Here is a 144179-nt window from a genome sequence, read left to right on the forward strand (position 1 = left end):
TATGTTCATTTGTTCTTCAATGTATCAATTTCAGCTTATTACATGACAAGAACCTGCAGCAATACATCGATGGGTACACACCAGTCTGGTGCGGCGTCCACTGGGTCACAGAGACACAGACAAGTTATATATACAACATAATTACTATCTGTCGGCAAAGATTCCGTTTGAAGTCACTACTAGTGTTTTACTCATGTGCATTACATAATTCAATTTTGTACAATTATACACTTAACATGGGGCATGTATACAAGAAAAGAAGATTACTGGAACCAAACCGTGTGTTTTCATCACTCTGTTTACAAGTCAAGCTACTTAAGAAAGAAATAACACGAAAATGTATCCCGAGATTCAATCAGGACCACCACGGTAGGTGTTAATTGTCCCCTTAGCGAACAAAGTAGCACCTAGACCTCTCAATCTCCCGCTCTTGGTCGGATATTAATACTTGATGGATGCGTGACAACCGATAGCATCAGTTCGTCAGCCTCAGCCCGTCCACACAGGTCTTATCAATGGTCAACTCACGGATTAAAAATTGACTGGACCTTCTCTACCAATCACCTCGACATTATATCGCCAGTCACCAGGGGCCAGGGACATCAGTCAGGTTTTGTGAACAGAAACGTCAGCATAGAGGCGACACGCGTGCTTGTGATTACTGCAGCTGTGTGGCGCTGTGCTGCTTATAACAAGCACATGCTACGTTCACTCTTGGCAGCCTGAAGTACACCTTATTGTTAAATGCAGATATCCATATTATCTATCGTAACCGTTTCAGTGTGAAACCTTGCATCAAACATACTCTATTTATGAAGCTGCTCAGTGAGGCATTCATTCATCTGCAGATGGTCACAGGATAATCTCTGTTTTCGTTCATTCTGATCTTCTTACCGTGAGGCGGAGTAAGGTTGATACTACCTTGCAACCTAGTGGAAATGATGATGCCAATCCATTCAGTGGAAAGGCGTGACTATTCCTTCTCGTTGAGCGCGCGGTACAGTCAGCTGATTCGCTGACGATACCGACAAGACTCGGGCTCCGTGAGTGGAGAAGCGATGTCGGGAGCTTTCTTCAATGACTTAGCGGAAACCAGGTGGCAACTAGTCCATCGCAGTATTGATTCCTGTTAGCGGTCTGTGAGAAAACTTGTTTGGGATGCATTCTCACGCATGTTTCGGGATGGAAGAGTTTTGTTGTCGGACTGTGGGGGTTCTTAAGGAGCTTTCATAGAGACGGATACCTTCATCATTTGAGGATTTTTCCGTTACGGACTCATTTTCGAGAGAAACATTTGCGGATAGTTTCCTACATTTGCCTTTAGCAGTTTAGCTCCAAGGAATATCTAACTTCTCTGAAGGAGAAAGTAAGGACAAGTGCTTTCATAGGCTTAGGAGATGGAACACTTAGCCTTCTCTTGAGGATAGTGAGAAGCGTAGTTGTGATGTTCTGCCTCAACAATTGTCAAACGGACCATTTCATTTTTCATCAAGTGTGTGTTTATTAGTCTATGTGTGTCATATGAAGGCTTCCACAGCGAATGTGTGGCAACGATGAAATCATCCCTTCACACGTGCCTTTACCAGACCAACGGTAATTTGGCATTTGACATTAAGCTGACAAGTTAATCTCCTGCAAGTTTCATACAAAATACCGATAAACATACATATAGGACTCGTCAATGTAGGAGGTGATAGGATGTCGGACTAAGAGCTATAAATACTAAGCAATTAAACCCATTACATTCCGGTGTGGATACCATGTCAAATCTGATAGTTTCGTCTATGGCGGCTGCATACGACATCTTCGAATGTAAACAGGAGTTGTGTTACAATTAATTGATTACTTTTTTAAGACAGACTGATTGTGAAGTGCCTGTACTAGACACTTTCAAAGGCCATAAGACCTATGATCGTCAGGTGACATATTCATCATGCTCTACGGTCAGTTGTCAGGCGACCGCTTGGCACACGCTGTAATACTGCAGAAAATGATGAACAGAATCATGGCGGTTGTTGTGTTGGAGTTTCTTACGTGTTTCCTCATTTGTGGTGAGTAGATTATTGTTGCTTTCTTTCAGTGCATTCTTGTGATAACCATAACAATATATATAATTCGTTGTCTTTTACATATGTATTCCACACAGCTGTAGTTCCATGGAATGTGTAAGTGGGGCTTAATGAAGCTATAGGGTTTGGTCTCTTTGGGAATGATTGAGGTTAAATGTTCAGTCAATCATATGCATATGGTGCTCTTCATCTTCAGTGTTGACATCACTTCACACCACCATGTGATGCTATGGTTACACAGTGTCACATTGCGTGGTACATGTAACTCAGAATTGATTACCCATCGGAGTACACTGTCATAGTCAAATACCTGAGAGTATAAAATGCGTATACAAAGTATTACACTAATGGTTATCTTTCAAAGAAACATTTATCGCTAGGTATGTTTATCTTTGTTTAACTTGAGATATATCAATTATTCCCACTCCCACATACTTAATTACTCTTTAAACTTAAATGTTAGGAGTGGTAAATCGTGTTGCCGTCATGTTTCCCATTTATATGTTCTGTACGACTGTTGTAATTACGCCGGTTGGTTTGAAATCACAGTTATTTCAGGGAGGATTCAATTACTGCAGTGTTTGTGAGATAAATATTAGGTACATGTTTTCGAAGCGGAATAACAAGCAGAGCTATTACAGATTGTTACTGCAAAGTGATTGATGTACTGGAAAATTTTCTTGTTGCAAAATGTCGAATGATGATTCACGTGTGACATTAAAATAAGTTTAACTTTCACTTCCTGTTCGTGGTGTTAATAGGTGTCAAGTCAGAGGTTAGGGGAGGAATGCCATCTGCAGTGATATGTGTTATTATTATGTTTCTATTTGTAGTATGTACGTTTGTGTCAAACTAATTATATCTTTATTTTAAGAACATGAGCCCTTTTCGAAGCAATTGAATAGCCTTCATAAAACATTTATTTCAATCTATCTTCCATCTCAACTGCCTAATGACTAATGCTAAGTATTCATTAGTATCACTTTACATTTGATGACGATTGGCTGTCCTGACCGGTCACATGTTAATGCATTTTTGATGATAATGTTAATTTAGTTTTGTTATATCTCAACCACATATTTGAAACACTAATTTCATGAAATATGCATGTGTGCTTTGGAATTCAATCCAACTATTTCTCAAATGAATACTACACTCAAAGTTATAGCCCTATCGTTAATTCTCAAGAGAGCATTGGAACAGTCGCACTGACACGTCAGTGAATTTGGAAGATAATCGAGCCTGTTTTCCTCTGGCGTTAACGTTCTATATTTTCATATTAAACAAAATGGACCTACAGAGAAGCTTTTTTATATTGATATGTCACTATATGTTCTGTGAAATCAATTATTAAAACCAAATATCGATATTTTTTTAGATGTAACTAACGTAACGGTTCATGTTAAATGTGTGTTTTCAGGTTATGCCAATACCAACATTGAGAACAATAAGGTACAATACAGATACTCGTTGATTTGAATACAAGCATGTGCTCAACAACGGGTATTGTATCCGAACTGTAATAGGCATCGCCCGTTATCATCTAACTATGTGACAGATATGCTGTGTGCACTTTTAGGCTAATTGTATTCTTGCCAAATACATTTTTATTATATACAAATCTATTGTTAGAGAAACATCAAATCGAGAAATAAGTTAATTAAAAAAGTAATCATAAACCGTCATATTTCGACCACATCACTGCCACATGTTGTCATAAAGGGATTTACTTTATCTACCCTATTATGTATTTCTTTTCGTAATTTATCGCGTATAGGTCTGTAACAGTTGGAATAGCAACACAACATTTAACCACAATAGGTTGGTAACATATGGTAACTGGATGAGGTCAGAACTAAGTCAGTATCAGAATCTGATAGAATATTTAAATGTTGATAGTGTGTATATGTGTGCATGCGTGTGTGTGTGTATGTGTGTCTGTGCGTGCGTGTATTTGTGCACGTATGCTTATACTGTAACAGAAAAAAAAATATAGTAGAGGATGAAACAGCTACATCTAGATATCGTACGCCTTTTGAGCGTCGGTTGAAAATCACATAAAAGAAATTTCGTTGTGAATTACAGTCTTGACGTATTGTGATCTGCCTATGCCTACACGTTAAAAAAGTTTACGTGCAAAAACCACCTAAGCCGACTTCTAATTGGAAATTGTCCAGACAGTAATCCGCTAGAAGGTATCTAAGCACGGTTGTAAAACTCGGGTTCTGCAGATGTCTCTCTGTACTCCAGCTCCTTCAACCGTTGAGCAGAGAATTGAATCATGTCGGTCAGGAAGGGAAAGGCTTCTGGTTCGGTCGTAACGTGACCATTATGAAATGTAGATGCTACAAAAGGAAATCACTTTTGTGTGTATTACATATGTGTTAAGGCTAAACAATAAACATGAATAATATGTATAATATGCTTGAAGAATTATACTGCAGCTAATTACTCGCATGCTGACATAACTCAAAGATTGAGGTTAATCCTGGCTGGAATACCAATCATAATAAAGCAGTTCGAATTAGTGTTTTGAAAATATGGATGTCGAGAAAGTCGTTGAAACGTTAACACTAATAACAGCACATTCAGATTTCTTTGGCCGTTTTTATAATATGATGTATTGACTTATGGGCAAATTACGTTTCTCATAACTTCACATTCTTTGTGAGATTGCCAAACTTACCATGAAAATCTACGCCTTAGGATGGCTGTGCCTTGACAATAGCTGATTTACTACTCAGGAACATTGTCCCCCATGCGGACAGTTTACTGTTATTTAATTAGAGAGTGTCTAAATCCTGCTGTGGAATTATATCAACCGGAAGACATATGCATTGACTCTGACTTTACGTTGATGTTTAGTTAGGCGCCTGGTTGTGGAGCAATTCAGATAGGTAAATTAATAACTTCCTGCTTTTTGATCATATTCCATCGATTTTGGATTGTCATAACCATTTTTATTGACGGATTAAAGAAATCGCCTTTATGGCAAACAACTTTTCATACTTTGCTGGAATTGAAGTTTGATAAGCATCGTGGTTATGTTTACATTAAGCGTTGTGGGTCCATCTGCAAACTTTCGGTTTCAAAGGAAGAACACCATACTTTGATTATCATTTGTTCACGGCCTTGCCTCAGACATCCTTTAAGCAATATGCAATTGTTGAAGATAAAATTACATCATCGATGTTTGTTCAGTTCAAGATTTATAAATAGGCTTGTCTGAAAGCCTAAACTGCATCATCGCCGTTCAGATAGTCCCAGTCCTGTTAACATTAAAGATGCTAACTTCTCACGTTGAACGTTTTGTAGTTTGTATCTCTTGGGTGAAAACCTAGCGAAGCATATGTAAAAATGATAAAATCTCGTGGTGATGCTAGACATTTAAAACTGCAATATACCGCTTAATGATATAAATTTTGTCGTGTTACATTTATTAATCTCATTTCTCACCCGTTTCAAAGATGCATTCATGCATATTGTGAAGCATCGTGGGTTTTATGGTATCTTTCCCAGGGAAACGTCATGATCAACGAATCATAGGTTGGTACAAATGTTATCTCAATGTTCCCAAATATATTCATCCCGATCAATGGAATTCGAACTAACGACAGTTTAGAGTGTACATGTGGCCTGTACTTGTCTTACAAACAGTTACATATTAGTATATATGAAGGTATAAAAAGATTATAGTATATAATATATATATACATATAAAGATATAAAAGGATAAAGATATTATAGTAGTTAGTCGTAACCAATTTAGATGGTTTCAGGTACAAAAATATAGATAGACTTGTTTTTTTCTAGAATCAGTCTTTTCGAGAGTGTTTCATATGCCACAAATGATACCCCTTGATCCAATATGTACAAGTATCACCGGTTCCAATGTATAGTAACATTTTGGATGCCTGATTTAACCACACATAACCTAAGGTTACCGACAAGGCAGCAAGGATTTAAGTTTCTCATATGAGATCGGCAGGTTTAGAGTAAACATGAATTGAAGGACAGGGTGGTATGAATACTAGTATTACTTAACATACGAACAAGCGTAACTGTAAACCGTAATCATGGCAAGCAGAGGGGCGTGTCAAAGTATCATTGTGTAGTTCAATATCACAGTATGCATCTTAATGCATATGCATATGTCTAGTTTATTTATCGGATAGCTGCAGAAAGTATATGGTAATCAAAGTAGCAACGCAATGTTTTGTTCAATATAGCAGTTTATGAGCAGATCAGAAGAATTTAATTGAGCATTTGCGCTGTTTAATAAATGGGTTTCTTTCTTTAACAGGGCTACATTAACATGATTCGAGAAGAATATCCTATGATGCTAACCACACACTTCAACAACATTGGGTCATTTGTTTTAGGGTGAACATGTACAATTCCGGGTTATAATTGGTCCCCAGTAATCCATGCTTGTCCTAAGAGGCTACTTAATGAATCTGATAGGTAGGTTCGGTGAATTCGCTGATTGCATGTTGACGAACCCCAACAGTGTGGATCTTTGCTCATAATATCAATCACTGGATTTTGTGTCCATTCTTGATTATTTGCAGACCGCCGTCACACAGATGGAATATTGCTGAGTGCGACGTCCAACAAAAACACATGTGCTTGTTGCTGTTGCTCAAGCCTGACAATGCTCAGAATAACAGTAAAGCTATTCCAATGCCTGGTCGGAAAGATGTAGTGGTGCTAACGCAGTGCCACCTCTCGCTTTATTTCAACAATATAACATGATCGACTTTTACCTTAATTTGTTTTCTTTGGAGCTGATCTCTATAGTCAGACAACGGAAACGGACATCAATCTTATAGACGATTCCAACCACTGAGACTCTAGCATTGACCCACCATTTCCTGAAATAACCCGTCCGTTTTCTGGTGATAAATGCTTTAAGTATGGCCAACAAAGCAAATGAATCTTTGTGATAAAGTGGAATGTAGTTACATCTATCTTGCACTTTGCATAATGTTTGAATAGTTTATCAGCCACCTCCACCATCGACGATCATGATCCAAGGAGTGAGTGAGTGAGTTTGGTTTAACGCCGCTTTGAACTTTATATCACGACGTGTCAGCTTAATGTGGGAGGAAAGCCCGAAGTGATGCAGGCCACAGACGTTTAACACTTCGGTGAAATCCACGAGAACGGGGATGGTGCTGACAAACCTCGAAACATAATCGGCGCGAACCCACAATCATAGGTTTCTGGCGTGCCCAAGGAACGCAACTCTGCACAGCAAATTGTGGCATCACCACTGGGCCACCCTTGCACCCGTGATGCAAGGAGATTGTAATCATTAACAGATGTGAAATTATTTTAGTAGTTACTTAAAATATTTCCCGATTGTTTGTACCTTTTCTTCAACCAAATACGTAAGTCTTGATGAATATTTCCGCACATGTTACACTGATAGGCAATCAATTGTATCTGAACAAAAGAGAAGAGCCGTCTATTCAGTATTCTATATTATTCATTGATATAAGATGAAATACTCCGACAACTACTTACAGCGGTTCTATAAATCAATCATACGGTTCTTGAGATTGGTTTCCATGCATCTGTGTCGAAATATGTAAATATAAAACAGTTTAGGTCACTAAAATTATTTAGTGTGCATACATGATTTGGATATGATTATATACCAAATCAACTCCAATAAAATAATATTCTTGAAAGCTACTAGACCGCTGTCGGAAGCGAAGGAATACACGCTGGTCAAGTAACAAAAATGGCGTTTTGCTAAACGAACAGTCTCGATTGACTAGTTAAATGAGAAATGTATAGTTTATGACAAAACATTTTCAAGTGAATAACAAACGGCAAGAAACGATATCAACTCGATAAACGGCCATCTGTCATTATTTTGCCTTGTCAATATGGCACTAACATAAAGAGGAAAGCAACAGTTTGTGCCCGGGCTGGACACTTACGACAAAGGGAGACAATTGGCCGTGAGGTAACTCTTGTATGACAATACTTCCGTCAAAGTGTTATGTTCACTGCAGTGAAATATCAAGTGTTATGTTCACTGCAATGAAAATATTACTTTTCTCAACTTCTTTCACACTGAAGTGTATAATAAAATTGTATATATAATGACTTGAATGGTGTCAGTATGTGGACCAGTGTTAAAAACAAAGTTGGTATTAATACTCTATTGACAAAGACATATATGCTGTATTCGTTACGGTTGTTTTACTGTAGATTTACAGCTCGCAGTCACGCAGTCTGGCGAGGTTTCTTTCCACCAATGATCGACATCTTCCATGTGATGTACATCACATGACCAATTACCTTAATGAAATAGCATCTATCAACTCTTTTGCCAATCCTCTTGTATGACAGTTCATAGTCACTCTATTCCACCAGTTTGCTAAAATACCACGAAACAACGATTAATCCGATAACAAGATGTCAGCCAGTGTGAGGAGCGAATTACGATAGAAGTAGAACATACAATACCCCAAGGCTATTGTAACAACAAACTAGCTCACTTCGTCTCAATATCAATACTTTACTTCCTTTAAAGTAGCTATTATGATACACAGAAGTGAAAAGTGTTGCCATCGTTCTGCAGCGTGTTATATTGAACAAATCATATTTGATAAAGAAACAATGGTTTTGCGAATCCCTCTAGGCAAAAACTAAAATTATACCTACATCAGCCCTTCCATATGTTGCCTCAAGCGATAATGTATTTGAAGCTGTGTGTCTGGTTTTGTTAGTCTAGCGTGTAGTTACATTACAAGATGGTACATATGTCGATTTTCCAACTTTCCGAATATTGCACATGAGGCTAGCTGTAGCTCAGGCTGTGAAATGAAAAACCGGTAGATGAGCCCAGCGTATATGCGTTCATTGATTCGTGTACGTTTTATGTTATTTCACACCGAGGAATAGCTCAAGATGTATGAACCGCTTCATTAGAATGATTGAAGTTCTTTATCTAACACCAACACGAGATGTAGGAGTGTGGTTATCGGATGTTGTGTTAAACTGGCAAATGTCGTTAAAGCAGGGAATTTTAAGTTTTGTTTGTACATTCGTTCAATGCAGGTTCAACAAATATGCCTCTTTGTGTGTATATATTTCTTCATCGCTATATTTATCTTGGTAAACAATAACAGTCCTTAAAGTAAGGTGCATTCAATGCCCTGGAAATGTCATACAAACACATGGCGATATCGTGTAAATTTAACGCATGATCTGATAAATCTAAGTCCTTAAAGTAAGGTGCATACACTTATGCAATGTTAATGTCTAAAAGTAAAAAATTAAAACGTTCTGACATACGTGCATGGGTTTCAGCACATGTAAGTGAATATTATGATGGTTTTAGCTATTCGATTATGATCCAGGATCCACCATCTCTCCCTCCTCTCTATTACCTACCTTCTTTCGTCATAACCTACCCACCCCTACCCCTACCCCTATCCCCCGCGTTCTATTACTGTCTAGTCGTCTCTCTGTCTCTGTCTCTGTCTCTCTCTCTCTGTCTGTCTGTCTCTCTCTCTCTCTCTCTCTCTCTCTCTCTCTCTCTCTCTCTCTCCCTCTCGCTATATCTCTATTAAAGGACATGAGTGAATTAGTCGAACAGTTTGAAATGTTTCCTCCGAAATGCCCTGGAAATGTCATACGAACACATGGCGATATCGAGTAAATTTAACGCATGATCTGCTAAATCTACACACGAGCTGTAAAACTATAAACCAAAGCCCCACCATCACGTCTACAGGCGGTCATCACAGCGTTAGTAATTCGTAGGTCTCTACAAGGTTATGTGCACATGAACGTCTATACAATGAGAATCTTTAAAGACACCGGGATCAGACGGTTGAATATATGTTTACGAGTTTTCGTCCACTGGCTCAGCCACGATTGTTCCTGTTCAGATAGACGAAAATCCTCTGTTGATCCCCAGTCTTTTAACTGGCAAATTATATTACTCCTGTATCACGTTTGCCGCAACATCGGCAAGGATAAATTGGTCAGGCTCGAGTTGCTATTTGTTCCATAGGCTTAATTGAAGTATTGGGTGAAATTTTGTTCATTCACAACGTACAAGCTTCTAGACAGTGTGCAATCAAAATTAATCAACCCAAGAGTGTGAACGACCGAAAGCTATCCGGTAATTGTGTCGACTAGATGAATGCACCAGCGTTCGTTTCTTGTTCCTCTGAAAGTTGTACGCAAAAGGATGTTCCTTTGCGCTTCGAAACTTCCTTTTATTCCTTGATCAGATATTGGTATTGGGACAGGCTGGGGGTCATTATCGAAAGACATCCGGTGTACAAAAATATGGGATCATTTGAAATCTTTTGTCGCGTCTTTGATCGATTTGGCAAACAGAAGCGTGAGACGTTTATCGTTGCGGACTTACCCGAGTGTTAGTCTCCAGTGCAAAGTCGTTGGTTGTGGATTGGCAGTGGTTTACTTTTTTGTACTGTGAGGTGGTATTATGGAAGTACACTGTATGTGTTTGCTGCACTAACATAAACCGCTTCATTTTCGACGGCATACATTTTCGCATAATGTGCAGCACACATTTCCAGTAGTCCGTTACACCAGTCCCATTGGCTTTTCTGGTCCCCCATACCCCGCACATGTCACGTTTGCTGAACCAGACTCGAATAATTACAGGCCGCTGTATTAATTCCTGCGGAGGCAAGGGTGTTCCAGTCGCCCGAGGCACCACAATTCGTTGTACAGATGTGCACCCCAAAGGGGTGCCAGAAACCTGTTTCAAGGTCAAAATAGGTGTGGCAGCACCACATTCGTGCTCGCTGAATCCTTTTTCCAATATCAAGGTGACACGCCGTGATATAATTGAAATTATGGTCAAAACCAATTACAAGTCAACCAATTCACTTACTCACTTACGCATTATTGTCACGCGGCGTAAAATAGCATTCCGTCGCTTATTCATTTCAATTTCAAACAAGCGTGGATCTACATGGGGATATTGGCGGCGACTTACATGAGATGTCCTCAACATATTTCATGTTTGAAAAATTCTAACAAGGCTCTATGTCTCATTGAATAGTCTAGAAAATGGAAACGTGAGGCTTCCAACTTGTATCCTGTTAATACACAGTAGTCGATTCCTTGGAGTAAGTGAACCCTCATCAATTGTCTTACAGTGGTTGTTGGGTCAGTGGCTGGAATAAGTCCCAAAGAACACACTCTTTTCTTTTCCTTTTCCTTGGGCTACCAAATTAGATCGGATGGTCATGTTCGATGACTTGGTTGATTGCATGTCATCGTACTCCGACGTCAGGGGTTGTTGTTAACAATATCAACGATCAGTTTTCCTCGCCAACGCTCGATTATTGGCTTGATACAGCTGCACTATTCCTAATTTTAGCCTTAACCTGAAAACATGCAATGTTACTTTATGAGACAAGAGGCAATGAAGGTGAAAGTCCCCCTTGAATATCAAATTATTGTCATATATAGACGAAACATGTTCATTTGATGCCGAATACTTCCAAGAGGGTATATGTTATTTAATAGCAGATAAGATGAGGAGTATTAATTGTGTTGATCAAATTGACACAACATGTCGGAAGTGTGAACGTAATAATGATGATATATGGTGTGTGACTTTACAGTTGCAGGTCATGTACTAAGTTTACATGCATGACCATTATCTGATCTGATAACGTTTCCATATCCAGTCTATTCTGTCAACTGAAATGCAATCTGACAGACATAGCTATATGCATGGAATTGCCTTTTCCAGTAAATGATTATTGGATAGATGTTATTTTCAGGTAACATGATGAGTGTCAGGTAGCATTGTATCTACCAGACAGCCTTGCATGCCCTCGTAGAAGGTCACTATTCAGTTATGGCTTAATGAAGAGGATCATACTTGTTCCATAATCCCTGACGCTGGGATACACAGCCTGATCTCATCCCACATAGCAATAACGGTAAAGTGACCACAGAAAGTCAGCAGACAGCCGTTATCATTTGATGTATCCTGATTGAGTGACTACTGTCTGTTTGTTCCTGGCTAGATCAGACAATGAAGGAAATCCCACCGGCAGTGGCTTAACAGACAAAATAATCCTAGCATTATTTATGCATTAAAACACAGAAAATGCACTACATAAATAAATAACATGACGTCTTCAGTATACATTGTGTCTCTTGTCTAGGATCAATAACTGCCAAAGCACTTCCGAATATCCTCGTGTTTTGCTTACCGGGTCCAAAGGTTCTTTTGAGCTTAAGTCTATTGTCTTTATCTATGAATGTTAGGTATATAGACATTGAATTCTTATGCTCTTTATGAATGAGATTGTTTATATACAAAATGTACTTCTTTGTACATTACCCGTAATTGGTGTATAAGATCGTATGAGAGCTATGATCTTATGTTTAGTATTATGCAAGGATATTAACCAAATTACATGTAGAACAAAATAAGCACGATAGACTAAAATCGTCATGGGTCAAGGGAGCCAGGTGAGCTACCAGACGTTTTTGTAATGATCTTCTAGATCAAAGATCAATTCATGTGTTTCACGAAACACTGAACCGGCAAAATGTTCCAATCGACCTAACCGACACATGATTTACGACCAACTATGACGTCTTTCATCCTCTTCTGAATCCACTATCTGGTATGTGACTTTGTAAAAGATATCTTTTCAAATGATTGGTATATACATAGGCAACTTCAAGGCTCACACAAAAGAAGCTGTATCATGACACTCTCTTCAATACTCCAACATTCAAAACATGTACAGTAACTTCTGAAGCCTTGGGGAAGTAAATGGGTTAATGTAGAACATGGTGACCGAAGAAGCATATTTACATGCTAACAACTCCTGGTAAAGCTGCTACCTCAAACATTCCGTTATCTCTTCAACATTCCTTGTCCGAACATTGTACATTGCGTGAGTTCTGAAGAATGCATTAGGGGAATGGTTTGTTATTGAGAGCTTATCAAGTACATTCCTGCTGCCAGCGAATATGTCTTGTGTGTGAATGAATAGGACTTTAAGCATCATCTCAAGTAAAATTGCTTACAGTTTGTCATGAGAGAGTGACATCTAAGCTCATTCTTAGTTTTGAGATTTAATCTTAAATATAAAGTACTTAAAACAGCATTCATTTCGTCAATATAAAAATAATAATTACAGCAGGAATAGTATACCAAACAGCAGAGAGGCTTATAACAAAAATGATTATGAAAATGAATTTCGTTCAAATGATTTAGTTGCCTAGTTTTCTTCGGAAGCCCCTATTTGCCTTTGTAAAACTGTATTTATAGCGTCCCCGTGCTGTACTAAATTCTTCGCTCGCTATATAATTTCGCGATTTATATAAATGAAGCATGAGAGCTGCATATAATACTGTATTGTTACCTGTATCTGAACAAGACGGACAGTGTTATATTGGTGATGTCATGTTGAGGACAACGTTTTCGATATCAATTAAAGTGATCGATATATTAATGTTAAAGTTCAAGACATTTATGTTGCCCTGGGCTGATGGGTCATTCTCGGTTGCACAATGTTAACTTCACAGACACGATTCAGAAAAGCGACAATCCTTTCGTAACTTTCCAACTTTACATATGACTCCATGCGATGACACATTGACTGAGCACGAAGCACACTGGTGTATGGTATTGGCTGTACAGAAAATACATCAATCATACACTAGCAATAATTTGTTGATGTTTTGATCTGTTTTGTTTTGCACACACCAGCGAAGATCATACAATATGTGTAACGTTTAAGAGGTACACAGTGATCTATCGCAAAAGATATATGTATCTTCCATTATTAATGTTATCTGAGAATTGTATGAGTGAGTGAGTGAGTTGGATTTAACGCAGATTTTCACAATATTCCAGTTATATCACGGCGTGTCAGCTTAATGTGGGAGGAAAGCCCGAAGTGATGCAGGTATCAGACGATTGATGAGGGTTTTGAATAGAGGTTATGATGTGACATTGAGGTTGATTGTGTCATATTATTTCGTATTCAGTGCTGTCGAAATGGATCTGAAATGGATCACTTGATCTGTTCACGCCATGAAGGTCAATTATATAATACAAAGTTACATATTAACCTGTGTGTATTCTATGTCAGCTTATAGGCTCCCATCATCTTATGCTTACCGACTGCAAGCAAGGACTGGGTGTTTTATAGGAGTGGTGTGGCCAATTGTTTGTCATCTTAAAGGAACGTCCATGCTTAAACTATCAGCACTTGTTTGTTTGGACCAGAATCGATTATTTACTCGACCACAATTGCCTATGTATACTTGTTGGTGGGCCACATGATGGGGGTTTAAAAATAGTTTCAACGACATCAGTGCACCGTGAGGTTACCACTGGATACGAAATAAACGTGATATTCAACTTTGGAAATACAAGGCCCAATAACACATGGCTCTACATTTGGGTCATGGGTCAAACGGTTTTTTACTGGGACAGAATGAGCAAGAAGCTACCCAGGAGCAAAACATGAGACATCAACTTTTTATATCAGTTGAGAACTTCGAGAAACGAATTAAAACTTGAATGTCCAATGAGTATGAATATGAAAAAAATTACTTTACTGCAGTTCTCTAAGTCGTACATGTGACATTAGGTTGTGCCAAACGTAGCCATGACATGACAACATTATACTAAAGCAAATCGATAACATTTATTGTTCGTCCTGTTTTCAAACATGCAAACTGATATCAATACAAAGTTCAATAATAACTCACCCACACCTCGAATGGACCATTTACAAAAGAAACTTTATTTGTTTAAAATGCTGTATATAAAGCACATTTTTATTGTAAATCCTGAATAATCTGTGACGGAATAAGGATACTGCTACACAATTAACTATTTTATTTAACGTTGTGGCATGTTGGGTGGGGCTTACGTGACTGAGATGACTTCATCAGCATCACAATCTCACGCGACAGTATTCTCTACTTCATCGTTAAATATTCTTAAATGTATTGTGGAACGTATTGATATATAATATTGTAACCATAGTTGGTCACACATGCAGAGATGCAACGCTATTTGAAGATCAGCTTCAGAGAACTTTGTTGGTTTGAAACTCGAATTAAATGAATACATATACTTGCAATTAGAGCAATGTCACTCATGTTTTCCTTTCAAATTTATATCAAATATCAATAGCATAAGCCCATGATACGTGTATGTAAATGTATGGTGAGCTTATGTGAAATAGGATTTTGTGTCGCGTCCAAGATTAGTGCTTAAATATAGCGATGTGAATGCACGTGTGTATGTGGTTGCTTGCTCTAGTCCGGACTAATGCCGATTTTTATGGTGCAAGCCCACTGAGATACCGCGGTTTAAAATTAATATCCCACTCAGACAGAGTACACTGACTACGAGCCGACCAGTCCTCAGCTCCTCAATGCCGAGTACCAGGTAGGGTTACAAGCATCATCAAGTCCAAAATGTCAATATCAGGTATGAGGATTGGCGTGCATAACGGCCGTGCATCGCTGTCTCGAACTGCCCATTGGCCCGTTGACCTCTCCTACTGTGATGTTAGTCCATGCCTGTATGTGAGCAGGTTCAAGGTCGTTCTGCATGTTTGGGTGCTGTTGTCGAGTCTTGCTTCCGAGGATAACCCATGCATGCTCTGTGGTTGGGAGGTCTGGTGATCTGGCCGGCCACTCCTGCACTTGGACATTGCTCCTCCGAAGCAAATGAAGTGTTGCTCATGCTGTATGTCGATGGACAATGTCCCATTACAAAAATCAACCAGGATGCGCTTGCTTGAACAGGAGCACAATTAACAATTAACAATTACTTGATTTGATCGCAGTATCGCTGAATATTAAGTGCTTCCTTAGCCATCACCAGTCCAGTTTTCCCATTCCAAGAAATGCCTGCCCAACCCATGACTCCCAACGCAACATCTGTCACGCTGTATGACGTTAGCGATATCATTACGTTCACCTTGTCTAAGCCTAACCCTGTGTTTTTCTGTCAGCAACCTGAACGCGAAATCGCGATTCATCACTAAATATAATCTTGTTCCATTGAGCAGGACGCAATTGCAGGTGAATTGTAGCCCATTGCAGCCATAACAGCACTTCCTTGGAATTGGAACTACAGGACGATTGTCGTGTAACCAGCTGCATGCACATAGTTGCGTAGGTTTTTGCACTGGTGCTTGGTTCCAGTATCTTGCTGCAAATCTCTGGCCATACATGGGCCACTTTCAGGCCTATGACGCCATGATAACATCACCATATAACGATCTTAACGTTGGGTTGTTACAGGGAGGGTGGTCTGTCAGTATCTTGTCCAGTTTGCTGCAAAGGTTGATTCACACGCAACAACGTACTGTAATGCAGTTTAAAGCATCTTCACGGACACTTTGTGTAGTTTGCAACCTTCCCATTTCCTCATGACGTTGGTTTACAGGAATTCTCTGACACTCGTTTATTTTACGGTTGTGTCAGTGTTTGAAAGACAAATGATTTCCATGCACGACCTTTTTGTAACACCCACAAACACATGTACAGGTTACACGTGAAACAATCCTTTATCCAAAAGGAATATCAATGGTGTTTAACGTCAATACAACTGAAGACCGAAAGCTCCCGATAACAAGATAACACTGTTTCCTATGACTATGATCAATATCGATTTTGCGTATATCACAACAAAAAGTTTTCCTGAACATTTTTACATGGCAGTTTGACCAGGTTCGTCTAGATTATTAAAGACCACATCTTGATATGAAATTTCGCAAAAATAAGAATCGTTATGTATAATACAGCAGTATTGCCAAATGTAAGATGGCAGGTAGCAAGGACATTACCAGGATCAGTTAAGTGTGTTACTTCAACTATAACAAGACACTGTAACACAAAGGATGTAGTAAGCTGATGTACCGTATAAGTGAGTGAATGAGCATGGGTTTACGGTGCTCCTAGCAATATTCTAGCAATATCTCGGCGGGGACACCAGAAACGTTGTACCCATGTCGGGCATCAAGCACGGGTCTTCGGCGTGACGTTCGAACAAGGCTACCCGAACGCCCCTGTACCGTATGAAGTGATTTGATCTTGATGTATATTGTATTCTACACAACTTTGAGTATATTATAAGTGACAATGTGAAGACTGCATTTGACTTGTTGCTTGGCGACATATTCAGATAATCAAGAGTACACGTCTGGGAGTCGATTTCCTCTGCCTTTCGCTGTATGTCTATCAAGGATTGAGAAACATCCTGAATAAAACTAGAAAAGAAAAGAAATCCTTCTGGAGAGTGAGTGAGTTTTGTGAAAATAAAACACGAATATAAAAATAACACTCAACGTATCGTCGTGTATATTGCCAATATATTGTCCTGCAAATAACACTCTGAAACTTCAGGAAACGCTTATGTCGGATCCACATGAAGTGCCAAGAGATAACGGCGAGGGAACGCAAATTATTGCAAATTATTGCAAGGCAACGTAGTACTATTCCGACGTAACGCGAAGAATGTTACGAATGAAATCGATAGTATACGAGGGAAGGCTAGAATTTTATGTTTTACCATGGCAGATAGGTCCTTCCGTACTTTTCCTCATTTTGACTGGATTTCACATCGGTAGCTGACAGAGCTAACGCCAAAGAAACATTAGTAACATATACACTGTAAGAACACATCGCTATGTAAGGAAGATGTCACTTTACTGCAAACAATGACACCAGATACATGTCTGTAGGGCAGATACATAATATAAGTTTAATGCTTCCACCGACCGTCTACTGTTTGTTTTGTCACTAATGTACCTGACGTTCACAACCGAAATACGATATTTCCCTCGAGATACAAATGTACGTAGATAACACATATAACACATATAAAACATATATATATATATAGAGGAATAATATCAATGTATTTCACGATGATACGGTTGAAAAATAAACAGATGAAACGCGGCCTACTCTTTTGTTCGTTTATGTAACTCACTTAATGTTAATACATAACGTGACCACATTCAGTCACTAAGAATCAGATCTTCTCACTGTTTAGATTATTTCACCTCCTGCTTACCTCTAAATAACCACCCATTTGATTCTAGTAGACAAGGCCGCCAACTACATACTAACGCCACAAACACTCCTTAATAAAACCACCAAGTTCACTCTATTACAGCGGACTACCAACTACACACTAACACCACACATACTACTTAATTACACCACCAACTTCATTCTATTAAGCATGACCACCAACTACACACTAACACCACAAACACTACTTAATAACACCACCAAATGCACTCTATTAACATGACTACCAACTATTATATTAACCTAATTGTTACTACGCTTGAAAAGACTCAACAAAATGACATAGCTTCCAATATTGCAAAAATGGTTACAAAACGTACTGAGGAGTTGTGCCAATATATTGTCCTGGGAAACAAGACCAAATGTATGTGTTGCCGCAGACATATGGGTAAAGGCCATCATATTTATTCATGCTGCAAGGTCATTCTATCACAATTCTATAGCCTCAAGGCACGAGGTACCTTTAAATGCTAATTCATACTGTTTGAAGTAACTAGTTTTTTAGTCCACACAGGTTATGTATGCATGTCGTGTTTTTGCTTTGTCTAGTTTCTTCGTGTATTTATATTTACATGATGTTTTGGTTTTTCATTGATAATCGTCATTGTTAGCAAGTCAACTTTATATTAAACATGGAATTATGTAAATTGAGCGAGTGAGAAGATTTTATGCCGTTCTCAATATTCCACCAGCACCACGGTGGATATGACATCGGAAATGAGTTTCGCACATTGTACCCGTGTGGGAACCGAACCCGGGCCTTCGACGCAGTGAGCGAACGCCATCACCAAGAGGCTGCCCCATCCTAAAAAATCCACATTGCATGACTCTACTTCTATTAGAGATTGCGTTCTTTGACCAAGAGGATGCAACTCTATTTCTAATATACGACTGGGATATTTATTTATAGCCTAATATATCATGCAGGGAATATCAAATCTGAAATTCCAATCGGCATGTAATTATATTGTAATAAATCAATACACGTTGGATGAAGCAGAGCTAGTTTGTCCTGAAGACGTAGGATATTCTGCTGGAAATTGCATTCTCTACACTCATTTGGTGATCCTAAAAAAACAAATGCTGAATGTTTGTAAGACTGTGTGTGCAGACACCAGGAATATGCTCATGCAAAAAATACATCTGATCAAAGGTTTGTGCTATTTTAACAATGCATCCAATCAGTTAATGTCGATAATCCCGATACGATGTCATCATATTCGGTATTCCATATGGTCAAACCCCTCCATGTGCCACATGGGACGATATTATTAACCGAATATCCTCCAAATAAAAGCAAACGTCATTACAGACACTCGACGGTCGTAACGTGCTGCGCTGTGGAATCTATATACGACCTTCTCACGTTTATGTGTGAGCTTTGTGCCACAACTGGACATCACATGTGGCCAATGTAATGCCACAGAGTAGCCATTAGTGCCACGTGCATGCTTTAGGGCTAACGCCTTGATTCTTCAACTTACAGCACATTCCCTATCTGACACATCCCAGGAAGGTACTAAAATTCCATTTCCGAACTTCCGTGCTAACAGCATGTATATTTTTACCGTATTTAACCATAAAAGTAACAACTGAGTTTTGTCAATATGTTGGCCATGGGTAGCCCCGATTGCCCAGAAGACAAAATGTTCGTTTAAGTAAAACCGACTCGAAGGTATTTTCAAAGAATACAAATTAAGGTTTTCTTGTCACAACACAGATCTCCACACATCCTAAATGTGATAAGAACTAAATGTACGAAAGTGGATATTAACCCTGATACACAGGATGGGAATGACTAGGTCAGAAACGGAAACCACTGACATTTTTAGGAATAACAAAGGTTAATTGTCTATATGGACAACGTATGAAACAGCGCTTCGTGTCAAGTTAAACACTTCGTATCTTAAATACTATACACTGTAGATACAAATTCCCAACCAAGCGATTCTTACTCTTTGTCTCCATTTGCCACAGTGGTGCTCAAGGATCTTAATGAGGGTCATGAACTTAAAGGGTATATTAAGTCAAACCCTTCTTGGAAGCCAGTCATGATTATTCAACTGCATGATATCATTTTATGATATGCATGATAGCCACTTTTACTTCGCACTTCGACATCCAACTGTTACAAAGGGCATTTAAAATCTTATACTCATACGATCTCTCTATTTTATGGAGCTCATCCTTGGTGGAAAGCATCAGTTGCGGAACACAGGCAGGGAATATAACCTGAGAGTGTAACGAAATGGCATAATGTAAACGTCATATTTCAGACTTTAGACACTAACGCAAGGGTTTAGCGACATCCTCATTTACTGCCTAATTCTGAAAGGCGTTATAACGTATCTCCATCTGAGCTTGTCAGCAGATCCCTGCCATATGATATTGCCAAATTGATTACACTATGACACCTATTGATTAATCTATTTATGAGGCTTCTCTTGTGATTACTGAACCCAGTTTCGCACCGTACGCACTTTTAACGACTGCTTAATCCCCGTTCATTGTATTACAAAAACCATATCAAGCAACGTTTCCGCATTAGATTTACAACATGCTGTGATGCTCAGCTTCTGGAAAAATACATTCTGCGAATTTATTGATAACATGAAATGAAAGAAATATTCAGAAACATTTTCTATGCGACTTTGATGGTACAATTGGTATTGAACTTAATAAATATAAATAGCTTTCAATTTTATCAACATCAGGATCTTTTTTGTTACGTACCCATCGCATTGAAGAGAAGTGTCTTGTTTGCATGCAAATAAATCGTTTTTCTCCATTTCTAAGAAACTGTTTCCCCAAGTGTGTTAAATGTGTATTTGAACTATTGTTCACCAGCAGGCATCGAAGTGAAAGTTACTCTTTTTATTAATAAAGATGGAAACAAATCTATTGAAACTTTCGGCCCATGCCTTACTTGCAGATTCGTATGAAGGGAATCCTTCTATTGTCTTCAGCAAAACCATTATGGATGCTACACATTGAGGATTGAGGAATCCAATTTAGTTCTCAATTTATGCAAAACTTTTAAAATTTGAACCTTCTTTTAATGCCTGCTTTGGTTGGCGTTTTAAATACTTGATCCCTGTTGGGATTTCTGGCCCCAGAGGTCCTAGTGGTCGAATGTTTGTGGTAAGGGATCGAGTGGTCAGGCTCGGTGACAAATTTCATCGTGTGTCATAGTTTTTGATAGGACTTTGATAAAACACTGGTTTGTGAGGTGATTATTAACATCCCGCTATGGTATTGGTTTAATGTTACTGACTGAAGCGTTATATCTCAAACAAAATAAAATAAATCTGGTTGTTGATTTTATATCCAGGTGAGCTATGTTGCATGACACTATTTTCAAATAGAGGAATTTAGTGCTTCGTAATCTAATACCATATTTTACTATTTAGCTCATCTTCACTTTTTAAAGATGGTATACTACATGTATATATATCATACACATGTAAACAATGCACCACGCATGCATTTATTCGATTGTTACAGATGTATTTCCCAAAATCATATATGCCTTATGCCATATGCTATGCTTTCGATGGTATCAGATACGTTACACACAATATGTGCCTATCCTGGTTGACATATCTGTACTCATTCTCTGAATCATATAATGTACCCGTTAATAATAGCTGGTGATGGTTATCGTCACATGTACTCTCTTTGAATATCAACAGAGATTCTTATTTCTCTTAAATAAATCAATACACAACCAACAGTAGTTTAGTCATGTCGATTTTGTTAAAAACAGAATTCTATGTGTCTAGTTCTAGAGAGGAATCAGATTCAAAAGGGGCTGTTCTCACTTTCACTGTACTCTACAATTTCCTTGACCTAATTGTTCTTCATAGTGGGAAATTTGTCTTGGTATGATGTTAATTTTAACAGCATCACTGACATCTCAATGAACAGTGAGTGGGAATACACTACCCTGCGTTGTAGACAGTTCTTCCGTTTCCCACCCTATCACCACAGCGTGTACCAACTTCTCCCCTGTTACGACAATGTGTTCCAACTTCTCCCCTACTACAACAATGTGTTACAATATCTCCCATGTTACCAAACTGTGTAACAACATCTCCCTTACTACCACAATGTGTACCAATTTCTCCCATGTTACCACAAGGCTTGACAACATCTCCCCTGCTACCACAATGTGTTCCAACATCTCCCCTTTAACAACAATGTGTAAGAACCTCTACCCTGCTACCACAATGTGTTACAACATCTCCCCTGTTACCACAATGTGTAAGAACTTCTCCCCTGTTACTACAATGTGTTCCAACATCTCCCCTGTTACCACAATGTGTAACAACTTCTCCCCTGTTACCACAATGTGTTACAACATCTCCCCTGTTACCACAATGTGTAAGAACTTCTCCCCTGTTACTACAATGTGTTCCAACATCTCCCCTGTTACCACAATGTGTAACAACTTCTCCCATGTTACCACAAGGCTTGACAACATCTCCCCTGTTACCACAATGTGTAAGAACTTCTTCCCTGTTACCCAATGTGTTACAATATCTCCCCTACTACCACAATGTGTTCCACATTCTCCCCTGTTACATCAAGGCGTGGCATCATCCCCCAATTGCTACCAAAAGGCCTGACAGCATCTCCCCTGTTACCTCAAGGTGTAACAACATCTCACCTGTTACCACAATGTGTAACAACTTCTCCCGTTACCACAATGTGTACAAATTTCTCCCTTGTTACAACAATGTGTGCCAACTTTTCCCCTGTTACCACAATCTGTAACAACATCTCCCATGTTACCACAATGTGTAACAACTTCTCTTTGTTACCACAATGTGTACCAGCTTCTTCTCTGTTACCACAATTTGTAACAACTTCTCCCCTATTACCACAATGTATACCAACTTATCCCCTGTTACCACAATGTGTAACAACATCTACCCTGTTACCACAATGTGAACCAACCTCTCCCCTGTTACCATAATGTGTACCAACTATTTCCCTGTTACCACAAGGTGTAACAACATCTCCCCTGCTACCACAATATGTAACAACTTCTCCCCTGGTACGACAATGTGTACCATCTTCTCCCCTGTTACCACAATGTGTAACAACATCTACCCTGTTACCACAATGTGTACCAACTTTTCCCCTGTTACCACAATGTGTAACAACATCTCCCCTGCTACCACAATATGTAACAACTTCTCCCCTGTTACCACAATGTGTTACAACATCTCCCCTGTTACCACAATGTGTAAGAACTTCTCCCCTGTTACTACAATGTGTTCCAACATCTCCCCTGTTACCACAATGTGTAACAACTTCTCCCATGTTACCACAAGGCTTGACAACATCTCCCCTGTTACCACAATGTGTAAGAACTTCTTCCCTGTTACCCAATGTGTTACAATATCTCCCCTACTACCACAATGTGTTCCACATTCTCCCCTGTTACATCAAGGCGTGGCATCATCCCCCAATTGCTACCAAAAGGCCTGACAGCATCTCCCCTGTTACCTCAAGGTGTAACAACATCTCACCTGTTACCACAATGTGTAACAACTTCTCCCGTTACCACAATGTGTACAAATTTCTCCCTTGTTACAACAATGTGTGCCAACTTTTCCCCTGTTACCACAATCTGTAACAACATCTCCCATGTTACCACAATGTGTAACAACTTCTCTTTGTTACCACAATGTGTACCAGCTTCTTCTCTGTTAGCACAATTTGTAACAACTTCTCCCCTATTACCACAATGTATACCAACTTCTCCCCTGTTACCACAATGTGTAACAACATCTACCCTGTTACCACAATGTGAACCAACCTCTCCCCTGTTACCATAATGTGTACCAACTATTTCCCTGTTACCACAAGGTGTAACAACATCTCCCCTGCTACCACAATATGTAACAACTTCTCCCCTGGTACGACAATGTGTACCATCTTCTCCCCTGTTACCACAATGTGTAACAACATCTACCCTGTTACCACAATGTGTACCAACTTTTCCCCTGTTACCACAATGTGTAACAACATCTCCCCTGCTACCACAATATGTAACAACTTCTCCCCTGTTACGACAATGTGTACCAACTTCTCCTCTGATACCACAATGTGTACCAACATCTCCCCAGTTGCTTCAAGGCGTGGCAACATCCCCAAATTGCTACCACAAGGTCTGACAACTTCTCTCCTGTCACCACAATATGTAGCAGCACCTGCCCTGTTACCACAATATGTAGCAACGTCTCCCCTGTTACCACAATGTGTAGCAACTTCTCCCATGTTACAACAAGATGTGACAACATCCCCCCCCCCCCCCCCCCCCCCCCATTGCTACCACAAGGTCAGACTACTCCTTCTGTTACCACAATGTTTAACAACATCTTTCTTGTTACCACGAATTGTAACAATACCCCCCCCCCCCCCCACCCCACCCCCCACCCCCCCCCCCTCAACCACAAGGTGTTACGACATCTCTTCTGCTACCACAAGGTGTAACATCTTCCCTGTTACCACAAGGTGTACCGACGTCTCTCCTGTTAGCCCAAGGCGTGACAGCATTGCCCCTACTGCCACAAGTCGTGACAACAATCCCACTACTATCCATATCACCAAAATGTCTAACAACATCTCCCCTGTTACCACAAGGTCTGACAACATGCCTTGCTACCACATTGTGTAACAGCATCGGCCCTGCTACCACAAGGCCTTACAACATCTCACGTGTTACAACAACGTGTAACAATATCTCCCCTGCCCTGCTTCTTCAAGATGTAAAAACATTTTCTCTGTTGTCGAAAGGTGTTACACTATCTTCCGTTCTCAATAAGGCGAAAAAACATTTCCCTTGTTACTATATGGTGGAACAACATATCCCGTGTTCCCACACATACCCCTGTAACCTAAGGTTGTAACATCTTCTCTGCTCCCACAAGGTATAACATTATCTCACCCTCTTATCACAAGGTGTAACACACCCCCCCCCCCCCCCCCCCTGCTACCACAAGGTGTAACAACATTCCCCTGCTAACACAAGGTGTAACAACATCCCCCTGCTAACACAAGGTGTAACATCTCCCCTGTTACCACAAGGTGTAACAACTTCTCCCCTACTACCACAATGTGTTACAATATCGCCCCTATTACCACAATGTGTACCAACATCTCCCCAGTTGCTTCAAGGCGTGGCAACATCCCCCAATTGCTACCACAAGGTCTGACAACTTCTCTCCTGTCACCACAATATGTAGCAGCACCTGCCCTGTTACCACAATATGTAGCAACGTCTCCCCTGTTAGTACAATGTGTACCAACTTCTCCCATGTTACAACAAGATGTGACAACATCCCCTCATTGCTACCACAAGGTCTGACTACTCTTTCTGTTACCACAATGTTTAACAACATCTTCCCTCTTACCACGAGGTGTAACAATCCCCCCCCCCCCCCCCCCCCCCCTCAACCACAAGGTGTAACGACATCTCTTCTGCTACCACAAGGTGTAACAACATCTCCCTGCTACCACAAGGTGTAACAACATCCCCCTGCTACCACAAGGTGTAACAACATCTCCCCTGTTACCACAAGGTGTAACAACTTCTCCCCTACTACCACAATGTGTTACAATATCGCCCCTATTACCACAAGGTGTAACAACATCTCCCTGCTACCACAAGGTGTAAAAACATCTCCCCTGTTTGCACAAAGTATAACACCATCTCCCTGCTACCACAAGGTGTAACAACATATCCCCTGTTTGCACAAAGTATAACAACATCTCCCTGCTACCACAAGGTGTAACAACATCTCCCCTGTTTGCACAAAGTGTAACAACATTCCCCTGCTAACACAAGGTGTAACAACATCCCCCTGCTAACACAAGGTGTAACATCTCCCCTGTTACCACAAGGTGTAACAACTTCTCCCCTACTACCACAATGTGTTACAATATCGCCCCTATTACCACAATGTGTACCAACATCTCCCCAGTTGCTTCAAGGCGTGGCAACATCCCCCAATTGCTACCACAAGGTCTGACAACTTCTCTCCTGTCACCACAATATGTAGCAGCACCTGCCCTGTTACCACAATATGTAGCAACGTCTCCCCTGTTAGTACAATGTGTACCAACTTCTCCCATGTTACAACAAGATGTGACAACATCCCCTCATTGCTACCACAAGGTTTGACTACTCCTTCTGTTACCACAATGTTTAACAACATCTTCCCTCTTACCACGAGGTGTAACAATCCCCCCCCCCCCCCCCCCCCTCAACCACAAGGTGTAACGACATCTCTTCTGCTACCACAAGGTGTAACAACATCCCCCTGCTACCACAAGGTGTAACAACATCCCCCTGCTACCACAAGGTGTAACAACATCTCCCCTGTTACCACAAGGTGTAACAACTTCTCCCCTACTACCACAATGTGTTACAATATCGCCCCTATTACCACAATGTGTACCAACATCTCCCCAGTTGCTTCAAGGCGTGGCAACATCCCCCAATTGCTACCACAAGGTCTGACAACTTCTCTCCTGTCACCACAATATGTAGCAGCACCTGCCCTGTTACCACAATATGTAGCAACGTCTCCCCTGTTAGTACAATGTGTACCAACTTCTCCCATGTTACAACAAGATGTGACAACATCCCCTCATTGCTACCACAAGGTCTGACTACTCTTTCTGTTACCACAATGTTTAACAACATCTTCCCTCTTACCACGAGGTGTAACAATACCCCCCCCCCCCCCCCCCCCCCTCAACCACAAGGTGTAACGACATCACTTCTGCTACCACAAGGTGTAACAACATCTCCCTCCAACCACAAGGTGTAACAACATCTCCCTGCTACCACAAGGTGTAACAACATCTCCCTGCTACCACAAGGTGTAACAACATCCCCCTGCTGCCACAAGGTGTAACAACTTCTCCCCTGTTACCACAAAGTGTAACAACATCTTCCTGCTACCACAAAGTGTAACAGCATCTCCCTGCTGCCACAAGGTGTAACAACATCTCCCTCTACCACAAGGTGTAACAACATCTCCCTGCTACCACAAGGTGTAACAACATCCCCCTGCTACCACAAGGTGTAACAACATCTCCTTGCTACCACAAGGTGTAACATCATCCCCCCTGTTATCACAAGGTGTAACAACATCCCCCTGCTGCCACAAGGTTTAACAACTTCTCCCCTGTTACCACAAGGTGTAACAACAACTCCCTGCTACCACAAGGTGTAACAACATCCCCCTGCTACCACAAGGTGTAACATCATCCCCCCTGTTATCACAAGGTGTAACAACATCCCCCTGCTGCCACAAGGTGTAACAACTTCTCCCCTGTTACCACAAGGTGTAACAACAACTCCCTGCTACCACAAGGTGTAACAACACCCCCCTAGTAGCACAAGGTGTAACTACATCTCCCTGCAACCACAAGGTGTAACAACATCTTCCTGCTACCACAAAGTGTAACAACATCCCCCTGCTGCCACAAGGTGTAACAGGATCTCCCTGCTGCCACAAGGTGTAACAACATCTCCCTCTACCACAAGGTGTAACAACATCTCCCTGCTACCACAAGGTGTAACAACATCCCCCTGCTACCACAAGGTGTAACAACATCTCCTTGCTACCACAAGGTGTAACATCATCCCCCCTGTTATCACAAGGTGTAACAACATCTCCCTGCTGCCACAAGGTGTAACAACATCCCCCTGCTACCACAAGGTGTAACAACATCTCCCATGTTACCACAAGGTGTAACAACATCCCCCTGCTACCACAAGGTGTAACAACATCTCCTTGCTACCACAAGGTGTAACATCATCCCCCCTGTTATCACAAGGTGTAACAACATCCCCCTGCTGCCACAAGGTGTAACAACTTCTCCCCTGTTACCACAAGGTGTAACAACAACTCCCTGCTACCACAAGGTGTAGCAACTTCTCCCCTGCTACCACAAGGTGTAACAATATCGCCCCTATTACCACAACGTGTACCAACATCTCCCCAGTTGCTTCAAGGCGTGGCAACATCCCCCAATTGCTACCACAAGGTCTGACAACTTCTCTCCTGTCACCACAATATGTATCAGGACCTGCCCTGTTACCAAAATATGTAGCAACGTCTCCCCTGTTAGTACAATGTGTACCAACTTCTCCCATGTTACAACAAGATGTGACAACATCCCCTCATTGCTACCACAAGGTCTGACTACTCCTTCTGTTACCACAATGTTTAACAACATCTTCCCTCTTACCACGAGGTGTAACAATCCCCCCCCCCCCCCCCCCCCTCAACCACAAGGTGTAACGACATCTCTTCTGCTACCACAAGGTGTAACAACATCTCCCTCCAACCACAAGGTGTAACAACATCTCCCTGCTACCACAAGGTGTAACAACATCTCCCTGCTACCACAAGGTGTAACAACTTCTCCCCTGTTACCACAAGGTGTAACAACAACTCCCTGCTACCACAAGGTGTAACAACAACTCCCTGCTACCACAAGGTGTAACAACATCTCCCCTGTTAGCACAAAGGGTAACAACATCTCCCTGCAACCACAAGGTGTAACAACATCTCCCCTGTTTGCACAAAGTGTAACAACATCTTCCTGCTACCACAAAGTGTAACAACATCCCCCTGCTGCCACAAGGTGTAACAGCATCTCCCTGCTGCCACAAGGTGTAACAACATCTCCCTCTACCACAAGGTGTAACAACATCTCCCCGCTACCACAAGGTGTAACAACATCCCCCAGCTACCACAAGGTGTAACAACATCTCCTTGCTACCACAAGGTGTAACATCATCCCCCCTGTTATCACAAGGTGTAACAACATCTCCCTGCTAACACAAGGTGTAACAACATCCCCCTGCTACCACAAGGTGTAACAACATCTCCCCTGTTACCACAATGTGTAGCAACTTCTCCCATGCTACCACAATGTGTTACAATATCGCCCCTATTACCACAACGTGTACCAACATCTCCCCAGTTGCTTCAAGGCGTGGCAACATCCCCCAATTGCTACCACAAGGTCTGACAACTTCTCTCCTGTCACCACAATATGTAGCAGGACCTGCCCTGTTACCAAAATATGTAGCAACGTCTCCCCTGTTAGTACAATGTGTACCAACTTCTCCCATGTTACAACAAGATGTGACAACATCCCGCCATTGTTACCACAAGGTCTGACTTCTCCTTCTGTTACCACAATGTTTAACAACATCTTCCCTGTTACCACGAGGTGTAACAATACCCCCCCCCCCCCCCCCCCTCAACCACAAGGTGTAACAACATCCCCCTGCTACCACAAGGTTTAACAACATCTCCCCTGTTTGCACAAAGTGTAACTACATCTCCCTGCTACCACAAGGTGTAACAACATCTCCCCTGTTTGCACAAAGTGTAACAACATCCCCCTGCTACCACAAGGTGTAACGACATCCCCCTGCTGCCACAAGGTGTAACAACATCTCCCTGCTGCCACAAGGTGTAACAACATCTACCTCTACCACAAGGTGTAACAACATCTCCCTGCTACCACAAGGTGTAACAACATCTCCCTGCTGCCACAAGGTGTAACATCATCCCCCCTGTTACCACAAGGTGTAACAACAACTTCCTGCTACCACAAGGTCTAACATGATCTCCCCCTGTTATCACAAGGTGTAACAACATCTCCCTGCTACCACAAGGTGTAACAACATCCCCCTGCTACAACAAGGTGTAACAACATCCCCCTGCTACCACAAGGTGTAACAACATCTCCACTGTTACCACAATGTGCACCAACATCTCCCCAGTTGCTTCAAGGCCTTATTGAAATATAACAAGATAAAGTGTTTTTTTCTGATATACGTTCAATATGGCAAATAACCATCAATTATTATCTTTCTCGCGATTGCATCGTTTATATTCTATTATCAAGATCTCTGCCGTGATTCCAGGATAATAAAGCATTAGATACGTTTTAATCACGAAAGAAGTGCTATGTTATAAGTAATTATTCATGTAATCTTTATTTACTCGTGTGTATATGTCGAAGCTAAAACTTCTGCCATCCTTTTCATGTAATTTTGATAGATTCACTGCATTTGAGGTGCAATTACGATGGAACCATGAATTGTTTTATCGTAGATCTATATGTGTGTTTGAACAACATTTATCAGAATCTAGTTATCTTGCATGGAAGACATTATTTAATTAGACGCCACGCATGGCGAAGGATGTATTATCAGTTCATCTATATTGTTCCCTTTGGTGTCATCATTATTAATTAAGTAGAACACTAGCATTCAATGAAACTGATCACGTGTGACAAGGTCTACAAAACAATTCACATTCGCGGTGAGACTTTATTGCATCCTTCAAAGATGAACTGAACAGTATGCTACCTTGTGCGTTAAGTATGCAGTGTTATTCTTTATGATTACCTGCTGGTCTAACTCTGCCTTCTCATGGCGTATAATCTTCATAGTCAACGTGACAAGGTATTTCCAACATGACTATGCGTTGTAGAGAGACAAAATCTCCTTTTACGACAACCTAGGAAATAAAACAGGCGACTTAGTTCTTTTTGCCCATGGAATCGAACATCAGTTATGGTGCGATTTCTTTCTAATGGCTTCTGTGCAAACAACGTTGACTGATTAGAAGCAATCATACAAAAATAGCACATCAACGGTTTGTTTCAAGTTATAATCAATACTTAGACACTGATTTTGTGAAAATAATGGTTTTTGTGTTCGATAAACTACTTTTTATAGCCTCTGCAATGACCATTTCCTTTCATTGAAATAATACCTGTATCATACATACAGCTAAATTTGCATTCAGAAAATTGAAGACAAAATGAATTTGCAATGTGACCTTCATCACAAGCATGAGATGTGTCAAGTAAACTCTCTCTCCCCCTACCCCCTCTCCCCCTCCACACACACAACTATTTCTCTCTCTCTCTCTCTCTCTCTCTCTCTCTCTCTCTCTCTCTCTCTCTCTCTCTCTCAAATTGTACATTCAAGTCAATGATTTAGGATGTTGTGTTTCTATCAGAGGTTCTGATTGAATACATGTGGAAATAGTTCACATTAGTTAAATCGCCATCCTACCATCAGCACCAATAACACGAGTTGGTACAAATGGTCCAACTAAGCCAAGTGAGTGCGCCTGGCGCCAAATGCTAAAGCCTTTGAAAACATCGGCATCCTCCTAACAGATCTGACGTTTTGGGCCACTCGTGCAAGCAGAGTAAAACCCTTGACAGCTAAAGCTGCCTCAATGAGAAATAATGATCTCTGCCATACGTAATTTGTGGACTGAGAAACTCTGTGTTGAAGAGTCTTCTTCATCCGACTCATGTTTGTTGAACAATTGTCCACCTCTAAGGCGCTCTTAGTTTTCTCTGCAGTGAATTTAGCCTTTATCATGCTTCATTTAGTCGTGGAAATTTCATGGCCTCTTTAGCCACCCATCGCAAGCTCGGGTCGATTAGGGACCATTCACATTCCAATTTCTCCGACAAAGACTTATCATTCTCTTGGCATGTATGGACTCTCAATCACAAGTGTGACATTGGTAGGCCTCACCTTGATTAAATTCAGAAAGCCGACATGTCTTCTGAAGGATTCATGATGGAAAGAAGATGTGGCTATGCTTTCAGTCCCTTTCACTGTTAAGTGATGAAAGTAGAACTACATATTAACCATCAAAGCTTTGTTTTGTTGACACTACGCTTTAAGGATATATCTTAATATATCTTAATTATTCAATTATAATTAAGTGTTTGTGAGTGAGTGAGTGAGTGAGTGAGTTATTCAGTCGGGAAGTCAGTTGGTGAGTGAGTCAGTCTGTATTCCATGTACATCACGGCGTGTCAGCGTGATTTATTGAAAGACCCAAAGCAGGCCTCAGATTTGTATCATATTTCTTTAACCGGAGGATGGGTATGTGCTGACAAAACAATGATCATAATCACGGCGAATTTGAGGTTAGAACCAACAATCATAGGATTCTGGCAAAACAAAGCAAACTGCAGTGCCGTAGACCGTAAATGGATTACCCGTGCTCCCCAGTGTGTACTGTTTTATGTTTCTCGATCCCTTTATACCAACACCAATTATTTGAAATCATCATGTCACCTTCATGGATTGTTATAATCCTGATGATCAGTACTCTTTGAGGACGAATTCTGCAGATGCATGTGTACCTTGAAATGATGCGGACTGGTTTTAATGTTTACTGCGACTGATTCAAATCGTCTTATGTACGTGAATAATATCTGAACAAAACATCTTTTCAACGAACCAGTGGCACTGTTTAGTTGATAAATAAGTCTTACTATATTGTTGTGTTCCCAAAAGTTCTTAAATAACCGTTATCTGAAAGAGAAAACGTGACATTTTAATGCCCAGACCTGCTTTCATCTGTACGGAATGCAGAATAATTAGAAATATAACAATACAAATTTCTTAGCGGCATTTCCATTTCACCTTACAACGTACTAACAACACATTTTCCGACACCGCCACAGCAATGAAAAAAACCGCTTGATCAGATTAGCGTGTTCGTCCATAGCAAACAGGCAGGTATACATGTAATGTGTCATAATGACATGGCTTCCCTCGAAAATGCGAACTGGTCGGAAACCGACGAGGGTCATTTTCTTCGGATTTCAGTCATATTGTCATACATCATCTTTGCAGAATAGACGTCAATCTACATTAAAGAGGGTTTATCATATGAAACCAGAGGGAAGAACTCGAGGGTTAAATTTTATGGCCTTTTAGAATACGTCAGTTGGAGCTGTGTCGCAGTGAATCATTGCTATTTGATATATTCCCAATAGACCTTTTTTCGATCTGATATAACTTAAATCTTAACATTATCCTCTTTATGAAAGGATTCCTTGCAATTTCTTTCGGCATTATATGCAATTTAAACGTGATCTATCTCAGCTAGCAGTTGTGCTGCATACGCTTTTTTACAGCTTGAAATATGTTTTCCTTAATTAAAAGAGCATAGTCTTCTCAAATAGTTGCCCATCGCCTCCGTACAATTTCAGTTAAAAGGTCAAACTGAATTCTTGTTGAGAAATCGTGACCTGCGTTTGACAAACACTACATCTATGCAATTTCACCTTAGTATAAAATAATTTGCGAAACATTTTACATTTATTTATACATATGTCGTATGGCAATGTTGTAGTATTATACGGTGAACTATGTACTTTATACCAGATATTTATTACCAATAAATATAACCTTGTATATAAGGAAACATAATACGTTCGTTTTTTCAGATGAAAGAAACTCAGTGAAATGAGCTGAACTATTATGAACAGTAATAATTTTGAAGCACCACTGTAGATGCCAATGTTTCATTGTTTCAGTTTAAAGTATGCCATGAATAGTATGCTTGGTTCTTATTGTCAATATTATCAAGAACCCCGTGATGATGTTCCCGATGCCGCTCTAACTCGATGTTATTTTATTATATTAAACAAATACAGTAAACTACGGTTAGAACGCCAAGGGACCACTAATTATAGTTCGTTAAAACCGCAATTCGTTATAAGCATATATACAGCATAACTTCAGCAAATAGACGGGACAAAAAAAGTAAGTTCGTTATTCCGTCTGTTCGTTATAAGCGTGTTCGTTATAAACGTAGTTTACTGTACCCTCTTTATATTCTGTAAAATTTAACGCCAATTATCGCATACATCGTGCGGCCAATAATACTTAAAAACATGCATGAAAAGTATATTTTCCTACGGTTTGAGCTGTGGAGACAAAGCATATAAACAGTAAATTACATCGTTTATTGATGGTGACGTTTTTGTAATGGTGGAAAAGCATATCCATATATTGTTGCACTGGATCCCAGTATTATCCCTCTATTGCATATAACCAATACATTATCAATGCAATGATGCAATGCAACTAAAACTTCTCTTGTCGATCCGTGACTTAAAGTGCGTTGCTTCCATCCTGAATATTACTCATGTCACAATCTTCTTGGCTGTCATTAGCACATTTATATTAAGAAACAATACAATGTGTATATGCTTACACAAATCTTGAGAACGCTCCAGGGTGATCCATAGTGATCCTGGGTGATCCAGGGTGATCAAGCAAATGTAATGCAACAAAACATAATTATTAGGGGCGGTGGCGTAGTCTAGAGGTTAAAGCGTTCGCTCGTCACGCTGAAGACTAGGATTCGATTCACCACATGGGCACAATGTGTGAAGCCCATTTCTGGTGTCCTCCGCCGCGATATTGCTAGAATATTGCTAAAAAAGGCGCAAAAAAGCAAACTCACTCACTCACTATCTCCGTAGTTTGTTACCAGCAAAACGTTATCCGCCAATCTGGAGTTCCTCACTATTCATATACACGCACATATCATTCATGATGATGCTGGAGGTCGGGGGCGTATTTGGCTTTAAAATGCATATTACTCAACTTCTTGGCACATGCACAATGTATGTATTTTATCATTATCTACACATTTCATCACCTTATTCCCAAACTGTTTAGGTAATGTCATTGTATGGTATTTATCAATTATACACGTTAACAATTGTTGTAGTTACCATATAGATATGTATAGAAATATAAGTATAGAAATATGACAAATGGAAATACAAAAACTATTCGGTCAAAGAGACGTCACGACATGCAGTTTATAACAGACAGCTTTGTTCGGATATACATGTACCAACAATCCATTGCTACCGTCATTAATTTTCAATGATAAATCTTCACAAATACTCCGACGATTATATTCTGTAACTTACATTCATTCACAAATGTTGTCTCAGGAAGGTACAAATGTAGTTGAAAAAATAGGGGATCATGAAAAATAGATGTCATCAAAGGAGATTACAACAATTACTACAAGAGATAGAACGGTTTCGGAACCAAACCCCAATGCCCCAACACGCCAGAAAAATGCGCGTGGAGTATGGAATTCCTCCGTTGAGGGTCATTCTCTGTTTTGTCACTTCAATGAAAAATCGAAAACTCTCTCTGAGCTATTATTCTTCTCAATTTCCATTATCTACAGTAACTCGTAAGCTCTCTAATGCAGCATTTGTGATCAGTTTGGAAATCCGTGAAACTGGAAGAAAAGTAGCCAATATGTTCAACGTGTCTCAATCTGTGATTTGCAGACTTAGGAACATATTTCTGCAGACACAAAATGTTAATGATCGGCCCTGCAAAGGGTGCCCTGGATCAACAATACCGATCAATCAGTAACCACGCTTTAAGAAATCAAGCTCATGCAGCCTATCAAATCGCTGTTCACTGGCGCCAGACCACCGTAGTTAAGGTTAATGCCTACGTTTAGATCGTCCCTGCACACTTCTAAATCTGCATGCTCGGAGACCACCGTTAACAAATTGACACATTTTAGACACACGGTAATGGTGTTTAGAAACTTGGTGAATCGCCGATGGTATCTATAAATGTTTTCAGACGAGTCTGGTCTTTCTGAATAGACGTGAACGTGTCTCGAGGCGTCCCAACGTCAGAGTAAGGGAGCATGACACATTTGGTGGTGGGTCCGAAGTGTTATGGGATGGGATCACTTCCACTCCCAGAACGCCATTGCATATTGTCTATGGAAGGGTCACTGGACAGTACTACCAAGGCAGCATACTATCACCAATAGTTTGTTATTTGCCCGCCATGCTGGCCCAGGTTTTGTCTTTCCAAGGCGATACGTGCGCGACGTGCATCTTTTCGTAACTGACTACCTCAAACAGCGAAACATCACCAGAATGCAATGGACAGCCATGAGTCCTTTCCAATAATGGAGCATGTCTGAGACATGATTGGTTGGTTAGTTTGTTGTTTAACGCCGCACTCAGCAATATTCCAGCTATATGACGGCGGTCTGTAAATAATCGAGTCTAGACCAGACAATCCAGTGATTAATATCATTAGCATCGATCAACGCAATTGGGATTGATGACATGCATCAACCAAGTCAGCGAGCCTGACCACCCGATCCCGTTAGTCGCCTTTTACGACAAGCATAGTCGCCTTTTACGGCAAGCATGGGTTGCTGAAGATCTATTCTACCCCGGATCTTTACGGGTCTCTGAGACATGATCGGGAGACTGCACGGCAATACCAATGGCCGCCCGCTACGTTAGCAGAATTTGGCCAGTCGCTGCAAGAGGAGTGGACAAGATTCCCTCAAATTGTCATCGTCATCAGGACCACGCCGTATTAACAAATGTTTGACAAATCGTAGAGGCATAACCCGTTATTGATCAAGTTATCTCAAATGTTCATTTTTTATCACATCCCCATGTCGTGTTTCTGGGTTGTTTGCATCCTAACAATACAACGCCAAGGTGTTCTGTTGATTGTCATGTTACACCTGGTCCTTCCTTTTTCTTATCCGTCCATTACCATCACTCAATACCTCTCTGTATTCATGTAATCATCTGTTATTTTTGAATATCCCCTACTTTTGGTTGGGAGAGTGTATTAAGAGCTGGGTTTTACATCGCAGTAAGCAATATTCCAGCAATATATGGTTTTCTTACCTTGAGCCGATTGTGTGGAATTGAATCTGGACCTTCGACGTGTCGAACTAACGCTTGAACCACACCTCCAACGAATACTCAGGAGGTCGAACTCAATTCAAAATTTGTCAGCCACGAGAGCATGTCACCATATCTGACGTCTCAGCTTGGTTCACTTTTCCCTCCAAAAAACAAAAATTAATTTCCTGTGGAATATATACATTTCGTTCCATGAATCTGTTTTTGTCCAAAAAATGTTCGATTTATATACTAGTACACTGCATGTTATATAGATATAAATCCCTCTGTTTACTCTATGTACACATATCCCAGCTATTACAGTCATATCTCCAATCACATGTACTGTTTATGATAAAATTAATGCATATTCATAATGAATTAAATAAAACAGTGACTGTATTCTTGGTAATGGTAAAAGATATTAAAATGACATCTCTTGAAACAATGTTGGACATCAAACGTTTGTAACCCCATGGTTGCCTGTTGAATAGTTTGTATCATTTTATCATTGATCACCTGAAAGTCAGTCTTCGCATGAAACATTTGCACTCAGTGTCTTCCTACATAATCATGAAGGCAAACCTAGGCGTTATGTTTCATGAATATGTATAACAGGGTATCTCCTTTAAACATGGCTAGTGTCACAACACAATTACTTACGGGGAGGACAGAAAGCTTTTATCCTGAATCCAGTCCCATGAAACAGTATTGCGTTCTCTGGAATCAACATTGATATTGCTTCATAATTCCTGAAAATTATACCAAATGATGCAAGCCAGCGTACTCAATCAAACATTTATATTTAATTATGCAGATCCTATTCCTGGCAAATAGCGTTCCATCACAGCCAATTTGTTGCGCAGAAAAGTTTGATTGGAGGTTGCCCTATCTGCTTTCATAGCTAAATGTTCTGACTCAGGCACTATGAAAATCTATTTCATCCCGGTGATATTCATCAAAGGGTATCTTTGTAGCGAGTAGAGCGCTGTGAAGTTCGGAGTATTCAGAACAATATATAACGAGATATGATAGTTTCTTTATAACTCTAGAGTCTATACAATATCTCGTAATTAAAAGCTCACACCACTTACCTAAAATTTGTAACTTCGTGTATGCAATGACAAAGAAATCGTCAGAAACTAAGCCCATTTGTTTCTTTATATATGTTAACATAATTTCTATGACATTTGTTGATGAAAAAAAATGCATTTAAATCTGCACAATCTGTGTGCGCTGCACAGTTTTATTGTTTCACGATGTTTCAAATTTATCCACATGTTTGCGAAATCATGATGTTTATGAAGCCATTTTTTTCCGATGATCGTGCTCTTTTTTCCTCTCTGGGCTTGATGGCCGTATGAGTGACGCACATTACAAGTGAAGCTTATCATTTCATTATGAAAAGAAATGGGTTAATGTATCAACTCACACCGTTTTTTTACTTTAGTTATCGTATCATCTCAGCCATAACCTTTCAATGTCTTATCACATTAAATGTATTATGCTCGAGGGAATCGAACTGAACAGGGGCATGGTTTTTCGTGATTTGAATGGACTCAGTTGGCTTGCCCGACATCATTTTAGATAATGCTTACACAGTGGAACTGATGCCATAGTGGGGGATTTTCATCCCCCTCAACTGTTCGAGATTCGAGTCAGTTTGGCTGGTAAACCAATGTGCAGTGTATGCCTCCATTTATAAGAACGTGTTGACGAGTGTTTGAATGGCTAGATGAATATAGAAACATACCAGACGGCCAACATTGTACATATGCTACTCAAATTGCAAATAACTAGACATACAGTAAGGATACGTGTAATACCATATTTCTTGTGTGGCAAGTACAGTCTAGACTGTTAGAGCCGGTTTTATTTCGAAACATGTCGTTTCTAGAAACAATCATGTGTGGTTGAATGTTGGTTGTTGCATACATACGTCTATAGTGTAAGGCAGGTGTACACCGACAAGACGGAGGACGACGGCAGTTTAGATAGATGTCGTAGTATATCTTATCTAATGGACGAGACACAGGCTCAGGAGGCACGGACATGTCAAATCCATGGATTATGAAGCAATGAATGGACGTTGCATCTCGGTTATCATCAGACTTGGGTAATGCGCAGACGGTTGTCAGATCAGAAACTGTGTAGTGTAATAGTGTTCTATCTTTACACCAAATTTCATGCGTATTACCTTTACGTGGTGACCATAACGTATCAACTCTTTAATTGAAATATTTGTATAATACTGTATGACAGTAAACGATAGCAAAACTAAAATTCAATATCATGCTGCATGAGATGGTCTGCCAATTATGTTCCAGTTTGTCTAGACTCTGCAGGGGATGTCAATTGAACTGTAATTGGACTAATATGTTTGTTTGTGAGATCGATTTTTCACTTTGTTTCCCTTGTTTATGGACACGTAAAACATTCGCATAAGTTTTTAATTCCGTATTGATTTATTGCGTGTAACATGTCCTGTTCGTAGACGTAAATAGAATCGTCACTTTGACACAGCGAGTATTTTCCGACATAAAGCGTCTCCAGTACTGACTCTGTTTATCATCTCCGTCTTAAGCAGTGGGAAGTATGTTATCGGAAGCGAATAATTCAATAGTATCATCGAGAGTTAGGCGAGAGCGTTAGGCTAGAACAGTATTTAGAACGCGTCGCACCAGCGTTCATACATAATGCAAGATGGATGATGACGGGGGCATAATTGATAAGTATGCGGCTCCAATAATACACGTATTTCTGATGTTGAAAGATGGAGAGTTGTAGTCTAATTATGGGGACATGTTTTGTGCCAAACCTGCAAGCACATTGCCGTGTGATGAGAGACACGTGGATGAGATTTGCTATGCATTCTATGCCATCACAGACCACACGGGGTGACACGTGGGATCAAACTTGTAAACCGCCACCATTAAATCGCCTTAAATTGTGTCACGCCATGTTTGTAGCTAACACATTCATGTAGCAAGTCAAATTTAAATCGTAAAAGATGTCTTCTGGGTTTTTTCACAGAGGAGCTTCTGCTTATAGTGCCCTTTCTGTGTATCCTATTGGTTCATTTTGTCCAACACTTCCACGCGGAATGATATGAACATGCTTCTATAAACATACTTCAATATATAGGAATAAACAACATACACACAATATTGAGTTGATACAAGAGTAAATCGATGTATGTTCAGCTTGGATGTATATAAAAAGATCTTAGAACGCCATGAGTCTTAAAGTTATTGTTTCATATAAGACACTGCACTAAGCATTTCCATTCAACGATGTCCATGAAAGGTTCAGTTAGATTAACCTCTCAGCAAACTTTACAAAGACGTCACACAGTCACTCCGTTTTCTTCAAAGAAATGCTACTGACATAGAAACAAATAAACTGTGTCAATGTTTGTTTGAATTTATTTGTAGATGCAGAGATAATAGCTCAAACTTAACTTAATTTCTGAGTAGCATCATAATGTTTGTATATACCTTTAGAAAATCCCTGGTAATAGATAATAATGCTCAACTTTTGTACTTGAGAATGGTGAGATTGTTTTTGTATGGAACAAAAAACAAAAGTAGGACATAGTAATTTGGGGTTATATTGTAATGCTTACTTTGACACTTTAATTTTTGGGAGCTCAATTGTAATGTGCATTTTCCTTAACGCTGCGTTACATATTAAAGATATGTCTCAAATTGAAAATTTAGACAATGAGAGACCAGAGTATAATATTTCATTATTCTCACAATCGATCACAACTCTCGAGCTAAGATTTATGTACATTTGAGGACGTATAGTTTGACATTCTTGATTGCATGTGCATGCATCACTTACTCACACTGACAACACTCTTGTCAAAATTCATATATGTCTGAAATGAATGTGATTATGTATTCACCAAGGTGTTTTGGGCAAATATTTCTGACACAGACTCCGAAATATTGACATTGTTTCCTTACGGTAATCAGCAGTTCATGTCGTCGGGTTGTCTCTACGAACTTTGCCTTAAACTACCATACATCATTTGAATATACTGTCGATTTTAAGTGTGTGGCATTTTAATTCAACCTATGTATAAAACCCAATTTAAAGTTTGTTTGTTTTAGAGGTAGAAAATATATAATGTTCGTCATTACAGAATATTTACATGTATACAAAGCGTCTCCAATCCCTGTAGCTATTGATTAAGGGGGGGGGGGGGAGGGGGGGGGGAGGGTAAGAGAATAAAAAGTAGCTTGGTATTCAAAGAATGTTGCATATGTTAGTTGGTACAGGAGATATATCAGCTTCATTTATTTATTGTTTTTGCAGTGAAGCTTTTAACTGTTAACAGAGAAGCTTGATGTTCATGCCTTTGTTTTCAGCTAATATCTGCGTATAACGATGTATTACTAATCAGAACACATTTCCAAGCTTAACCAATGGAAGTGGAACACACAAAAATATGTAGCCTGACAAATAAGTTTTGTACTCCCATGAAACATTCTTCCCGATAACGTCTACCAGAATGCTACAAGTCCTTGTTCACAGTGTAGATTCAGAAAGGCCCCCGTCAATTGGTGTTATAATGGATTGTCTGCAAACTTTATTTTCACGTAAATTTAACTAGCAATGTGTGATCCATTAAAATTAAATCTTTATCAGATCACTGTTTTCTGAGCTAGATTACTTTTGTTGTCAATAAGAATCGATGACCATAAATCATTGCATTATAGTATGGGACAATGGACTGACATTCTATTACCCCTGGGAAAATGTATGAGAAAACCCAGCCTAGTGTCCCTCAATAATCTATAAATATTCCGGATAACTTGTTTCACCAACTCTCCCCTATAGGAATAAATTGTTTTGTCTTTGCAAAACAGCTACCACATTTCAGGTGTATGAGTGTGTGCATGTGCATGTGCATGTGCATGTGCATGTAATTATTTACACATATTAACGTATCATGTTTTACGGGCTTAATTTTCAATTATACATGAGCTAGTGTGTATGTACATGTAAGTCAAATGCTGCTTCATTGATCTGTTTATAACTGTTTCAAATACATTTTCTCTAAAGCCTTTCATCTGAAGTGTGATAGTCCTGCAAGACAGAGATACTCAAGTTTACAGTCATATTGAATCAATATACATTGCAGTTCGTTTCTGCCTTAAAGTGTTCATAACTCAGTGAGATATCTCTCTGACAAATCAGACATTACAGACATTATATACTCCGACATTTGTATGTTTAGAACCTCACCTCCAGCCGTTTTGATAAATTGTCTGCCCATGTGAGCACTTTAATCGATCACCCGGCTTACTCGGAAACGCAAAAATCATTTGTTATGAATTTCGAGAGACTTTGACCAATAGCCAAGAGATTAGAGCAAACACTGTCTATTGACCCGAGTTGAAAATCTATAACCTCCACGTGAATATCCTTTATTTGTCCTACATGCCAAGTGGTGGAGATATTACTGCCCTAAAATAAGCAATGGAACTTTACAGTATGTGTCGAAAAGGTTTTAAACTATGAGCTTAACATGTTGCCTAACTGAGAATCCTTCCAAGATTCCAAATATCAAGTGTCCATATTGCATGTTTCAATTTAGAAATCAAAGGCCATGAAGCGGATTTAGGAGGCACTCGAAATGAGGTTTTATTGCATGTACACCCATTTAAAAAGACGACTTAAGGCATATTACCTTTCACTGTCATAGGATCCCTTCTCCTATAATTGCAAACACATATCGACGGCTACCAGGATCCAGATAAAAAAATTCAAAGGGGATCTTTTTCGGGAACTGTGCACTCATGTAAATTGCTCTTCTCTGTTACAAAAAGTGTTCTCTTCTTTTCACACAGTTGAAAGCATTAACGATTTGTATTTCAAACGCAAACCATTACAGATATTAGTGTGATAAATTCTCCCCACACAACAAATAGTTTGACTTTGATGACAGGTTTACAGTATTAATAACGAATCGCATTAAACCCACACAATGTTTTTTTGAAAGAAGTAACTACACCAGAGGAGACACTTGAATTGAGCAGCTATGACCTGTGAAAGTGTTGTGAAAACTCAATAACGTTTCGCGTCCAGGAACCAGATCTTTGAAAATATTTGCGTAAATTTGGATAAAGATGCTTACCCAACTATTACTTTGACCTGTTTGTCCAGCTCACCTCTGACTATGCCTATCTCCGGGCCGGTTGCCCGCATTTCATCCTTGTAAACGTTTTACCTTTAAACTTACTTGGTCGTTTATTTGTACGTGTATGTTATCCACGCAATGGTGGTGTTGATCGGAATTTAAACATGGCCTTTGGAAATGCCATCATGGACAGTTAGCGAGGCGTATATCCATCTATCAAATTGTAATATCCCTACCTTATCACTATGCCCTACATATACAAATGCAATGAACAGGACAATTAAACTTGTCTTGCTGCTTGACCTTACCGACTGAGTTAATGCTTTAATTGTTACGAGTGTAGAAACTTTTGTTTGTTTGTTTGTTTGTTGTTTAACGCAGCACTCAGCAATATTCCAGCTATATGACGGCGGTCTGTAAATAATCGAGTCTGGACCAGACAATCCAGTGATTAATATCATGAGCATTGATCCACGCAAATGGAATCGATGACATGCATCAACCAAGTCAGCGAGCCTGACCACCCGATCCCGTTAGTCGCCTTTTACGACAAGCATAGTCGCCTTTTACGGCAAGCATGGGTTGCAGAAGACCTATTCTACCCGTGTAGAAACTAGTCATGTTGTTCCGTTACAGACACATATAGTGGAACTTACCTTGTTGAGCATGTATTGACGATTTCAATCATATGGCTTACAAAATTCATAATTGCAGCCATAGCTTTGTAGAACTAAGTACCAGGTAGAACTCTCGTGATGACTTATACGGTAGAACGTTGTTTATTACAGTGTATTATTTCAAAGACATAATATATATACTGAACAGCATTGAAAACGCACCACCATGAAAATGGATGTATTTTTATCCGGGCTTAAGTCATCTGAAAATATATAAGTGAATGAGTAATATACGACGTTCTGAGCGAAGCATGAAGAAGAACAGCTCGTCAAAGCACATTCCTAACTTTTTTGTGAGCGAAATCGCCAAAACGCAACAAATTGCGTGCACATCATGGACAACGTGTTTTGTTTCACGGGAAGCATGCAGAATAGGGCTAGGGGCGCCATCAGTCATAACCATCGAACAGAGCTCCATGTTTGTCGTGGAAGAGTTAATGCCCTTTACTACAGGAATAACATATTGGCAAATCACGTCATCCCATTCTTTCATCAGCACCAGGGTATGCACACCTTCCAGCAAGATAATGCAAGAGCGCACACAGCACGTGTTTCAACTCAGTACCTAGCGAACAATAATGTGCCTCTGCTTCCATGGCCAGCCCTGTCACCCGATCTATCGCCAATTGAACATCTATGGGATTACCTGGGTCAACGCCTCTCACGTCGTCCGCAAGTACAGAACCTGAGAGAACTTGAAGATACACTACGTCAAGAGTTGAATGCCCCAGAACACTATTCGCAGACTTATTCGATCAATGAGAAGACGTTGCATGGCCTGTGTTGCTGTCAATGGCGGACATACCAGATATTGACTTTTCATTTTAACCATATGTGTCTTCCTTACACTGATGACGTAATTGTAATTACTGTGTGGTATTCCTGTTTCCTTTGTCGTCTTTCTTAATAATCCGTCTATGTCTGTTCTAATCAAAATCGGTCATTGCTCAAGTTGTTTTTGTAATATTTCAAGATTGATGGCTGGTGCGTTTTTAATGCTGTTCAGTATATATATATATATATATATTTGCAATTGTGTGATATTCAGTCGAATCTTCGATTATGCTCCTGAACGCCTAATACTCCTGTGAATAAACGGAAAGCATTCACTATCGTCACGCAATATGCCGTGATATTTTGTATAAATGCATATTGGCGCTTACGCAATTTGAAATTTTCCTGGAAATAAAACCAAGGTTATCGTAAATTTATGTCGATGTACAATTGTACACAACCAGGTTGCCATTACTCTATTTACATGGCATCATACCTTATGAAACTATCAACAACCTATGAACAATCTTCTAGCAATATTGTCTGAACGAGTCATATGTATAGTTATATACTACTTTAAAGAACTTCAGAACCACCCGATTCTTTCATCTAAGGGATCAAGACCCAAATTGGTACTGACAATGATCACTGATTAATAAACCAGAACAAATCTTCAAGCTGATTACCTAAGCAACTAAGCTCTTACAATGGATACCTAAATCAACACTGATAAGTCAATCGACAAGACGTATAGGCAGTCAATTTAGTCGGCTGTGCCTTACATCCGAGAGTTAATTAATTCAACACTCCAAAGAGTGAATACCCTCAACTTGGTGAGATAGGGAGGGCATATCTCTAAAGTCTCTGAGACAATTAAAAGAGACGAAAACGACCGGATAACAATATAGCCTCATAGACTAAAGTCGCTTGGACTGGGAAAGGTAATTCTAGACTACCCTAGATATCGCAAGGGTTTAAATCCAAACGCGCGGTCGTCGGAGAAAGCAACCTCCCCTTGCTAGCCTGGAGAACGATAAATCCGATGGCAGCTAACAGAAATGTGCTTCTTAAAATAGGGGAAACCCGAATATCAAACTAACTACTAAATCGAAATGGGAGATGTAGATACCAAAATAAAGGGCTGGATTAAGCTATCCAAATGTACCATTACATATTTACAACCAGATGTGTACAATTAGTAAAGTGGCAAACATGACCATTAATACACGAGAAATACCTATATAGTACTATATTATCCCAACGCTGCATGCAGAGCAAAGTTACTAACACTCTTTCAATACATGCATAAGTTTGCATACATACATGAGAGAACATATATCAAATCAATACATGATAATAGAAGATAGGCATTTGCTGCTAGAGAATAAAAAAATACGGGCAGCAAATCCTCCAAGAATACACTAATGAACGTAAGGACACCGGGTGGTGGCGAGCTATGCCGTCCGCCGGACAGTAACGAGAGGGGAAGGCGCTACGGTCACTATGGACCGTGACTTGCTTGGTTTCACGACCCGGTGACAGTCAGTCTCCTAAAACGGTTTGTGGGTCAACTGAACAGTACGGTTTGTAGAAAATAAATCTTTTGAATCAGACATCAGTATAGGTCCAGTCAAGTACCGACATGTTATCATATAATAAGAGTAAAAGATTTGAAGGTCAATCTTCATTGTACATTGAAGTATCTGCCGCAATCTGATTGTTCAGTTGGACTAGAACCGCTGTAATCTTCTCGCCTTTCCACTTCACATAGGCATAGATTTCTTGACATTGAAAATCACAACGAAATTTGGTATTGCGACAGGAATATCAGATCCATTAATTATTCTGTTTGACTGATACAACAACTACGAGTAGCTGGCATCTAGACGGGTTCAGTTGAACGGGAAGCATTATACATCATCCATTGCATCTGGACATCATAGCGTTCCAGAGAGACAGAATGCATTTCTCTGTCTGAGTACACGTAGAACTTGGAACTTACAATGAAAAAATACACTCAGTATACAATGTACACATTTTGAAATATCAGGAATTATGTTGCATGCATGTTGAAGTGATTAATCTATTGGAATACACGTGAGAGATATTGAGAGACATATTGGCATTAGTTTACCTCCAAGTAAGCCCTACGGTACTGTTGATGCTATTGATGAGTACGATTTTAAATTGACATCCAGTATAGGTCTAACGCATATGACGATGTCACTGTAGTCCGAAAATATATTTAACAAGGCAGACATTTTGACATACCATTAAAATTGTTCGATCTCCGATTCTTTGGCGTAAAGAGGGAATGGCGTCGGTATGACAGTCACACGTGGCTGTTACCTTCGCGGAAATGATTCAAAAACAGATATACAACACGAATGTTCACCTGCATTTGATATAGTTTTGCACCATCCATCTACTTGTGAGCTGCTACACTGTTTACATAAGTGAATATTCCCGTCATGTTACAATGAATAAAACATACGGTATATTGACATACTAATAATTGTACGCTTATTATCGATTTGGGACCCACTGGAACTTCGAATTAGAGTTCTCGTTTCTTGAAATACCGATAATAACGTCAACGTGGGTTATTCGCTTGGTGTTGACATCAATAAAGACGACGAATCGATAAGGATGACGACAGGAATATAATGAACTTATGTTGATATTTTTTCATGGATATATTTATATACACACAAGTATACAATTTATACAAATCATTCATTATACATAATTGCAGGAATTACCAGGGTCGGGAGTCCGGACTACTGTCTGTGGAAAACTCTTCTAGATGGCTCTGAATTGACACATGTTCTTATACGCAACATGACATATTTTTTAAAAGTAATTTAGTTGCAGTAAGTTTAATAAACAATATGTAGTAACATGTGTGTAATAATCAATCTATGAAGAAATGTGGCACTTAAGTGCGAGTGTCATAGAATTAATAACGTATAAACAATAGAATGGGATTAATCACTTCCGGGTTGAAAGGGAAAAACCGGGATAGTGTGAGGGTAGAAACTGGAAGATGGCTGAACCTCACAAGGGAACAGAGTGTGTACTTTATATGATTCATAATTTAATAATCACCTTATTCGTGTATATGTCCACACTTATATACGTACGTTAATCATTCTTAAAAGACTACTACTGTACATGGCCTAACCTTGCAAAATACCGTCAATTGTTTTAAAAAACAAAATCCTATCAAGTTCTTTAAACACATAAATATGAAATTAAAATAACAGATTGCCGTACAAATTGTATATTGCAATATGTTTTGGTACTTATGTACCACAGGTGGTGGTTAATTCTTTGAGAAAACAAATAAACTTATTGGATAGGTAGCCTCCCATGTCAGACGCGCAGTTGTCTTCCAGCTTGTAACCACAACATTACTTTATTCACTTCAAGTAGAGTTGTTGAAGACGGTATTGTCTGATCCATCTTATTTAAATTACTGTGCCCTAATATTCTCGAAACTTTAATATGGCTCAAAACATACGAATTGTTTGCAAAATGATATTGCAAGCTGCGAAATAGTGTGTCAACTCAATCTCCAGCAAAGAAATAAGAAGTTTGAATTCATGTGTGACACACATGAACCTGAAGAAAATACGTGTTTACAATGTGATCCAGTTACAATGATATTGTTATGAAATTCCTTCTTTGACCTATGCAGTCTTCTTTTGAAGGAGTTCCAGATATGATCACTGTTATTTCAGAGGGAATATATACCAAGTGTACATCCGCATCTGAATTTTTAATAATGTTAGCTTCATACTTAATGTAAATGATATTGGACTTGTAACATAAATTAACTTGTAACATTCTATTATTGATGTTGGCGTATTATATCTGTTTCTTCACCATCAGAGGACACAAGACATTCTTTATACCTAGTCCGCCAAAATAAGCGCCCCGGGTGCTTAGGCCATTGACAAAAGGGACGCTTATTAATACTACACACAACAAGTTGAACATGTTGTCAGCGATCGAGCGGTAATGAACAAACTTATTTCAAACGTTGGTGAATCTAAACATTTTTTCGATATCAATTACTGAACAATTATATACCCCATCTACGCTATACACACAAAAAATACGGACTGTCATGTAATATTTCGGGTTTTTTAGGTGGCGTTCATTAAATTACTTATAAATTGGTCAAGAAGGGAATGCCTATTGGAGCGGGATGCTTAGCACGGTATCTGATCTTATGAAAGTATTCCTTCCTGAGTTGAGCAACTAATTAGGACTGTCCTATTCTGGATATGGGTATTGTCTTAAGTAATCCCCATTTAAATGCCTAACAACTGCCTGTCTCACAACTGGGAGATAACCACCGGGGCACAATACTAACGTTACCATAGAGTCCCAACCCATTCGAATCAGGTTTGAAATTACGTTTAACAATAATATTCAAGCGTGTTTGAAAAAATAAATGTGTACATGACAATACTATTGATTCTCAGTCATTTTCAAGTCAACAATACACAATGATGTTTAAGGTACCGAGGAAAGTAATTGGAATCGTGAGTAAATGTTGGAAGTCATATTAATGAACATAAAGATCACAATAAAAGTATATTGTTTCCTCTTTTGAAGGGACACAAGGTTCGAGCCAATTGGCAACCCTTCAATGTATCAACCTTGACAAGTTTCCTTAGCTACCTCACTGTTTCTGTCTTCTACCACCAATATTAGTATGCATATCACTCTTGCAGTGTATGATTACCTAAATTACACAGACACAATGTCTCAGTTTCAAACAGTGTACAAATTACAATGTCTAGACCTCGACTTGAAATTGGCACTACGCTCTGAGTTTCTCTTTAAATGTAAATATGTACCTCGCATCTGGTGCCTTTGATGAACATCGGACTTACTATTCAAGAAATAACCAGTGCCTGTCTTTCCAAAATACATCTCAAACGACTAGTGGCATCTGACATTTTGTATTTGTAATCCATTTCGCTATATTATACTTTTGCAGTCAATCGTTTTATTCTTTTCGCCATATCAATGTATTAAATATAGGTGATCATGTCAGAGGTTATTGGCTCGCAAATCTCATATTTGCCCAGATGTTTACATATTCATTGCTATTTTCTCTGAAGTCATGTAAATATAATGATCGGTTTTATTCATAGGTGATATATCATGCAATTGTAGGAGGCAGGTTTCAGGCTTGCCTATCATACATATCAAACGTAGATAACCTTAAGTGCAGAAACCGCATCACCGCGCTGAAAATGTTTTTATCAAACACGAAACACGTTGTCTTGCAACTGTCTCACTATACCAACAGAAAGAATGTTCAGTTTGATAACAATACCTTCTATGAATAATTATTCTTATTTGGAAACTTTTATAAAGAATAATAATCAAATAAATAACTACAAACACGGTGTTCAAACTATAATCAAAACGATTCTTTCATCATTGCTGTGTGCATAATTAGTGATATTATACACAACTAAACCCATAGAGGACAATCACTGACAAAGCCGATGATAACACGAAAATGATGTCTGGTTACTGCGTCATTATTTCGACAAGCACACTGTGGACACTTCAAAATATAGATTATTAAAGAGAGACATGCATGATGTTGAAGACACGGAAAGCGAATGGTGCGTGTCTGTTTCACCAGAATTTGCCCATTATGTGTACCCATTAGCTTTACGTTTTTGATTTTTTATAATTCAGATTACGTGTGGACATGGAACACGGTAACATATATTCTAACGTTGTGTGACATTGTCGACAGTTCCTATGTTCTGAACTGGTTAATAAGGATTTTAAAAAAAGAAGGTTTTATTGCCAATTTTGGGTTTTTTTCTTGTCCGTTGAATAATATTAATCACATTTTGCTAAAAATGCACATATGAGTTGACATCCAGAGCAACAGCCCCACCCAACCCCACCCCATCCCAATCACTCAAAGACGTTTTCCGAGTAACATTGCAGAATAACGGCGAAATGCGTGGCACTTTTTCAAAGCAATTAAAGACGTGATCGGCATGCATTATATAAGACATCCATCAAACCTATAAAATGCTACTGAGCCTTAACGTTGTGCCGAAGAACCGTTAATACAGTAAATTTCTTTTCAACCACTTACACTACGTGACATCTGTGATTACTTGTTTTTGCGTGAATTATTTACTTCCTTGTTGTCAGAGGAACTTTATGAATAGTTCTTTGAGGCGCCTGTTCTGTGCATCTGGCTGTTTGTCGAAAAGGAATAAGCTATGAAGCTCTTCATCATGTACACAAGTTAAAAGACAAACCGTCATCATTTTAATGGTCGACATGGCTGATGTTGAAATATCTCACTCATTGATCACAGAACAATTATATATATACTTCTTATTATCACACAAAGAACTCATGACAGCTGTGTCCACTTCGGTGTTTACTATAATGACAATATCTACATAAAAACCCGCTTTTAGTCCGCCAACAAGTAATCGTACTGTAGGGGTAAATATGCTCTCGTGCATGTCATATACATCTGGTACTTAACTGTGTTAGTAGCCATCGAAGTTTGCAAAACATTCTTTGAGGCTTATGCTGCTATTTTCAAGAACAAAGTTAATCATTCTAACTTTCAAATATCCAGACAATATTTAAAAAAAGAGTATACCAAAGCCGTTATGATTCAAGTTTATATGCTAGTACGCATGCCACTAACCGAGTGTTCAATGTTTCAATATCAAAATTCATATTAACTGTGAAGATCCGGGTTAGAATTAGTTTTAAGAAACCGAGGCTTGGTGTAAGAGGCGATTAACGGGATCGGGTGGTCAGGCTCGCTAACTTGGTTGATGAATGTATCCCAATTGCGTATATCGATGCCCATGATATCAATCACTGGATTGACAAACAAACATAATTCATGAATTGAGAATTGTCGCGGGAAGCAGCTTGTTTTGCGTATGTTTTCACTAAACTTTCAGAAACGCACATATGATGAGCTTCCTTCCTCTCATCATTCAGAGATTCGGTAGATTCTGGTACATCAATTCATGTTCACGTCAGAATCAATAGATATCCAATACAAAAATACGTTTTTTTGTCGAACAGAAGTTGTATTATCGACGAACAAACTTTTGCCAAACACAAATTGCTCTCTTCAAACATATTACGAAATAAATATATAAAATTTCAAAAAATAGGTACAAACAATAACCATAACCATTGGAACTATATACTCTAGTTTCCATTATCTGCAGTAGGTCTCTTTGGTATTTTACCGACCATGCAATATCAACCCAATGAAGCTATTTCCAGATTATCACGTTCCGTTATTGGTATGGTGAACCCACAGTGGTGTATCCACTGTTTACACCCTGTCTGTTGGTGGCTGGGGGAGCCAAATGACAGTGAAATGTTATCAAACTATCAACTAGTACAGACATGGCCTTCCGTAACATCCTCGTAAAAGCTCTTTGAAGATGTTGCTTTAGGTTAAATAATGTTTCCAATTTCGAAGACCACTTTTCTAAAAAAAAATACAACGTAAAGTTTTAACATAGTTATCTCAATGCATCGTAAAAGGGACACGTTGTGATCATACACTTTGCTTAAAATAAAATATTTGATGTAGCCACCTAATGCTGTGTTAGTAACAAAGACGCGCGCCAGTAAACATGCATATTCATATAATGGATGGTGCTCAGATAATTTCTTAAGCGTGTGTTTGTTATGCATCCTTCCCGTGGGCACAAGGAGTACTTTGCCAGCAAATGTCGTTCGTGTTATACACGTTTGAGGGCACTTCTGTTCGATGGTAGGTAACTAGCCTTGGGTCCTGTCTATTTCAGACTGTGACATGTCCCAGAGTCATGTTAATGCAATTTACATACTGAGCTGAATCTAATTGTTTAGGCCTGACAGGCAGGTGCCAAATTGCCAAACGCCCTATCTTTTTACTTTATATTTTTTGTTCAAAATCAATTTTAGCATCAGCTAACAACGTTTTGCATTATTCGGGCATGAGCAGAAATTGAGATGACTTGATTATGTGAGGAGATCCCATTACCGTTAACGTTATATTTACAGTATATTCTCTGGTTCAAGGGATATGATAGCGTCACCAGACTTTGAAGTTTATAAAAAAATAATATAGTATTTATAAAATGTATGAATGTGCATTGCAGTTTCGTAAATAATAATGGTGATATGAGTGTGATAGCTACCGGTATGACACTTCATACGCTTGGCGTGTATTTCTTGGTACAGTACATATTAACATTTGAAGCATTCTACTTAGAAATACAAAAACCGATTTACTAACTTTATTTAAGGAATATGCTTGGTATTCTACCATTTAGGTGGCACTAAGAATACTCAAATTTGGTTTACTGCCATATGCGATGTTTTAGATGTCACTTTTTAAACATTCTATACATTTCTGTTTCTCTTTTAGTTGGAAATGCCTCTCCAGAGATCCGTGTACGGGAACCTCAGTTTACAACGATGTCAGGCTCAATAAACCACAAGAAAGGAGACCTGGCGATACTTTACTGTTCTGTTCAGAATCTTGGAGAACGAACGGTAAGCAGTATTGGCATTTGGTGTGTGTTAGGTGTGATCACGTTCCTTCCAAATAAACATCAAATGCATCTGCATGTAACCTTGGTGTAAATGAAAATGATATCTCAAAGGATTACAAATCTCAGTCAGGTATGCTATTGTTGAATCGCTTAGTGTAAGCCTATTGTCTGACGAGTAACAGTACCAGTAAGTTAGATAATGATAAGAGAAATGGTGAAAGTTTTTAAGTATTCAAAACGATAGTAATTGTTATGCCATAACAAAGAGCAAAATTCACTTGCTTTCAAGTTGTAATATCAATTTCAGCAACATAAAGATAGAAATAGTGAATTATAATAAATCAGACGTAAGTTCAAGTATAATGTCCTTATTTAACCTATCTTAAGCCCCCATGATAAAGCACACAATGAAATGCTATATGCAATTTTGGGAGAATTCCCGTGGGTCAAACCACTCTATTCCTATATATCTGGGCAGTTTGATTGCTAAATGGCCTGGAATGATAACTGAAAATCGGCAAAGTGTCTGGCTGATTCTTGATCGAAGATGTAGGAGTCATGAGGGATTTTCCTGTCATTGACTCACTACGCATGGCTTCGACCAGTGTCTACTTACTTTTTTTGAATAATTCCTCGTTGCCCTTAAAGCTTTCGCAAATCCTCTCGTGACAAATTAAAAATCCAGACGGTGATTTGGTATTTCAAATTCCAACTGAAAATGTCCTGGTTCTTGGGAGATTTCACTTATTACTTTTGCCGGTTACATATAAGTTGAAAGTATGTCGTGTTTTATGTATGGTGACCGCAATTCATAAAACATGTCAACCTATTTCGGTTACGACTGGAACTAAAAGCCACTGACCCTTACACAAGTTATAAATGTCAGCAGTTCTCAACGTACATCGCACAGACATAGCCTTTTGTACGCAAGGAATATTTCGTTCTATGTCCATTTAAACATTCAATGCCTTCGTTTAAGATGGGGTCGATGTAATATCCTCTTCTATTCATAGAAACTAACATTACATTCATCATTTGTAGATGAAGGATAATATCCTTATCATCAATCTCAGTCCACTGGCATTCTAAGTTTATAACATACTGTCACAGTTGTATGCATCAATTTCCTTTCTATAGCAGGATATTTATGCTGAATCTATTCGATCATAAGTAAATGAGTCCGGAATCAACGACTATTTCCCTTTTTGATTTAAAAACTTGATGAACAGTTGTACTTAATCAACCGATAAGTTATGGTTTTACTATTACACGATACTAGTATATCAAAAATAAGGTGTTTCTATACGCTCTGGATAACACATTGTATTTCAGTCCGCTAGAATCGAACGATACAAAGAGAGTAACTCTTGTTCCATTGCACCAGCGTTGCCTTTCTAAATTAATTGGGCATCAATGTGATCAAACACATTGCGTTGTCCAAATTTTGTTCCTATTTTAAAGAAAAATCCGAGAAAACATATATCTTGGAAGTGGTTGGATCAGTTAATGCTTTCCGGTTTCTGTCTCAACCTCACAGATTTAATACACTGTGGCATTAATTAGTGGGGAGAATCTACACCATACACGCAAGCTGGATACAAAGTGATTTTGAAAGAGTATGTAGGTTGCGGGAACACTAATTGTAAGTTAAGAGACAGATTATGTCTGTGGTGGCGTGGCTTCCACAGTCACATACCAGCTTGAAAAAGGTCCCGTCTGTAAGTAGTCAATACACGTAAACCGATCCTCGTATCATACGGTCCGCTCTCTCTGGAGCATGTGGTCATCGTTGCCTGGAACCTCGAGCTAACTGAGGCGATGTCACATGAAATACCTCATGCATTAAGAATTGTTTATATGTCCTATTGGGTACCCCATGAAGAGAACACTTCACGTAACTCTACTCTCCGGGGAAGGAGAGGATATTGTTTTACCCTGCATCAGGAGCGATTTATCGCGTTTTATTTTCTAAGCGGAAATACCTTACGTTTAATTTATAACGACGTGACGAACGCGTGACATACGTACTAGGGTGATGACGATACTGTGGGTCTGTTGGCTTCCAATTACCAAATTCAGTGCCTTTGTAAACCGACTATATATTGACTACTTAATCACAAAACAATATACGTTATTTTACAATCACCACACGTACAGTCGAACACTCAATTCCTGATTACACGGCATTGGTGCATTTTGGGCTAATTCTTAATCATATAATTCAAGTGCGTAAAATCATAACTTCAATAATCTTTTGCTAAGGTAGACTCCTGAGGTTAACAGTATGCAGTTTTTTTGTCTTTTCTACTCAGTTCCACTCATGTAACCCCTCTTCTCCATTTTCTGCCCTCTCTTCAATCTCTAGGAATAGCGATTTGCGTCCATTGCAATAACCCCAGATCACTGACTTCGATCGATCACTGCTGAATGTACAGTGGTCTGTAAAGAGAAAGAGCGTTTGTTTTAAGTGATCAAGCTAAACAATTCTTCAAAAGACTCCAAACCGTACATGTAGTAAAAGTGTGGGTGATTCTATGTATACTGTACATATTCCAGTCATTATTCCACGTGTAATCTGGAAACGTTTAGGAATGTTGCCAGTGCTTTATCACCATGTTGACTGAAATGGTCCATGGCCATCGACAACAACACTTCGTGCAGACAAGAGCAATTTTACCCCACTCTAAACTCGTAGCTGCCAGCGTGCACAGAGGCAAGAAGAAGAAGACAGATGTTAACTTTGCCAACCAAATTCGATTGGAGAGAGAGTGATGGTTTGCGGCGAGATATCAGCACCATGACGTGTCCATCTTCACAATGGTAATTCACAATTCACCACGTCATGAAGACCAATGGCTTGGGCGGTTGTAATGGCATTCCTCCTTCGGGGTTGTGAAAACCCCAAGGATGGCAATTGACCGAATGGAACTTGCTGCAAGCCTAGCCATACCACACGATAAAGTATGGCTGCAAGTGCACATAGCTGAATATGCATGTCTAAAAAACGTCCTGAGGATGTGAGGGAAGAAGTCAAGTTTTCTCAAATCCTACACTGTAGGTCATGAGCTCAAAGACATACCCCTCAAGCATAAAACCTTAATATTATAAATTCATGGGAAAAGACAAATTTGACAAGCTAATTATTACTGTATTAAGATCGTTCTTTTCACTTTTCTTACGTGAGAAATATTCCGGAATGGGGAGTATAGAGACAATTTCATTGTATGAGCAGACTGTCTGGTAAATAGGAACTTTGTAACTGCCAGAGAAGACATATTTAACACGCAAAGACGTGAAGAAAATCACGACGCTCGATTTCATGTCCAACACACTCCACTGGCTATAGTCTGGTGGATGTGTCTATACCTTAACTCATCCGTAACAGAAATACACCTTCATCTGAGGCAACCGAATTGCTTCTACTGATTATAGATGGGTTCACAAGAGATGTTGTAGACAGGCAAACGGTCTGAGGGTGAATCCAGCTGCTGCCAAGGATATGGTGAGCAGTGATTGAATTGTGAATACTGTTATGTCGACCTGATGTAGGTGTTAGCCTGATCAATGTATATTTCACCTTAGAACTCTGACAATATAAACTTTATTGATATTTTTTATGTAAGTTTCGCCTTCCGGGCAGCTTTAGGCCGATGTCAACCGATATTAAATCAGCATGAACTATAACATTGCTTATGTTAGAGAAATATTAAACGCACAAAATAATACTTTTTTAATCTATGACAAGGGAGATATCATGTGTGCCACGACATGTATGTTCAATATAGAGCATGTGGAGACAAAAAGCAATGATTTCATGTTAAGCATGTTTAAAACTTATTGTATGCGATACTCAATCGTTCATTATATTTGCCAATTCTATGGGTTCAGTTCGAGACAGCTAGAAACAGAGACTTTGATGTGCAATGTTGTAAATGATCATAACTGTGTTATACTGAATGCAAGTTAAACTTTTGAAAAATATATCGACATTTGTCCTTATTTATGCTCCAAATGTTTTTGTATACTGGTTAGCCATGACGAGAAACAATGCCAACATGTATAGCAAACACATGGGGCCAGAACAATCCAGCATCATGCGCCCGTGGCACCAAATCTGGCTTTAGTTTCCATTTTTTTAAATTATGCAGGCAGTCTTCAGTTTCCAATTTAATTACAAGTGAAACGTCTTCAAGATGGTGACCAAAGTCTAGCGAAACGTATCTCCTGTTGAGACTATAGTCTGCACATCAAGGGCAATGTGGGGATATAGAATTCAATTATCATCGAAACCATCGATAGAAAAAGGAGCTTTTTTTCTTAAGCGCCCATGTTAACCCCAGGTCTTCACTGTTCTCCATCTTGTACACATGTTGAAGTCTTGTAATGAGCAGCAGCCCTGAACGCAAGGATAAAATGCGCCTCATTGTAGTAACATTTGGAAGCGATGATAGTAATGCAAAGCAAGATATACGACAGGGAGGAACACCTATTGTAAGGCCATTGCTGCTCCTGAAAATTGTTTACCCGGTGCTTGTTTCCAAAATCATTGGTTCATTGGAAATTGATTGCGTTTTGATATATCGATGCACGGTAGACATTTCCTAACCGAGAGTCATATGTAACTGAGAGTAATGAGAACAAGCTTGTATTGGTCTGTGATAAATCAAATGTGGAGTGTGTTTTACCGATGTAAATGGTACAAGTATGTAGTGTCGCTTTATATAGCTTAATTAGGAATTTGTAGGTTGTGCCAACATCTCTATATTCCCTGTATTAACACATACCGCTATGCATATTTGTCATGATTTCGTTAAACGCTTACACCCATAGCTTGACTTGTTTTGTGTGAAAGTGGCACTATTACTCTCCTTCTTGTGATCTTCTTGTGGTATGTAGGGTAGCACAACATTACTTTATATTATACTAACTGTTAAAATACCAATGTACCAGATCGGCTGTAAATGATATATCGTCACCCAGTAAAATGTTACATCCAGATAGAACAGTAACTGCTGTTCCAATTAACCTGGATCCGTAGATTTTTTTCATCTGTATTTGTACAATGTAAATGTTCATGCCGTATCTTTATCATCAGGTTGTATGGAGAAAACTTCCCATGGCAGGGCCACTCACGGTCGGCACGAAGACGTGGGTAAAGGATAAACGAATTCACGTGGAACATATGCCAAACAGTGACCAATGGAACCTTATAATAGAAAAGGCAAAAGTTAATGACTCAGCAACTTATGAATGTCAGGTCAGCTTTAGAAGCAAAAAATTGCGTCAACTTATAACACTCACTGTAAAAGGTACGTTTAATCCTGATTTATTTTACAAAGACAACTTCAGATAATTTTCAATTTTTGTTCTGTTTTCATTTTCAGGAAATGTGATTACGTGGATGAATGGATTTTATTTACGCTGTCATCAGCAATATTTCACCTTCATAATGTCAGGCTTCGTTGTTTCTATCTTTCATGTTAATATCACCATCGATCCGTGGGCCATTGGTTTGATTTAAACACATTTTGTTCACGAGGCGGTAAGGGTACGTGTGTCAGGTTACGACTACATATAAGAGAAGAGCGTCTAGGAAGGATAATTATGCATACACGTTCGACCAGATTATCAACCTGATATATTTTGCAGTCACCCGTTAGTTTTTAATTTCAAAATACATCTCAATCTAATCGTAGAGACCATGTGTTTCATTCGAAGATATTCACTTATATCAAACTGTGATCAAAAGCATAGACACTGGTACTACAAAGCAGGGGCTCTCGTATGATGAGGCACCACTCTCCTGACCTATAAGATGTGGCTTGATGCATCTAGTGATCTCTGTTGGTCTATCGTGGGTCAGCTGACATTGTATAAAAAGGTCTACTCAGGAGAGTAGAGGTCCCTGACAGTTAAAGTTAAACCAGCGGTGATTCTGCATTCCTCGTGTGACATCCGTCGCAGTGGTGGTAAGCTTCAAAGCGATGAAAGATGGCGGCGTTTGCGTTCCCTTACACGTTATAGATTTTCCACTTGTACTTTACGCTTGCTCTAATCCTTCAGATAAGTTTCCGATGGGCATATTTTTTTCTCTCTCACAATCGCGGGTGTTCAATTAATATTTTAGGCACGGACTTTGTAGCGCTATGTATTGATAATACGTCACAATACGAGATTGGAAATATAACTGAGTACACTGAGATTGTCCAGTGATATACCATGAATGGATTTTGACTTCTGATACATTGGTTCCTATTTCAGATGATTCACATAAAGACGCGCCAAGTAAGTAATCCATTCTTATATCAAACACTTATAGGTTGCATATAGAAAGCAAATATACTTAAATTAGTGATAGGTTGATTCACAAATATTAGACATAAGCTGCAGCTGATTTTTACATAATACCATGAATTATTCCACACGCTACGACCACTGCTGTTATATCTCCGCAGCTTTACCACGTTAAGAAGCACCATGTCTTCTTCTGGAAATGCAATAACACCTGCATGCGAGATCACTCACCACCCCAGCCCATGTATGCTCTAACCACAGGCTATTTTACTACATGTACTCAAACTAGATACATAATTACATGTTGTATATAAATAAATGTTTTCATAACACACATGTGTGTGGTTTGTACATATAAACCACCATATTTCACACGATTCATATAATACATGAATGAGATACAAGTAGTTCTATTTTAATTCAATTCAATTACCTTAAGCATTTGGCCTTTGCTTGAAATGATTGTTGTTCTGATAATTGTAAATGATTCTCGATTTGACATAAAGTTAAGACAATAACAAAGATAATTAATAGGTAATTCAAAAAATTAATGATATCTTAGTGATATTTTGTTGTCGGTAGTTAAAAATGCATTTGATCAAATGTCACTAAGACATTATTAATTACAATGCGAGCATGTTATCGATTGCGCCATAGGCATGTTTTATATTTTAGTTTCCGTTGTTTGCGCATGGCCTATATGTAATAAAAACTTAATAGTGACCTGTATGTCAGTGCATGATATGTCAATATGCTTTTACTTCTCTTACTTCAACTACAGGTTTCAAGGTATATAAATATAGAACTTTGCATGGACGAACAATCACAATATGGGAATACTCGTGTTTTGCGCGAAAATGAGTTATTTCTCTTTCAAACGATTATATCTGAGTGTGTATTATCAAAGGGTGATAATGAAATGCAAACTTATAACGTAGAACATCACCAAAAACATACCTACTTTACACAACGAAACAAATATCGAATAACACGAAAGACATGCTGGTAAAAATATCTGAATAGAAAAGGAAATGAATACCTTACTCTCATCGATTATTATACTTCGCTATGTATTAAATGAGGCTTTGGACTGAAAAGATAGAGAGGACATTCTTGGTAAGTATATTCCAATTCGACGACGGATAGTGTCGAGATAGTGATCGTGGTTCACTTGCGTCGCCAGATATTGGTAAGGGGAAATAACTCATTGTTGCGATGACCTTTGATATTTCTTTAAGACACCAGAGAGTGTGGAATGGCTTTTTACGTCGTCTAGTGGCGGGCTTCATCTCTTCGTTGTGGCCGTGGCACCAGTCAGAAATCAATTTTGAAAGTCTAAATTATGATTTTGATATGCAGAGATCGTTTATTTTTCAGCTCTTTCCATTTCAGGGATTCAAATAAGTGGCGAAAGTTATCTTAAGAAAGGACAAACGTTGAAACTTACTTGTAACGCCAGCTTAATAGATGAATCCATGGACGGATTATGTTGGTACAAAGATAAGGACATCCTAACTACTCAAGGAGACAAACGGATACAAGTGCTAAGTTCTGTGATGCTCTCTAGAACCTCGAATGGACATATGAGCAGTGTGTTAGAAATCACAGATACTACAGCCAGTGATAGTGGAAATTACGTGTGTAAATCGCCAGAAAATTCACAGATGGCAGGAGTCCGAGTGGAAATATCGAATGGTAAGTGTCCATAAAACCTAAGGCCTTTCTCTTGACTTCGTTAATACTTCATAACGCAGAACGTGTATTTAGCACGAGATTTACTTTTAAAAGACAGTCGTGTTGAGATGTTCAACACGTCAACACGAATAAGCATGTCAAGCATTATCATCTAACAATGCTGCATGCCTGTTGACAAGTCGAACGAGAAGAGCATGCACAAGAGAACATTACGAACGTTAGTTTAAATCTCACTATGTTTAGAAAGCTGCCAAGAAAAGTAACTATTTAGCAAAACTGGAAAACATTTTGTAACGTTTGACAATCATAGCCTCTGTGCTCAATTTGAATTGTTTGATAGGAATTACTTTTCAACTTAGTACACTACTATCCCACATGACAAACTTAAAATAAAACTTCATTTCTTGATCCATGGAGATGTTGTTACAAAACGTCGTGACCACATATAGTTAAGTATCTATATTCAGAGGTTCAGGACAATTTGTGAAAAATGGAAGCAAGTGCAGTCTGAAGTTACTGAGAAAATAATATGCGAAAAGCTGGACTTCCTCATTGATAACATCTACGTAAAATGGGGTATAAGACATTTGGGCAAGAAGTAGACATCCCCACGGGTACCAATTATGCCCCCTTCTTGCGGGTCTGTTTCTTTATGCATATGAATCGGAAATTCTGTTCGGACTGGCAAAGTCAAAACAAGGTAATTTGGCTAGGAAGTGTAACTTAAGCTTCAGATATATCGATGATCTGATATCGCTCAATAACAGTCACATAGCCAATTCCCTTCCACTGATTTACCCACCTGAACTTAAAATAAAGGAGACCAGTTAGACCGCCTCGTATGTTTCATTTTAGATCGATCTATGCATTAAGATTCAGCGTGACAAAACACTCTCCACAAGACTGTATGACAAGATGGATGACTTCAACTTTCCAATGGTCAACTTTCCCTTCATGTCGAGCAATATTCCAGCAGCTCCAGCCTTTCGATTTGTTATTCTTTCTAGACCAAATATTTTATTGAGATAAATATGAGTTTACGTCATTTTTGTGTCATGGGTACTTTGATTCATACATCTTGTCCTGATGAATACAAAAGTTGTGACCACCTAGCACCCCACCCACCCCTCCAATACCTTCATTTCTGATATTGTCACCCAGTTAAGCAATAAAGTCTGGAAACCTTCATTAAACCCTGGGGATTGGTCCATATTATTCAGTTACTTGGGTTATTGTGTTTGTTCGTTTAGCGCACACTTCAGACAACAATTTGAGTTCCTTGACCAAAATGTGTCTCGACAATTTCGTTAACATTAAGAATTTCTTAATATGTCGATATATTAATACGCCCATCAATATACCCATCAAGGTACAAAACATCGCATTGTGTTTGTATGTTGCCCAACGCCGCACTCGGCAATATTCCTGCTTCATAAATCCTGCTGTAAATGATCTAGTCCAGTCAAGACAATCCATTGATTGACATTGCGTACAATGATCCTAGTCGTAGGGCTACAATGACATGCTATCAAGCACGTCACCGAGCCTGACCATCCGAACCATTTAGTCGGCTCTTACGACCACCATAAGAGAATATCATGTACATATGATCTAACAGTGTGACCAGAGCCTATTTGTACGAAGCCATCTTAGCACTGTGAGGATTGTAAATCCATAATATTTCATTGAATCGATCTTACGATAATCCTAGGCCAACGATCACCTTGTAGGTGTACCTATATATACAATTTGTAATGCTACTGGAATAATCCATGACCAGATATGTTTCTACATTATTAAAAATAAAACTATCGACAACGTTACAACTTTGCCCAATAGGAACGGAATTCGCAAACTATGCATATGTAAGAGATAACTTATTATATGTGTGTACACTGTGTAAGTGACTCCCAAAATGGTTGGCAAGATAATTCGAGTTTAATGTAATTATACCCATGTGTTCTTTACTTTGTCAGCTACAAGGTGCAGAGTATCAAGCGTTAGTTCATTAACCATGCCACTACAATCTGTTCTTTATGGTTCAGTGTGAATTACTTCTCATCATTTTGATTACAATGATGACTGACATAATGGAACACGTGTTCCAAATTATCTCAAAGTGGAAGGGGGGGGGGGGGGGCAGGAGATATTGACAAAGCATATTGTTATTAGATAATCAAACACTGAAGATTACCACCTACTGTAATAAATTCTTTGTACCGTTGCAGTAATTATCAGTCGCCAAGGAATGCATCTAATACTGCAATTTGCTTCTCAAATGTTATAGCTTCAACTGTTGTTATGCCTTAACACCTTACATTGAAATAACAGAGGAACCTCATTAGGACCCACTTTGGAAAATCAAGAAATAGCTTTACGCCGGTTTAGCCCTATTTATTCGGTACCATGGCGGCTTACACAAAGAATGGGTATCTACCATTGTAATTGTATTGGGAATCGAACCCGGGCACTCAGCATGACAAAATATATGTTTACCCTCTAGGCAGCCCCAACCCGAACATAACATAGATGTGTGTAATATTATCATTTGTTAATGGCATCGCATCTTCCCGAGGCAAGGGAGTTAACTGACTATAAAAGTCCAGTTTCCACCCTTGCCGAACTAGGCTGGAATTTCTGGGCTCGACCAGTGGCTATTACAAATAATGTCCCTTTTAAGTCCCTCCTATTGACCAATCATTAGATACTTTAATAAAAGTCATGTTTTCAATCAAGGTGATCATTTTATTAAAGGCAAATGATTGGTCAATAGGAGGGACTTAAAAGGGACATTATTTGTAATAGCCACTGGTCGAGCCCAGAAATTCCAGCCTAGTTCGGCAAGGGTGGAAACTGGACTTTTATAGTCAGTTAACTTCCTTGCCTCGGGAAGATGATGGCATCGTTGGTAAACAAGTTAAGTTAGGGCTCGCGTAGAGACCACTTCTTTTAGAGCATCGTCATTCTTAACATCAACATATAGAATATTAATACGAAATTATATAACTAGTATAAGTATATTCAGATTTAATTATTACTTGCATAACCAAACATGCATGCAAAGAGATGCATATTCATAAATAAAGCATAATTAATGGCATGTAATATTGCAGGAACTTCTATCTTCAACCTACAACTGATTAATGCATCAATTACAGCATACCAAACTGACAATTTCCCTTTAAATAGTCACTATCAATTAAAGCTAACAATGCACCGGGGTTTCACTTCAACGTGTTTAATTTCATTTCCGCAACTGAATTACGTTTTTCGATCGCGGGGCCCACATTATACCCTATTATATGTTGTGTGTTGCTTTGAAGAATTCAGGAGCGTAAACTTTCGATGGAACATATTTTAATTACGTTTAATAACAAGATATGATGATAGGGGTATTGGGTATACTTTATTGGGAAGATCAAGGTTCCATGTGGAGCTGATCAGTTGCAAGATCAAAGGCATAGGATTCATGGAGACGTTTATACGAACTGTTTTATAATAAGAAAGGTGACTGATGTTTGCCCAATGTTTGTGAAATAAAGACTCTACAGTTACATGTTACATAAGGCTCAAAGCCATGATAACCTTTTTGTGTTTATGTGTTTCCGTATGGCTACATAAGTCACGCTCACTTACAAAGTGTGTTTATTCAAGAGATATATCACATTAAATCTGATATAACGGTAGGTTCAGTAGGCATTTACATGATATTGCATTATCATTCTTTCAACATAAGGTTAAATGTAGAGGGACATTCCACAGCTAAGACACTTCAAGTTCTTGTGTTTATAAGGAAGGAAGTATCTCACTAGTCAGGGTTTAAAAATTGTGTTTTCGCGTTTTGTTTATTGTTATGTTCAACAGAATATTATGTTTACATCCAAACGAAATACCGTCTTACCCTAATCAAGACTTCTACCGGGCCATGAACTAATTACAGACACACGTGCATGTCTGCTAAACGCATTCGGAAGGAATGTATGCATATATCCGTGGCATTCTGTCACTAACCTACCTTGATTTAAAGCGTGCCTGAGTATATCTGTACGTGATGGTAAACAGATAGACATGCGGGTGTGAGTATTTACGGCGAGACAAATATTTTTCTTGACAAATGTGGTACAGAAACAATCACACATCAAGCTGACTCGACGTGAGTACACATATACTAGTCCACAGTTGCATGATTTCACTATATTACAGATATTATGAGTGCTGATCGCTTTTCGATGAACGAAACATCTCCTCTCAGAAAGAATGAGTAATCAGTTTCAACCTGAAAACACCAATAAGCACCAAAACACATTTCTGACATTTTTAAAGGCTAGATGATTACAATTGTTACCATTTTTTACCCCCGAAAGACATTTTTCACCCATGTTGTTAAGTTTAGCCGTATTTAAATTCTTAAAGCAGTGGTTTGCTTTGAGATCCACGACACTGAAAATACGCTACACCGACATCTGCTAAATATCAACGTTCCCGTGTTGTCATCGTGCTTTTTCTCTTTGGCAGGTTCCCACAATATTAAGCGAGGTAAGATCCATTCTCTGCTGCCTTCGACTCTGTCTTCATTTTCTTTGACAAGTCTATTTCTGCTTGCAATCGATCCCATTTTCAACTCATCTGAAGGATGATTCGCATTAAATAATTCACACCCTTTCACTTTCATATATGCAAGTCCGTAATGTGTCTTTCTTCATGTGTTTTTGTATGAAAATAACATGCATGTGTTCAGTCTGCTGAAATTGGCACTGACCCTTGCGGTGATCATCATTTTCACCATAGTACAGCCTGAGCGGCCGGATATTTGACACACCATTGCATTCCTAAATAGGCAATAAATAGCGCGTTTGCAGCGGTTACCTCCTCGCCGTCTGTACTGGGAAACAGTTGAAAGGAAGACACTATACATTATTCAGACCTTTTGACAACTCAAGGTGGTATAGTGGCTTTGAATTGAACCTGACTATTTTGAACAAGTCCCTATATTAAAATAGCCGTTTTACATATTCTGTTACTTTATTTGTCTAGTTTATTATATTTTCGGAACGCTACGACATATGGTAAATCCTGCATATATCTCAAGAGTGAAACCACTGATAATATTCTATTTTGTATCACTTTCGTGTGTGCATATTGGGATTCGTGTAAATCCTATAAACACCAATGATGCCACATTACTTTCTCCACACAGGCTGAAGTAACGCCACACTCTCCACCTGAGCTTTCCTGTTATTTGTTGCACATAAATGTTTCCATAATAAATAGGTTATATAGTATTCATTTCATACGAAATTTTCCATAGCTGAATTAAAGTCTGGTCTGAAAGCACTCGTTATATAAACATTGTTAGCGAAACAAATAACTTGTTGATCAAAGATTGATGAAGCAAATGATCAGAAAGCTGGAGTTATTTATTATAAGCATAACGAGTTATTTGTAATATATTTTTATATGCATGACCATAAAATTATATTAACGGTTTAAATTATCTACAATGACAGCATATGCAATCTGAGGAAGTGAGTAAAATGTCATATGACGTACCATTACATGGTGGTACATGCGTTTGTGCGTGTGTTCGAATATTACTAAGATACAAACAATGCATGTAGACACGTGTACATTCTTCAACCTTCCATAGTCTTTGAAATTAACTGTAGGCTGTATATTCACAGTTCCTCCAGATCCTGTGGAATCGATGGATATGAAAAGTTCTCCAAACAAGAAGAAACATGTAAGTGGGTGCTCACATCGTGTTCTCTCAGACAGTTACCTTCTTTCAACGACTTTAATCACTGCAATCGTTACACTTGTGATGAAATAACCCTGAGGATATTCGAAGCAAAGACGCTGTGATATGTGATCTCTTCTAGCATCATTTGGCGTTAAATTGGACGGCAATTATTGACGGTGTTTCCCAACAATGACGACTATCATGTTACTGTTGGGGATGAGTCTGACGGTATTGCCAATATCATCTGGTGCTGTGCTATTTGTGCAAGGACGCAGATGAGGAGGACAAGTGGGATTTCAAACAACTCGTCTATCACTGGGCCCAGGCTTAGGATGGAAGACTTCTACATTTTCACATTACAAAGTGCTTCGTTCACATTCCAACACATGTCAGTATTATGTACACATCAGTCATCTCACGTCTATCGTATTGTGGTGGATTTCGACATCGTCCCACACACCTGAAGGTATGTATTGGAATCGATTAATTTCACAATTGTTGATCGACGTCGATTAAGCTCTTTTCTGCTTTTACCAGCAGCAATGTATAGAATTTTACATTTGAACTTTTTATTGGGTGTCATGTTACAACATGAATACGAATTGCAAGTCTTGCCTTTTAATTGATACTATGACATATAACTGATTCGCTGCTCACATGTGGATAAATCCGACACTTATGTGTTAATCGGGCTGGATTGGGTGCTTGCCAAGTATGAACAGGTTTGAATAGAATTAAGGCCGACGTTGACTACCTTTAACTAGGAATCTGAAAGCCCGTCTGGTTAAGAACGAAGATAGTTAAATTGTCATGGGCATTATTTTCTCTTTCCGAGTTAGCCTCTCTATGACCCATAGATGACTGGGCTATTTATGTACAAGGAACACACAGATAGGCATCATTAAGATGCGATTTATGATTCAATGGCGGGTCTCTCCCTTCTGTGTACGCGAGATGTGTTAAGATGTCTACTAAGATACTGCTGTGAACATTTATTGTATTTCGTTTTCAGACTATAGGGAGCAGTGGAAAATGTGCATGTCTCATCGAGGATACTTCTAAGAAATGCTTTGCAAACCAATATCATTTGAAAAAGACTAACAGGACAACGTTAGCAGCTGGACTTAACACTGAAACAGTTTGTATCAAGAGCACAAAATCGTGTTGAGACCTTGTCTAATACAATACGGTTATTATGTCGGGGACATTTCCTGCAAATGTCAACATGATCATTCGGGACCCACTGGCCTTTATTAACACATTTTGTGTAAGGCGGACTATTGGAGGGACGTGCCTCAGAACATTTGCATATACAATTAGAACAAAGAACTAAGCTTTCGTAAACACTATAACAGATATCTATTTGTGTGAGTTGTACATGCTCACTTGAACTTTTGTCCATGTACAAAACATCATGTCAAACACGTTTGCACTTTGGGAACATTGGATATACATGTGCGTGTAATACGTGCATGTGCTTAATGACAATAATTCAGGTAACTTGTACGCAACGTGCAACACTAATTTGTATGATGTATGGTAAATTCCTCGAAATCATGGCTATAACGAGTTTGTGAATTTCAACGAAATGTAATCCATGACAGCAATATCTAGCTAGATACCTAATAACGGAAAAGGTATATTCAAGATACAAACTGTGTATGTCTGAATATAGTGTCCGTCTCCTACGGTTTAGCCTGAAGGGTTTAAAAGCCGCAATTGAATAATGTATACTGAGGTATTGTACATGTGGAGCTTCGCTCAATGTAATAATCCTGGTTTCGAGGGTGGTGTGTAGCAAACTGTACTACAGTCTTTCACGGTAAGTAGATTTTGTACATTTCATACACATTGTCTTTGTTTGTAAAAGCAAATTTGAATAATCTGTGATATGTGGAACATGCGGGCTATTTTATTTCTATTGTTTATAGGTTTTTTTGTAGTCCATTTAATGCAATGGATATTTTCTGTTTATTTGCCTGTGAATACGTTACATGTAACGATAATGTAAGAATTTGCAGATATCACCTAAAGAATTTTAGTGCTAATGGTCTATTGTACAAAATATTGAGGACATACAATAGTTCACACGTTGGATAGTTTATGTGTATAACATTGTCTTTGAAACAAAATAACCTCGCTTTGTTCTCTACGTATGGACACAAATACGGGATTGCATGAAATGATAGATATCATTCTTTTACCAGCTATGTACTAGCAAGGATGGGACATGGTGAAAGTTATTAATAATATTAGTATTGTGATCCGTGGACCCGTAGAACTGCGTGCTATGGTTATGGCATACTCTGCATCAGGGCCCCGATGGTAGCCCTTGTACGGGATCCAGATCCACTCCTCACGCAAAGCTAACAACGCTGGTAGGGTGATCTAGGAATTTGACACACACGACGTCCTTCATTATCCCACAGATGTTCAGTTAGTTGAGGTCAGGACGTTTAGTTGGAATTTGACACAACAAGGATGTTCTCATCCTACATGAATCCACTGACACAGGAGAAGATGTTGTTTACTAATCATACGCACAAGGAGACCTAAGACTAGCCGCTAAACTTCACCACGATCACGATTGTAAGTCGACCATCAAGGCCATCCTACAGCTGCAGGTGATTACTGATCCATCTCCACACTGAATGTGCTGTACCATGGTGCACTGCTGATAGGGCTTGTGAGCGTAGTTCCTGTCATGATAACCTGTGCAGTTGCGAAGGAACATCAATTCATAAATGAATATGGTACGATGCCAACTGTCGTACACAATGACAACGTTCACATCCCATTCTAAGAGTTTGTAAGTTGGTACAATATTGATTCCAACATGCGAAAATGTTTAATCCGGTTCAAGCCAGCGATTATGTTTGATGATGATCTGAGTCTGCCCCTTTCGCTTGGAGTGATATTTGCAATGAAAATGCCATAACCTTGAAATCACGCTGATTGATTTGCTGAAATTACCAGCAACCGCTCGGAGTGAGTACACCAACCTTACCATGTCTTTTGCTTGCCTTTTGTGCGCTACTTTTTGTCTCGCAATGGTGAGAGTGAGTTCACTCGCTACTGCAACAATTCACGATCATTTTCTTATCCTACATGGCTAAGCAATTATGACAAAATAATGCCACTAAGAATTGCTTTTCGGGGCATTCAACTGGGAATGCGACCGCTATATGATCTGTTCCTGATTACTTCTTATGCGATCCCTTATTTTTGTCTGTAGGTATGTTTACAGTAAATATGTTTTTACTCATCCAAGCAACGCGTTTTCGTTTTCGTCAAGACGTGCTTGGGAGCAAGAAACAACAATGGGAATGGTACGTGATTATCGATTAATGATACATCATCGGTCTTAGTAAGAAGAACACCTCCAGCAGTAGACACTTTTTCATAGGCACGAGCCTGTAACAGACCACTGAATACATCACGATGTTGTGTTCTTTAGTACAGTCATAAATCGACATCAGCATTGACCTCGCAAGTGTGCAAATTGTGAGGATTTATGACGCTGTTGTAGGCAAAACATTCTTCAGTAACTGTCTGTATACCTTCCGTCATGACTAGGAAAATGGCAGATGTCCAAATTGCTGTGTCGGTGTTACTTTTGAAAGCAAGCGAAACACATTTCCTAAGTACTGGTGATGTGTTGTTTGGTTTTTATGGTGCGCAGATCCGAAGCTTCTACATTGTGGAAATTCATAAGTGTTATGGGTATTTCAAACCGTAATTGTATTTTACAAATGTTTACAATGTTGAAAATGTAATACTGGTCTTTTACATTTTAGATGTTTTAGTTATCTGGAACCAGATGTTTTTGTTTCATCTGAAGTAAAAATATAAATGTCATAACCGATACATGTTTGCAAATGTTTCACGTCGTGGTTGAAATGTTAGCGTTGCATTTCAAGGTTTGATTAGGGTAAAAAGCTGTTATTATAAGAATATGATAAGTGTTAACTCTTTAGGTTCCCCAATTCACAGCTTTTCTCCGTCCATATCATTTCAAAACAGCCCACCCACCAATATTGGTTAGAGAACTCATTATGAAAAGTCGTCATCTTTATATTTGTGATAATGCATATTCTCCTCTACCTTGAAATATCTGACACGACAGTTCCCAGATACATGTACGACGCCCATAAATTTAACAATAACTATTTGTGAACAGGTCAAGTCAATGTTGTTAATGAAATTACATAGTTGCGAAACCAACAGCTTTCAGACTACATCTCAATTTGTCATTTACACAAAGCTGTAATTATTACTATTGATAATGATATATTTTGTGTCCCATTGTATATTGTTTGTAGATACACATGAATATGTAAATGGAACATAACATCATTTAAGCATCATTTTTTCATATGTATATATCCACTATTGATGTATATATTATGTAAATATTATTATCCATGTAAATTAAACTGAACATAATGAATAGATTTTGTTGTTTCTTTTCAAGATATATTTTACACTCATTTCCATGTTGACATGTTGAAAGAAATACTTGCTTCCTGACATAGAAGGCGATGGGGTAGACCACTGGTGAAAGCTTTCGTTCGTCATGCTGATGGCACGGATTCAGTTCACATTTGCGAAGCCCATTCCTGATGATCTTTCTGGAATATTGCTTAAAGCGGCGTAAAACCATACTCACTCACGTTTGAAATCTGTCCTGTTATACACTGATTCACAGGTTGCATAACAAGTGGTGTCTCCTGGAGTTTGATTATGTACGTCAATTTGTTAGAGTTGTGTTTCTGTTCACCTCGTTGTGTTGAGATGCATATGGTACGTGAAGACAAAACCCCACAATGCATACCTTGCGGTTGTATTTTCACATGGGGTGGAAAATGCTATATGCATTTCACGCTTATCCATTGATCGGGAAAAATATGCCATGTCTTTGAGTCTGGCGTTATACACTAACCTCCCAGGCTGTTACAACACCCTAGATGGTTTGAAGACGAGCGTCCTTTAACAGTTACTGCATACCACAGCAGTTTCGACATCTTAAGCTCGGTCGGAAACTTTAAGATTTGAAACCACATTGTCTGAAAATCGATACGAATGATTACAGCAACGTTGTCTCTAAAATTGGTCCCAGATCGCCGATCTGAAGTCAAGTATGTTCATCATACCACTTATACTTATGCCCAAATGTGTTACATTTATTGTGCAGAATGCACATTTATTGAACATGATCTGATCTTTCAACTCACAGGATGTTCAACAGGTTCATCTCCTCTAAATGGTACAGTATTTTCCCTCCGAAACAGTGGGTTGATTAAGGTGGATTAGGATTCTTCACTACAAGCCAAACATTGAGGTCTCTGAAAGTTGCACACAGGTGAGTGATTGAATGTTGCATAGCGCCGAATCCAGCAGTATTCGAGCTAATGTACGGCCTGTAAATGACAGACCATGCCAATGGTTGATATAATTGGGAACGTCCAACGCCATCGGGGTTCGATAACACGCAATCAACCACGTCACCTAACCTGATCATCAGATTTTAGTAGCCTCTTAAAATTCCATAGGTTACTAGAGATAATTTCAACCCCGGAAACAGTCGGGGTACAATTCCTTGCAGAATGCCGATTTAATGAGTGTCCCTACATTTTCTGGTCCATCGCTTGACTGTCTTGTTTGTTTACAGGCCACCGTCGCATGGCAGGAGTACTGCTGTGCAGCTTCAGGTAAAATCGAAAACTTTGTATCCAAATTGTGTGAATGGATGGTGCTAACGGTAGGGCACGACATGCTTACCCTTTTCGCGTACAACTGGTGCTATACACATTTTCAGGAATTCTTTCATATAAATTATTTTTTTCACATGCCTTTTACGCCCAGTCTGTTTCGGTGGCTGATTGAGATTGGTTAATCTCTGACGTCGGCGCTTTATATTTCCGCATCAAATATAACATTTGACCTTCTCAGCAAATCCAGCTTGTATCATATGGAATACAGGAAGTGTTCAGTAAATGTGGTAACATACCGTGCAATCTCGTGTCGTGAATCTTTCGTGCTTTTTCATGTAGCTTAACGGTAATTACAACCAATTTCACAATATAATAACCATCACCTGACTATGAAATCACATAGCGAACATTACATGACTCGACTCGTGGGCTGCCACTCACCTACACTAAACCGAGTTTGGAGCTAGATTATCCGTTGTATGCAAATGCTTCTAACTTTGAGACGTGTGTGTATATAAATGCTATAATGAATATGATTTTAGAACCGGCATCATATCGATTCTTGTAATCGACTCGAAGAACGCTGGCCACTCTATTGCCAGGTTGCACCTTAAGAGAACAGTCCATGTGTATAAATGTTCGAAGGTATGAGAAAATGTGATGGTCAAAGTGCAAAATCAAATCATTGCCAGAGTTCCAATTGCAGCAAACCACTTAACATATAATTCATACACGTCATGCATCATAGATATCACATCATTACCTGCAAACGCGCTTTGTCAATTATTGACACACAGATGACCAAACGAGTTAGATACCGTTTTTATTACGAGGGTATTTCAAAACGTATTTTCGCTCGTTAGACTTTTTGAAATACACTCTTTGTAATAAGAACGATATCTAACGGGGACGAGTGTTGTAATCTATTTAAGACTTGCTTACACTTTATAATTATCGAAATTCAACGTATGAATACAGCATGCGCATCTGATGGTACCGGTTGTCTTGACCCATAACTTCACTCGTTGGTTCAACTCTATATAATTTTCATACATAGATGTACCGGTGTACCTACCTACAGTTTGATAATGACCGAAGAGACTGATAATGTTTAAGATAGAGATTGCTCAGAATAGAGATCATGGTAACTCTTAATGACTACATGAAGATTTTTGATAGGTGATACACTGGATCCCTAGAGATCCCCTGTGCTTACTCCGATCAACAGAATATTTTCTGGCATGACACAAATCCAAGTGATTCACGATGCCTGATTAATGATCGTTAATGATAGACTTCTTCATCAATTCGTCAAGGTTGTTCGGTCACCTAAAGAATAAGTCACAGCAGTGCGATTCAGAATGAACTGAATATGTTTGAAGTTTTCCATTTTGGCATATTTTATTTGACAGAGAATACGTACTATCACTGTGTCTACATCATTATACCCTTGTTCTTTGTGTATTTGTGCAATGTCAGACGCAAAGTTAGTGGTTAGGAAATTAAATATACGCGACAAGGTGGGTGTAACCTACCCCAATGGTTGAGCCCATCACAAACACATGCATAGGAAAGTGAATTGTATTCATTCCACTTGTCCTTGCCTGATTGTACTTAGGACCGTCGTTAATCTTTGAGATGGAGATTTGGAGGTGCATCTACTGGGCCCACCACTTAATATTCTCATGGAGCTTTGGAATCCAGTACAAAAGAGGAATGGACATTGTCAAGTCAAACGTTGATAGTTCTGAGGGGTGCATTTGGCATGTAAAGCAGCGAAAGAGCCTTGCGGTGTATATTCTTGCTTTGTTGGCTTGAGTATACAGTTTAAGCAAAGCATCGGTATAGCATCCTTAGTATCCTTTGACAATGCCCATTACTTGGTCTACCGGTCACCCCGTATTTGCTATAGCGTAATATCTGTATTCTATTATAAACAGTATATACAGGTTATCACACGAGTATGTTTATGAACATTAAATATACTGTATTACGAACAAACATTGTATTTAGCCAGCATTTGACTAATACCAAAACACGCAAGCATGATAACCTCTTTATCATGATATTGTGCCATCCTTAATCTATCGACGAAAAGAATATTCTCATCTCTCACATTACCTGAACATATTAAACTTTCCTGAAACGTATGCGTTAAAATATTACGTCACAAGGTCCATGTTTTGTCAGTCGAAGACATGGTTCCAAGTGAAACTTGTATTTTGGACAGTGGTATAGCGACCATGTAGACAAAATGATAATTGCCTATGCATGATTTTTCAAGGTAACTTTTAAAGCAATCTAATCTTTGTCGCTAATAGCCTTCGGTGTCAGCCCATCGGTCCGCCCGCAAGAGTAATTTCTGGCCAATGGGAAGTTACTCTAGTCTATGATATCACGTTTGTCTGACTGGACATGTCGCATTGTCAAAACGATACGAAATAAAGCCAGCTGACCAAAACAGCGACAAGATGAAACTGTTGAAAAGTAATATTTCGGATATATTTCGACCAATTAAAACTACTTTAAATAACTTTTTATTCGGGAAAATGTTGTCTCCAAGCACAGGTATGGAAACCGATACCCCCAACGTTCTCGCAAAAAGTTTCGCCATTTATGTATCCAATGATGCCAACACATATAAAGGCCTCAGCTACGCCCCAGTTAGTCACTGATTTTGCGTATCTTGGACTATTTTTTTGGTGACAATGAGCCATTTAATTTGTCTCGATTTTGATGGTCAATTCAGACTCGATGGCCAAAAGACCGTCACTGATTTTTTTTATATAAAGTGCATATGTATCTGTAAATTACTCCCAAAGGATACAGTTTTTATCCCCGTTGGCTAACTACCTTGGACGCACCAACTGACGTCCACACTTCTTGAGTGTGCGAAAGTAACAGGTCGGCCAGATATACCACGAGTAAATGGCAAATTATTGAAGCAGCATTGGGACAAGGTCATTGCAAAGGTATGGATACCTGACACATAAATAATCCGGGACGAGCTCCCGCGACTAAAATTATATATATGTGCCGTGAATCTGGTGAGCTAACTGCCAACCCTCGTCAGGCGCCCTTGCATGAACCCCAAGTTCCAAAATAAAGTCACCATTGTTGTGTTTCATTACATCCGATTGCCTGAAAATTAAAAAGTTCAAATCTAATACGGCGCCTGATGGTATTGGAAACAGGTCTTGGAAACTGTTCCCGTGTATCCAAACGCCATTATTTCACTATTTAAATTTTCTTGTGTATACAGTGGATGTTCTGCCTTGGTTGTGCAAAGGTCGAATACTTCTCCCAAAGAAAGGTGATTTGACTGACCCTAAACACTTCCGCCATATTGCTTGCCTGAATACACAATACAAAATATTCACTGGGTGTCTTATTAATTACTGATCTTGTGTCATCATTCTGCGCTTCCAATGACATATATTTATATGGAGCAGAAAGATGCATGAAAGGGATGTTGCTGTAGTAAGGATCAATTACTATTTCAGAAAAATATCCTTGAAAATTCTAAAACATGTTACCACCGTAACCTCTCAATGTGTTGGAGAGACTACAGAAAAGCTTATTATTCTGTACCTCACGAATTGATTTTGAAGTCACTGGAATGTGTTGACTTCCTCAAGCGACTACTTGTTTTACTAAAGTCTTTGATGAATTGCTTTTCAAATCAACTTGAGACGTATTCTCAGGGGCAGGTTGTGACTTTTGGCTTTTGGCTTAGCAAAAAGTAAGGTTATCATCCTCGACCTCCTCAGTACAGGTCCCCAAAAGCCCTCACTCACCTCCTTTACATGGATGACCTTGAACTTATTGCCAATGGAAACAGAAACAGATTCTCTTTGTCGAGTCTTTTTTTTAATGATATTGGCATGTCCCTTGGACTCGACAAATGCAACAGTCTCCATCTGAAACGTATCAAGACAGAAGAGTGAAGATCAGTCCATTTACTTCGGGGAGGGGTTATTGACCATCTCGTGGAATGTAAGGCCACAAATACTTATGCTGCCCCCGTCCTTTCGTATTCTTGTTTGTGTTGTTGATTGGACCAATCAAGAAATTCAGAGTATTGACACCCTCACACATTTATTTGTCGGATGATCCTCTTGTGAAGCATATCAAGACTCATGGTGAAAACAAGGCATTCCACAGCTTCCTTCACCGAACAAAGGATGTGGGACATGATCTTAATAGCAATGTTGATGAAGCAAGAAACAACCATGCGAAGTGCCATATTAAATCAGCCCAGACTGACCTTAAGGAGAAGCTATCTGAACTACCACTGCATCGAGTGTGTTGAGGAGATAAGCAACCCTGCAGAGTACTACTCTTGGATGAAGTCGGCTGGCCTAAAAAAGTGAATCCGAAGGCTTTCTGTATGTTTCTCAGGACCAGTCACTTCTCACGCGAAACCGCCAATGTGTGATTTTGCATCAAAATGTAAATATGAAATGTAGATTATGCAATAAATTTTATTTTCAGTGGAAGCCCAGCTTTGGCACAAACACAGTATGGAGTGGCTCGATCCTTTTATTACCGTCTTCGCCATGCGTGTGGTTTTGACACAGAGGTCCATCCATGGTAGAGGGCATGGAAAACGATAAATGCAAAATTCTTTGGAATAGATCCGTATACAGCCACATATCTATCAAGGCCAACAAACCTGATCTTGTCCTTTTTGAAAATTCAAATGAATTCATTCACATTAATTGATTTGTTCTGTCCCTTTTGACACTAATGTGATTGACAAGATTCAGGAAAAACATGGCAAATATGCGGACGTTGCTTTCGAAATGTCACGCTTGTATCCCAATTACGGTGAGGTGCTATAATCTTAACAGTTACATTACCAACCCATCCTACCAGGTACCAATTCTAGCCGAGAAACCTATTCTTTCATGTGATAAAACTGATTTACTTTCTTAAATGGTGAATACAATATATAAATACGTATTTGCATCGTTATTAAAAAGCTTTCATATTGATATTCCTCAACAAAAGTTAAAGTGGCATGTCAGTTGAACAAAGCGCTGTATCAGATGTCACTTTTCCATTTTCATGACATTTGCACGCACGATATTCCATAAAGTGGAATGTTCAGACAAAAAAAACCAGGAAAGTCTATAGTTCAGCTAATAAAATTTGTCACTTCTGCAATATTTAAAACGAAATGGTACGATATTTAATCCAGATAAAATTTATAAATCTTGCATCCGTCGAACATGGAAAACTATCTTGACTGTGAAAATTGGAATATTAATCTGCACCTGGTGTACTGCCTGTTTCATCTGTGTTTGGTATTAACAAGGAGACAAGATGTCTCCGTTGCTAAAAAGCCTTGATCAGTCTCTTTCACATATGGCGACATTTGAAAGTTTTATATTGATTCAGTAACATTAAAAACAGAACCTGGCGTAAACATATCATAACTTTTGACAGCCTCGCTATATCCTTGGTTAATTGGTTTTTCGGACATCTAAGAAGATATGCTAGCTGTTTGCATTGTAAAGAAAGTAACCATTCAAAAACCCATACCAGAGGAAATGACACTTCTTTAAACCTTGGATTTTATGCAATATGTCTTCCGTGGGTTATAGAGGAAGGATTTGTATTCTCTGTGCAATAAGATCAACAAGGTCATTTGCATTATTCCACACTCTCTACGGTTCGTTGTGGTTTCCACTGGTTATATATTGGTCATCGTGACGATTGGTTAGCATAGTGGCTAAAGTGTTCGGTCCTCACGCTGAAGCAGTGGGTTTGATTCCATACCTGATTTGAACAGAAAATATATTTCCAAATTTAGACTTTCTTCTCATATACTTGTAATGGAAACTGGAAGGTACAAATGTTCAGAACTTTGTGATAGAAATTGTCCTCATTGCCCTTCTTATATAGAAGGTGAATTTCATTTTACACTAAAATGTCCACGTTTCTCAAACAATATTACTGGAAACAAATCAGCATTTAAACTTGTAGACCTTCCTATTATAAAAAATGCGAAACAAATGTCATGTTTTGGTAATGATATGCTCTCCACGAAACGTGTATCCACGTCCTGTATACTGTATCAATTATTTGTTCTGTTGATTGTTTTTTAATAATACACTGGTAAGCTGTAAAGCTTAAAGATAAGAAAGAATTTAATTGATTTCACCCAGGGCTACAATGTGTGATGTCCATTTCAGGTATCCCCTGATGTGCTATTGCCGGAATATGGGTGAAAGCGGCGTAAAGCCAGTTCACGCTCAAGGACTAGAATTCAAACATTATAACATTTGTTTAAAGGACTAAATTAAGTACTTGCAAATGCAGCCAGAACAAGATTGCGTGTCTGATTGCCATGATACGTAGTTTGATACCTCCGGTACATGTTTTAATGTGCAGTAAAATGTATTATGCAGCGACATGTTCAGTTAACAAAAATAGTAATGCCTTTATCATGTTTGGCTCTTAGTGTCAGTTGCACCAGTGGGGTTTCCTGGATTACTTGTCGTAAGAGTCGACTGATATGGATCGGGTGGTCAAGCTCTGTGGCTTGGCTGTGTTGTATGTGAATGACATGGTCAATGCTCATGGTTTCAGTCAGAAGTCCAGGCGCGGTTCTCTTACAGGTTTCCGTGATATTGCACGTATATTGCGGACAACTAATTCACGTAGCTCGAATTAATTATATCGCCGTCCCTAGAACTGTTGAAATCACATTTAATGACTTAAACTGGTATTTAATTACTCGTAGATATTACCAAAAGGGGCACGGCTATCGGTGCAATTCTCATTGAATTATAACTTTTGCGTTTTTAACATGTCGCATTGTCGCAAATAATTAAGCTGATGTCATCCAGTGTTCATGGCGTGACATGTGGTTTAATGTGATGCCGTTCAAATAATAACCTGAGTGTGCTGATGTCTCCAGCCAAGGCAAGAGATTTCACAAAGGACAAATAATAGATAAGTCCTGCTGAATGGAAGGTCATTTTCTAAATCTCATATATTTTAAGGAGATATCGATTTCGAATACGTATATAACTTCTATGTTGACTTCGTTAATGAGTATATTAATATGCATTTATGATTCGCCAGATACTATATATTGATGGGGTTCTTTCCCATTTACTTAAACCACTCTCATGAATGTTGTCTGCAGCTTATTATCCACAAAATAACATGTCTGTAGGCGTTATAACAAACAGGTTTGTTATTTTAAACAGTAATTATATCAAGTCTTCGAAGGTTTCAACGAACATCATAAGACTTGCTCACAAGTTGTTTGATCAACCTTACGGTATCCAAAGCCTAAGGAAGTCAAAAGCAAGTTAATAAGTTAGTAATGTGTGATGTGCCTTTGCTTGTGTTTGTGACAGCTCACACAGGTGGGACAGGATACGCTTGGCATGATCATTATTTGATATTGATTGGTAAAAAAAAAAGTTCTGTTATGGAAATTTATAAAGTGATCATGAGCTTTAGATATCTCACTTGATGTCTCATAAATATTGAAATGTCAGTCAAAATTCAATGATGAATATTTTGAAAATTAGCCACTGAAAGATCTGAATTCTTCACACCAGCACACATCCGACATTTATCTGCTGACGACATCAAGTTAGTGTGTCTTCTGGCCTTAGAGAAATTTAACCAACTAATCTAATTTGGACATCGCGTGCCTCTGCCTAGAATTGCGTTTGTCAATACTAAAAGAATTACTCAATGTGTCTTGCGTCTGTAAGTGGACACCAATGAGGTTTTCTCTCCCACCTGCACAGACATAAAACACTATGTAAGGTATTCCCTTACTGTTGGTGTCTGGCCGTGTTGGCAAATCTGGATATTGTGAAAATCCTCCTTCACACACTCAAACGATGTTATATACTTCGTATTCGTTTATTATCATGGAGTTAAATATAAAATTTGCTGGGTCGCGTGATAACAACGTCATTATCCATGGCAAAATGGTACATTTTGTAATAAGAGCATTTGTTGGAAACCCTGAATCATCTATGTAAGTCAAGTCATTACATCATCCGATTACTGTAGACTCCGTCGATCTCGATTGTCATGCCTCACGAATCTCGAAATACATAACGGTGAGGAAAAAAAAGAAAAAAAGAAATGTGTATTGGGTACATGTACGTATCTGTATCTCGGAATTGAATTTGCATAATACGTACAAATGGACAGGTAATAAACACGGACCGCGTGGTGATTCCAGTTAAAAAAAGAATTCCCACCAACAACATGGTATGTGAGAGCCGAGGTGACTTGATTGTTTGCGTGTCATCACAAATATCTTGACCAGTGAAGATCCGGGGAAGAATAGATCTTCAGCAACCCATGCTTGCTGTAAAAGGCGAATGTGATTGTCGTTAGAGGCGACTAACGGAATCGGGCGGTTAGGCTCGCTGTCTTGGTTGATGCATGTCATTGTATCGATTGCGTGGATCGATGCGCATGATGTCAATCCCTGGATTGTCTGGTCCAGACTCGATTATTTACAGACCGCCGTCATATAGCTGGAATATTGCTGAGTGCGGCGTTAAACATCAAACAAAACTTTTAAATATAATACGTCAACACCAAAGAATAATCTTCCGAAACAGATTCCATTGGGCGTAAAAGGCAACATAGCGTTGACAAATATATGAATGACACAATGAAAATCACTGATAACACCAGGTGTTCGCGAAATGAATGAGCATGTCGTCCCGTACAACAGGCATCACCCGCCATTCACACAGTTTGCATAAAAAAGTAAGGTGTTGTTGCCTGACGCCGCACAACAGTACTTCCGTCATACCATGGTGGCCTGTAAACAATCGAGTCTTGATCAGACAATCCAGTGGCATGATAGCGCATTTACTGACGATGTTAATTTTTAATACACTGCTGAATAAAGCACTCCCGACATTAACCAGCAACCATCAGGTAAGGTGTTCGACTTCCGCCATAATAATGTGTTTCCATGACGGTCCCCTCGTTAGGTAATACTACCTATAATGTTACGATCAAATGGTTGAAGGTACAAAACATGTACAATATTACTTGTTATCTACAGTAACTGGGGATATCAAAGCATTAGTGGTGAGGTGCAATGGCGTTAACGTCATGTTCAAGATTATTTCACTTCCAACGCGACGTGCATAAACCATGTACCAGGTTCCGTGGATACCCCACTCAGACATATTATACCGACTCCGAGCCGACCGGTTAAACATGGATACGCCGCTCAGACACAATAAACTGTCTCTGAGCCGGGCAATCCTTGCTTTATCCCTTAATGCACGAGCGCCAGGCTGGGTAACATCACGTGCCATCTTTTATGTCTTTTGGCATGTCACGGCCTGGAAGTCGAACCGACGTCTGGGCAGATGCCCAATCCACTACACCACGGAAGAGGTCGAAAGTGTAAAACGCACACCCGTACCCTTGACACATGTAAAAACTGTCCAGACAAAATGGAAGAAAGAAGTTAATCGAAAAAATTATATTTTAGCGGTGTCATAACTGACCTATATGAATATAATATCAATCGTGAGTTGAAATTTGTCCAAATACATCTGATTCGGTATTAAATATTTTGCTGAAGTATCAGTTATAACCTTATTCTGCGTTATGGGAGTGACCTTTGCAATTGGACAGGCTTATATATCATGGTTATGAATATGGCGTACCTACAAGACGAAAGTGCTTCAAATTCATTCTATATCTGTGTATGCGTGGAAACCTTTCCAAGTTCAGTTTTAGTCAATATCATATATATATATATATATATATTGTATACTAATCAATGATAACTGAGTTTGCAACTTGGGTTATCTTTACATCAGACATGTATCCATCTCTGTTCATGTGAAAATCAGGTTCACTAGTGAAAGCATGGAAATTTGATATTTGCCTAACCAAATATTTGCTAATAAAACTGAATTGATCAGTCGAACACGAGGAACACCAAATCCGTCAATGTGTTTCGCGTTATCATTCAGGATGCTGGTATCTAGTATGCCAGAGTTTGAAAATACCCTTTCTAGGTGTAATATTCGTACCCAACGACATGCCTTGAAGGACACAACATGAGCATTTCATGATCGAGATATAATTAGCTCTCAAACATCGAAGACAATGTTTTTGGTATAACTTCCTTAAAGCATTACAAAGTAAAACACTATCTTATATACTTTTGTGTCCATTAATTTTGTTTCTTGGCAACTCCATCATGTTGCGCGGAAATAAAAGAATGTAATACAGCATAGGGAAATATGATATCTAATATTTTCTCAGGTGGTTTTGCATTAAAATTATATAAAAAAGAAACGATATGTCGTTAACATTATTTGAATTGTCAGATGAACATACGTATGGATCTCCTATCGTGGGCTCATGTGTTTCTTCAACTTGTCAGTTTTATTAGTTTCAATCTGAAATTGTACGCTATCATTATGTATCAAATATTCATCGTGGTTATCTTGTAATGGAATAATGAAAACCGATATAAAAGCATAAAAATGAAAATTAATCCGAGCACTTTTTGTGCGTTTTATCTCGATAATGTCCCAAGCATACATTATGTACAATAATTACTCCAGTTCACCGTTATTTTTACCACCAACCGATCGACCAAGAGAGCATTATTGTTGCACTGTTGTTAAGGAAATATGCATATTCTACAAAATCAATAAATAATTATGCTCTGTTTATTATCAACTGCTGCGTAACAATCGTCTTAACAAGAAGGGCACATTCTTTAAGTCTTTCGATATTACTGTTCAGGCAATTGAAACATTACGTTACATATTTAATAGATTTAATGCCCTTAACTTTGTCATGATTCCAGATCACGTGCCAATTTCTTTCATTTGAATGTTTGAGATTCGGTTCGCTTATTACACTGACTTATCTTTGAACCAGTCGTCTAAAGCGTCGCAATTCGCTCTGCAGAGTAGTGTACCTTTTGCGTGCCAGAATCCTGTGCTCGGGCGTTCACATAGCAGATTTGCCATGATTATGCTTTAGGTTTGTCAGCACTATACCCATGCTCGTTGGTTTCACCAAAGTGGTGAATCTCTAAACCTTCGGACGTTCAGTATTTCCTCCCACATCAACTCACATACTTTTTTTTAATCGGTATTAAATAACTCACTCCTCCGCTCGCTCGCACACACGTACCGGCGGACAAAGAGCAGTTGATAATGACAGAAATAGTTGTGATCATTGGATCTGAAGAAACGGTGCAGGAAGAACTCATGTATGGAGGTAAATGGGGTTAAATGGGGTTAAATGTCACGTCCAAGAGTATTGCACCTATATAGCGGCACGTCTGTGTGTGGCTTCTCCGATTTTAAAGTGCTAGCCCACTCAGGTACGTACCATGACGCAGTTTACCATGAATACCCAACTCGGGCAGAGTATACTGACTCCGAGCTAACCAGTCCTTGTTTTAGCCCCTTAATGCCGAGCGCCAGGCAGGGTAACAACAAGTAACATCTTTTAACGTCTTTTGGTATGACGCGGCCGGGGATAGAACCCCGGACCTTACGCTCTCCGGAATGTAGGATGGACATGTAAGTACATCGAGCTGATCTGTTAACTTTCTATTCATCTCGAACGATAATTCCTTCAGCTCCAGCGTTTGGTGTCTACATTACAAAAGTTTTGAAGTATATTATCGAGCATGCTCTTCTCAAAGATTTCTTTGAGCGTCATACGACTCTTGCTCAAATGTTCTTTGATGAGGTTTTACATCTAAGGCTTCTGTAAGGCTTTCAAGACGTTTCATGGTGGACATGTGGAGAAAATTTCTAAATTTGAAGCATCAGTGACAAAAATAATGTTCTATGCAATTCCCTATTTTGACTTATGATATCTCCCCGTGTTGTTTCAGTTAAACAACTGACTTGCCCTCGCATGTGTTTGTGACAGGTGCCCCTGATTGGACAGGATACCCTCACCTTTCCACGAACATTTTGAACAATTGATAGTGATTCATAAATACGTGCTCAAGATATAGTCGAAATCGTACAATGGACTCTGCTTTGAGTAGAGATTTTTTTTGATTATGGAAATGGTTTTATATTTTAGAAAGATTCATTCATTAGGTATCTATATTGATCAGTAGCCAGCTGTTGTGATGATCGTCCAGGGAATAAAGCAAAAGTGATGAGTCATTAACGTCGAAAATATCAACACAGAAACCAGATCAAAGTTTACAGAGACATATGGAAAAGGAAATAAATCTTTTGTAGAGTGGCTGCTCAAATTGAGCCACATATATCTGTTCATCAATGTTTTGTCACATATGTCAAAACAACAAAGGGCGAAACGTGTATTCCGCTCCAGGAACTCCTTTCAACTTTTGATACGGTCACAATTGTCAATTTAATATTTCATGACTACCCTCAAATTAACACTTGCAAAAGATCAAACAGTAATTTAATCAGGACTGAAATTATATCCATATACATCAAAAGATGCTGAGTGTAAAAATGTACATTTCACTTAAACATATTGGGTGTATGGCATTTTCCTTGAAAGGTTCATGTTCAAGAATAGAACGCATTGATTGTTTCAGAAATAGCCTCAAACACAATACAAGTCTAGATTAGATCACGTACATGTATTGCCTACACATTTTAAAGACATCACCCATGCCAAGATATTGTGACTGCTAATAAATTCGTGTATTCGTGGGACCGCCGATGGCGTGGCGACAACTTGATGGCGTCATTTCGAATCATCCTTCACCCTGCTAAGGGACAGCGTGAATTTAAGAACTATGTACTTGAATACATGACACTTTTTATGGATAACAACTTCTTTTATTGAATTTCTTTGTCATGACGTTTCAGAGCTACTTCTTCCTCGATCATGGGAATGCTGAAGTCCATGGTGCATGGAGTCGTGTTTGCATAACACAAGGTGGGATGAATATGCAAAGATAACTATTTCATGACAAACCAATTTCGGTAGGATTAATGTACAAAGATAACAATATAATAACGATGCGGATGGGATTAACAGGATGGGATTCAATTAAGTACATTGAAGGTGTAGTGATGACAAGGTGCTGGTTATTGTGACACAAGCAATAAGGCTATCAAGATGTCCATTGTAGTTGATGATGTGATTATAGCACAGTGGAGTTCACACTGGGTAGGTAGATTACTTGATCTTTATTAATGGCTAGCTTCTTTATTTTGGATTTCCTTGCTTTCTTGATGTTTCCCCTTTTTCCTTTGACCGATGTTGGTTTGGAGAATCATGGGGTGTTTCCAGGAAATATGGTGGTTTGGGAGAAGGTGTCTTTGTTTGGAGAACATATACCAATGCCATCGTGATTTGAATATGTTTATATTCAATTAAATGAAACATGGTGGTCAGGATGTTTTATGAGATGTTCCGAAAGGGCAGGTTTCATGTAAGATTTGTCAAAAGAGGCCTGGTGCTCTTTCATTAAGGTGGCTATGGGGCGTGAAGTCTCTCCAATGTAGATTTGTGTCCACAGTTGTATGACACGCAACCACCTGGGTTTGGGGAGGAATTGTTGGGACATTTTCCGTTGGCGTGTAATCCTTTTTTCAGTGTTTTTCTAAATGCCTATCAAAGACTTTGCATATATGTACTTTGCAAAGGGAATTATTAAACATCCGTAACTCATCATATCCGCGCCTCTGTGGGTAATGGATAGCATACTGTGCCTAGGTAGCATACTGCCCTCGTTGTTACTAATAATATAATATCCGTGCCTCTGCGGGGGATGGTTATCCGATGGTGCCTAGGTAGCATATTGCCCTCGTTTTTACTAACATATAATATCCGTGCCCCTCCGGGGGATGGTTATCCGATGGTGCCTAGGTAGCATACTGCCCTCGCTGTTACTAACATATAATATCCGTGCCTCTCCGGGGAATGGTTATCCGATGGTGCCTAGGTAGCATACTGCCCTCGCTGTTACTAATATATAATATCCGTGTCTCTGTGGGGAATGGTTATCCGATACTTCCCAGGTAGCATACTGCAACCTATGCCTTTGTGGGTAATGGATTACCGAAAGTGCCTAGCGAGGATGTTTCACTTAATGTTACTGATACATCATGATCATATCCGTGCTTCTGTGGATAATGGATAACCGACAGTGCCTAGCTAGGATATTTCACTTAATGTTACTGATAGCGACAGTGTCTAGCTAGCATATTTCACTTAATGTTACAGACACATCATAGCCGTGCCTCTGTGGGTAATGGTTAACCGACAGTGCCTACCTAGCCCGACTGCCCTTAAATGTAACTGTGCAAGTTTAAATGAATGGTTCATTTGGTATATGTAAGAAGTATCTTTTCTTGTTTCCTAATAACCTCATTGAGTTACAGTAAACTCTAAGTGATCTGTTATGTGTTTTATCCGTCATTGTGTCCAAGCTGACAAAAAGTGGTGGTCTCGGCACAGCCCCTATATATTGACATAAAACGATCTCTTTGTCATCCAAAATCTGTCTAAATACGAATTCTGACAGTTTTGTGATCCCAAGAGCAACTCCACTCTGAATAAACCGACATCAACACAATAACAACCTTCGATAAACACTCATGTGCATATTGTATATTTCTAAGGAAAACAGTCCCATATCGATCAAAAGAAAATGTTTTTTATACAAACTTTGTTATGTAAACACTTTTGATGAAGAGTTGCTCTGTAATCTATTATTTATGAATACAAAAGAAAATATTGTACCTAGGACCATTGCAGGGAGTATTTGCATGCATATTTTATTCTTTTCAAGTATGAAAACATTATTAGACATACTTCTTTTCATTGGTCCCAAGGGGTGGTTTCATAAACGTGATGATTGCACTCAATGACTTATCGAGGGAAGTCAGTAAGTGCCACTTATAAATCAACTGTTTAAAGCCGTTTTTCATCATAACTCATTTATCGCATATTAACGAGTTACCCTATTCCTAATCAGGAGTTGCCTATCTCGTAGTTATGACCTGGTTGTCTATGAGCTAACATCCCAATGAATAGGCACCAGGCCTCTGTGTACAAGCATGTGGTATGAGGCCATGGCCAGTGTTTAGCGTGGGGATGTATGCCATGAAATATGAAGATGAGATGGGTGTGCTTTGACACTGATTCATCTTGAAGTGTTCTAAGAAATTTCTCATTCAACAACACTACCCATTGTTGATGAATGATCCTGTCACGACAGAAATGCAAAGTCAGAGAGCTGTTTATGTGTTTAAAACCTCAGGTTTAAAGTGCATTTCCTCGCCTAGATGGCGGTATAACCTACATGTGCACATTGTAACCCTCATCGCTTGAGATCTGATGGGATAATTTGCTTCGTGGTGTACGAAATTGCACTGTCTCGAACTATAGCACTGTGAAGATGTTTGACGCCAATGAAAACAAAGCGTCACAGGATGAGATTTCCGATCTCATTAACACAATCAGCGTTACAAGACCTTGATTTGCAAATGTACATCGTCTTTCCATTCACTTATACAAATATTGTTTTAACACATGTAGCCTATATGGAACAAAAATAGCATGATCATGTTTATCCTCAGTGTTTTGCGATTACCAATTGTATTCAGTGTGCCAGACGATGATGGGTGATTTTCCCATGACAATAACAAGAAAGCTGCAGAAGGGCTGCTCGTTTTACAAGATAGTTAGTGCTGTTTGTAGAAGGCAAAGCCTCAATCTCTCAATTGAAATTGTAATCAATCTCTGTCAAACATGACAAGTGTTCGTTGTGTTTCAACTCAACTCTGTAGGCTGTGAAACAACAAGAAACTGTTCGATAAAGCAAACATTTCAAACATGGCATCTCAGTAGCAAATGCTTTGTAACTGACATCAGTTCTTACATGATTGATCATATGCTATTAAGTCAGTTAACACCACCATAGAACTGGTTATCGTCCACTGCTTCAATCAGCTGTATAATTAAAACATAAATATTATTTCGAGCTGATGGCATGAGCTTTCCTTTTGCATTTTTCCTGTCCGATATTCGTCCTGACTGGGCTTTTGATTTTATCATAATAAACTTATAATATAAAACTAATTAAATAGTCTCCCCCACCACTTATCCTGTTTCTCCTTATATTTCTGTTATGGGCATGTTGTTTTCGGGAATTTGCCTTTTTTAATACATCCGTCTTTACCGTATCCGTGGAAGGGCATATAAATGTTTTGGGTTTTTTTGCCACTTTTAACAACAAAAAAAACACGATTATTTCGCTTCAAGGTCATACGTAACTGTGACATATTGAAGGTACAAGCAAGGATATATGATGTGACACGAGGTACGACCATTGGATGTGGCATATAATGTAATAGACTGAGGTCAAGTGACAGCTCTTTAACGACAACTTAAAGGTACAATTAACTGTTTCTATACCCTGATAAGGTACAAGCATCGAGGCCTCTATATGTCTTAGAGCACGGAGAAATACTTGAGTTGAATAATGTGCGCAAGCGGCGCTTTCACTTTCCATTCCAGACATAGGAAAAGAACTCGCACTATATTGACATGTAAACGTGAATTGAATGTATGCATGTGTAATGCCCATCGAACCCAAGAACTCTACCTATTCATTTCATTGTCATATGAATCAACGATATGAACACTCTTTTCGTCATAGATAAGCGATATTTATCGTCTATATAGTTCTGGTTTACTTATAAAAAGTAGCCTTATGATAGATACTTTAGTAATATATTGTGATGACAATTACGCTACTCATTATCACTGTTGGCATTTTGCATTCAACTTGTAATTATATGTACATTCACAGATCGTTGTCAGTAGTAAATGATACTATATCCCGCAGTTTGTGATGCCAAACAATCTTGTTCATAGCAGGCTTTGGGATCACTCTCTGAACACTCTCCATAGCCTGGGACTATATGATATTCATACACATGCAAAATACTTCTTTTGTCGTTCAATATTTACCCATGATATGTTCTGTTTAACTGAGAGAATGTTTGATATTGCAATTTTGGTGAATTATTATTCTGTTCATGTTTAAATGATTAAATTTTGATTTATAGCGTGCCTTCAAAACTGCAATCACGTTCTCGATAATGGAACTTCAGAACCGATAACTGATGTGAACGAAAAAATATAAGCATGCGTTCCTGAAATCTCTTATAATCTACAAGGTTTAATTGGGTTCTTTAAAGTTCACGTTCGCAAGGAAACTGATATTTAATTCATGTACATGTTGTTAAAGCTAGCATGAACTCCAAACCTTCTTTCGTAAAACTTTGACTGTTGCCATAATCCTGTTACATGCACGGACCGAGAGGCTTGTGTAGTTGTTTATATACTCGCGAAGATGTCTCAATTAGCTAATGAGTTGGAAGTGGGTCAGACTTTGCAGAAGCTATCGTGCTGAAACAGACATGATCACAGGTCACATCAGATCATCAATATTAGATATATCAGGGATAATTGGGTTGATAACAATAATGTTGCTATTGATCATTCATGCCTGAAAAGGATGAGTACATTGGCTATGATGAAATTGACAAACAGGTAGATGAAAAATGAATAATTATACAATGAACATGCAGTAAACATACAATGTACATGCAATGAACAAGTAATGAACATGCAATGAACATCTAAACACGATAATCAGTAACCGTGATAAATATATGCCCATACGTAACTTTGAACCAAATGGTGATCTGGGTAGATATGGGCATTGTTTCATATCAGACCTTACCAGTGAGGTCTACGGCGGGCAACCAAGCACAACATATCTGATCAAATATATATTCAAGCAGCCAACCAAAAGAAAAATGAATGAACGCTTTGACATCATTGTGACAGTACGATGCATCATCTAGTCTAGATCTGTTTGGTTATTCATACTGAAAAAGAAGAAGAAATCTACAATGTACATCGCTATTTCTGAATGTAACCGTATCGTCTTTGACATGCAATTGTTTTTGTGAGATTCTCTCATATATCCTAATTATTACCTACCATTGTCCAAATGAGTGCATAATTGTAAGATGTTGAAATGATCCACATCCGAGTGTGTTCCGAAGCTTGTCCTAGGTTCGACACAACTGAAAAGGATGAAGAAATTAGGCATACGCAGGGACCAATCTTTTACTTCGACACAAAAGTCAGTTCGACACATCAAAGATCGACACAACGGTGTTTAATTCTATTTGAAACGCTGTAGTTCTCTAGGCTAACCCGAAGATGGTTCCTACGTGAAAAATAGTTTCTGTCGTTTTAGTTAATTATCATCGGAATGTATCGGTATCAATTATCGAAATTCCGTCCCTGTGTCCACAATTGACACCATTTGCCAGGTTTTCAGTAGTAATCACATTAATATCACAGTTCTATTGCATTTTTAGCGTATTCCAAGGTAAAATCTAACAATGGTATCTAAGAAAGAAAAACAACGGTTTTCATGCTTTGTTTTATCGGGTATAATATGATTGACAGTTGTATCAAATTCCGTGCAAAATATAAAATATCGTTTTCTGAAAAAGTACTTCCAACGCCAAGAGCGTTAATAAACTATTCTAAACGCTGAAAAGCGTTATTTGGTTGTCTGTGTTAATTAACTTTAACATGAAATATCGATTTGGCACTTGAAATAAAATCAGTATGTCACGATATGCCAATATCAGCTGTAAACAAATTTTCTTTTAATCCTGTTTGATCAAATGTCTCCCCCAGAAGTCGCTGTAAAGCACTGAGTGACGTGCCCTTGAATAAAACATCAACTGGATCGTTCACACCTTCATCCGAAGTTCGACTCATTAATTTCCAGGACTCCTTCCAGGAGCTGCAGAATAAGCGAGACTCCGAACTGCTTTTTCACTGATTATTTTTTCATAACAAACTCGATTGCCAGACCTACCATTCAGCCTAATTGACAGAAGGGTTACCATGACTGAGGAGTCACCAGCTAGTGGTCTGTATGAAGTTTATACAAAAGCCTATTACGTATTATTGCATTAGTTAGAAGTGGCATAGCTATGGCAATCAATACCTTTCCACGGAAATTTTCAGCATAAATTCAGTTACGCTAGTTTGAGGCACATGCATACAACTCTGATCGGAAGCTTATATTTACCTTTAGACACACTTATTTGCGGAGCCAAAGACGTGTTCAATTGAAGCATCCCAATTATGTTATCTTTATCATCTTAACCTGCTTCCTACATGATTAAACTCCGTGAAAATACCTTGTTACGTACAACGTGTAACTGTTAAATTGCTCTTAATAATTTACAAAGTCATAATTGTCCAGAGCTATTGCATGAATAAAGTTTTTAAAAATCAGAACATTAGATAAGGTCACATCAGATGGTGCTGTCACACTGTCTCACCTTCACATCAAACGTTGAAATAGCGTGTCATTCATGATCATAACTGATCTTCGGTCGTGAATTTAATCATGCCCAGTGGATATCCCAATTATTAATGAAGAACTGTAGCACTTTAGCAGTGAAAGGGCAAGCAATTAACCTGGAAGTATACTGGAAGCTGCTGCAGTCGTAACACCCAAAAATAGGAAACCTAGGTATATGTACATATAATGACTCAAATATCCTGAGGGGCGGTCGGGTAGCCTAGTGGTTAAAGCGTTCGCTCGTCACGCCGAAGACCTGGGTTCGATTCCCGACATGGGTACAATGTGTGAAGCCCATTTCCGGTGTCCCCCGTCGTGATATTGCTGGAATATTGCTAAAAGCGGCGTAAAAACCATACTCACTCACTCATTCACTCAAATATCCTGAATCATATGATGATAACTGAACATTTGTATCATATATTACAAGCTATGAATTATGAACCTACATACAGTATACTAGTAATAACTTAATATTATAGGGAAGAGAACTCAATACAGTTCACCGAACCGTCCATGTAACGATACATTACATGTAATAGAAGTTCATCATCTTATCTGAACGTAAAGCAATACAAAAAAATCAATTGCATTGTTTTCATTGTTTAGGTGACAGCTACATTGGAATTTTCTCCCAACTGAGTAGCTCGAGTGTGATTGATGACTGCTACATTGTACGTCGATTACAGAGCTTGTAATCAGTCAAACAGGTTTCGCTTTTCAGGTTAAGTTTATGAATTATCCCGTACACATCCGACTATAACAGTACATAACCTCTCGAAATAGGTATTAATAAATATATAAACTATTGTCATTTACAGCTGGAATGTTCGTTCAACCCCTTCTTCCGCTGGAAACTATCTACGAGGTAATACAATTCAGCTGACATAGCAAAAGTAAGTTTTCTTTGCTCTGACACAAATTGCAAAATCCTTTCAAATGTGTTATTGTCTGTGAATGTAAATTATCCTTACAAAGTTTCCACTGAGATTGAAATTCCAAGAAATACATGCAGCAAACTGTACGTATGATTATATTGCCTTGGCCAGGCACTTCTAAATGTACGCTTGGAATATGTAGAACACTACATGTATTCTGAGGCCCATGAGAATTGCTACCAGGTAACCGCTCTATGTGAAACCAAAAAAAATTAACTACATTCAGAGGTGTGTTCAAAGATTTTAAATAATTCAGAACGAGTATTACAGTAATTATCGTCAAGTACTATCCAGCACTAACTGATTCAAACCAAAGTCTCACCATATGGAGTTCTTAGTTAAGATTTAGTTATTGATGAGAAAGAAGGGGAATTGAGCGGAGCGAGATTGACTCGTTCACGACTTCAATGTGAAAAGTAGGCATAAGGCAGATGTAAATCGAAATGTAAAGCCTGTGAAATTCTAGTGAGCATAAAAGATTTAAAAGCCTGCTGAGGGAAAACAGAATTTCAAGGGTCTATATTCTATTCGATCTTCGTCGTTTAACTACTGTACGTTTAGTAACACATCTCGTTCGTAGGTGCAAGACGAATACCATCAGTGCCAAACAGTAACTATTAAGCGTGCTTTTGTACAAATGCGTCATTGGAAAAAATAGATAAGTAAATGTGTTCCATGAAGTCCCGCTTGGCACAAATATGTATTCAGATGATGAGAATAACAAACTATTAAAACTTGGAAAATTGACAATTAAAATGGAAACTATATCGCCGTGTATTTGGAAAAAAAATTAAAATGTTGAAAAATTCATTCTTTCTATTCTTACACGCGGGTTCTGTATGAACATACATATTTAAGTACGACACGCCTGGTATTGACAATGAATTTGAATTGCAAATATTCTTGTTCGTTTCTATACCATTCCGTCATTCTCCCCTTCTGTCTCCATATCGCAGTTCAACGTCAACGTCAACGTCAGCGTCAACATCAGAGAGTGACTCCTGGCAGTTTCTAGGGCTTCGGTCCTGCCCCACACTTAACCACTTGTAGCACATGTGGTGCCTCCTTAGGCAAGTGACTTAAACAAGTGTTCGAAATGTGCCTCTGTTCACCCAGCAGTTAAACTGGGTACCCGGGTGAGATGGAGATGTGACTGTTAACCTTCTAGCGCCTGACAAGGCAGCTTGGGTTGTATACTCCTCAGCTGATAATTGAAATCGAGCGCACTCTGATCCAATGGCAGGTGTGGTAATGTTAGTGCTTTGAGCATGCACCAAGAGTAAAGGAAACTGTGAAATGCCTTGTTTTCATCATGAGTCTTGACATACTTCACATGAGGATAATCAGAGCGTTCAACTCTGAACTCCAGATTTTCTTAAGTCTACATTTGAACTCTGCCCGTAGTGTTTCCTTGATATGGGCATTCTGCATCCCAAGTAAACTGACTGATCCTCCCTCTTCTTCCTTGCCACACTTTATTATCATTATTGTTATTGTTAATGTTGTGGTTGTTATAATACATACATACGTGTGTGTGTGTGTGTGTGTGTGTGTGCGTGCGTGCGTGCGTGCGTGCGTGCGTGCGTGCGTGCGCGTGCGCGCGCGTGGAATACCTTTACTGCATCATCATTGCAATATATAGTGTATATTATATATGATTATATACAATATCATAATATATATCTATCATATGCGAGATTATGCATGTTGGATGACACCTTCAACATGGAGACGTCAAACTGAACAGTTTCATGAGTAAATCCCTCCCCTGTATTTATTGGTTTATCTTTAGGTGTTTTAGGTGTGATGCTACAGCTACAGCATTTGCCCAGTGAGTAGGGGTTTCAGGCAACTCGTGTTGCGATGATGCATCTGTTCGGGTCTCAACTCCAACTGACAACTTGTGTCTATACAGTAAGCCACGTAATTGTTACCGATGGTGTTGAGAACACATTTTAAAACCATGGCTCATTTGACGCATCAAATAGTAGAGGCAGCAGTAAGAGCCAGGGGTAAGGATAAGTACATATTAGCAGAATATTAGGAATATGAGGCTTAGTTACAGTTTTTGGTGTCAGGAGTGGATCAGTACTACTACACTAATTAACCTACACTCTGGAATAACTGATTACCCTACACCCTCGATTAACTGTAAAGTGGTGACACGATATGTCAGCGAACTGTTGAGCATGTGAAACAAAACCGGTAGCACCCGTTATGCATTAACTGTGAAAACATTAAATGTCAATCTAAATGAATGGAAGAAAAACCTTGGTCATGTGAACAGTACAATGGTGTTGTAAGTCCTCGGGTTAAATTATCATGCGTATCCACAAGCTGTTGGTGATACAAAGTATTTTGGAGCACAGTAACAGTGATACCATTGGCAACCTATGCTATGCGACGGAAACATTGGCTAGAAGACAGAATGCACCACCTTTATAACTAATTTTCAATCTGACGTAAAGTTTAGAAAAGATGTGTCCCCAACGCACTGAAATATTTAAGAATGAACAAAATGCAACAGCAGATTAATGTCTTTCCAGAGGTCAAAGTTGGGATGACATCCGTCGTGGCCATCGTGGTGAATTTTGCTTATGTTAATTATGTTAGATCATCTTCATTTCTTCGGTTTTCAAATCATATTGTTGGTGCGTTGCCATTCGTTTCCGCCAAACCTAGCGGTTAAGTGGTGACTGACCACCCCTCATGAGGTCAGTATAGCATTATATTGCTTGAAGTGTTACTCCACTATACAGTATCAGTCTGTACATGGCCATCAAAGGGGTTAACTCCATCAAACCAAGCCATTGTCTATGGAGAGGTTTCTGAACGACCATTGGGGTAGGGTAGGGATTAGGAACCCCCAGAACTAACATTTAATGGTTGCCAACTCTTGCTCAGGTGTGGGGAGAGCTTGCTTTGGTACCGCAACTTCTTTCATTATCTCTTAAAAAGCGTTCTGATGCGTGACAGTGAAATCCTTCACTACTTTCGTTAGGATAACCGAATCAGGCTTTCAAAATCATGTCAGGGTAAAGTGATTACGAGTGACGTACTGAAACCATTTCACATAACCGAGGCCCATGTGTCATGAATATAACATGAAGAGGATTTGGACACAAGAGAACTACTGTTCGATCTGCTGACCGTCTCAACGAGTATTCCCGAATGTTTTATACTCGTTAGCAGATATCACGTCTTTCGTTGTTTCTTGGTTATGTAGTTAGTGACCAAAGAAATTCTCGAAAAGAAAACAGCGCAAGAATCGGCTGAAACAATGTACAGTTTAGTTTGTTTGTTGTTTGACAGCCTGAATATGACGGAGTCTGGACCGGCTAACCCAGTGATTGACAACATGAGCATCGATCAGAGCAATTTGGATACGATGGCACGCAATCAATCAAGGGACTGATCTCGACGGCTCGGTCCATTTAGTCGTCTCTTACAATAAGCATGGTTTACCTCTATTGTTATCCGGGATCCGAACTAGTTGAACAATATAGAGGTAAAAGGAGGACGACCAGCGAGTGGATCATAGATAAGTAATGATTATTGTTATACCTCTATTAAGATTCTTGAAATTTCATCGGTTAATCCGCATCACGTGACGAAACAATATATTTCAATGTAGACCCCGAAACCATGTGACTGACACTGACCTCGAATATTGACTCGTCACATGATCAGCATTGACCTGTCACGTGATGAATATTGACTCTTCCGCTAGAAAACAAGATGGCGCCTGGATCGAACATTTCAAGATTCGCAGCTTAGTTACTGTAATGAAACGGAGGACGGTTTAAAGAAACCATGAACCTTTAAAGTGAATTAAGGTATAACAAAGGGAATGATTATTTTTGACGAGGGAGCATGGGTGGCCCAGTCGTCTAAGGCGCCGCGATTCGCTGTGCAGAGTTGCGTCCCTTAGGCACGCCAGAAACCTATGATTGTCAAAAGTAAGTGTTAGTAAAGTGGTTGACGATTATGTATACGTCAGTTCTTTGATATACGCTTACATTAAGTAAGAAAATCGAAGAGGTTTTCCAACGGTGAACATGCCACAATATGATGTAAAAGTGATCAAAACGAATGCCTGCTCCATGGACTTGGATATTACTCTTGGAGGATCACTTCAGACTTCCAACTGACGGATGATATATTGTATTGTACATCGACAGTGTTGATTGGCTATTTAATCCATCAGCAACTGCCCGGTTCGAGTACTCTTTGCAGGCCACCTGGACATTAAAATAACACAACCTTGGGGGTAATGATACTCAGAGCTCTTGTCACATGAATAGAATGCAACAAATCGGGACTACAAATTCATAACGTTTATAAAGCTTATCAAGCCTACAGATAAATCCTATTCATTAACATACGGGCAACCTGTTTCGAAAATTTAAAGTGTTACGTCGAATTTGGATCAATGGGTAATGGCATAAAAGACTATCCACATCAGTCAGTTATGATGACAATCCATTAGCCGAGGAACGCATGCTCGGACGCCTAATTAAGACAAAGTCTGACAAGTCATTTCGAGTTATCGAAGACAAATGACCCTAAACAAGGGCGTAATTAGTCAGGATCGCACATTGACTTCACGACAGTTGTAAATTCGACACACGAATGTTCGTAAAGGCGGTTCTCAACTGTAGGTTACATACGTGAAAGGGTTGCAAGATTCTGTTTGTTTTATGTAATTTCACGAAGGAAAAGGGTTTCTAGATTATGTTTTTTTGTTGTAAATGAATAACGTGAAAGGATCGCTAGATTCTGTTTGTTTTATGAGTTAGATTTTAAGTCACATCGGCAATATTTCAGCCATAGTTTGTTTTATGAAACAATATGACTTGAAAGATTATCGGTACGCGAATGCCGTTCATGCAGTTAAATCTGAGATACCACGGAGCAGTAGGTTTTGCCTCCAGATACCGATGTTGTGTTACAGCATTGCAACAAACAGTATATTCAAGCATGTCTGGCGTATGTGTCTCTTCCAAACCTCAAATAGATGAAGGATGGTTGCAGATGGGTTTGCCTGTTTCATGGAGTCATTATTTTAGCGTTGATTCAGTCAAGCTAACGTAAAGCGTAATCGTATGTGCAGTTTAAGTAGTTCTTTGAACGCAATGGTCGCTATAGTTACGAAGTTGGTGGAGTAACGTTAAGATCACGTAACACAATTCTTCATAAGATGTTAACTCAATGAATAACAATCGACATATGCTTTGATGCCTGACGGACAAGTCCAGCGTAAACATACAGTTTGCAGCATGTGCCTGTACAATATAAACAAGAAAGTACCCAATATTCTGAACCCACCTACATAAAACCTGAGAGAAAATACTAACGATCGAGTTAATGGATATAAAATGAGCCACAAGAGAGACAGCTGTAATTTGAGTTTCAGATACAACCTTCCCAAAGCTTTCACTATGCAGAGTGTTCGATCAGTCAAGATGTATTCCGACATGTTTACAGTCAGCAAATTTTACTAAGAAAGTATAGACGCACAGGTTATAAGGGAGATGTTGCATGCAGACGTTTTTTTGCGAGTAGGTTTAAGGGAGATTTTAAGATATACTGATTTCTTTTTTCCTTCAGAAAATGCTGCGAGCGACCATATTCTGTTTCATAACATTTGCTGTCAACACGTGTATCTCACTAGAAGATTACGGGGATTTTAATATGTAAGTATCGTATTTCAAATGCTTTCAGTTATGAAGATCAGCGATGTTACACAAATATTCGGTTTCATTTAATCAGCCGCAGTAACATACAATGTAATTTTCCTACATAAAGAAACCTGCATTTACTGATATGGATTTCCAGCAAATGAACACCGCTCAGCGTTACAACGCCTCAGTGTATCACACACTGGAGAAAATGATAAAAAAGGTACAACATCCATTTGCTGTGGTAATTGTTATTATTCACTTATCCCACACACTACGCATGAATGTTTTATGAGGCGCCTAATCAAAACCCCTCATTCTCTGTCTCATCCTCAATCTAAGCCATGTGGATTCTAGATCAAAAGCCAACACCCTTAATCATCTTCAAAGACGTCCCTTGTCACCCAAGGGCTTACTATTGACCCTAATTCCATATATCACAAGTTAAATGTTTAAAACAGTGGGATGGGAGATAGGAACAGGGTCACACACTGGTCATGACGACTCGTGTTGAAATCGTTTATGCAGAAGAAAGCCTTCAAATTATTTCACTCCGACAAGATCACGGAAGGATGTATTGGTGGATTGTTTAATATATATGTAGAAGTCACTTGGACGTATTTCTATTGTTCTGATCACTCAATTATTAAGCTTCCCCAATCCTGTAACATTTTGAGTGTGCGCACAATGATACATGACAGGAAAAAATGATAATTGAGTGAGCATACCAGAAATACGCCAAAGTGACTTCTTAATGGCATCACATATGACTATTTCTAGACTATTTCTAGCGATGTCATTACCGTATACCGCCCGTATCACGTACGTTACTCCATGACTGACAGATATGCAACGATTGACAGAGCTAATAGTACGAAAGTCTATTTTACAACTTTGCAGGTCAACAAGTAATTTCAAACAGAATCTAGTCCCAGAATATTTCTAATGTGTATCAGGGGCTGTGTGGCAGCCTCGTGGTCAAAGCGAATATTGCAAAAACGAAAAATTAAAACCAAACTCACCCAATCACAATTATACATTGAGAGAGGTGGATAAGTACAATGTGTCAATCGATTCCTTGTGGCCCAAATCGTGGGATTAATTCACTCACAATAATACAAATGTGATATGTTTCTTATTGTGTATTCGTTGTCCAGATTTTAGATGTGAATAAACTCGTTCAACATTATTGATAATGTGTGCGAATTTATTGGAAAACCTAGCATTTACCTTTTTGTTCGTATTGCGTCAATGGTGGGTACTAGCGACAGAGCGGGAAATGATTACCCTTTTCGACAACACCTGGTGTCACCACTGACTTTCAGGGACCCATTCATATAATCATCACCACTACTTTGCCTTTTACGCCCTAAGGAATCTGTTTCTGCAGATAATCGAGACTGTGTATTCCCTGGCGTTGACATTTTATATCTACATGCATGGGTTGGGAAGAAAGGGCTTTGATCTGTGAATGAAGTGAATGTTGTTTTATGCCACAGCCAGAAATATATTCCAGTTACATTATTATAAGGCGGTCTGTAAATAGGACTGGACACTGCAAGCAAGATGTTGATATTTTGATCAAAGACCGATGCCGATGGCACACAATCAGCTAGGTGACATAGTGTGCCTACTCCATCCTTCGGTGTTAGGGACCAATTTCGCCGTCACTGCCATCGTAATTTCGACATAACCACTCACAAAGTCACCTCGAGTATAACGCGAAAGCTTTTATGTTATCCTTCTTGAGAGTATGTTTCGACCTTTTTGCATTTTAGCGCTTTTGTAACTTTTTCTTAAAATATCAATTACACGGTTAGGTAAATTGACGTATATGTTAGTCTCTGTCAATTCCCAGATGTGATGTATTTCAGTATATAGCTATTGTTATTGTTTTATTGTTTCTTTTAATTATTTTATTTTACCCGATTTACATTGTCTTGGATATACTTCGTGAACTGCATGTGCGTTCTGTAATTATGGGGTGGTGAGGTAGCCCAGTGGTTAAAGTTTTTCTCGTCTCGCTGAAGACCTGGTTTGAGTCCTCCCTTTTGGTGTCGCTCGTCCTGATATGATTCGAATATTGCATAAGTCATGTTTGAAAAATAGTTGGTACAAATAAACATTAATATTAAGTTTAAAATGTATGTTCCATAATTATGCTTTCCCATCAGTGGTCGCTGATCCATCCACAAGTTAATTTCTGTTTGGAATCAACAGACAACAAAACAAGATAAAAGGTCGGAAGTACGTACTGTTGCTGTCACAAATTAGCCTTACCAAGACCTTGAAGCTTGTTTCTGGCTCACGTCCTACGAACAACAACTATGGGAAGCGTGCGTGTGCTCAGTTTCCCTGTTATCACTTTTGGTCACGTTATGAAGGGTCAAGGGAGAAGATCATTGTGTGCAGTATATCACCTTATGTAGCGAGGAGAAGGATGCTTGTACACATGTATGTTGCAAATGCAAAATGAACTTTTTGTTGACATGTACAAGTAATACTCATACACACGTGGTGGCAAGCACAAGATATCTCGTATAAGAGGCAGAAATCTCCATCAACAGCGTTCTCTGCAATAAACACTCATAGCAAGAGTGCGTGTGTTTCATCAATAAATTATCGCTTATGACAAAGTAATGAACGGTGATGGTTGAAGATTCGTATGTCAATATCGGGCTTAACTGCAAAGTACTATGAAAATACAGCACATTACGTTTAGTCGATGTCCTCAAGGCCATTGTAATATCATCGAGATTTCAGCAGTTCGAGACGTAAAGAGTGCCGAAAAGAACAGAACAACATAAGACTTAAGTAATTGTTACATTATCTTTCAGGGCGGAGGGAGTTGAGGAGTCATACCGTAGTTGCTGCTTGCCGTTATATCCTCAACCATTTCTTAATGCCCATATGGATGCTGAGAGTAGTAGCAACATGATTGTTACCAAACATAATCCCTGCAGTTATATAGGAAACACAATTTAGGAGTCAAGATTGAATTAATGTTCATCTTCTGATAAAAACATACACTTATTCTCAGCAAGTATTCTAGGCACCAAAATAAAATGTGCATACATGTATGCTGTTTCAATTTGTGTCTGTGGTGTTGTTTAAGACGAATGAACGTGGTAAATGCTGTAGACATGGCTTCATATACACAGCAGTAGTGAACTAAGACGTTGTATTTCATATTCGACCTACAGTGTGTGTCAAGGCTAAATTACTGAACTCTTTGCCGAACCAGAAAGATTTAGGTGCAGGATGTTTTGTCATGACCGAGATGCATAGGTGGGAGGGCTGGGCCCCCTAGAGAACTAACTAATCAACCAGCGAAGAGCATCTGTGAGTATCACGCAACACATTCATATAGACAAATAATTAAACAATGGTATTATGGGATAGGTCGAAACATCGCGTGATGATTTATGATGCTTTGATAGTTATAAAATCAGAGCTGTACCTTTGTTTCAATTACCACAACGTACATGTGTATATGCGCTGCAAAGATGTAATGTGAACATGTTACGAGACAGCATGACTATTTTTTTCGAAATGGCACATATGACATACGAGGTGGATAATCAGTTCTTACACAGACTAATTACCTGGATGAGGAAGAGACATCATGCATCGCATTGTCGACTTGCGTCTTCTTCTGCTACCACTCATGAGGCTTGATGTTGTCTATCCGTCTCTTAGTTGTCAGGCTAATCTTTCATTGATGCACCACCCTTTAAAGTTTTTAGAATAAAAGTAGACAGAAAAGAAATATGTTCATCCTCACCTCCGACATCAATATACCAACCTGCAACGGTTCATTTTCGCCCAGTTCCGAAACAAATAGGAATGTGGCGTTACCGTAGAAATGGTCATATCAATTAACGCGAGGAGGAAACTAATTGTAAGTAAGAGAGTAATCGTGACATGATGAATGCACATGTTGATGTTAGACGTGGCCGCCTGGAACATATTCAAAATGTTTTTACTCAGGGGTGTCATAACATTCTTGACAAACTATCAGCATTTGGGTTAGACAGAGAGATGTATGCCTTCACTTTTCGTTACATAATTATTAACACTAACAGTCAATATATGTAGTCGTGTGGATAGTTTTTTAGACTGAATCTTTATGCGTAGATCTTAATATGAAACAGATGAGGCAGTTCCACTGGTCTCTTTTATTTCTAGCTCAGGTGGATAAATCAGTGGAAGGGAATTGGCTATTTGACCATTATTTAACGATTTCAGACCATTGATATACCTGAAGCTAAAGTTAAACTTCTTGGCCAAATTCCCTTGTTTGGGTTTCACCAATCCGAGAGTCAGTAGGAAGGGGAGGGGGAGCACAATTGGTACCCATGGGGATGTCCACTTCTAGCCGAAATGTCCTATCCTAAAACTTTGGGGTGAGGTGAAATGGTGTTTAACGGTGTTCAAGATTATTGCACTTATATAGTGACATGCAAGCACGTGTGTGTGTGTGTGTGTGTGTGTGTGTGTGTGTGTGTGTGTGTGTGTGTGTGTGAGGAAATCCAACATTTCACATCAGATGACACTTGTGTCATTAATATACTGATGGAAATATAAATGGGGACAATGTAAAATATGGGGAAATAATCTTTACTGTCAGTAGATTTGATTGATTGATGGACTGAGTATGGTTTCAGGCCGCTTTTAGCAATATTCCAGCAATATCACAGGGGGAGACACCACAAATGGGTTTCACTCATTGTATCGAACTCGGACCTTCGGCGTGACGAGCGAACGCTTTAACCACGAGGCTACCCCACCGCCCCCAGTATATTTGAAATAGCGCGCATACAAATTCAACACATTTCAGAATAAAATGTTGAGATGTGTTTGTGTGCATTGCTATACAACGCGTATTTGGTAGACAAGGCTGGGAACCCATGATGGCATATCATTTTACTAAGTGTTACCGTATTCATTTCCATTAGTATATTAACCCATATTTTTTTTCGACAGTTTGCGGTAGATCTCTTTATAGACCAGTTGCAGCACTTCAAAGATGAGGTTTGGGCAATTCCATAAACACACCGGCCCCTTGGCACAGGTGAAATGTCAGGCAGTGACCAGTGACATTTTCCTGGCATTTTCCCCATGCCATACATGTATATATGCCATGTATACGCCACTAGGATCACTTGTTACCACTAGGTATGCCCTGAATGTCGTAGTGTCATAACAATAACATGTCGTTTTGTTTTAACAACTAAAGTCCTTGCTGACTGGCCCCATCTGGAATCGTTCTTAAGCGTAAATGAAATCATTGAGTAGAAATGTTCTGCGACGGTAACTCTGTAACAGAACAGATACTCCTTCAAGCCTCGTGAAGATATGCCAGATTGATACTGCAATAGAAAACGATTCCAACCTTTGTCTTAAAGAACAATTAATTCCATAGGGTAATAACGAACATAACTTGAAAGAACCTTGCAACTTCCGCGTTATTAAGACTGAGCGCAGACACATACCACCCAGCTTGAGTGGATATGCACTTTTAAGATAGACAACCCCTCCCCCATGGTTTATTTCGTACAATGAATGCACCATTCAACGAAATCATTCTAAAGATTGGGCGATGTTTGTTTTCATTATCATTCAATCACCAAGTATAAATCAAAGTCTCTGTTCAAATCGGATGCGGAACGATGGAGTAGCCTTGTGGTTAATTTGTTCGCTCGTCACGCCGAAGGCACGGGTTCGATTCCTCACTTGAGTATTCTGTGTAAATCTCATTTCTGTCCCCCGCCGCTGAAGGCATCGTAAAGCCATACTTACTCTACAGTAATTAAACATAACCAAGCTGAAACAATCGATTAAGTTAAATCATCCCTTCAGGCACGCTCAACTCAAAACATTTATATTACGCAAACATATCAATATTTACTATTTACCGCCGGTTATAAACTCCATTGTGAGTAATTGCCTTCATGCAGTCTCAAATTCACCTTGATACAACTAACGCGTCTGTTGCAGGTCTCTTGGACTCATTTGTAAAGCTCACGGTGCTTTGCTAGGAATCCTCGAGGAATGTAGTTTGTGTAGCAAGTGTATGAACAGTCTGATTATCTCGTGGGGGGATTCCTCCGTTCTTATGGGTGGACGTATCTTTACAACATCTATACAAATTGCAAAGAACTTCAGCTTTTTCTTTGTTTTGCTATATGGAATAAGCAGCGCAGACGCATCATGCAGCTTTGCATCAATCTTAGGAAATTCTGAAGGCCCAGATATCTGATAGCTACAGTCAATGCCCTGCCCAAATTGCATCACCTTGGAAGCAATGTATTTTATGCTCGTCTCTCTATGCAGGTCACAATCTCAAGTTTAAAACTGAAATCACCAGGAACCAAAATCCCGTCACAAAGTAACCATTTATCTCCTGAAATGCCCATTCCTCTGTTATATTGTGAATATAAAATCCACTGAAATATTGCTCTTTCGCGAGAAGACTTAGCGTTTACAAAGATGCAAGGGTACGTTGACACTTTCCACTGGCATGCATATTTCTCTTACCAGCAGTAACGGTGTATGTACACACATTTGTTGATAGCTTTCTGTTTTATGGCCATGTCTGTTTCAATCTATGAACATCTTGTCATTCCGTGCTGTGCCAATTTGTCTTGTGAGCTTGCATTGCTGTTACGTTTGTAACTAATGTCGTACCATAGTAATCTCGACACAGTTACTCTCATTACCTCCAAATTATGCATAGCGGTAAAAACACTTTTTACACCGTCAGGAGTATTAGGGATATAAACTTGAAGGATCGCTTGTTCGCTAAATAGCTAATTATTGTAATAGCAGCCCTTTGATCGATCGCATTTGGAATTTAGCCAAAGCTTTCTCGTAATCTTGCTTATTGTATGGGAGGCAGTGGAAGCAAGTTTTCTTTCAAAACCAAACTGATTCTCAAGATCAAGATAAAACAATGAATGTTACCATTTAAGATCATTGTACACAATCTGTACTTCAGCTGTGAAATTGCGATTGAAGATTTTCTCGGATCAGTTCCACCGGATCAGTGGTCTCTTCGTTCTAGACTTACATAATCCTTACTCGTCAATCAATTTGCATATTCATTCAATAAATGTCAGATTTATGACAAGTCACATCACGTTAGATGTATCGGATTCCGATAAGAGTTGCCACATGCTCAAATACAGAATGCTATAAGAATGTAAATTGTTTTTAATCGTTTTAAAGTTACAGTTTTTGATCGTAGTCATTTTCTCTATCACAAGAGATATCCAAAAGCACCTCCACGAACCAAGGAACAGCCATGGCACAAGGATGACCTTCTTTATACCTACAGTTGAAGTGAAAATGACAAGGAGTAAATGAATTCACATCAGTTTCAGTTAACGCAAAAAAGAATCTTGTGAGCAATCTAAATCAGCACATTTACACTGATACTAGAGGCAACAAAGATATGGCACCAAATGGAGACTGTTAATATCAGATCACATTTTCTTAGCACGGAAATTATAATGATGCACGATTGAGGAAAAAGGCACAGCTCAGGCACACATTGTATGGTTGTGGGGCATCATTTTTTTCTGGTTCCTTTTCTCAGATTGACTGATCAACTAACTATTTTACTAACTACTGAATATAGAAAAATGTTTCGTGCCATGAAAAAAGCAGATCTGCCACTACCAATCCTTTGGATAAAATACATTTGTAAGACATTTTCTTCTTAAGGCTCATGCAGCGAACTACAAGCACTAACGTCCAGTCACTTTTGGACGTGTGTAACCTATACTTTAGCATATGGTAGAATGTTGTAAACAATTGGTTATTCATTAACCGTAGGGATTCTTTTTCTGTTAGCAAAATGGCTTTTGTTAGATATAGAGTTTAAAATTACATTCAAATGAATGTGTGGTCATGGTTGGCAGTGTGGTGTTGGTTGGTAAGGCTTGCTTGAGATGTGACCATGGATCAGGCAATACTTCGATACACTATCTTTTAATGTGAACAATATAAAGTAGTTGTCTATGTGTATCTTATGTCGTAATTCCAAATTTATGGTGATGGACTGAAGCTTTATATCAGGATTTGATCAATAATATTTTAATGTAAAGCATCTGGTTGCTTTATGTGATTCTGAATATTCATGAAAGGCTGTTGTTTTCAGGATATGGTATAATGAACTGGCGAGCAAAATGTACTGATGTAACCACTGAAAATATAAATGCTCTCAGATCACGTAAAACGCCAAAAAATGTAGCAAGCACTGGTGCACATGAAAACATTGCTTAATAATGAGTTCCGTGAATTCCGTGACAGGCAGGCCACATGTCACTGCACAGAAGAAACATGTATACTAGCCACATTAAGGGCACACCGTCCATATATGAAATATAGGTTTGAACACAGCAATTATTGGAGACATTCAAACGCTTATGCACGTGCCATGCGATATGACGTCATTGATGGGGGCCTATGGACGTGCAATGTGTTACTGCACGTGCATCCTGTGCAGCTGTACACAGCATGTGCAACTCAAATTCGCTGTCACTTTGAAAAGCATGATCTGTGGTCATTCAAAAATTCAAAACTTCTCAGGCGCAGACACAAGCATATCACAAGCAAATCATGCCAAGATTGACAGCTGCACAGCGTCATGAAGCCATTGGAATGATCCGAGCGGGAATGAGGCAACAACAGGTGGCAACACATTTCCAATGCCATCGTAACACGATATCGGCATTGGTGAGGCGTTATCAGAACACAAATGACGTTGCCGACCACCCACGTTCAGGACGTCCCCGAGTAACGACGCCAAGACAGGACAGATGGATTCGAGTTACACATCTCCGACACAGGTTCCAAACGGCAGTAACGACGTCCCAGACAATTCCTGGACTGCGCCGTATCCATCCCAACACTGTCAGGAATCGTTTACGTCAGTACGGGATTCGACCACGACGCCCTGCCATACATCCCATCCTGACACACCGTCATCGAGTCAACCGTCTAAGATGGTGTCGAAATCATGTTCGCCAACCTCGAATATGATGGAGAAATGTTGTTTTTACAGACGAATCGAGGTTCAACATTTCCCACAGTGACGGGCGCCAACGTGTCTACCGGCGTTTGGGAGAACGTTATGCACGCAACTGTATTGTGGAGAGGAATCGTTTTTTAGGTGGCTCTGTGATGATTTGGGGCGGGATAACAGCACGGCACCGAACCCCTTTGGTGGTTGTTCAGGGCAATCTCACCGGTGTTGGCTACAGAGATCAGATTCTGAGGCCTGTGGTCATTCCTTTCCTGCAACGTCATGGCCCGGGATTGACACTTCAGGACAACGCTCGTCCTCACACGGCTAGGGTCGCAATGGATTTCCTTCACCATAACAATGTCATGTTACTGCCATGGCCTGCAGTTTCTCCAGATCTCTCCCCAAAAGAGCATGTGTGGGATGAAATGGAGCGCCGTCTGCGTCGTCTTCCACATCCTCCAGATAACGTCCGTGACTTGGCACAGGATTTGAGGAGGATATGGCAGGCCATTCCCCAGGCCTTCCATGCCCATTTGGTGGACTCCATGCGTCGCCGATGCACTGCTGTGATTCACGCACAGGGTGGTCATACCCGTTATTGACTTTGTGACTTTGTCGTATGACCCCCTACTCCATTTTGATCTTCTGACGTCATCATAACAGATGTTGTTCAGGTCCCGTTGACATTTTCTTATGGTCCGATCATTCAGCTGCTACAGCGTCTGCATCATTTTGTTCTTGCTGTGTTGTATTTCAATCCAGAATATATTTTCTCCGTGCACAGTTTCTTTATGTGGCTAGTATATATTGTTATCTGCGTAGTCTTCAGCGTCTTCAGTGTGACGTCATCAGTATCTGCCCCAAAAGCCGTCATCAGCCGTTTTGCTGTATCCAGACCGGCTGCGTAACCATGGTATTAGGGCCTATGGACCATACATTGGATATCGTTCACACGTCGACATCAACGTCAAGGACTCAGATAGGCGCGCACCTAGCAACAATGGCAGAACGAGAACTGGAAGAGCCCGATACAGCGCCGGTCATAAACTCCACTGTGAGTAATTGCCTTCATCCAGTCTCATATGTACCTTGATATAATTCTCGCGTCTCTTGAAGGGATTTACTTCAGGAAGCGCTTCCTCTCTGTGGCGTTATTAGTATCTGTCCTAAGGCATGTTATCAACCTCTTTGCTGTATCCAGATGGTTGCGTCACCATGGTATTCGAGCGTATATACCATACCGGGGGGTCACGTTAACACGTCATCATCGACGTCAGAGACTCAGATGGGCGCGCACCTAGCAACAATGGCAGAACGAGAACTGGAAGAGCCCGATACAGCGCCGGTCATAAACTCCACTGTGAGTAATTGCCTTCATCCAGTCTCATATGTACCTTGATATAATTCTCGCGTCTCTTGAAGGGATTTACTTCAGGAAGCGCTTCCTCTCTGTGGCGTTATAAGTATCTGTCCTAAGGCATGTTATCAACCTCTTTGCTGTATCCAGATGGTTGCGTCACCATGGTATTCGAGCGTATATACCATACCGGGGGGTCACGTTAACACGTCATCATCGACGTCAGAGACTCAGATGGGCGCGCACCTAGCAACAATGGCAGAACGAGAACTGGTAGAGCCCTATACAACCGGTCATAAACTCCACTGTGAGTAATTGCCTTCATCCAGTCTCATATGCACCTTGGTATAACTCTCGCGTCTCTTGAAGGGATTTACATCAGGAAGCGCTTCCTCTCTGTGACGTTATTAGTATCTGTCCTAAGGCATGTTATCAACCTCTTTGCTGTATCCAGACGGCTGCGTCACCATGGTATTCGAGCGTATATACAATACCGGGGGTCACGTTAACACGTCATCATCGACGTCAGGGACTCAGATGGGCGCGCACTGTGCAACAATGGCAGACGGGAAACTGACAAAGAGTGATACACCGCCGGTCATAAACTCCACTGTGAGTGATTGCCTTCATACAGTCTCAAATACACCTTGATACAACTGTCGCGTGTCTTGAAGGTCTCAGGAATAATGTTAAAAGCGGCGTTAAACCCAACTCACTCACTCTTAAAGGTCTATTGGACTCATTCGTAGTCACGGTACTTTGCCAGGAATCCTGGAAGAATGTAGTTTGTGTAGCTAGTGCATCAACAGTCTGAGTTCTTCTGGGGGGACGTATAGTTATAACATCTAGTTAAATGCAAAGAACATCGGTTTTTCCTTTCGTTTTTCTATGGGGAATATGCATTGTACACAGTCATATTTACTTATGGGTGCATATCAAAGCTTTTTAGAACACATGGTGGAGTACGTGTGTATCGTCGTCGGGAGGAAAGCACGCCTCGTTGGTTTTGTCCGTGAGAAAGACCACAACGAAAGACCACAAAGAGCGCGTGTCGTCCGTCACTTTCTGCTTTCAACGTTTTGCCTTGGCCAACATGCTCTCCTGACATGTCATTTCCTGAACACCCACAGGACCACTTTGATCGTCAGATTAGAACACGATTAACACTTCTGCAAACAGACGTGAATAGATAAAGACACTCAGCAAAGAATGATTCTAAGACCGAATGACGCAATCCAGGTTATAACTCTGCAAGACATCGTTTGCGCCTTGTCTTGAAGCCAAAAGCGGATACATGCAATCTTAACTGTTCTTATTCCATCAATGCAAAGTAACTTATATCAACCATATTTTATTTGCAGTGAAACTAACAACATACCTACGTCTCCTGTATGTCCATTATGCTGATGTGTAGTTATGGTATAGTTTATTTCGCCTGTCAGTGTATGTGAAACAGTATTACTACAAGCGATTTAATGAAAGGATGCCACGCCATGGATGCCATAGATCTAAAGCTCAGCCAACTAAGATGTTACACTAGAGAGCCAGTGTAGTGCACTCGTGTAATCTCGGACTGTAATGTTGGACAGTACAGCGCCTTTCAAAACTCTTTTGAAGGTTTACAGGTATACATTCTATGTATCACATTTAGAGAAACATATCAGTGATAGCTACACTTTATTCCTGAGGGAACACGCGATTATTATTGAATTGACTGTTGATTTTGTAAAAGCTAATATTTAAGCGGAACCACATTTCCAATATGGAATATGAAAGGTGCTTACGGTAGAATGCAGTAGGACATTCTGTCGCATACACTTATTTGACCAAAGTGTTTGACAGTATCAGAGTATACAACATTTATATAAAACGGAATTGGGTACGGGTACGAGAAGATGGACCCCGCATTTCGTTGTGCATTCTTGCGTCACTAAAGTGGGGAGAAACCTTTGACCGTTGGTTCGAATCCCAGTTCATTCTGATGATCTTTATCGATTCGTCAGCACTCATTCATTCTGAAAATAAGAAAATACAAAGTATTCAACATGATTTTGAAATATTACTAAATGCTACAATTTTGTGTTATAAAGTACATTCATTCTAGAAGCCTCAGCTAAATACTAACTTTGCTCTCTATGTTCAACGTACATTATATTTCAGACTCATTTTCAATACAATATCCCCTCTACACGATGTAATGATTTCTACAATAGCCTGCTGGGTGATCGGGGATGTATAAGTTTTGAATGTCTAAACGAGGTTGGTTTTCTGTTTTAGATTCAGAGATTATTTCGGCTATTTACCAGTCTCTTGGTGCTAGTTCATATTTTATGCGGGTGATAGTATCATCTATATTATCCTTTGGTTGATACCATATCTGCGGGTCCAGCAATAAACGTGAGGTCAGTGTAATTAATGTTAACAGCATATCTCGATATGCAAGGTCAATGTCAGTACATAGTGGCCCCATCAGTGTAGTTAAGATATTTTACCTGTTTTAAATTGTAGATTTCCTGCATACAAGCTACCGTAAATTACGAAACTATGCACCGTTGTTTCTCCAGTAGGCATTTCTAAGAAGTTGACAGATGACAAAGCAGACAGAACATTTATGGATAACAAATTCCTTATTATTATACTGTGAAAGCGACGTTTCGGAATATCGCCTTACACCTTTGTCAATAGAATGAATAATGAACATGGTACAGAATTTTATATGGTGGTGAAGAATGAACAGTGACAACAATTATCATTCATCAGAGGGGTAACATGAGTAGGTTAACTAATAACAACAAAAGAAAAATATAGAGAAAAACATGATGGACAGAGAACACACGATGACGCAGCCAATTAAACAGGAAACCAATAACAAACAGCAGATATTGTTTGGTACAGGGCATTCACTGAGTGGGAAGTTTTTCCTGTGAAGGGGAGGGCCTTGCGGAAGGGCGGTGGTTCAGGTTCGGTGGTTGTGGATCTGGGTCTGGAATGGAGTGTGGAGGGGATGACTTTGTAGACGATTTTGCCTGGGTATTTGTTGAGATGCGTGAATACATGACGGAGATGCTGGGTTTCAGGTTTGGGTTCAGCAGAAGAAAGGTTAATTGCTCGTTTAGTGAGTGTGGAGGAGATGATGCCAGTTTTAGTTGGGGATGATTCGGGTTGAAGTGAAAAAACTGATCGGTGTGGGTTGGCTTTTTGTAGACAGTGGTTTAGATTCTGTTTGCTTGGGTTCTAGAGACAAGGACATTTAGGGATGTTGTTGGTTTAGGTGTAAGAGCAGGATTGGGTCTTGGTCTTCTGTGACAAAGGTGTCGTCGGCTTTTCTGTATCCATAGGTTGGATAGGTATTGTGGTGATGCCTTGCTGTTTAAAGACGACCATGTGGAATTTATTTAGGATAGGGGAGAGTGGGTACCCATTGGCAGGCCATGTACCTGTCCTAAGGAGTCTGAGATGAAGACGTCCGCTGTTTTACCTAAGGGAGCAAGGCTTGTGGTGTGGTGTTGGGCAGTGTTATAGAAGAAGATGTGTCTAGAACACACTAGTAGACGGGATTCAGGAGGGTCCTTGTGGATTTTTACACTCTGTCTGGCATAGGGTGACTTGGGGTGGTTGATTGAGAGTTTGTTGTAATAAACTTGTCTTATTTCAAAGTTGTCTTTTAGTTGTTTAAGGAACTCTTTATGTTGGCACAGGAGTTTAGCAGTAGGGTTTTTCATGATCTTGGAGTCGGTGATGGGGTATTGGAGGATGTTGTTGACTAGGTCGTGGATGTCTGCAGTGTTCATGATTACTTTGGCCTTGCCCTTCTCAGCATGAACTATACTATTGTCATCTCGAAGTTCTTTGATGGCTTGTCTCTCAGCTCTGGTCAGGTTTGGGACTTTTTTTTTTGGCTTTAAGCAGGATATCACTGATCTGATGACACAGGTAATCGATCATGATATACCCGGAAAGTGCATTCAGAACGTAGACTAGCATAAAATGGTCGCTGTATCGCCGTATGTGGTGAAAGGTTACCAGTGACCTCAGACATTGACCTTACATATCGAGACATACTGTTCACATTATTTACACTGGCCTCATGTTTATTGTTGAACCCGCCGATATAGTATCAGCCAATGGAAAATATAGTTGATATTATCACCGACATAAAATATGAACTCGCACCAAGAGACTGTGGTAAATAGCCAAAGTAATCTGTGAATCTATCACAGAATACCAATAACGTTTAGACATTCAGTAAATCATAAATTCCCGATCGCCCATCAGATCGCCCAACATTAAGTCAACATTCAGCTGACAAGTTGCAATGGCTGAACTTTATAACACAAAATTGTACTGTTGAGTAATAGTTTAAATCCCTCTTGAGTAATTTGTATTCAGAGTGAGTAAGTGAGTGAGTGAGTTGGGCTTAACACAGCTTTGTACGGTAATTCAGTCATATCACTGCGTAGCAGCTTGATATGGGAGGAAAGCCCCGGAATGGATGGTGGTCCTTGACGTTTACGACTTTGGTGAAACCCACGAGCACGTGTATGGTGCTGACGAAGCGATACACATCATCAGAACGAACTGGGATTCGAACAAACGATCATAGTTTTCTCCCAACTTTAGGGACGCAAGAATGTACAACGAATTGCGGGGTCTATCTTCACGTACACACTTCTGTTTTCCCAAAATTGTAGCCTGATACTGTGGGAAGCTGCAAACATTAGAATTGTCTTACAATGTCGGAAATTACACGAAATTGAGTAAATGTCACCAACCTTATTGAAAAAGTGGTGCGGCTTAAATATCAGATTCTGTAAAAATCAATAGTCGTACAGTAATAATCTTGTGTGCCCTTAGGAATAAAGAGGTGGGTGAGGTGAAATGGGATCTACCGTCGCGCTCAAGATTGTTGCACCTATATAGTGATTGTGTGTTTGTGTGTGTTTGTGTGTGTGTGTGTGTGTGTGTGTGTGTGTGTGTGTGTGTGTGTGTGTGTGTGTGTGTGTGTGTGTGTGTGTGTGTGTGTGTGTGTGTGTGTGTGTGTGTGTGTGTGTGTGTGTGTGTTTGTGTGTGTGTGTTAGTTATCGTACCGCCGACCTTTGTGATCCCCATATGGGATAGGTATATAGCATTCAACACAAGGTCCGTGTGTTCCGGAGCACAAATCCCGGTTCAAATCATTACGCTGCCACCTCCAAATGGTACCACCGAGCCCTGCTTTCTACCCGACGACGATACACACATACTCTACCATCTGCTTTTAAGAGCTGTGACCTACTATCAGTAAATGTGACTGTGTATAATGCATCTTCTAAAAGTTCTGAAAAATGTTTCTAGATGTCATACAGATACGTCCATCCTTAAGAACGCAGGAATCCCCGAGAGATAATCAGACTGCTCGTGTAATGTACTTGCCACACAAGCTACATTCCTCGAGGATTCCTTGCAAAGCACCTTGAGCTTTACAAATGATTCCAAGGGACCTTCAAGACACGCGACAGTTGTATCAAGGTGTATTTGAGACTGTATGAAGGCAATCACTCACAGTGGAGTTTATGACCGGCGGTGTATCACTCTTTGTCAGTTTCCCGTCTGCCATTGTTGCACAGTGCGCGCCCATCTGAGTCCATGACGTCGATGTTGACGTGCCAACGTGATCCCCCGGTGTGGTATAAGCGCTCGAATACCATGGTGACGCAGCCGTCTGGATACAGCAAAGAGGTTGATAACATGCCTTAGGACAGATACTAATAACGTCACAGTGAGGAAGCGCTTCCTGAAGTAAAGACTACGCAGAAAAACTATCTTCTGTGTGATGACATGTAGCCTGTCTGTCACGGAATTCACTGAACAAGGTTTTCAGTTGCACCAGTGCTTGTTGCATTATTATGATTAATTTTACATGATCTGCGAAAATTTATTTGTTTCGTGTTCGGATCCAAATTCTAATAAATACAATTTTGGTATAGTAAATTGATGACCACAACATTTCATAAATATTTAGAAACAAATACAGCAATCAAATGCTTCACACTAAAATGTTATTGATGTTATCCTGATATAAAGCGTCAGGCGATCGCCATTATTGCATCATAAGATACATCAAGACAACTAATTCATGTCGCTCACTTCATAAGATAGTGTATTGAAGTATTGACTGATGCATGATACAGATTTCAAGCAAGCCTTACATTGGAATCGCAATGCCAACTATGTCTACACATTTGAAAAAACGCTTCACTGAACAAAAGACATTTTACTCAAAGAAGCATTATTGTAACACTGTTAATGAATCCCCACGGTTAATGAATAACCAATCGTTTGCACCATTCTATCATATGCTTACTAAAGTATGGAATACACACATCCAAAACATACTGAACATTATAACAGGTCGGTATAAGTTTCCTTTACACGACTGGGTGAACCTTAAGAAGAAACTCTTAGGAATATATTATATTCGTAGGCTGTTATTGGCATCCGATTTCTATATTCGGTTGTTAGTAAAACATTGATACATCATTTATTGTTAGAAAAGGAACAAGATAAAAACGACGTCCTGCCAGTCATCTTAGGAAAAGCCAGAAGCGCGCACGGTAAAAACATCTGTGCTTGTTTTCCTAAATCATGCATCAGTCTAATTTTCGTGTCAAGAAAAAATAATCTGTTGAGATTTCTCATTTGGTGCCATCTCTGCGTTGCCTCTGGTATCAGTGTAAATGTGTTGATTTAGATTGCTCACAAGATTTTTTTGTGCACTTACTGAAACTGATGTGAATTCATTTACTCCTTAAAGTTAGTGATGTCATTTTCATTTCAACTGTACGTAAAAGTAGGAGAAATCAGCCTTCAGTTGTGGCTGTTCCTTGCCTGGCAGGGGGAGGTGTGTTTGTTTGTGTGTGGCGGTGGGGAGGTGGGGGTATCCTTTGTGTTTCATAATAAATATGACAAAAATGTATTTAAAACTATATGCGATTTACAGTCATATACCATTCCTTTATTTGTGCGTATGGCAATCTGATACATGTATTTGGATGTGACTCCTTTATTGAATGAGAAGGCAAACTGATTGACGAATGAGGTCTATGCAAGTCTAGAAGCGAAGAGACCACTGATCCGTTGGAACGTCTTCTCTGAGAAATCTACAATCGCCATTTCACAACTGAAGAACAGATTGTACCTTAGCTTGGTCTTGAGGATAAGTTTGGTTTTGAAAGAAAAATGCTTCAACTGTCTCAGATACCATACGAAAGATAACGAAAATGGTTTGGCTAAATTCCAAATGCGATAGATTAAAGTGCAGGGGCTTGTTATACTGATGATGTTTTGAGGACAGTCGTATTTTTTGCGTATGATAAGTCACCAACGGAGTAACGCCCGCCCAGAAACCTCCCGTATGTCAATGAATTATTTCGAAGCGATGGCTACACGTGGGTTCTGTCTTGGTCAGCTGGAGGTTCTGACATCCAACCTCATCGAACATCTGTGTATGAACTGAGACGCCGCGTGCGCTGACAACCTTTACAACCTAACAACGAAACCCTTCTGCAAACAGACGTGACTTAATACAGAAGAATGGCCCTGAAGACCAAATGACCTAATCCGGCGTATAACCAACTCTGCAAGACATGGTTCGCGTCGCGTCTTGAAGCCAGAGGCAGATGCAGACCATCTGGACTGTGATCGTTCCATCCATGCAAAGTAACTAATATCAACCATATTGCTTTTGCAGTGAAACTAACAACATCCCTCCAGTATTTCTGATGTTAATGCATTATGCTCTTTATCAATGCTATTTGTCCATCCTGATATATACTTTGGTATAGTTTCTTTCGCTCGTCGGTGTATTTGAAACAGTTTACAAGTGATGTAATAAATGGATGCCATGGATGCCCCGCCGTGGATACCGTGAACAAAATTTCGAATTTAATTTAGAAGAATATCATCCTGTCATAGATCTCAAGCTGAGCGAACCAATACGTTCTTCGTTCCAACTTAATGACCTGTTACACTGGAGCCCCAGTGTAGTGCATTCGTGTAATCTCGTTTATGCTGTATTGTACGGCTTCGTCCAATATTCTTTGAAGGTTCAAAAGTAGAAGCAATTTTAGATAATCTACATTCTATGTATCACATTTCGAGAAACATATCAATGACAGCTGCACTTTATTCCCAAGTGTGCACTCGATTATTACTGTATGACTATTGATTTTACAGAAGCTAATATTTAAGTGGCACCACCTTTTCAATAAGGTTGGAGATATTCACACAAAATCGTGAAATTACGACACTGTAATAGGAGGGGTGCTTACGGTAGAATGCAGTAGCCGATTCAACTGTTTGCAGTTGACGACAGTGTTTGACAGTATCAGTCTTCAGTTTTCAGACAACATTTTCAGAAAATAGAAATGGTTACGGACCCTGGAAGATAGACCCCACAGTTTGTTGTACATTCTTGCGTAGTTAACGTCGGGGGAAACCCGTGACCGTTGGTTCGAATCCTGTATCGCCAGATTATGTTTCTCGCATCGTCAACACCATACACATGCTTTTCACATGGTTTCAATTAAGTGTTAAACGTCTAATATAAGACGACCATCAGTTCCCACATCAAACTGACATGCGGGGATATTTCTGAAATACCACACAAAGCTGTGTTAAGCCCAACTCACTCACTCTAAAAAGAAAATATAAAGTACTCAATGTTTTTTTTAATATTTCTAAAAGGTTCAATTTTTGTGTTGTAAAGTAGATTCATTCTAAACTTCTCAGCTGAATGTTAGCTTGCTCTCCATGTTTAACGTACATAATATTTCATTTACGATACAATAACCCCTCGACGCAATGTAATGATTTCTACAAACAGTCTGGTTGGTCAGTGTAATGAATGTGAGATTTATGTCCCGATATGCAAGATCAATGTCTGTACATAGTAAACCCCTTAAGTATAGTTAAGACCTTTTACCTGTTTTTAATACCACAATCCTGCATACAAAGTACCGTAATTGCGAAACTTTGCACTTAGGTGATATGTGTTATCATTGATTGAAACACAATGTACTTTTATTGTGAAATATACTGTTGTAAATTCTGAATATATTATCCTTTTCCTAACAAGTACAATAAGTAAATGGCAAGATTACTAGTATATATTTCTCAATATTAAAAAACATGGTTTTCGCCAGTTAACATAAGAACACGGGGGATTAAGAGACTCTTCATATTACTCTGAGTCGGGGTGCAGCAGCGCACGATCAGCCATGTTACACATTAAATCCATCCGATCACCATTGCGACAAGCATGGGGTAGTGGTCACCTATTCCCACTGAGAGTCATTATAAGTGTCGACTGTCTTGGGGAGATGGAGGTATAACATATTCCGTAAACGTGTGTATTAACATGGTTTAACTGGTTGTAAGAACTGTAATCCCCTTGTTACTTCAGAACAATTCATTAAATTCTCCTCGCAGTTGCCAGTATACAAAAATTGTACATTTAAATTAATATTTCACACCATGTATGGAAAGTTATCACCTATTTGTCCAATGCAGCTGATACGTTGATTATTCCACAGCCTTAACAACTAAATGATTGTTTAAGTCAGTGAGTAAGGTTTTTTGCCGCTTGTAGCAATATTACAGCGCTGCTCATGGCGAGGGACACCAGCAATTGGCTTTACACATTGTGCCCACTTCAAGGCAACCCAAAAGGCTCTACGGGCTAAGTCACACATTCAGGACTTTTACTGCCGTCCTTGATAGGAACATTTCCGATCAAAATTTGTCAAAAGTCTGATCAAGATCCTGTGATTCGTGGCAGGAAATTCACAAACAATAGGGATATTGTTCAGGAAGCGTCCCAATTCAGCCGTTTCCAGCCGAATTCGTCCGGTTTCTCCCGTTCTCAATCCGAATCTAATCCGATTTGTATCTTCTGTATGGTAAAAAACGACCGAATCTGTCCCGACAGCGACCCGATTCTCCCGAATGCGATACGACAGAGATCAGACAGTGACCGGACAGTGAATCGACAAAGACGGTTTGCATTCGGCAACATCTGGATGCAATCTGGACTCAACCGACAAGAAACGGCAATGAACAATTAATGCCCGTTCATCAACACACCGTCCCGATCCACATAACATCATCCAGACAACACAGGACATTTTTACGATTTTGATCCTATACAGCAGAATCAGTCACGATATAGTCACGATTGTAATCCGACTAGACAAAATCGGCCATACGACTATACGTATACGACTGCGTTCAGACAATGATAGGACATTCCAGATCATTGAGGAAAGTAATCCGACCTTTTCGCTTTTCGTATCGTAGCGCTGTCTGATCTCAAACGGGAGCCATAATCGGCACTGTGTGAACCCGGCCTAACCGACTAAGGAATGGAATCTAATTCGAGATTCATGGTATGCACATGTGTCAGATATGTTCAATACATAAAATTAGAGCCAACAAATAATACAACAAAAATAACAATACTTATAGCTGTTTCTTACACTTTCATTTCGAACAGTTCAAATAATGGTCATATTCAATTATATATATGATATTTTTCCCGGTTGAATATACCACGAAAATGCATTCAGAAAGTATGCGAGCAGGATATGGTCATCTATATCGCCGTACAAGATAAAAGGTTACCAGTGACCTCATCAAGTCAAATTTTGTGACTTCAAGGTTTTGAAATTTGCATAAACATTTCGGTGATGTGACATATGGAATTGACGTTGAGAAACCAAGCGTCAGATCGTAAAAGACAAGCGATAAGACTCATACAAGTCGTGTCAAGGGAAAGAATCAGATCATCTTCAGGATTTAGTGATTTGTGCGCAATCGATTGAAAACTGCAGTTGTATATCGGTAACTGTCATCAATGTAAAAAATGGCTTTGCAGTTGCGTCATTTGCGTCACACCATGTTCAGTGAGAATCGAGGTTCCTGCTCGACTCAAAGGATGGCCCTCCGTGTGTTTAGTATTTCATGCGCTCTTCCAGCAGTGTACCACGACCGACACGAGATGGAGGTTGCTAAGTGATGCTAAAGGTTCTGCCATCAAACCCCATTGAACATCTGTGTATGAACTTGTCGTGTGCGCTAACAGCCTTTAAAACCTCACACTTTCGACCACGTTGGAGCTCTGCATGAGGATAAGTGACTCCGTAACTCAAGGGACACAATTAGGACACTCGTGAAAAGCATGTACAGATCACGTCAGGTTGTTGTCCGGATCAGAGAGTCACAATCGCTATTAACATTCAATCCTTAATGTTTACAGAACAGTAAAACACAAGTCATGAACATTGATTTACATTTCAATTCATGCTATCCATTTTATTCCATGAGTGTGTAAAAATACTTCTGACCATCACAATTGTCTGCAAAGGAGCTTAGATTGTAACATCTTTCAGAAATAGCATAGGAAATCATTACGTTTTCCTCTATAGACAGGTGAGGGTTCAAATAGAATACTTATGTCTTCCTCATCGTTTATATATGACCGTGCAGTGTATATATAAATAGTTAATCCGCTGTTTGGTCAATCTTCATGTTTGAGCATTTTCCGCCTCATCGGGAAGGTCACAGACCACAGACCAGGGCCATGGTGTCAAAACAGATAGCGAACGAACAGAGGGGTTTCTCAGTTGTGACTACCATCGGGATGCCTACTTTTTGCCGAAATGTTCTATCCCCATATATCCCATCATTACTATGAGGAAGTCCAGCATTTCACATGTTGCTTTCTCACTAAACTTCACATAACATTTGCTGTCATTTGTATTAGCCCATATTTAATTTCGACAGTTTGCTTTGCAGTTTCGACAGATAGATCGCTTTACAGACCAGTAGCAGCACTTCAAAGATGAGGTTTGGGCAATTCCGAAAACATACCAGCCCCTTGGCTCAGGTGAAATGTCAGGCAGTGACCAGTGACATTTTCCTGGCATTTTCTACATGCCATGTATGCGCCACGATTAAATGTTTTACCACTACGTATTTTCGGAATGTCATCGTGCCATGAGTTAAACACTAGCGTGCACTATTTTAACCGTTCGGTCCACCTGACTAGCCCCACCTGGAAGCGTGGATAAAATCATTGAAGAAATGAAAGAATTTAAAGAAGGTATAACTCTGTAATAGACAGATTCTCCTTGAATCTTCGTTGATATATGGCGTACTGGCGATGCCATGGCAACATATTTAAACCTGTGTCTGAAAGAACAATTTCAATGGGTAATAATTACCATGTGGTCATTCATACCTATCTAGAATGGCTGTCATCACTTGAAAAATGCTAATCCCAGTTGTTAATCCCCATTGTACGTTTACTGTCCGTCACCCCGGAGAAGCAGGGCAGAAGAGGACAGACAGTCAGACACAGAGAAAAAAGTCTCACCCTTAGTCTAGGTACGGTTAGGTAAAGTGATCCAGGGAACCATGATCACAGTCAATAACACAATGTGATGACCTGGAACGAAGTCCTTCCTCTATATATCTACGTGTAAAAGCAACTTATGTATAACCATCGACTCGAGTGTGCATCCTCCCTCGCAAAATTAGAACATGCAAATAATCATATTCAACCTAACACGTGTCCGTAACCATGCAGCCATCGCCTTGTTATACTATGCAGCCATCGCCTTGTTATACCATGCAGCCAACGCCGTGTTATACCATGCAGCCAACGCCTTGTTATACCATGCAGCCATCGCCTTGTTTTACCATGCAGCCAACTCCTTGTTAAAACATGCAGACTGAATTGATATGCACTTCAAGGCAGGACAACCCCCTTCATAAAATCATTTCTAAATATTGGTCGATGCCTTTTTCTTATTATAATTCAGTCACCAAGTATTAATAAAGGCCTTAGTTCAAATCGGATGCCGAGCGATGGAGTAGCCTAGTGGTTAATTTGTTTGCTCGTCACGGCGAAGTCCCTGGTTCGATTCCCCACTTGAGTATTATGTGTACATCCCATTTCTGGTGTGCCCGCCGCGATATCGCTTGTGCATTGCTAAAAGCAGTATAAAACCATACTCATTTCACATTGATTACACAACACCAAGCTGAAGCTATCCAATAAGTTAAATCACCTCTTCATGCACGCTCAACTCAAAACTGTTATTTTTCGCAAACATATCAAGATTTTCTAGAACATTGATACACAGTCGGTCATAAACTCCATTGTGAGTAATTGCCCTCATGCAGTCTCAAATGCACCTTGATACATCTGTCGCGTCTGTTGCTGGTCTCTTGGACTCATTTGTAAAGCTCACAATGCTTTACTGGGAATCTTTGAGAAATGTAGTTTCTGGAGCAAGTGCATGAACAGTCATTTTATCTCGTGGGGGATTCCTGCGTTCTTAAGGATGGGGGCGTATCTTTACAAAATGAACTTCAGCTTTTTCTTCCGATTTTCTAAGCAGCGCACACGCATTATGCAGCTTTGCATCAATCCTAGGATGCAGGCCCAGATATCTGAGAGCTACAGTCAATGCCCTGCCCAAATTGCATCACCTTAGGAGTCATGTATTTTATGTCCTTCTCTCTATGCAGGTCACAAACTCAAGGTTAAAACCGAAATCAACAGGAAGCGAAATCCTGTCACAAAGTAATCAATTTATATCCTGAAATGCCCACTCCTCTTATTTTGTGAATTTAAAATTTATTGGAATATTGCTCTTTCGCGAGAAGACTTAGCGTTTAGACTGATTCAAGGATACGCTGACTCTTTCCACTGGCATGCATATTTCTCTCACCAGCAGTAACGGTGTATGTACACACATTTGTGGATAGCTTTCCGATTTATGGCCATGACTGCTTCAATCTATGAATATCTTTTCATTCCGTGCTTTGCCAAATTTGTCTTGTGTGCTACGCATTGCTTGCATTGCTGCAACGTTTCTTTACTGATGTCGTACCATTATAATCTCGACACAGTTACTCTCACAACCTCCAAATTATGCACAACGAAAAAGACTTTTCACACCGTCAAGAGTATTAGGGATATAAACTTGAAGGATCGCTTGTTCGCTAAATAGTTAATTATTATAATAGCAGCCCTTTGATTGATCGCATTTGGGATTTAGCCAAAGTTTTCTCGTAATCCTGCTTATCGGAGGTGAGGCAGTGGAAGCACGTTTTCCCACAAAACCAAACTGATTATCAAGAATAAACATTGAATATTCCCACTTGAGACCATTTCACAAAATCTGTTCTTCAGCTGTGAGGAGAGGTAGGGTAGCCCATTGGTTAAGCGTTCGTTCGTCACGCCGAAAACCCGGGTTCGATTCCCCACATGGGTACCATGTGGAAGGCCCATTGCTGGTGTTCCCAGCCGTAATAGTGTTGGAATATTGCTTAAAGAGGCGTAAAACTATACACCCTCACTCTTCATCTGTGAAACGTCGATTAAATGTTTTTTTGTTTTTAAAAAAAGTTGTTCCACTAGATCAGTGGTCTCTTCGAACGTGAACTTACATAAACCTCACTCGCCAATCACTGCCTATTTATTCATTGAATGCCAGATTTGTTACAAATCACATCAAAATTCGTGTATCGGATTCCGATAAGATTTGCCACTTGTACAATTACAGGAGTGGTATGTGGCTGTAAATCGCACTTACTTTTCAAAACGGTTGTTTGTCATATTCATTTTCTCAATCACAAAAGATACCCCTACCCCAACTAACCAAGGAACAGCCACAGTACAAGGATGTCTTATCCTACTTTTACCTACAGTTGAAATGAAAACGACATAATCAACTTTTTGGTTGGTTGGTTGGTTTGTTATTTAACGCCGCACTCAGCAATATTCCAGCTTTATTACGGCGGTCTGTAAATAATCGAGTCTGGACCAGACAATCCAGTGATAACTATCATGAGCTTCGATCCACGCAATTGGGATCGATGTCATGCATCAACCAAGTCAGCGAGCCTGACCACCCGATCCCGTTAGTCGCCTGGGTGTTTGATCAATTCACATCAGTTTCAGTAAGTGCACAAAACATCTTGTTAGGAATTTAAATCAGCAGTTACACTGATACTAGAGGCAACACAGAGATGGTACCAAATGGGAAAAGTCAATATTAGATCATTTTGTCTTGACACGAAGATGATGCATGAATTGGGAAAACGGCACAGATTGTATGGTTTACAGACGCTTTGCTCTTCCAAAGATGGCTGGTAGGGCGTCTTTTTTCTCAGATTGACTGATCTACCAAATATTTTACTAACAACTGAATAAAGAAAAAGGTTCGTGTCAAGAAAAAGCATCAGATCTGCTACCAACAAGCCTGTGGATATAATATATTTCTAACACATTTCCTTCTTCTGAGGTTCACACAGTCCTTCAAAGTAAACTTATAACTACATGTAATAATGTTTGGGTGGTGTTTCTTTCGCTTGTCGATGAAACAGCATTATCACAAGTGATTTAATGAACGGATGCCACGTCATGTATGCCACGACAAAATATCGAATTTAATTTAGATGAATATCATCCTGTCATATATCTCAAGCAGAGCCAACCAATATGTTCTTTTTTCCAACCGCATGAACTGCATGATTACACTGGTGTAATCTAATTTATGCTGTATTGGCAGCGTCATCCAGTATTCGCTTGAAGTAGAGGCAATTTTAAATATCTATATTCCACAAATCACATTTCGAGAAACATATCAGTGATAGCTATTCTTTATTCCTCAGGGCACACTCGATGATCACTGTATGACTATTGATTTTACAGAAGCTTACATTTAAGCCGCACCACCTTTTCAATAATATGTGTGATGTTTACTCAAATTCGTGTAATTACGACACTGTAATATGTGCTTACGGTAGAATGCAGAAGACAATTCTGTTTGCAGTTGACAGTATCAGTCGACGATTTTCAGACAACAGAAGTGGGTACGGACTCTAGAAAATAGATCCCGCATTTCGTTGCATATTCTTGCGTCCCTAAAGTGGGGAGAAAACAAAGATCGTTGTTTCGAATCCCAGTTCACTTTGATTGTGTTTGTCGCTCCGTTAGCACCATACTCGTGCTCGTGGGTTTCACCAAAACGCTAAACGTCTAGTTCCAGCATCAAATCGGTGGCTTTCCTCCCATATGAAGCTGATACTAGTTCATATTTTATGTGAGTGATAGTGTCATCTATATTTCCGTTGGCTTATACTTTATCGGCGGATTCAACAACGACCGTGAGGTCCCGATATGCAAGGTCAATGTCTGTACATCGTGGCCCCATATGTATAGTGAAGACCTTTCGCCTGTTTTATAATCCACACTTCCTGCATACAGGGTACCGTATATTGCAAAACTATGCACTGTGGTGATATATATTATCGTTAGTTGCAAAACTATATATTTCCCTGTTAAATATATGGTTGTAATTTCTGAATACATTATCCATTTATCCATTTATCCATAAAATGTACAATAAGTAAATTGCAAGATTATATATTTCTCAATATTAGGGTCTCCAATATCAATATGCCATGGTTTCGCTAGTTTAACTCTTCATACTATTCTAAATCGTCTTGAGTGAGTGACTGTTGATTGATAGTATGATTCACGATCAACGCCGACGGGGTGTAATAGCACACAATCAGCCATACTGTGTATCCACCCGATCCACAAGCATGGGGTAGTGGAGACCTATTTTCTGTGGAAGTCAGCTATCATGAGTAGGTAGAGAGGTATTACTGTTTCCATAACGTTAAACCCCATTTCACCTCATCTCCACAAATGTGTGTTTTTACACTGATTTAATTGATTGAATGAACCGTAATCCTTTCGTTACTTTAGAATAATTCAATACATTTCCCTGGGAGTTGCCAGTATACAATACTGTACATTGTAACTACTAGTTCAGAATGGCCTGAAGACCATCATATCTGGAAAGGCATCACCTATTTGTCCAATATAACATGAGAGAACCAGTTCTGGAACCAGTCGTGCAGCTGAAACGTTGATTATTTCACAACCTTAACAACTTAACGAGTTGATGAGTGAGTGAGGTTTAATGTCGCTTGTAGCAATACTACAGTGCTGTCATGGCGTAGGAACCAGCAATGGACTTCACACATTGTTCCAATGTGAGAAATCGAAGCCTGTCTTTTCGCGAGACAGGCGAAAGCATTAACTTCTAGGCAGCAGGGACCTTTTTTTATATGAATCTATCATTAATCTGATGTTATGTAGAGTCATGGTATTTACATGTGCCAGATACGATCAATACGTAAAGAAAGAGATGACAGTTTAACCATAAATATGGCAATAGTTTAGCTGTTTGTAACAATTCCATTTCGAAATGACTGTGTGTCGCATAAGGAGTTCAGTGTCTAGTTCAAATAGTGGTCATATTCAATTATATATGATATTAATGCCAATTGAATTTACCCCAAAACTTCATTCAAAGGGGATGCTGGCATGATATGGTCACCTATAGCACAGTACGGGGTAAGAGAGTCTTATATTGTTTTGTAATGGAATCATCATAGCAAGCCAACGCGTAACAGAAGTGACAATCACCAGAGGTGATTTAGTTGGAGAACTCACTGACAGGTGACATGTTACCAGTGACCTCCAGAAGTCAATTTATGGGATATCACTGTTATGGAACTTGTATTGATAATCTGATGATGTTACCATGTGGAACTGATGTTGAGAAACTAATGGACGGATCTTGAAAGACGGTAGATGAGACTCAAACATGTGTCGTTAAGGGGAAAAGTCCGATCGCAACGAGGGCCATCACCCACAGGCGATTTCGTGGTCGAACTTCGCGTAATAGATTTAAAACTGCAGTCGTATATTTTAGTAATTTTCATCAGTGTTGAAGAAACGGAGTAGACCCGGCTTTACAGCTGCGTCATTTGCGTCACCCCATGTTCAGTGAGAATCGAGGTGCCTACTCGACTTAAATGATGGTCCTCCGTGTGTTTTGTAGCTCACGCGCTCTACCAGCAGTTTACCACGACTGACATGATGTTGATTGCTATGTGATGATGTGGGCTGGCATCACCTGCAGCTATATAACTGACCTCACGAACCTTGATTGACTCATAGGCACTTGGAGTGATATGTTTTGAGGACAATCGTAGCATGTGATGGTCATCAGTTTAAATACCAAAAAATATCGCCCGCCCAAACACATCATGTGTGTCAATTGATTATTCGAAGTAATGGTTCTGCCTAGGCCTGCTGAAGGTCCTGCCATCAAACTCCATTGAACATCTGTGTATGAACTTAGATGTCGTGTGCGCTAACAGCCTTTAAAACCTCACACTTTCGACCACGTTGGAGCTCTGCATGAGGATAAGTGACTCCTTATCTCAAGGGCCACAATTAGGACACTCGTGAAAAGCATGTACAGATCACGTCAGGTAGTTGTCCGGATCAGAGGGGTCACAATCGTTATCAACATTCAATCCTTAATGTTACAGAACAGTAAAACACAAGTCATGACCATTGATTTACCATTCAATTCAAGCTACCAATTTTACTCCATGAGTGTGTAATAATTTCTCTGACCGTCACTACTGTCTGCAAAGGAGCTTTCAACACGCTGCTGAAAATAGAATTCATTATATGTTGCTCTATAGCTAACTTATTATAAAGGTTTAAATAATCCGATACTTCGTCTTTGTTTATATATGTGCGTGTAGTGTTTATATAATTAGTTAATCAGCTGTTTAGTCAACCTTTATGTTTGGAGCTGGCATTTTCTGCCTCTCCGGGAAGGTCTTGTCACAGACCACTTTCCTTGAGATGAGCTCAACGCCATGGTGGCAAAACAGATAACGAACAGATGGGTTTCTCGGAATGTACATATATGTGACCACCACCGAGGCAGACAGTTTTGTGGAAACATAAACTTGATATCTTAAACGTCTGATATCGATGTTACTTAACATCCACGAGAAAATGACATATCTATACGATTGGGGTCCTCAATATATGTGTAGCTAAAACTGGAATGCCAATAAAGCAAAAGGCGGTGATAGATATGTCAATGATATGACTCATTTGTCTGGGAGAATAAAATGTTGTCGCGAAGCGCTCAATACCATTTGTCAAACACGAAATAGTATCAAGACGAGATAGTTCTCCCAGCGTGGGTAATGCTCATTGTCACGTATTATCTTTGTTATGAATGGATGTTAGAAGCTTGTGTGTCCTTCTAACTGCGAACGCCAACAAGACACCTATATATTTCATATAATGTGAAACTGTCACATTGATGGTCACTAATTTGCTGCATGAGCAGCCCATCGTTTGTGAATTATTCTTTAAGACTGCATATTTCATGATAAATCAATAGCACAAACGTAATGGGGAGATCTCACGGCCATCCTTGGTTCATCCCATTTGTAAGTGATATTTGTTAACGGGAATTAATAGAATCCCCCGACAAGTGAATGCATCTCATTAACAAACTGCCAAATAAACATTGAAATACGCCAAGTTTATTCAACGGGAATTCTGCAGTTTTTCGGGACACGTGTAACTAATATCATAACAGTTCCCCAACTTGAAATATCGATTTGGCACAAGGAAGGAGAATGAAGACAGTTTTACATTCTGTTGCATTTTTTTCTGTAAAATTTGATTTCAAATCGATTTTTCTCGTTTGTCCTGACCGTTTAACCCTGTTCGGAATAGGAAAATAGTATTACAAGATTCGGTCACAAACCAAAAAGTGGGTGTTGGATTTCGTAACAGCCCGCGTGCAGGACTAGCCTGTAAATGGAAGGGGGGTTTTCATCGTGCATGTGCACACATGCATACTAGGTTAAATCCACAATACAGTTGACAGACAGTGGGGCACAACGTGCACTTGTTGTTTCCAAGTACAATATTCATCTACGTGTACATGTATGTATGTCTTTGTGGACAGCTTCATACATGATATACGAATAATGCACGCAGGTGGGCGTTCAGCACCATATTAAATACTATGAACAACTGAGTTGAACCACTTAGGACGTTTATGTCAGTCGCGGACCATTTACAATTACATGAATATGGTGCTGCAATATGTTAGCAGACGGAGGGAGAACCATGATCGGGTCGAAGTGGGATTCGAACCCAAGATCATCGGATTCTTGCACCAAGTGGCATAGCTCTACACAGGTAGTTGCGGCGCCGTACACATCAGACAACTTGTCCTATTGAAATAATCCATTATAATGTTGTGACAACTCACGCTTTATGGCGATACATCCAGTACTATTTACATTACGACCATCAATGTCTTCTTTTAGACATAATCAAAGGACAGAGACACCAAATACTCTACTTCAACATTGTCCACGTGGGCTGGCCAAGTAATGAATTTTCCCAAGCTAAAACCCACGCCTAACGTCTCAAGCGTCGTTTCTTACAAGAACGGAGAACTCGCTGCCATGTACATGGTTCAACGTGTGCGACGAAGAAAATAATCTAACTATATATGTCGTGATTGAAACAAGCAGAAACATTTCTTGCAATAAACCTATATAGCTACCGAAAATGTCCATCATGTATATCACAATCTGCTTTTGATTTAATAAAAACAAATTCCACAACATATAATTGTTCTGCAAATAAGATAAGCAAATAGGTTAAACTTGTTTTGAGGTTTGATTATTTTAGGAACTTCGTGAACATGATGTGTCACAGTGGCAAGTCCCAATCCTTCTAAGAATGAAACGTGAGAAAGGAAACAAAATATACAAACACTACAGTTTCCTCCCAGAATCATAATTGCAGTACATTCTTCAATTGTAAAGCTATATCCTTCTATTTACCAACGAAAATATTATGTATCTGAAGCTACGCCAATATGAGATGAGAGCGTAGTAGCTGTGTAATGCAATGGTGTTGACTTTCATTTTCCAGTTTATCTTGCCACATGAAGAATCAGATTGATTCCATGCAACCTGACTGAGATATGACAACTTTGAAGTCAGTATCAAGAGATTGACATCGTACGGACGTTTTGTTAATATTTTTCTTCACATTGCACGTTCAATCTTATTTTGTAACCGCCGTCATAAAAAAATAATATTTCATACAGTATCTTTGAAAATCAACACCAAACACACACAATGTACATCATTTGTAATTTTCACCAAATCATACGAAGCGAGCAACAGATGCAAATTGTGTGATTGTATACATAAGAGCAAGTGTAATGCAGATGATGTGCGTTATTAGACGGCGTCAAGTGTTTTAAATGATGACGAAATCAAGAAGAAATGTGACGATGGTATGGAGAGTAACGGCTGTGATGCCGAAATTGTATCACGAAAAGAAGACATATGACATATGTGATGTTATTGTAATGTTATATATGTGATGTTATTGTCAATCAAGAGGTGCAGCTCCGATGCTGTTATGTGACGTAAACATCTAAATGTGCATTGGGTGGCATCTTGTCTCACGAAGTTAACATCAAGTGCCTTGTTAATGTGAGTAACTTCATTGTGTGATGTGAAACAAGAGGCTCAGTGGCAGTGAATACAGTATTGAAGTACATGTAAAGAAGTTTGCGTGAGCAACGAGATTGTGTAAAGTTAACAAGATGTTAAGAGTGATTGATGTGATATGGTAAAGAAAATAGGAAGGTAAATGTGAGTGTTCGGAAATACACGTAAAAAAGATTTTGTCGTGATTGAGATGGTTGATTTGATATCAGGTGTTTTTTTACACTCATCCATACATGATTTCATGCATTTCCTTGTCTTCAGTGAAAATAAAGGGAGACGGTTTTTTTCAGTCAGCTGGCATTTGTGTCATTCAATCAGTGTGAGTCTTTCGAAGACATATAAACAGCGACGTACGTAATGCTAGTTTCAGTGTTATCAGTGCTGATTGAATTTTGAAATTGATCTCTCCCTAAGCCAATAATAACAACGTTTATTATTTGATTATTCGACACAATGTATAGCAGAATTCCTTCGACACACAGCTGGTACTTCTGGGAGAAAGGCTCTAACATGATAATCATATCCCTTTGGTGTACTACCAAAGATGGAAATTCTGACATTAAACGTATTGACATTACTTGACATTGTTTCATGTCGAATTCAGCCTCAAAATGCTTATTTATTTATATATAATATGTGATCCGATGAGCTTACAAACTACAGTATTTGATTTGATTCCCCCCAAGCATCTACTTGAACATAATGAACATGCATGTTATGTTGGTGGTTTTTTTAATCATGTCTATAGTTTGCATAAACTAATTGTGAACACATTCTCACTTTATCAATCCTTCCAATTTTTATTCGGCTCGACATAGCTGTAATCTGATTATGGTGAACAATGAATATTTTATTCATCAAAAATCGATTCCAACTCTCTGGGGATCTTACAAGTAGATGTAGAGTTAAAAATAAGTTTGGTAACAGAAAGCCGCTAAGGAATTCGACAATGACACTCAAGGGACCTCAATTCCTCGCGTGATGTTCAGAGAAGAGCTCGAGACTTGCTCCGTGTCGGGATACGGTTCCACAGACATGTTGGCATCTAAGAGGATGTGTTATATCATGTCTACAGAACTACGCTTTGGAGAGGTCTTTATACAAACCAGAACACCAAATATAATGTTATTAATGTCACACGGTGCAGAGGTGTCACTGAATACATGGTTTACCAAGAAAGGTTTCAACCGTAGTGTGATTAGTTTCCAATTTTGTTTTATTAATGCGCTACTTGACCGCTGGTGAATAAACTCTCATTCAGATATGAGGCTTTTATATTTCATTGCCATCGAAAGTCTACGACTACCGAGAACAATGCACACCGAACAGTTTTTCTTATAAAAGACCAATATGTCTATTAAACGTAGATCTAAGAAACATGTGTCAGAATGTCGAACTCCAAACACTGTAACACTTTGCATCATAAAGTTTAAAGTTTTTCAACAACGTTACAAGCGTGATGGTTACACAGCTGTGCTTTAAATATAATTAATATGGGATATTCCCTAAGTAGTTACATGCGAGTCCTCTGTTGTAAGGGAACAGTTAGTTTTATATTTTAGGTGGAATACTGTCCCTGTTGAAAATTCTTTCCATTAAGTCAGCAATTATTCCTCCATGCTTGTCATCCAAATGATACAATGCATCAATATGTGACTCATTTATTCAGATAAAACAGGGAAAGTTAAATGGAGGAATGGAAGACCAATATCATCTTCAATTACTAAAATAGACGCCTACGCCATACATGGACCGAATGTGTGCTCGTAGATATTGCACATTGTATTGTGTCACGGGTGTCATTAAACAAGAATAAAGTAATGATGAAAACGTGTTAACAGGTTTACATGTTTATTAAGTATCAGCTAGTTGTAAGTATAGATGACAAAAACAAATCAAAAACCCAATTTACACTGACAGCGATCACTGATTAACTAAACCAGATCAAATATACAAGCTGATTAGCTAAGCAACTGGGACCAAAGGCCAACACGTAAGATAATTGACAACATAGCCAATTAAGTCAGCTGGGTCCAATTAACACCTGAGATTTAATTAACTCAACACGGTAATGAGTGAATAACCTTAGCTGTGTTAAATAGCGGGAAATATGCACTGAGAGTGTATCCCTAAAGTAGACGAAAAACGCCAGAACAGCAAACAAGTCTTATAGATTAAAGACTATGTCCTTTGAAGGGGCAAGGAAATTCTAAACTTTCCTAAGGAATACCTAGATTCACAATCATTAAATAAGGGTTATAATCGTGTGCGCGGACCTCGGAGAGGTCCTGGTCAGCTTGAGTAATGCAATAGCCTGGTGACGTAACCAAAGTGTGTTTCCTAACATAGAGAAAACCCGAATAGCAAACTAACAAGCTTATCAATACGGCAGGTGTAAGTACCAAACTTAAAGCGCTGAACAGAAGCTGTTCAGCGATACCACTAAAGATTTACAACCAGATATGTACAATTATTATTACGGGGCAAAAATGACCATAAATACACGACAAATATCTACATGTTCTAGATAATGGAGCTACTATGTGAAAAACAAAGTAACTACGACACTTTCCAAACATGAATAAGGTAGCAAAGTATATTGGATAACAAATATCAAATCAAGTCATGATAAAAGTGTGCGATTAAGCCGCTAGAGAATAAGATTTTCAATCACCAATTCTGTAATTGATGAATGTAAAGTCACTGGACAACGACGACCGCCAGACATTGCCGAATGGTGACAATTAAGAGACAGGGAAGCGGTGCGGTCACTAGATCATGACTAGATCATGGCTGTACGACCCGGTGACATATTGTGACGGTATTTGTCAAACATTTTCATCTCTTTCTGTGAAGACTGCCAAAACAATTGGCATCGACACTTCGTGGCCAGATAGATAAGTCAGTACAAGATACTCGTTATCTCGTGAGACCGCCCCCTTGGTCTAGTGGTAGAGCGTCCGCCCGGAGAGTGGAAGGTCCGGGGTTCAATTCCCGGCCGCGTCATACCAAAAGACGTTAAAAGTTGGTACGTGTTGTTACCCTGTCTGGCGCTCGGCATTAAGGGGCTAAAACTGGTCGACTCGGAGTCAGTGCACTGTGGCCTGAGTGGGGTATTCATGTTAAACTGCGGCATGGTATCTCAGTGGGCTAGCACCATAAATCGGCATCAGTCCGGACTAGTACAAGCAGCCACACAAACACACACACTTCGCTATGTAAGTGCAATAATCTTGGGCGCGACGTTAAACCCCATTTCACCTCACCTCACCGTTATCTCGTGACAAGTTGAAATTGCCATCCAATGTCCGCAAAGTGCGGTCAGGTATGTTTGTATTAGACTCCTCTATTAGTACTTGGTCACTCGGTGTATTCAACAGGGTAGCTCTCTGCCTCCGTTATTATTAATTGCAACCACCTCTCAGGGGATCGGGGATGGTAATCATTGTTTACACGAATCTCCTTTAATTAAATGCAGTGGTATTAGGTTTTTTTCCTCCGACAAAGGTTGAAATTCCTTTTCTTAATTTGTGACTAAAACCCTAATGCAATTTGGTATTTTGTTCACTTACTCTTTCAGGTGTGAGTGAAATAGACACAAAGTACTGTCTGTTCCTCCTTTGAACTTATCTGGGCCATGGTACCCAGTGAACCGTCTCCTCGACGGTGGCGGCCATTCGGGATGCTGAAAACAAAAGGGTTTTGACCATCGATCATAAGATTTAGTGAGAAGAACTTCTTTTTACACTATAAATGCGATGTTTCGGTAACCTCTATCAAGCAAGTGCCCACCGTCTTAGCAGGACAAAGAGATTAAAGAAAAGATAGAGATTACATAAACGCAGAAAGAACTTATTTTACAAATATATTAACTAATTGGGACAAGAGATGAAACATACACATGAATTCTATGGCAAAAACCTCTTACATCTGAGATGCGTTTAGATGCAGCGTTTAAATCCAAATTTCAAATATCACTACGACCAGTTTCAAACCCAACTGTTTCAATTTGCAGCATGGTTGTATCGCTCGTGATATACATGTACCAAGAGAGGTACAATGCGTTGGTACAATTATTTCACTTATTAATGAAACTGAACCTTGTCTACGATTCTCATTTAATTAAGTCGTCACGAAAACCCCGTACATGTAACTTACATAATGGTCTGTGATGACTATTAGAGAATTCATTAGTAGTCATGTATCACGGGACAATATCCCTTCAAACGATTATGCTATTTCAAGTGAATTTACAATACAGAAATCTAAGCTGATAACGGGTTGTTTCACGTGTGACCCGCGTGGCGTGAATACGTATTTTACGTCTGCTTCATATGTTAACGGCTAAGCTTCACAAAAACAGTATCTTGAGTTGAGCTTGTTATGGCGTGTTACCATGGATGCTGTACAGTATTACATTAATAAATATTTTATTCGTAGCGAGGAAGCGCATAAAACCTCATGGACGACGTTTATATTCTTACTGTATTTTGTTGGTGATGTGTGTATGATTTGTATGATGTATAGTTGGGGCTAGGGGTCGGGTTTGCGGATGTATTTTTCCATATTCAAGCTATATGACGGCGTATTTTTTTCATATCCAAGATACATGACGGCGGACTGTAAATAATCGAATCTGGAGCAGACAATCCAGGGGTTCATATCATGAGCATCGATCCACGCTATTGGGATACGATGACATGCATCAACCAAGTTAGGGACCACCTGACCACCGATCCCGTTTATCGCCTCTAACGACAAGCATGTGAGTGAGAGAGTGAACTTGGTTAATGCACCTTTGAACATTATTTCAGGCGTATCACCGTGTGTTAGTTTGATGGGTCAGGACAGCCATATATGACTCAGTTCTTTTTGCCATTTCAGGTAAACCAACGAGCACGAGTATATATGATAATGACAAAGCTTGAAGCACAATCAGGGCGAACCGACAATAAAACTCGCGATCATAGGTTTCTTGCACGCCTAAGAAACCCAACCCCACAGTGCGCATTTCGGTGTTTTGTGACGACAGGAACGAATCGGGAGAAACTCAAAATGTATCTCCAGTATAATTTGTCTTCTGATCTACCCATGGGCGGATAAGCGTGGCGTTTCAGACACCAAGCTTACCGAGCTTGAGAGTGAGAGTATCTTCAATACCACGGACAATATAGAACATGTCTTTTTGTTAGGTAACCAGGCTGTTCATCGTTTTATATTTTAGTTTCAATGGTACTTGGTGTAGGAAATTTGTCATTATGTTACATTATCTGTTATATATATATATGTTTGATTCACAATTTGATACTATTTTATACAGGTAAGTATATAAACGGTACAAGAGTGTCAGTGCGGTTAAAGAAATTATTTGACACTGCTGTTGCAATGACCTGTCGACAAAAGAAGTGCAACTTCCAAAGCTGTACATTTACACAAGTGTGTGACAACTTCGATAAGACTGGGCACGTCTCTTCTGTCATTGCTTATTTCGTGCACCGACAGCACTGATCATGATAACGCTACAAGGAGATTAATATGCATTCTGCAGCACAAGGAGACAAGGGGACAACTCTACTTACATATGAACGACAATGCTCAATTGTCAGTTACTTCGATGATAATGTAAATATATGCAAATAAGAACAGACAGGCAATTTGGAAACCCCAGAACAGTAATGAGACCATTCTAAAGCTGTTGGAACACCTACAACGTTAGGAACCAATCTTACGGAGGGGGATTTCATTACATCCCCTCCCGGTACGCATTCTTCCTGATCGCGGCTGGAAATAATCAGAAAATGTGTGCACACAGACCAGTGACGTCAAAGCTGGTGACGCGAGTCAATCAAAAGGCTTGGTATGTTCAGCATTTACGAGCATTTGCGCAAACGTGTCTGGCGATTTTACGTATGATTACTTCGGTTAAAAACACGACACAGACAATGCGTTTTTGAGAAATTAGGTGCAGCTGTAAACAAATTTCCAATACGAAAATAGAAGTTGTACGAAACGGATCTTAAACACATATCTTTTGTAGGGGAGAGGGGGGTAGAGGTGTGTGTGTGTGTGTGTGTGTGTGTGTATGTGTGTGTGTGTGTGTGTGAGAGAGAGAGAGAGAGAGAGAGAGAGAGAGAGAGAGAGAGAGAGAGAGAGAGAGAGAGGGTTCCTGCTTAAAATACATTATATGAGGTTTTATTTATTTGGTTAACAACCATGTTGGTTTAACTCCTAACCCGATTTTGTATTTTAACATACCTTCAAAGTATGCAATAATAAATCATTTGAAGACGTTGTTCTTTGATGCAGCTCTATTTCTATCTAACCCCGTCTTTCAAAATGCAGCTGGTTGAGAACGTCATTGTTATCGTATTCAGGAGTTGTCCCCCTTATACTGTAACTATTTTTGTTTTATCTCACACATATGATCTTGATTACCATGGAGAAATTTCACATAACAAACAAAAAAGTGTGAATGTAGTCTTAATGACGACGTCCTCCTCTTCTGAATTTTTAATACAAAGTGATGAATTCGAACCCATGGCTATTTTGGAGCAGGTAGTTATCTTAAAACCGTTGCTTGTGAGTGTGAGTTCGGTTTATGAGTATTTCATCAATATCACGAGGTGTCAGATAATTGTGGGGGCAAAGCACTATTTGCAATATCAAAATCTATGAGAACTAATATGTGAGGTAACTTTATTATTTAAACAAACAACTTTATTGCAAGTTCTACGCTTTACTGACTATGATGCCGAACAGTGAGTGGATAATGCCTGCAGATCCATATGGAGCCACTTCAGCACCAATGGTGCCAGAACGACGAACAAAATGGAAAGGTTGTCATGCCAAGAACAAGGGAGAACATACTCACCCTAACCTGTTCAAACTGATCAACATCCTGAAGAAATAATCAAAGTCACACGGAAATCACCACCGCTTGCCTCCCCGAGAATAGAAGCATCGAGAATTAGCTATAGAACACCACCAACTTGAGAATACTACAGGAATATACCGATCCGGTACATCGTATCTCCACTCAAAGGATATTTTTGGTATGTGAAGTCTATGTTGTATGTGTTGTATAAGATTATTTGGTTTAAATAACATGATATGAAAATGAAGAACACAAATACAATGATTCATGAATGTTGCGCAAAACGATATAGAGCACCAGCAAAGAAGCTGAAAGAGTGGATCCATGAATGCCAATTTGTGAGCAAATGACATTTAAAAAGTATTAAATTGGTGTACAAATCCCAATGTTCAATAAATCCATTTGAAGCCTTCTAGTGTATAGTCAACTGATCTGGATGGCAAACGTGGACTGTAAACCTATGTCTGTATGTTTCCATGTTACCGTACACAACCAATCTACTCTATCTTTGGAAGTATAAATTATTGTAATGTTCATGACAAAACATTAAGGAGTGGGTTATACTGTTTGAAGGTGACAACGTATGTTTGTACACGAGTGTCACTGTATACTATTTTATGCAATCAAAACCAATCCAAGTTTGATCGTGCGTTCATTTGTTAATTACGCAATGTCAAGGAGTTGCCAAATCATGACAAATATTATCTACTTACTCAAAACACATCTTTTGCTGTCTTCGTCTCGGACTCGTTGCATCACGGATTCCAAAACCAAAATCGATTCTATATAGTACAATAGTAGTAATATATAGTACAATAACTTGATCTTTATTCATATCTTTCACATTATTCACACAGTTACTTAGTTTAAGCGCACGACTGTTTGTGTAAAACAATAATTGGAGCAACTGCAAAATTGGTCTGCATTATCTCACATAAAACATGTGTCAGAAAATGAATAAATAGCTTCATCTATTTTCTCTTGTGCATGACAACTGGGTTTGAGCTGCAGTAATTTCTTCCTCCGTCGTTATTTTATTTACATACTGAATCTGATATTGGCGACATTCCCCTGGTTTCAGCTTGACGTACGGCGTGCCGCTGACAGCCAGTAGACGTCGAGTTCCATATGCCGTTATTCAAAGGTTTTTCAAACATTATATCTATGGTATATCTCATAAAGACTTCGTCCCTTCGAAGATATGATATGACAATCAATACCTCTGTGGTAATAATTCTATTGTCTGTGGCAGAACTGTCTACAGAAGATAGATTTTCACTATATCTATTTCAGATTCTTTCAACGCAGATGATTTGCGGTAGAAAGTAGTAGATGCGTTGGATACATTACTTTTATCGATGCAAAGGAGATTGTCCATTACGTTGTATGTATATTACTTCGTTAGTTCATCTGTTACGTGAATTATATGTGTATTTAAATCAAAATTACTTGGCACTTTTCCCACGTCACCTATATGCGCGTGTAGGCTTTCGTGTAGGCTTTCAGTTGACAGGTAACAACTCTATGATTTCATTATTTACTGAACAACAAAAGTTCCTGTGACATTGAATAAGATTTAATGCAAAGTTATGTTTTTTACCAAATCTGAAACAATTTCGGTTTGTAACAGATAAAAGACTCCTGTAAGTGTTCGAATGGTTTAATTTGCCATACTGACTTCAGAAAATGCGTGATTTCATTAAAAAAAAACATGAACATGCAAAATGTCAATTTACAAATCAATAGTGTGTGTGTCCACTCTGGTTGCGATGCAAGCAACTCATCTTCGTCTCATGGAATGGACCAGGCGTCGCACAAAGTCCTGTGGGATATCTGTCCATATCTGCTGGAGCATGTTTCCAAGTTCCTGGAGTGTCTATGGAACACTTGGTTGACGTCGAAGGCGCCGATCCATCTCATCCAACATCTGCTCGATTGGTGAGAGATCAAGGGAGCGGGCCGGCCAGGGGATGACATTCACGTTGTTTTGGTGAAGAAATCCTGAGCAGATCGAGCAATATGAGTCCGGGCGTTGTCATGTTGAAAGGTAATGCCTGGGCCATGACGACGCAAAAACGGTAGAACAACAGGGACGATGATCTCGTCGCGGTAGCGCTGTCCATTGAGATTTCCCTCTACCACTATCAAACGGGTCCTCTGTCTTGCTGTCATCCCACCCCATACCATAACGCTGCCGCCCCCGAACCGATCTTCTTCCATGACACAATGATTGACGTAACGTTCACCTCGACGTCGGTACACTCGAATCCGTCCATCGCTGTGGCTGAGGTGAAAACGAGACTCGTCAGTAAATAGAACTTGTCCCCACTGCATGGCCGTCCAGCGTAGACGCTGTCTTCACCACTGTAGACGTGCTTGACGGTGGTTTCCTGTCAAAATGGGACGTCTGGCGGGTCTTCTGGCGACAATCCCTGCACATCTGAGGCGAAGACGTACGGTTTGTGAAGATATTCGTCGAAGGCCAGGGATGCTTCTTGCCGTCACTGTTGCTGGCTGGAATCAATTTCGTAGGTGTGTTGTTCGAATCCAGTTGTCTTGTCGATTATTGGTTACGCGTGGCCTGCCACTCCGATGATGGTCTCTGACTGCATTCGTCTGTTGCCAACGTTGCAATAAACACCAAATGGTGTTTCCGTGGACGTTAAATTGTCACGTTGACGCGATCCTGCATCAAGCATACCAATGGCTCGCAGACGCTCATTTTCGGACAGGCGTGGCATTTCGTAATGATGAATAATTGCGTAATTTTGTTGTTTATCTGAGAGGTTGTCAGCACGATGCTAAACAATGCATATGGAATCCCGCTAACGCACTTGTTTTTATACCCATTCTTGGGTAGTGAAATGCATGGGGCTTGCATAAAAGTCAACTTTTGCATGGAATGCATGCTTTTCTGTAGCAGTTACGTTTTTGTGACTTGATTCCATACATGTACTACGATACTGAAAACCAAACTTTACATGTTTGAAAAATACACTAAAATATTGGTGCCACAGGAACTTTTGTTGTTGAGTATATATTTGGGCGCAGCAGTTCAATACATCGCGGGCTTTGTTATATCCTCGATAAAGGAATATCCCAACCGTATAGCGCATGATATATATGGAAGAATCGACACAAAGGATTAAATTACTTACTGTCGTTTTGTCCATGGTCTGTGTTTCTTTGGATATGGCTTGAATACTATGATGAAGAAATAGTTTGCTAATGATCAGTATAAACCTTTTTAAGCAACAACTAGTCTTTGAATTTACGGTGAAGACAACTATCATCATGCATTTGCCTCTGAGAGTGACGTTTCGTATGATATCTCGTTCTCTTGAAACGGTAGCACACGCTATAATGTAGACTGTTACATATAGAGTCGATATCAACCCCCTTACAACCCCTTTCCAGTATTATGCGATGAACATATTATTATCCATAAACAAGACTGACTGTCTGATTACGTCTGGCATTCTAGAAAAATGTGAGACAATCTTGTTCCCGTGATTTGTTTCAGATGAAAATTTACTTACCTTTGTATGTGTTTGTGACGGGTGCCACTGGTTGCGCAGGCATCGCTCCTCTTTTCGTGAACCCCTGGTATCATCACTGTTTTATGGTGATTCATAAACACTGGCTCATGAATATGTCTTGTTCAGTGTTGTTTTGAGGGCTGTCACTATGCTGTCACTCAAGATGCAGTTAACACCAGGAAAATGCATTATTAAAATAACTTATTGAGTTTTGATATAGATTACATTGATATACATATACATGCACGTATGTTTGCTATGTGGAATATCTTTACACGCGTTGCCTATGAATCCTCTCGTAATAAAACACTGTTTTAAATGAACCTACATTTTGATAGTAAAACGAAATTTTCAAAAGTCCTAACGATATTTGAATGTATGCATATCATTATTTCATCAACATGTCGTGGTGATTATGGCAGTGATATATATATACCACTGAAACTATAGCTAACAACAAGGTTAATTATTGAAACCGACATTTTCAAAAATGCTACTATGTGAATGTAGACAATATTAAGTGTATGTGAATTGACAGCATGATGACCAGTGACAACAAACATTCCTGTACTTTGCTGACACTTACACATTGCTCCTCTTTGTATCAGTGCAAAGGATAGTTTATGCATCTGCCATGAATCAGGGTGGTATCAGAAAGAGGTCAGTGACATAGTAACAACCCACAGTCTGCAGTTAGTGAATTGGATTGTTGTAATTATTCTGTGGGTGATTGCACCGTGAAAGCCACATAGGAAGAGGACCTAAATATCAAACCCTTGATTAAGTAACTCATCATCTTTTCAGATCGTCCACTTCAATCCTAAATTCTAAATCCTAATGCAGAAGAAGAAAGCTCGTGTGACCCCCATACCGCCACATGTGATGTGTGTGTACATGTAAAGCAGCTAATGTGACAAAAGTACCACCACAGGTGATGTGTGTGTACATGTAGAACAGCTCATATGACCCCAGCAACACAGCATGTGATGTGTGTGTACATGTAGAGCAGCAGGTGATGTGTGTGTGTACGCGTAGAACACGTCGCGTGACACCCCCCCCCCCCCCCCCCCCCCCAAACACACACATTTGGTCCCCATACCACCATATGGAATGCGTATGTGTGTTTACACGTAGAGCAGCACATATGATCCCAGTACCACTATAGGTGATTGTGTACATGTAGAGCAGTTCATATGACTCCATACACCACAACATATGATGTTTGTGTACATGTAGAGCAGCTCATTTGACCCCAGTACCACTACAGGTGATATGTGTGTATATGTAGAGCAGCTCATATGACCCCAGTACCACTACAGGTGATGTGTGTGTACATGTAGAGCAGCTCATGTGACCCCAGTACCACTACAGGTGATATGTGTGTACATGTAGAGCAGCTCATGTGACCCCAGTACCACTACAGGTGATGTGTGTGTACATGTACAGCAGCTCATATGACCCCAGTACCACCACAGGTGATGTGTGTGTACATGTAGAGCAGCTCATGTGACCCCAGTACCACTACAGGTAATGTGTGTGTACATGTAGAGCAGCTCATGTGGTCTCATAACACCGCAGGTGATGTGTGTGTGTACATGTAGAGAAGCTCACAGAACCCCCATAACACTACAGGTGATGTGTGTGTACATGTAGAGCAGCTCACAGAACCCCCATAACACTACAGGTGATTTGTGTGTACATGTAGAGCGGCTGATTTGACCCCAGTACCACTACGGGTGGTGTGTGTGTACATGTAGAGCAGCTCACAGAACCCCCAGAGCAGCTCACAGAACCCCCATAACACTACAAGTGATGCGTGTGTGTACATGTAGAGCAGCTCACAGAACCCCCATAACACTACAGGTGATGCGTGTGTGTACATGTAGAGCAGCTCACAGAACCCCCATAACACTACAGGTGATGTGTGTGTACATGTAGAGCAGCTAACAGAACCCCCATAACACTACAGGTGATGCGTGTGTGTACATGTAGAGCAGCTAACAGAACCCCCATAACACTACAGGTGATGCGTGTGTACATGTAGAGCAGCTAACAGAACCCCCATAACACTACAGGTGATGCGTGTGTGTACATGTAGAGCAGCTAACAGAACCCCCATAACACTACAGGTGATGCGTGTGTACATGTAGAGCGGCTGATTTGACCCCAGTACCACTACGGGTGGTGTGTGTGTACATGTAGAGCAGCTGATATGACTCCATACACCACAACATGTGATGTGTGTGTACATGTAGAGCAGCTCATATGACCCCAGTACCACCACAGGAGATGTGTGTGTATATGTAGAGCAGCACATATGACCCCAGTACCACAACATGTGATGTGTTTGTACATGTAGAGCAGCTCATTTGACCCCAGTACCACCACAGGTGAAGTGTGTGTACATGTAGAGCAGCTCATATGACCCCAGTACCACTACATGTGATGTGTGTGTACATGTAGAGCAGCTCATATGACTCCATACACCACAACATGTGATGTGTGTGTACATGTAGAGCAGCTCATATCACCCCAGTACCACTACAGGAGATGTGTGTGTACATGTAGAGCAGCTCATATGACCCCAGTACCACAACATGTGATGTGTTTGTACATGTAGAGCAGCTCATTTGACCCCAGTACCACCACTGGTGAAGTGTGTGTACATGTAGAGCAGCTCATATGACCCCAGTACCACTACAGGTGATGTGTATGTACATGTAGAGCAGCTCATATGACTCCATACACCACAACATGTGATGTGTGTGTACATGTAGAGCAGCTCATATCACCCCAGTACCACCACAGGAGATGTGTGTGTTCATGTAGAGCAGCTCATATGACCCCAGTACCACAACATGTGATGTGTTTGTACATGTAGAGCAGCTCATTTGACCCCAGTACCACCACAGGTGAAGTGTGTGTACATGTAGAGCAGCTCATATGACCCCGGTACCACTACAGGTGATGTGTGTGTACATGTAGAGCAGCTCATATGACTCCATACACCACAACATGTGATGTGTGTGTACATGTAGAGCAGCTCATATCACCCCAGTACCACAACATGTGATGTGTGTGTACATGTAGAGCAGCTCATATCACCCCAGTACCACCACAGGCGATGTGTGTGTACATGTAGAGCAACTCATATGACCCTAGCAACACAACATGTGATGTGTGTGTACATGTAGAGCAGCTCATATCACCCCAGTACCACCACAGGTGATGTGTGTGTGTACATGTAGAGCAGCTCACAGAACCCCCATAACACTACAGGTGATTTGTGTACATGTAGAGCAGCTCATATGACCCCGGTACCACTACAGGTGATGTGTGTGTGTACGCGTAGAACACGTCGCGTGACCCCCCTACATTTGGTCCCCATACCACTATATGGAATGTGTATGTGTGTGTACACGTAGAGCAGCTCATTTGATCTGAAAAAATGCTTGTGGTGGCCTGAATACATTT

The 144179-nt window shown here is 39.5% G+C and overlaps 1 protein-coding gene across 2 annotated transcripts; it reads left to right on the forward strand.

Moving 5' to 3' along the window:
* The first annotated feature begins 772 nt into the window (after nt 1-772).
* Nucleotides 773-71107, forward strand: LOC124131372. 2 transcript variants are annotated; one of them, XM_046494610.2, is made up of 8 exons: nt 773-2051; nt 52816-52943; nt 58038-58251; nt 59204-59227; nt 60614-60931; nt 65447-65467; nt 66613-67137; nt 67684-71107. In XM_046494610.2, the coding sequence occupies exons 1-7, from the start codon at nt 1934-1936 to the stop codon at nt 66759-66761; spliced, it is 972 nt and encodes a 323-aa protein (XP_046350566.1). In that variant the 5' UTR covers nt 773-1933; the 3' UTR covers nt 66762-67137; nt 67684-71107. The 2 variants fall into 2 exon arrangements, with proteins under 2 accessions (XP_046350566.1, XP_046350567.1); XM_046494611.2 differs by having other exon boundaries at nt 60629-60931.
* The last annotated feature ends 73072 nt before the right edge of the window (nt 71108-144179 follow it).

Source organism: Haliotis rufescens, unplaced genomic scaffold (genome assembly GCF_023055435.1).
Source record: "Haliotis rufescens isolate VD_foot unplaced genomic scaffold, xgHalRufe1.0.p SCAF_1, whole genome shotgun sequence".
Classification (NCBI taxonomy): domain Eukaryota; kingdom Metazoa; phylum Mollusca; class Gastropoda; order Lepetellida; family Haliotidae; genus Haliotis; species Haliotis rufescens.

Coding starts and splice junctions, on each gene's coding strand:
- LOC124131372 (XM_046494610.2), top strand. CDS start 1,934: ATGCTCTACGGTCAGTTGTCAGGCGACCGCTTGGCACACGCTGTAATA. Junction 52,944..58,037: donor AGAATCTTGGAGAACGAACG/GTAAGCAGTATT, acceptor CTTTATCATCAG/GTTGTATGGAGAAAACTTCC. Junction 58,252..59,203: donor TATAACACTCACTGTAAAAG/GTACGTTTAATC, acceptor TTCCTATTTCAG/ATGATTCACATAAAGACGCG.